Source organism: Trachurus trachurus (genome assembly GCF_905171665.1).
Source record: "Trachurus trachurus genome assembly, chromosome: 18".
NCBI classification, from domain to species: Eukaryota; Metazoa; Chordata; class Actinopteri; order Carangiformes; family Carangidae; genus Trachurus; species Trachurus trachurus.
The window spans coordinates 10,830,395-10,967,640 of NC_139909.1; the positions used below are offsets into that span (position 1 = coordinate 10,830,395).

Below are 137,246 nucleotides of genomic sequence, written 5' to 3' on the forward strand. Positions count from 1 at the left end.
AATCCAGGTGTGTCTGACCTCACAACAATGGTCAAGGACACCTGGATTAATTAGTTGATCCAATAATGTAAGACAGGAAATAAGCAGCTGGCTTATTTCAGGAAGTAGTGGAATGATGCATAAAGCCAATTCCCTCACATTACTTCCTGTTTGAAAACATAAATTTAAGATTTAAAGTGATCAAAGTAACTTTTCAGTCCTATGGCGTGTCCACTTGTTATGGTAAATCCATAGCATCTTGATGAACTTTTAACTTAATTTGTAAGATTGAAAACCTGTCAACAGCTCAATAGTTAAACAGAGATATCCTGAGTGAAGCTTGTAGTACAGGCCTTGATTTGTTGAAAGCAGATATGGATCACAAGACAAAATGAATTACTTTACAGGTAGCCCAGACTATAACCAATACTGTCATTTCCATTGATCTACAATCTCCACTTTCACAAGTTGTTTACTTCCAGACACTGTTTAGCCTTAAATGACAAGGTTTGCCCACCTTTTCTACTAAAGGACAGCTGGCATGCCAGCATGGATAAATTCAACGCCACTGATGTTGGACTTTAGAAGAGAAGTTTGATCACTGCTGGTCAGTTTTGTTAAAGTCATATCAAAATGCAAACTATCAGCTGGATCATCTGGGTTAAGGCCTTCAGCAAAAATGTAGGAAGTGACATTGCCAACATCATTGGACATTTAATACAGTGCCAAAAACTAAAGTAGACCTTGTATGAACAACAGGACAAAAGGTTAAAGATTAAAGATTAAAATGTTTATTCATGCTGAATTCAGACATCTCTTTACTAAGTTTATTAATACAGTATGTACAAGTTAGTTAAAAAGTACACTCATAGTTGAACCTGAGGAGGTCCAGAAATAGAGAGACTGTCTGATCCCGGAGTGAACAGTTCAAGGCCTGCTTGACCTGCTGACGGACGGTCAAACATGGTTAAAAAAAAAAATTCATACATATATCATTGGAGGGAGGGGTTTAAAAAAAAATATAGAAAGAAAAGTCTTTGAGCCCATTTTCAGTGCTGATGCTGGTTTCCGAGTAAGACGACGTCCACCTAGACCGCCCTGTTGTCCCAGATCTCCTGGGCCTTGTTGCTCTCCAGCTGCTGCAGGTGGAGCGCCAGCGGCAGCAGCAGGTCGCTCAGGTGCTGGCTGGAGAAGGTGAAGGCGTTGTGGGCCATGGCCTCGGCGGGCGGCGTGAGGAGCGGGGAAGACGACGGCGGGGAGGAGGCGGTCGAAGAGTCCGGCGAGGTCGAGGTGAAGGGCGAGGTCGGGGAAGGTAAACCCGAGCTGCCCATGGACGGCAGCAGGTGGAGGGATCCTCCTAGACCATGGTCGGGGGTTTTCATCTTGCTGGGGAGGCCGTGCTGAAAGCGACAGCGCGTGCCGTAGAGGCAGAACCCGAAGGAGCTGAAGGTGCGGCACAGAGCTCCTCGAGGCCGCCACTCCTTGGTCGTTTGCGGTTGGAGCGGGTTACCGAGAGGAGAAGATGGAGGCGGCTTCTCCTCGCCAACGTCCGGAGACCCGAGACCTTCGCCCGAGACATCGCCGCCCTCGACGTGCAGGAAGTTGCAGCGCGTGCCGAAGGGACAGACCCCGTACGAGCGGAAGGTGCGGCACGGGATGTTCCTGCGGCGGCGCTGGGCGGGGCGCTGCTCGGTGGGGCTGTGGACGAAGAGGCAGCGGCTGCCGTAGTAGCAGTAGCCGGTCGTGTGGTAACTGCGACACAGCTCGGTCTTGTACTTGGGGTGGCGGAAGGGCACGTGGAGCTCGGTGAGGCCGTGGGCGAACTGGCAGCGCTCGGCGTACTTGCAGAAGCCCGAGGCCGAGTAGCTGGTGCAGAGCTCCGTCTTGTAGCGGGTGGAGCAGACCCAGGGGATGAGCGGAGGGGAGGAGGACTCCACCAGGGGGAGGAGGGCCTTGGCCAGGGAGAGGCCTCCTCCATCTTCTCCATCGCCGTCGTCGCTGTCCAACCCTTCACTGGACAGCAGGTTGTCCACCAGCTCCTCGTCTTGGCAGGAAGGCAGGAACAGATCGTCACCACTGGTCTGAGGAACACAAAAGTTTGGAATTGTGTCATCAATATAAAACAAAAAAGTCATCAAGGCACTTTACAAAAACTTCTAACCCTTTTCTTCCCAATGGTCTTTACAGAGACCCCTTTTCTTCCCAAAGGTCTTTACAGAGACCCAACAGTTTGCACCGAAAGTATGAACACATGGCAACTGTGGTGAATTTCAATCAAGTTTGACATCTCAAATGGTCCATTGGTACGGCAAGGGTCAGGCCTGAGGGTTGTCATTTTACATCCTTAAACCTACAGATTTAATCACTGTGACCCTCAAATAGTAAGACACTGATGTAAAATGGATGTGCTTTATGCACAGCTCCACTACTTCCTGAATCTAAGCCATCTCACAACAACGGTCAGACACACCTGGATTCATCAGTTGGTCCAATAATGTAAGACAAGAAATAAAGGAGATGGCTTAGATTCAGGAAGTAGTGGAGCTGTGCATAAAGTCCAACAATCCCACAATGCAGCGCAGCACTTTCCTCAAACTTGAAGGAGTGCTGTTGGTTAGTTTATCCATTTCACCATTCATAACCTAGGTCCAATTTGTGTTAAAAAATATCAAAGATAAACATTCTTTAAAATAAAATGCATACATGTTTTCCAAATAATTACCAATAGCCTACCAACCCCCCGAAAAGAAAGTAGGCTATATTTTAAGTTATACTGAAGTTGCAATACTTTGTGTAAAAACAAGTGAGAGTGAACAGGAACAAGCTGCAGGACTAGAAGGGAAAACCAGTTGAACAGCACCGACATCTGAATGAATGAAGAAGATCCAGTCCACTCACTCACCTCAAACATGGCCGCCGGCAGGTGGTTGGTGATCAGCTGGTTGTCGTGACCTCGAGGGGGGAAACAGCTCTGGTGAGAAGAACCCGGAGGAGTCTGTGAGCTGCAGTGAATAAAAGAAAAGCGGCAGGGACCCAACAAACACTCCTGCTCTGTTGTGTGGAGTCACAAGCGACTCTCTGCTGCTCCGCCCCTGTCTTTTAAACCGAGCCGCGGCTCGCGCCTTCAGCATCAACGAGCTTCAGGTGCGTTCGAACTGACGTCAGACGGAGGGGCGTTCGAAGCGACCAATCAGATGGAGCGGCCAGCTGACGTCACCGCGCACCATGGTGCGTTAACTGGCACTCTGTTGAGTTTTCATCAAGTCGGGAAGAAGAAATAATTATCTTCTTTTAATTTTTTTTGTACAACTTGTTTTATTTTAAAGTAAATTTCATATCCACAAATGGACTGACAGCAAACCAAATTTTACACTTTTTTTTTGAAGGAACTTTATCAATACAGCACCAACATCAATGGACTAGAAATGCCAAAGGCTTTAAAAACAAACTTTATTTTACTTTATTATTATATTTAATTAATATGATTTTCTTTACATCGATGCATTTTTTTTATACATGATACTTCTATATTCTTTGTATATTTATACTTTTATATTGTTTCTTCCCCTGGCTCAACAGTATTGTAATGTATATAATTAATTAATTAATAAAGTTCAAAAGAAATTATCTTCTTCTGGGTTATTTAGACTTACCCATATGAAATGTGTATTGTTGTGTTTATGTAGTTTGATAGCCTACTTAAAATAGCAATAATGTATATTTTAATATATAGACCTATGTTATTAAACTATTCTTTATAAGCTTGTTTATATCTATTAAAACTATTTAAGTAGGCTACATCTTCACTCACACAGACACATCCACATATACTACAGTATATAATAATACAAAAATAACGGTAGATATGATCATTATTGGGTCCTGTCTTCACCCTTCAAAGTGCTTTAAAATGATGTTTGTACACTACTCACAAAAGGTTAGGGATGTTTGGCTTTTGGATTAAATTTCAGAATGCACCTAAAATGCACTATAACCTTTACAGGTGAACTTCATTTAACCTTCTCTAAACTTTTGAATGCCAAATGTCCAATTGTTCAATGTTTCCGTACTTATTGAATAACTTGCTGTTCCCTAACAAGGTGATTAACCACAAACATCACAAACACTGTCTGATTTAGTGGCTCAATTGTCATTGGACGACATGTTCTGGTTCATTTTTTCCCCAATTTGTATACAGTCCTCTTCATTAATGTTCAATCTTGACATCATGAGACCAAGACAACACTTTGATCAAATTAAGTTATTGAGATATTGAGATTTTTGTTGTGCTATAGCCACCACTGTTGTTAGCTTTGGTTTGTGATAAAGAAATTACCATTGCATCCTTCTACTTAAAAGGCTTTCATGATAGAATATCACTGTAGCATTAAAGCAGATATCAGTGGAATGTTTTTGTTAATATAAGTCCTAAATAGTCCTATTTTCCGTCAGCAATCACTTACATGAAGTATTTCAGCCTAAACACGAGTCTCTCCGTCACTCTGCTCTGCTGTAACCCGAGGAGAAAATTTTCCTTGTGGGATACAAGTGTTATCCAATGAGGAGAGAGAACGGCATGAAGGGCTGTGTGTGCAGCCAAGGGATGCGCGTGAATGTGGTGACGTAGCACGAGGACCAATTGATGCCTGACAAGGGCGGGGGCTGCTAACTCATGGTGCGTTCAAAGAAACTCGTACTTTGTGTTTTTCCTTCCTGTGAAGTCATACCAGTTCGATCTGGTACGAGTTCACGGGTCGGAAGTTACGAGTGGCCGTTATAGGGAACTTTCACAGACAACAGGATGGTAAAAACACGAGCTACGGGTTACCTGGAACGCTACCAAGTCGTAGTTGTGACTTGAAGCTGTAACTTACGGTTTCAAAAGCCTGCCTTGAACGCAGCATTAGCCGAAACGGCCGTGAAGCTGATATCTGCTTTAACTTTTATAGGGATATTCTTGTCAAATATCCCTAACTTTGTGAGTAGTGTAATGATGCTACACAAATACAACGGAATAGAACTGAATAAAAAGTAGTGCCATTTATTTTCTGATATGGCAACTTGAAAAATCTGATCGTTGAACATTGAAACTTATTGCTCTGGTGGAAATAAAATGTTGATACTTGGCACTGAGAACAAAATACAACATTTATTAAACTCTCAAACACTCTGGAGATTTTTTTTTCCATGTGAGGACTCTCAGTTTTTTGTAAAACACAGTCAATAAAAATCTCTCGTCTGACCACAAAGAAAAACAAATTCTTTATTTCTTTTCTTATCAAGATACATTAAAGGATACAGAGACATTGGAATAAAAAACACTTGAGAAAAACTTTCAATTTTTCAATTGTAGCATGTTTGTCTCTCCACCATACAAAAATCAGCACCCCCCTCCCCTTTCAATGTCGACCCCCTCCCCATTCCCCTTCCCCCTCCCCCTCCCCAATGAATGAGAGCAATGCTTCACATGTACAGTAGCCTGTTAGAGCCATCTCCACGGTCATGGAGCAGAATTACACATTTCTTTTTTTTTTTTTTAGATGTAAAAAAAGTTCCAATATGCCAGTTTCACTTTACACAGATCAGTTATTTGCTACAAATTCAAACACTTCAATTTCTTTTGTTTTGTTTTTTTTTCTTCTTTCTTTTTTGAGAAATATTACAAAGCCCACATTGGGACCAGACTTGCTTATAAACCCGGTGAAAACCTCTCCTCTCCTCTCCTCTCCTCGCCCGCCGAGGCAGAGAGAAAAACACAGGAATTATAATTATCCAATTAAGAACTTACTTTAATTACTTACCCTTTTCATAATGGTATAAACAAGGGGAGCTAAAACAAACCAAGCAAATGAAAGCACACGGCCGTCGTAGCGACAGTTTTAGATTTTCCTTTCACATCGTCCAACCCATCAAAAAAAAAAAAAAAAAAAAGTTGCTTCACCTCCGCTTTAATGTTTATGGAAGATGATAAGTGCCATGCGGATTTTAAAAAAGAAAAAAAGAAAAAAAAAATCTGAATTATCAACATTCGGAGAAAAACTTCAACCTCAGACTTTTTTTTTATTATTATTATTTCAGATTTTTTTTTTCCTTCTTCTTCTTATTTGTGGCCCTAATCGTCTTCCGTACATTTTTTTTTAACTTTACATATTGCTGCTTCATTAACAGACTTCCATCGACCTGCGTCCTCTTCATTCAAACCAAACGAACAAACACTACACTGTCAGAGATGCTGCTGGGATGTCCAACAGTCCAACAGCACTTTAATTTCTTTCTTTTATTATTGTTGTAGATGTAGTTGTAGTTGTAATCCACTTTGCACAGTTTTGGACTTTTCTTCGTCGTTGTCAATAACTCTACTACGGTGACCCACCACAGTCGTCATCGAAACGCGACACTTGTTGGACGTCGTACAGACTCGTCGGGGCTGAGGTGAAGGTGAGTGTGGCAGTCAAACAACAACAGGAGATGCATTTAAAGAAAAAAAAAAAGAAAGAAAAGAAAAGAAAAGAAAAAACAAAAAAAATATTCAGCTGTGATGGTGAAGAAGTTTAAACATGAAGGATTAACGTTAATAATCCGGACTTTTAAACATCCCGTAGACGTTAGTTAGGACCATGTGCATACAGCTTCTCCTGATTTACAAACTTGATCGGAACAACAGTGACTTATTATTATCATCATTTATCATCATCATTTATCATCATTTATCATCATTAATTTAAAAAAGGTGCCATATGCAAAATCTCTCAAGTGGTGGAATTGACAGGAGGTTGTTGTTTTTTGTTTTTTTTGTCGTTTTTTTGAAACTCGTTCAGTATTTTTCTGACACTGAGGGACTTCCGTACGATTTTGGTAACACACTCACAGGATGAACGACGGAGGGAGGAAGGAAGGAGGAGGAAGGAGGAGGTTACAGAGTAAAAATGGCAGCAGATGGATCAAACACCTGAACAGAGATCTTCTTCTTCCTCCTCCACCTCCTCCTCCTCTTCCTCCTTCCTCCCTCCCTCCTCCGTAAAAATGATGCATATATTTACACAAAGAAAGCGACGTGGAGGAACAGTGTGCTTTATCACCATTGTTTTTCAAGGATGAGAAATATCTTGATTTTTTTTTTTTTAAATTACACATTTAAAAACAGGCGGCTTTTTAATAAAACGGGAGAGAAAAATGATTCAGAGGGTCTGGAATAAAATACTACGACGAAGCCCAGAGTGTCAGTGTGTGTGTGTGTGTTCTCGTGTGTTTGTATATGATGGAAATATACAGTCATTGAAGTGAAAGTGTGTGTTTAAGAGAGTGAGTGTGTGTGTGAGTGTTGGACACGTTTTCAGCTTTTGGGAAGTAACAGAGGACTAAAGAAAAAAAATGACACTGAAAAGAGGGAAATAAAAAACTACTGGTATGGCGAACTGTGCTGCCTGTAACTGTCGGCCTGAGCACAGACTCCCCCCCTCCCCTCCCTCCCACTCCCACTCCCCCTCCCCCCTCCCGCCCCCAATGTCCTGATAAAACACCCCCTCCTCCTCCTCTTCTATCCGTTCATCCATGCTGCTCCATCCATCCATCCTCCTCCATCCATCCATCCGGCCTTCAGTCCTCCAGGACGATGGGTTCGCTGGTGCTGGATGGGAGCAGGGGCATGGCCAGGGGCCGGGGCGGCGGCGGCGGCAGCTTGATCCGGACCAGGAGGTGAGGTTTCCTCGCCGCCCGACGCATCTCCGACTGGGTCAGGTGTTTCCTCAGAGCCCTGAGAGAGGAGATCGGACAGAACTGGTTTAGATTTAGTTTAGTTTATTTATTTATTTCATTCATTTGTCAAACATAAAAACAAAAAATAAAATAAACAGTGAGAATACTGTAACTCTTGAATGAAAGGGGGTAGAAAGAAGCGAACTTATATTGTCTACCCCTTGTTACAAAGAATTAATTCACAAATTAGATAGTACCTACATCCAAGCTTAGATTCATTTTGTACAGTTAAAAATACACAAGTTAAAGGAACAATCTAATAATTTAAAGCTGGAAGAGGCGAAAGCTCAAAGAGCTTATTAGACGCCTCCACCTACGATGAAATATAATGTCGTACAAGAAGAAAGCAGAAGATACAAATGAATAATCAGAAATATATAAATGATAATAATAAAAGAAGAATTATCATATATAAAATTATACAAAGAGATAGACGATCAAATATATATAAATAACAATAACTGATCCAAGCACTGAACATATGTGGCATTTAAGAAATACATTTTCAACAGTTTGTTATCTATGCCAAACAGGCGAACTTGGCTGACAGAAGCTCTAACACTCAGTACGTTTACACGACAGTTGAAAGAACAAAATTATGGCGTTAATCCGACTATAACTGGACGACTAAAGTTCATGTAAACGAGTTAGTCCGACTCTTACCGGACTTCTCCAGATCCGACTTAAACACCCAGATAATGCAATTGGAAACCGATTTTCTTCCGCATGTATTCGCCTTAACTGGACTCAAACTGGACGATGTGTGTATGCACGCTTCACAGCAGTAGAGACGAAACAAAGTGAAACATAGAAGCCAGGCAAAAAAAGAAAAAGAAAAAAGAAGCGCCTGTTTTGATGCGTCAGCGCTAGGGCTGTCACTTTTTATTCGATATTCGAATATTCGTTCGAACGTGGGGTAAAAAGTTCATATTCGAGCGGTAATGACCTGCTCGAAATGTATTCGTGCATGAAATTTGAAATTATCCGAATGAATTACAGGTCAGTTTATATCGTCGTCTGAACCTAATTTGTCTAAAGAGTGACAGCCCTAGTCAGCGCAGATTTACTGCATTTCATACAAAATGATGGGTTTTATTTTTTTAAAAGCCTGACCCGAGTCATTTGTTTATATTTTTGGCCCGAACCGGCCTGGACCGGTGCGTCTGGTCGGGGACTGTAGTTGAAAACTATATATAAAGTTATTTATATCCAGTTATTTACTCGGTGACTGCTGAAACGACGCATATAGCCTCTGTTGACACCGCCAGTTACCGAATCAACTCGACTCAGCGCTTCATGTGAACGACTGAGTGAGTATTTGCGGGTCAGTTTCTATGAAGTTAATTAATTAATCAGACGAAGCGACGTTGTACCTGGTGTCCTTGGTAGCCACGAACACGACGGGGTTCGGAGCCTCGCCCTGGCTCACCTTCTGCCGCTTGATGACCGACTGAGAGGTCGTCCTGATTCCTGAGGTGTACGGCCTCCCATTGGCTGGGTAGGGCACCCCCGAAGCCTGCTGGCCAATCAGAGAGCAGAACAGTTCGTCAGTCAAAAAGCCACAGAGAGACAGAGAAACATCTGTGTGTGTGTCAGGGCTCCCACTCTTTTCTTGAAATCATTTTCCAGGACATTTTCAGCGGCTCCAGTCTGACAGAGATGTTATTATACATCCTCTGTCCCGTTCATGCTTTGGAGAAGTCTTCTTTTCGACAGCTGTACCTTATTTTGTACATTTTTGTTTCTATGTTTCTTCCTCTCGCAGCCCCAGAAGCCTGATTTAAAGATGTGCAGTCTATGGCAAAATGTTATGCAATAATCTCTTACAGTACATGCTTACTGTGCGTTCACACCAAAAGCTTCTAAAGCGTCAAAAACGCTCGAGGGTGGGCTTCAGACAAGACAGCTTCCAAAACGGCAAATATTTACAGCCGCTTTGTCCGCTCGTCACGTGACCGACGTCAAAGTTCGATCGCACTGGTCATTGGGGAGCCGAAGGACAACAAAAAGGGAAAAAAAGGCAGCTGACTGACATCTCTGTTCTGACAGGTTGCCGCTGAACCGTGTCATAGCTGATTACCCTAAAGTTAAAGCAGTACTAAAGAACTTTCAGTTTTGGTTGAGTTTGGCGGCGCCTGTGGACCAAAGCGGTAGTGTTTTGCCTGAAGGAAGACTCCATTTCCCATGAACACTAGCGTGAAACCCTGTAAATATCCTGCATTAAAATTAACAGAAGACATCAAAACTAAGTTTCTGTTTCCAGTGGATCATTTCAAAGTGAAAACAAAAACATAATCCATTGCTAAAGTGCTGTTTTGCCTGTTCCCTCCTTGTTGTGACTCGCAAAAGTGAAAGTAAAGTGAGAGCAGGGTTCCTACCATGCTCCTCAAAGCTGCTTAGTGCCAGAGAAAGAGATACAGACCCCCTCAGACCACGACAGAGGTGTCGTTCAACTTGTTGTAAGTCGATGTATCATCACAAAAGTTATGAAAATATTTTATGAAGGTTGAAAAGTTACTTAGTGTTGGTTTAAACCTGGCTCAACTTCTCGTTTGGTGACGCTTTGGACGCTTTGGACGCTCAGTGTCGCCGGGCTCTCATTGAAAATGAATTGACTTCCGGCGTTTTGATGCTTTAGAAGCTTTTGGTGTGAATGCACAGTAAGAAATTCCTATGAATTTATCACGACACAAACATGGGGTCCAACACTGGAAACACTCATCAACTCCAAGTCTCTAGTTTTCTCACTAGGCACTTTTTTTTTTTTTAGAAAATAAATCCTTAGTGAGGTCTGAAAACGACAAATAGAGCTCTGGTAGCTAATGTGGTAAATAATTTTCCAGGACAACTGAAACTTTTCCAGGACATTTGACTTTTTTTCTCATTTTCCATGGTTTTCCAAGTTTTCGAGGACAAGTGGGAACCCTGGTGTGTGTGTGTGTGTGTGTGTGTGTGTGTGTGTGTGTGTGTGTGTGTGTGTGTGTGTGTGTGTGGTACTGACGCTGTCGAAGCCTCTCTTCCCCAGCAGACTCTGGCCGACTCGCGGCTGACTGGCCTGGTTCCTGTTGATGGGGGTGGGGGGGCCGCGGGACGCCTTCAGCTTCAGAGGAGCAGTGATGGCTGCAGGGACACGGACAGAGAGGGTCAACAAAGAGACAACAAAGAAAGAGAAGATGATGAAGATAAAGACAAGGAAGAAGACGAAGAGGGAGGAGAAGAAGAAGACGAAGAAGAGAAAGAAGACAGGGAAAAAGAAGAGGAAGAAGAGGGAGGAGAAGAAGACGAAGACAAGGAAGAAGAGGAAGAAGACAAGGAGAAAGACGAAGGAGAAGAGGAGGAAGAAGAAGAAGAAGAAGAGGAAGAAGACAACAAAGAAAGAGAAGAGGGAGAAGAAGAGGATGATGAAGATAAAGACAAGGAAGAAGAAGAGGAAGAAGAAGACAAGGAGAAAGAAGAAGAAGACGAAGGAGAAGGAGAAGAGAAGGAAGAAGAAGAAGCAGCGGGTAGTTCATGGACAGTGGTGATGTGATGTCATCATGTGATGTGATGATGTGACTGGTTCTCACCTAAATCCTTCACTATAGTCGCCAACGACGGCCGCGGCACCACTTTGCTCTTCAGAGGAGTTTTCGTGGCTTTGGGCAGACGGATCATACCTGAGGACACACACACGGACACAGAGTCACATGTTTGATCTCTTTTTTCTTTTTTTAAATATATATATATATATATATATATATATATATATATATATATATATATATATATATATATATATATATATATATATATATATATATATATATATATATATGTTTTTATTTCCAATAAATTAACACAAAATATACAACAACAAAAATATCCATCCTGAAACAATATCGATGATGGGGTGACTCATACAGTTTCTTTCTTTCTTTCTTCTTTTTTTGTTTGATCTCTGATGCGTGTGTGTATCAGTGTTGTTTTCGTTAACGATGACGATGACGAAATATTTTCGTTGACGCCCCTTTTTTTCATGACGATAACGAGACGGTGACGAGACGAACATGGCTCTCTGATGACGAAAACATGACGAGACGTGTGTGAGTTTTCGTTGACGAGACGAGAACGGACGTAAATGTTAGTGGTCGGGCTGTGATCGCCTCTACATTCCATATTATGGATTGTCATTACTAGCTGCACATGATTTAGCAACGGCTCCGTCAACAACAGAACAACGCTGCTGAGACGAGCCGCGGTGCGCCGCCGCCCGGTGCTTGTGATTAGAGCGGCAGAGAGCAGCAGGCAGTGATCCGCTGCTCTGGTGACCTCGGTCAGTGCGGTGCAGCCGCTCCGCGGCGCTGACGGGTGGTCAGACGTTCAAATGCATGACATTTCTGCTTATTGTGCGTGTAATCTGTCCATTGAAATCAACAAGTGTCTGCAACACTGCTGCATCCTTGTGTGGTCACGTCCACCACCTGGCATGCAGCGCACATTCTGCTCAACACACCTGCCGTCACTCCATCAGAAAAAAAACTGAATGCACTACTGTTACCACTTTATCTGTGTGTAGGCTAATGCATAATCCTTAGACCATAAAGTATTTGGCATTGGGTGGAAACATTATGTGTTAAACCATTCCTTTATTGAATTACTTTGTTGAAAGACTTTTTTTTTTTTTTTTTACTGAAACTGACTAAAACTAGACGAAAACCTTGTTGAGTTTTCGTCGACTAAAACTAGACTAAAACTATCACATATAGGAATGACTAAAATTGACTAAAACTAATAAGTATTTTCATCAAAAAGACTAAGACTAAGACTAAATCTAAGATGCCTGCCAAAAACAGAGTGTGTGCGTACTTACACTCGGCCTTGACGGCGTTGGCGTTGATGGAGGCGTACGGCCGGCGTGCGGCGCGGCGCGGCTGCAGGATGTCCTCGCACACGCGGCGGGCGATGCGCGTCAGCTTGGTGGTCTGCAGGATGAAGGTCTGGCGGTTCTTGGCGAGCAGCTTGGCGCGGCCCTCGTTGCGGGTGAACGGCGACATGCCCTGCACCTCCTGGCGGGTCATGTGACCACGGGGGCCTGACTCCTGGTCGGAGGGGACAGAGGACACTGACGTGGACTGATACGAGACAGACGGGGGAGGGGGGCGGGGGGGAAAGGGGAGGGGCTTAGGACAGGACGCTTACCGAGCCTCCTCGGGCGGCGCCCTCCAGCTGCGTGGGCGTCTTCAGGCCGCCGTACTTCTTCCAGTAGATCCAGCAGGACGCGCAGAGCCGGCACTGCATGTTGGGAGGCCCCCAGGCGTACCACTGGGGAGACTGGGCCGCTGCAACACAACAACAACGACTTTATTAGTTATTACAAAACAAAACAACTTTATTAGTTAGTAAACTTTACTTTGTCTATTCATTTGTTTTATTTACTTCAGTATTATTTTGGTTTTATCAAGAAACAAAAATGTTTTATTACATCTATGTCACCGGACATGAACGATAACCGAGCAGTTTTATCTGCTCATAATACTCATAATATCTCACATTCTGCTTTCATTGCTTTTTATTTACTTTGTATTTTTGTATTTTAATTGTTGTTGTTTTTTTTTTGTTTGTTTGTTTTATTTACTTGAGAGCCTTGAAAAGAGCCTATAAATAAAATGTATTATTATTAATACAAAAAAAAACTACACTTGGAAGTTGTGTTGGTTCATAAAACCACAAATTTATCTTCTTATGGATCAACGCCTCAAATAAATCAGAGAAGAAGAGGAAAATATGAAGCTTTCATTGCATTTTATTTATTTGTATTTTAATTGTTTGTTTTATTTTATGTGTTAAGGCGAACTTGAAATAAATAAACACCCTTTCTCCCTGAAAGTAAATGCTGCAACTACAAATGTTTTGGTGTTCAGAAGTTTGCAAAGAAACACAAAAAATCTGAGTAAAGTAGTTAAGATCTGACAATTAAAAATGGACAGGAGAAAATGATTGCCAACTTTTCATAACTGAACAAAATCGTCGGATTTCAAGCATGTGATGTTCCTTTTTATTGAACTTAGTTGCAACAATTTGGGGAATTATCTGCCAATATAATGTGACCATGACGGTATATTGATATCTCAGTCTTATCAAGAAAAATACTTCATTACACCTTCATCACCCGACATGAACGACAGCGAAGCGGTTTAATGTTTCCTCCAACCTGACTACACACTCTGCTGTTAAAGGTTGGAAACACTCCAAACTACACTGAGACGTTTTTTTTTTAATTCATAAAACCACAGATTTATCTTCTTATGGATCAACGCCTCAAATAAATCAGAGAAGAGGAAAATATGAAGTTCTACTACGACAGTGACGATGATTTAATCTGATCTCCACTTGATCTACAAAACAACGAGCTCTTGTGAGGATAAAAATATCTTCTGTTCTCAACTGTTTTCTAATGAATTCATTAACTTATTATTGTTGTTGTTTTTATTAATTCACACATTGATCCGTGTCTCTGTGTCTCTGTGTCTCTGTGTGTTTACTCACTGTGGCAGCTCTCGCAGCTCAGTCCTTTCTGAAACCCGGCCGCCCCGTTCATCCCGGGCTTCGAGCCGGGAACCATGATCTGGTTGGGGTTGGGTTTGGTGCTGGGGGAGGAAGGAGAGGGGAGAGAGAGGGAAGGAGGGAAAGAGAGAGGGGGGGGGGGGGAGAGGGAAAGAGAGAGAGAGAGAGAAGGGGGGGGGATGGAGGGAGAAAGAGAGGAAGAGGAGGACAAAGTGGGAAGGAGAGAGAGAAAAAGAGAGGGGGAGGGAAGGAGAGAGAGAGATAGAGAGAAGAAAGGGGGAGAGGGTGGGAGGGGGAGGGGTTGGGGGGACAGAGAGAGGGGGGAGAGGGTGGGAGAAAGAGAGGGAGGGAGAGAAGAGAAAGGGGGAGAGGGAAGGAGGGAGAGAGAAAGAGAAAAAGAGAGGGAGGGAAAGAAGGTGGGGGAGAGAGAGAAGAAAGGGGGAGAGGGAAGGAGGGAGGGGGGAGAAAGAGAGAGAGAGAGAAGGGTGGGGGTGAGAAGGAGGGAGAGAAAGAAAGAGAGGGGGAGAGGGAAGGAGAGAGGAGAGAGAGAGAAGAAAAAAGGGGGCAAGGGAAGGAGAGGGAAGAAGGGAGGGAAGAGAGAGAGGGAGGGAAAGAGGAGGGGGAAGGAGGGAGAAAGGGAGTGAGAGAAGGAGGACAGAGCGGGAAGGAGAGAGAAAATGAGGGGGGGAGGGAAGGAGAGAGAGAGAACGAAAAAGGGAGGGAAAGAGAAAGAGAGAGAGGGAGAAGAAAGGGGGAGAGGGAAGGAGGGAGAAAAAGAAGACAGAGAGAGAGGAGAGAGAAAGAGAGTCAGTTACAGGTTGTTACCATGACATCATCATCTCCTCTACCTTCTGTTACGGAATGACTGAATTGTTTGTTGTTGCTCCAACTTTCAATAAAGTTTTGAAGAAAAAAGAAAAAAAAAGGTCTCTGCTGTTACTCACTATGTTGGGATGTAAACCTGCTTCAGTTTGCTGTCGGCCTCGGCTGCTTTTAGTCGTTTCTGACGGAGAGAAACAACGTTTAGGAACCTGACACACGAACAACAGAGTCACAGTGTTTTAAAGGGATAGTAGCAATTTTTTTTAAAGTGGGGTTGTATGATCTACAAATAGCCCCTAAGTACTTTAATTGCAGTAGAAGACTCTTTGCACTCCTCCCGTTAGCAACGCCAGCCCATAATAGCCCTGCCCAGAGATTTACAACATACAGTGTTGTGAACAGACCCAAAGAAACGGCCTGTTTTCACGGCCTAAAAGAGGTTTTACCTATATTATAGCGAACAATGGAACTGTGTATACGAAAATATAGGCCGTTTCTTTGGGTCTGTTCACAACACTGTATGTTGTAAATCTCTGGGCAGGGCTATTATGGGCTGGCGTTGCTAACGGGAGGAGTGCAGAGAGTCTTCTACTGCAATTAAAGTACTTAGGGGCTATTTGTAGATCATACAACCCCACTTTAAAAAAAATGCTACTATCCCTTTAAGGTTGTTGTGGCGCCGGCGGCATTGGAGGCGTTGTTGTTGTTACCTGTTGGATGTAGCGGTCGGTGGTTTTCCACATGTAGTAGAACTGGACCACGCTGGCGAGAGACTTCCACGGTAACTGGGATGGAGAGAACAGGACGTTTTGGTTACACATCGACAGTTTCAGCGGGAAAAAAGAAAATAAAAAGAGCGTTGTGACGTACGAAGTCCTGGCGGATGTCGTTGAAGTCTTTCCCGTATTTCTCCAGCGCCTCCTCGAACAGCATGGCCTCCGAGGCGCTCCACTCCTCCATCTCGTCGCGGCAGAGCACGGGGCCGCCCTGCGGGACCAGCGTGGACATGGCCTTCGCCAGGTCGTAGCTGTTCTTCTGCAGCGTGTCCATGGCGTGGAACTGACAGCACACAGAGAGAGAGAGACAGAGAGACGAGCGTTACATCATCGTGAAATGTCCCCGATCAATACAATCCAACTTTATTTATACAGCACATTTACAAAACATAAAAGTTTACCAAAGTGCTGCACCGTGATTCACATACAAGACAAAAATGTGATGAGAATTAAAAATAAAGATTTATTTAAAAAAAAAAAATTAATAAAAAGGATTAAATTAATAAAAAGAGAAGAAAAGAAAAGAAAGGACCATAAAAGAGAGTTAGAATTAAAAGCCAAAGAATAAAAGTAAGTTTTAAGATAATATCAGATAAAACTATTTTACTATAATACTATTTTTATCAGCTGATTTTCATTACATATTAATCAGATAAACTGATCGGTATGTGGGAATTAACACTTCTTGTGACCAGGCATGGACATTTCCAGTCTTTTTCTAACCGAGTAACCTAACCCGGTTGTACTTGAGTAACCGATTACTTTAATAAAAATAGAATGACTCAAAGAATTTTTTTTTTCTAGAATCTTTTAACTTTTATTTGAGAAATTATTATTATTTTTCTAGAAATTGTACCACTTTTTCAAGAATTTCTTTAAAACTTTTTTTTTTTTACCACTTTTTTTCTAGAAAATTTCTTAACTCTTTCTTTTTTTTATATAAATTTTACCACTTTTTTCTAGAATTGTTTTAACGTTTTTGGAGAAATTGTACCACCTTTTTTCCAGAAATTCCTCTACAATGTTTCCAAAACTTCACACCATTGGCCCTAATTTGAATGTACATTGTCTAAAAAAAGTAACGTTCTTCAGTCTCAGAACAAATATTTGTGTATTTCTGGTGTTTGCTTCAAAGTTTTGTCCGATGGGGGTCCGTGGTCAAGTTTGTTTCAATGTACGGGTCCTTGATGTAAAAAAGTTTGAGAACCACTGCTCTAACATGACATTTGTTTAATCTTAGGTTAACCGGGTAATAATTCATATCCGATTGGTTTGGTGTTTGGTGGCAAAAATAAATAAATAAACGATGATCAAAAATGTTTCTAATCTCACGGAGCAGAAATCATGTCAGAGGAAGGAGCTGACTTTGTTTTTCCTTTTTGTTCGGTCGGTTTGTTAAGAAGTTTCTTAAATTAACATTAATGAACATGTCAATCAGTGATCCAGTGGTGGATATATAATTGATCGATCAGTCCAGTCAGTGACAGATTATCAGATTATAGGACTGGATCTATAATCAACATGTGACTCTGCAGAGACTCGACCTGAAACAACTGAAGGGTTTTAGTTTCTGTTGTTTCTTCTGCTCAGATTCATTTATAATTCAACAACAACATGTGATATTATTAGTAATCTATAACCAATCAATACAACCCGTCAGTCTCACCAGTGTGATGTCTCTGGAGGCGGCGGCGGCGCTCATGTGCAGACTGGGCTGGCGGATGGAGCTGCTGCAGTCCAGCGCCCGGGCGAACGTCCCCACGGCTCTGAAACACACACACACACACACACACACACACACACACACACACACACACACACACACACACGCTGGTCACCACCACTGACCCGTCTGAACCACAGTAACATCAGGGAGGGAGCGAACATTAATATTACTACTGTTTCTATGGTGACGAGCAGCTCCAGTGTTGTTGAACGTTCCCCAGGCGACCACTAGGTGGCGCCTCGAGCTCACGGACGGTTCAGTTTGTTTCACATCAAACTTCTTCCACTCAAACCTGCTGCAACATTAAAAACACTAAAAACACTAAAAACACCACAATCAGCTCATATATGTGATGTTTCTTTGTCTGTTGTTGTTTTTCTGTTCGTTTGTTTGATGTTTCTTCTTTCTCTTTTGTTTATTTATTACCTTAAAGTATTTGATTATTCGAAATTTAAGATTTTGCTGATTTATTTTTACACATATAAACAAAGCTACGCTGACTGTAGTTCGTCTACTACTACCACTTGTAAAATGAATTGTCCTACTGGGTGTTGAAATACTGTTCATGTAAAAGTGGATGTGAGGAAACAAAATAAAAATACATCACACCACAAACTTAAAGGCCAGAGTTGGAGATCTTATTCATTCTGGAGATTTTTTTTTTTACTGAATTGCTTGAAATCCTCTTTGCACCCCGATTGCAACCAATTAATTAAATGCTCTTTCACAAAAATTAAAACAATCAGTCACCTGAAGAACCAACAATCCTGTAAAAACAACATCCAATCATCTTGAACTGTCGTTTCTGTCCCTCCCTCCCTGCACTAATCGCACTCCTGCTTCCTTCTTTAACGAGTTACGACCACGGAAAAGACGATGTAGCTCTGAGCTGGACGGTTTATTATGACATTAGGTGTTTTCTTACCCGTGAGAAACTGGTCGCGTCGCTCACATTGGGATTATAATTATTACATAATCGCCTTGAATCACAATCAATTGAGCCGACCGCAATTATCTAGCGTAATCGTTAACATCGTTTACATTCTGTACATCTGTATAAAAACAGCTGGATGAAGATGGACCTATATTTCCATCACTATTTTCGCAACATTTGGGGTTTGACTGGCGCTCTTTTCATGACGTCATCTCGTTACGGATCCACCACCTCACCCGATTCGCCCAAATTTGGTAAGACAGCCGAGTGTGAAATAATAATAAACGCTTAAAGAAATGCTGCGAAAGTTTGACGAGCAGAATAAGACAATTAACTTGTTAATCGCAATTATGTGAGTGGCAATTAATCGCCAAATTAAAAATTCATAATTGCGACAACTCTATTTTTGACTTTAACAACCAAAAACTTCTCAGTGTAGGTTTTAGGATTTGTAATAGATACGTGTAGCACGGCTTCACCTTGATGTGAACCCAACGCTAAACAATCGTTGCGTGTTCTGCATTTTGCCCCTAAAATCTGAGACGGTGCAAGTCAATTTTTCATCTTCATCTTCTTGTGCATGTGCAGCCAGTAAAATTTGCTGTTTGTGTCTTTTTAACATCAAAGAATCAGGACTCTGTCGTCACAGCTGTCAGGTCGAGGTTTCTGAGAATCATGAATGAAAAGGAAATGTGAAGATCTGCCTTGCAAATGTGATTTGTGCCCCTACATTTTTCTGTTTGTGCTCCTAAAAGTTTAACTTAGTGGTCCACTGTGCTCTCAGTAAAAAAAAAAAAGAAGTTAGTCTGGCGCCCTGCGTGTATTTTCATGGATCCGTTTATCCACGATCTCCGACCCGACGACCTTTAATGATCAGAAACCAAACACCCGTCGAGCTGCGAGCAACGACCACGTCTTTGAGACACAACGATCAAATCAAATGAAACTTGTCAACACACGAGTCTTCTCTTGTTGGAAGAAGCTGCTGCCCCTACTGCTGCTGATGATGGTGACGGTTGAGTCAGACGTTGCCGTGGCAACAGGCTATAGAGATGACGATGCAGCTGGGTGACAGATGGTAAAAGGGGGCGAGAGGGTAGATGGGGGGGGGGGGGGGGCGTTACCTTGCCACCACCAGGAACTGGTCGATCTGAGGGTCTTTGAGCTGGTTGTTTGGGTCCCAAACCTTCGTCTCCAGCTTCTCGTGGACCCGGTTGTCTGACTCACCTGAGACACGGAGAGATGAGAGAGACACAGAGATCACACTCTGGACTTTTATTTTGTTTTGTTTTTGTTTTTTTAAAGGGATAGTTCAACATTTTGGCAAATTGACCCATTGCCATAACCCCTATAGTCATAGCAGTAGGTTCGTTACCTTTAATTGTCGGTGCAAGCTATTTTTAGAACGGCGGAGCAGAGCCGCGAGCTGCTCAGAGCTACGCTACGGAGGCTAATGGGATTTCTTGGTTTCCCTCATCAAACTCATCAAATACACAATCCAATAGGGATGGGACTTTTTGTCGACAAATCGACAAAAAATCGACACATGCTCCCCTCGACAAAAAAAATTGAGTGTCGAAATGTCGAGGGGGCGGGGCTTGTGGGATTTCCATGTGTAAATTGCATTTTGTCTTTCAATATTTCCTATTCAAATTAACAGCAGAAAGTGCCACTTTTCCCCTAATGAAATAAAATATTTTAAATAAAACAAATCCACCTTTTCTAAATGGGATAGCTACTTGACCCTCATTCTGCTTCACATGTGACGGGAGCGTGCGCGCATGCTGACAGGCGACAGAGTCAAGAGATCAGCTGTCCGGGCTCCCTGCAGTCTAGGTGATGGTGCGCTGTTGATGACGAGTCCGGCTCCGCAAAAAGGGCAAAACCATCGGCAAAACAGGTGGATGCAATGGTTGCATTCTCCGTAGAGGACGCGGACATGCACGGAAGAAAAAAAAAGAAAAAGAAACCGAATGCGCGCTGCCTAGTCCGCTCGTGCCGACAGCGGCGTTAATAAACCACAACAAAAGCACGTGTACCCCCCCCCCCGCATATCTGCTGCTGCTGTTAAAAAAAAAAGGGCCGACAAATCGACAAAAAGTCGACACATGGGCCTCGACAATCGACAATCCAAATCCTGTGTCGTTCCCATCCCTACAATCCAACAACTCCAAAACGCTCTGGTGGAAACCAAGAAATCCCATGAGCCTCCGTAGCGTAGCTCTGAGCAGCTCGCGGCTCTGCTCCGCCGTTCTAAAAAATAGCTTGCACCGACAATTAAACTACTGCTAAACCTATAGGGATTATGGCAATGGGCCAATTTGCCGAAAAATGTTGAACTATTCCTTTAAACGTTAGGTCTGCTCACCCTCAGCCAACATGTCTGGGATCTCTGCCTGGTACTTGGACCCCACGCGGATCTCGCCCTGGTCGGCCAGCAGCGTCTTCTGGACCGGGTCGAACACCAGCGAGTAGAAGAAACAGTCCTGGACGAGAAGAAGAAGAAGGATCAGAGCTTCTGGTCGCCGCCGATGTCTCTACTTTTTTTTTTTTTTTTACATATTTGTCAAACTTAAATGTTTCAGATCATCAAACTAATTTCCATATTAGACAAAGAAAACCCAAGTAAAATGTAAAATGCAGTTTTTAAATGAACACATCAAGCTGCGATCTAAAGACACCAAGAAAAGATTCAAAAACATATAAACATACTGTATAATATATACTATATAAAAGTGAACTGTGATTAAATTGTTTGTCTCACCTCTTTCTCCAGGTAACCGGCCAGGACGTCTGTTTCATTGAGGAGCGTGACGTTACATTTCCCCCTGAGGACAGAGTCAGAGAGCAGGAGGTCGAGGTCATTCACAGGGATCTAACTTACTATGGTGACGGATTTATGGCACAGTGAGGGGGGAAAATATAAAGTTTAAAGCGAAAAGTGAGAATTTAACAAGAAAAAAGTCAAAATATAATGGAAAAAGTGGTAATTTTAGGTTCTCTGTTGTTTTAGAAGCTTCAAAATGAGGAAACATGAAACATTGAAGGCTCAGTTCAGACCTGGTGTTAAACATCCAGCTCTACGTTCAGGTTTAAACACAACCACGAAGCGCAGTGACGATGCACCGTCTGTCTGACTGGCTAAATAACAACAGAGCACAGAGCTGAAACACGACACGACAACTACAACAACTTTAAATTCTGCAATAAAAGCTTAGTATTCACTTCTAACTTTTATTATTTCAATAATAATAATATTTTTTTTATTAATTATTTTATTTTAGTTGTTTATTCATGTGTATCTATGCATATGCATAGGTATGTACGTGAATATCTTGTGATCTATTTTTGTAACATTGCATATGCCTATCTATACTTTTCTGTAAAATGAAATAAAGTTTTGATCACAAAATAAACAAACAAAAAAAAACTTTTAAATTATTTTATTATCTATATAACAGCGGTGTCAAGCGTGCGGTCTGCGGGATGAATTTTCCAATTATAAAAAGTACATAGAAGACAGAGGACACGTAATTGTTGAATTTCCACATAGTTTTCTCAAGAAATTTCAGTTTGTTCCTCACATTTTGTAAAAGAATAATTAATTAAATGTATATGCTGTCACCAGGAAGTAGAGGAGTCGACCTTACGTACCGTATGTGAGTAGCAGGAAGGGATTCGAACTGTCGGGACAGGAAGAGTTCTCTGTGTTTGAGCTGGTGTTTCTGTTGCTCGGCGAGGACCGGCTGCTTCGACTCCTCCTCGAACTCTCCTGCAGACACACAAACGCAGCAGTGCATCAGAAACACACACACACAGACACACAAACACACACGATCACGGTTTTAACAGTTGGAGATAAAAAAAACCCTGGTGGTGTTTAGAGGAACTGCAGGTTTTAATCGCTTCAGAAACAGACTAATTCCTGGTGACGTCCCGCTCTTTTGGGAAACACGTTGAATTATAAAACAATAAAACTTGATTTGACTTGATTGATATGATTTTTATATCGACTACTTTTAATGTTTTTTTAACAGCAGTGTAACAATAAACTGATCTACACTGATGCATCGATTCAATGACGAGATCCAAAATGAAAACATCAATACATATCATCACTTGGAAAAAAAAAAACACGCTCTTATTTTGAAATGAGATCTGTATCACTGCTGCAATTTTATATTTCATTTATAAAAGACGTCTTTGTAGCTGATTATTACAATCTAAAAATACTTCATATATATTATTTTATTATTATATATTATAATATTTTATCAGAGACTGAGTAGGGGAACATTTCACACTAAAATCCTGCTTTAATGTAAAGAAATAGGAACTTTAACATTGTTTCAGTTTTATTTTATTGGAGGGGGAAAGTTGAAAAACTTAATTAATCTGATTTTCTGTTAAAAAGTATGATCGTTTTTCATTTAAATATCTCGTTAAATAGTTAACGAGAAATAGTTAAAATGTCAAATGTTATTTTAGTCGTTTTTTGTGATTTGACATGAATGGAGGTTATATCGTCTCATATTGATCATTGATCCTTTAATTTAATTGAATAAAAAACATTTTGTGACGTCACCAAAGATCAAATCGTTGTCAATTGAACTGATATAATATTGCATCATGATGAAACTTTTGCAGTTTTTTAATTTTCCCTCTCATTCTCTTCTTCTTGCAGCAGTTTAATATTTTGGTAAATCCTCTGTGCAGAGAGTTCAAAGGTCATCATCAGTTTATGAGGTCAGACAGAGTGTGTGCGTCCCTGAAATTATGAATGTAGACGCCGTACGTGACCCACGACGTAAAAAACGAACGAATAAACGAACAACCACCGGTGGCGGACGGAGGTTTTTAATGCAACGACTCACATCAACATGTGACACCAGCAAAGACTTTGAAAAAAAAAAAAAAAAAAAATTAAGCCACAGGCAGCTATAACTCTGTGTGTGTGTTTGCATATGTGTGTGTTTGCATGTGTGTGTGTGTGTGTGGTCGGCCACTAGATTCCGCATTCCCAATTTCAGGCGGGTGAGTAATTTGTTGCGAGCCGGAGGGGGGGAGGGGCCACGCCGCTCCTCCGTCTCCGCGGACTCCGCCCCTGCACTCAGCCACAGGAAACCCTGTCAGTGAGGGCACGAGAGAGAGAGAGAGAGAGAGAGAGAGAGAGAGAGAGAGAGAGAGAGAGAGAGAGAGAGAGAGAGAGAGAGAGAGAGAGAGAGAGAGAGAGAGAGAGAGAGAGAGAGAGAGAGAGAGGGACGGTACCTTTGGCCACACCCCCTTTTCTGTTAACCTCTCACCCCCCCCCTCCCCCCTCCCCCCTCCTCCTCCTCCTGTCCAGCTGGTCCCTGCCAGACAAAGTAGGAAACCCTGTGTACCAAACCTGAGGCGCCCATCCCCCCCCTAACATGTATCCCCAACTCCCTCACACACACACAGAGTCACACACACACAGAGACACACACACACACACACACACACACACACACACACACAGAGACACACACACACACACACACACACACAGAGAAACGCGCGCAAATACGTACGCACACACACACACAAAAAAGAAGAAACCACACACACACACACAGAATCAAGAAGAAGCGACAGGCTCTCAAAGCGCGCGCAGCACAACATTAACACACACACAGTAACGCACACACACACACACTCACACTGTAACGCACACACACACACACATATGCGCGGACGTACACACTTTAGTCGCTCTGACAAAGACGCAAGGCGGCGAGTCAGATTTAACCCTCTGTGCGCCGTGGCCCTCGGGGACAGATCAAGGGCCTTTTGTTCTGCACAAAGAACTGATGTGAGTGTAGAGAAGGAGGAGGAGGAGGGGGGGGGGGGAGAGAGAGAGGGGGGGGAGAGAAGAGAGAGAGAGAGGAGAAAGAGAGGGGGGGAGTAAGAGAGAGAGGAAAGAGAAGAAAGTCAGAGGGGGAGAAAGAAGAGAGATGCTTGTTCTCTTCTTCCTCTTCATCTTCATCGTGTTCTCACTCTGCAGATTTACACGAAGCTCGACTAAACTTAAACCTAAAGACAGAAAGCCTGAATCAACAGAGCCCGACTTAAAGCAGAAGTAAGTGATATATTTGTGTTAATATAAGTCTTAAATAGTTATATCTTCCGACAGCAATCACTTACATAGTGTGTTTGGACTGAAACACGGGTCTGTCAGTCACTCTGCTCTGCTCTGAGCCGAGGAGAAAACATTTCTCGTATCCTACAGTTTTTATCCAATGAGGAGAGAGAACGGCATGCAGGGCTGTGTGTGCAGCCAAGGGACGCCGTGAATGTGGTGACGTAGGGACGAGGACTGTTATGGTGCGTTCAAGGCAGCCCGTAACTCGTGTTTTTCCGACCTGTGAAGTTGTACCAGTTCGATCTGGTACGAGTTCACGGGTCAGAAGTTACGAGTGGCCGATATAGTGACTTTCACAGGTAAAACAGGTCGGAAAAACACGAGTGGGTTGCCTGAAACGCTACAAAGTCGTTAGTTGTGACTTGAAGCTGTAATTTACGGTTTCAAAAGCCTGCCTGGAACGCAGCATTAGCCAAAACGACCGGATCGCTTACTTCTGCTTTAAGGCCACACTTTTAAAGGGACAACGAGGAGTTTTGGAAAGCGAAGTGTCTTCATACTACATTTCCCATGAGCCTCCACGCGCACGGTGAAATTCTTTGACCGGCGCAAGACAGACTCATGTTTTCATTCATCAAGAATTAAAGTCAGAGGTTCGAAAACGATCACATACCGTCGTAGTTCCGACCATAAACGGAGATTCGGCGGCGTTATTCTCATGCCTCGCCACAAAACCGAAAGTAAGGAAATGCTGGTCGGCTCGCCCAGCATTTCCACCATTAATTAAAATAACAAAATAAAAATAGAGACAAAACGATATATTTATCGAAAATGGAGCCATTAACAAGTGTGGGTAACGTAGATTCATCCACATTAACGTGATACTTTTTTATAACCAAATAGAAACTCCTCGTTGTCCCTTTAAGGTGGACTGTTTTCCTACACATGACTCACTGCATGGTCGACAGCTGGAAATGAGTCAATGCACCTTAAATGTGAATATGACCACAAACTTTGACCATTTAATTAGTTTCTTTGCTTTGTTTTGTTTTCGCTCTCGACACGACTTCTGCTTTAGTGATCGTCTGACATGTTTTTTTTTTTTGCTAACTCAGCTAGCGAGGCTAAGTGATGGAGAGTGGAGTAGGGACCGAGGAGAGTTTGTGTCGGTGGTGGTGGACGAGTCTCCTCGCTTTTCTCAGACGTTTGATTGACGGATGACGGATCCAATATCAGTGGCTGATGAATCGTGAGCAACGTGACGTATAATTCGTGTGCCTGCATAACCCAATGCGGGGGGAAAAAACCTACTTTTATCCCGGATTTACTCGAATTAACTCAATTTTGCACAAAGTTTGGGCTACATCATCTGATAGATGAGTTATTACACTAATGTTAAGACCCACAGTGGGCTCAAATTCAATTTTCTTTTCTGAACACCTTTAAAAGCCCCAGTATGTAACTTATTTGGCTTTTTATTAGCAAAAATCAAATATTGTTTTCATAAATACGTATTTCACTGAAGTCGAATCACACCCGCATACAAATGAAAGCTTTCTCGTACCTTAGAATGAGTTGTTACAAGTCGTTACAAATATACAAGGGGGCGACGCACCGAACCGAGGCGGCCATGTTGCATCCATGTTGTGAGGAAGGACGGAGGCACTGGTGTTGCATTCAGGTGCAGTCAGGCAGACGGCCGTCGGCAAACCAACCGGATGTCATTTTACTCCACGAGAGAAAGATGGTAAAACGTGAGTCAGGTAAACAATACTAGGGAGCTCCGGATTTTTTCTTTGTTTCTAGTATTCCCTCCTTTATCCAGCACCCATCCCAACTGGGGCTACCTGATGTGGATGTTTTTTTCACAATTTTTCGGGTAAACAATACAACATCACCATGACAACATATTGTCACGCCTGTATTGTTTTGCCTCGTGCTGGCGGACCACTTGTTTACATAGACGCTTGTTTATCCTGTTACATGCAGCGTCTGTTGGCTGTCTGACTTCTGCCCGATTTCACGTGAATGCAACATCAAGAATACGTTCAGATATGCAACCGCACCGCTAGATGGGGGGAATTCCTACGTACTATACCTTTAAAAGGTGTTGCAAATGTTACATAAGTTGAGTGTATATTGAATATTTAACATAAGAAGCATTAGAAATTTGATTCTGATTTGGGGGGAAGATCGACGGCCGTAGTTGTAAGGAAACGATTTTACAAAGGTACGTAGGCGGTCGTTCCCATGGATCAAGATGCAAACAACGACATTTATACTGTTCGTATCGAGATCTACAAAGTTTAGACTTTAAAGTTTAATATAGACACGATGATGCGTAGAAAAACTGTAATTTCAGATATTATAAATCAGATCCAAGGCGTTTTTTCAGCTGAAGAGGATGAGGAAGAGGAGGAAGAGGAGGAAGTGAAGGGAGTGCTGAGTTTTTCAGAATAAAAGCCTGTGAGAGGACACACACGTCAGAGCTGCTACGAGACACAATGAAAACACACAGTATTATGAAATCACCATCAGTGTGTTTGGTCGTGTGTAGACAAGTCTGAGAGCAGCACACACACAGATGCTCGGTGTGTGTGTGTGTGTGTGTGTGTATATATGTGTGTGTGTGTGTGTGTGTGTGTGTGTGTGTGTGTGTGTAGCTGGATACAGTGAGAAGAACGCAGCATCAAAGCAGTAAAAAGCATCCATTTTGAGGTGTGTGTGTGTGTATATGTGTGTGTGTGTATGTAGATGTCTTTGTCTGAAGCACTGCAGCCCAGGAGGGAGGGAGGGGTAACGAGGAGGAGAGGGGGGGGGGGGGGGGGGGGGGGCATGTGGGGGGGGGGTAATGATTAAATGTGATCAGGCTTCAGTAGTCTGCATGCCATTAGCACCACCCCACTACTTCACTACACCCTCCCACTTCCTTGGCTCTCCGATCACACACACACACACACACACACACACACACACACACACACACACACACACACACACACACACACACACACACACACACACACACACACACACACACACACACACACACACACACACATACATAAGACACACACACACACACACACACACACACACTGGGCTGAGGCGGATCGTGGCAGGGCGGGGCAGGAACCACACACTGAGTCCACATCACTGATGGAGAAAACTGGAAATAAGGAAATTCATTCATTCATTCATTCATATATTTATTTATAATCATCATCATAATTAAGGTTGTTATGATAATCATCGTTATTATGTTGTTCCAAAGTGGTGTGATGTTGATTATTATTATTATTATTATTTTTTTTTTATTATTTATTTTATTGTTTTCTTGAAGCTTCTCCGTCGTCGACAATAAAACCTGAGGCAGAAAAAAAAAAAAAAAAAAACCTCCTGCAGCTTCAAAATGAGCCGAAGCTCAATTAAATATTGATTAAACGTGTCGACACATCAGAAGGTTTCTGACTCTGCACCGAGGCTGCTGCTTCCTCCTCATCTTCATCCTCCTCTTCTTCCTCTCCTCCTCTTCCTCCTCCTCTTCCTCTCCTGCTCTTCTTCCTCTTCCTCTGCTTCTTCCTCATTTCCTCCATCTTCTTCTTCCTCCTCTTCCTCTCCTGCTCTTCCTCCTCCCCCTCCTACCTTTTTTCTTCTTCCCCCTCCTCTTCCTCCTCATCCTCCTCCTCTTCCTCTCTTCTTTCTTCTCTTTTTCTTCTTCCTTCTCTTATTCCTTTTCTTCTTCCCCCTCCTCTTCTACTTCTTCCTCCTCTTCTCTCTTCTCCTACCCCTCCTCCTCACCGTTTTTTCTTCTTCTTCTTCTTCTTCTTCCCCCTCCTCTTCTACTTCCTCATTTCATCCTTCCTTTCCCCTCCTCTTCCTCCTTTTTCTACCTTTTCTTCTTCTTCCCCCTCCTCTTCCACTTCCCCATTTCCTCCTTCTTCCTCCTCTCTCTTCCTCCTTCTTCCCCCCCCCCCCTCCTCTTCTACTTCTTCATTTCCTTCGCCTTCTTCTTCTTCCTCTCTTCCTCCTCCTCCTCTCCTTCCTCCTACTCCTCCTCTACTTCCTCATTTCGTCCTTCTTCTTCCTCCTCCTCCTCCTCTTATCCTTCCTCCTCTTCTTCTTCTTCCTCATCATCCTCATCATCATCATCATCATCATCATCCTGGAGGTTTGTGTCGGTTTCTGAGCTTTAGACACTTTACGATTATAATAATTAATGTTGAATTAGGATCCTGACGAGAAGACGACATCTGAGTGGAGCCTCTTTCCTCTCAGAGAAGATCTTTGGTCAAGTTCAGACACTCAAAGATTACCTGAATATCCCGAATTATATTATTGTACTTTTATAATATACTATTACAGTGATTCCCAAACTGTGGTGCGCAAGCTGCTAATAATACAAAGGCTAATAAATAAATAAATAAATATTACATTATTTCAAATGGGGTTTTTAAAGTGTACATAGTAAAATTCAAGAAAATCATTGGTAAAACTTGAATTAAAAGCGTTTCAATACAAAAAAAAGTACCTAAAATCCATCTGACAAATAGACTAGGCCTTTTTCTTTTTTTCATGTGTCGAGCGTTGGTGCCTCAGTTAGGTCAGAAAGTAAAGGGGATGCTGTCCTGTTATATTATTGTATTGTATATACGTTTGGTACATTGTGCAGTTAGCAAAGCCAACTAAAAAATAAAAGCTTTTTATCAAGAGTGCAGCTATTTTCAACATCATACTGACTTTGACACACATTAGGGGCCGTGTCCACCAGACGCGCTTTCAGCTCTGACAGCGCTCTCAGCGCTGCTTTCCCAGCGCTTAGCGCTCTCTCTCTCCCTCGTCAGAATGCCGCTGTTGCTAGGTTACAAAACGAGTCCTCTGACACTTCCGTGTTCCTGCCTTGTTTAATGTAAACACTACAACGAGTGTCAGAAATACACAATAGCATTAGCAGCAGCTTTTGACATGGACGCTGAGGTCGGCCTACCTTCAATACAAGTGTGGGTCATGATATAAACCGAGCCACGTCTCCGGTTGTGCTGCTGTCGGTAACGTATGTCCCGCCCCTTCTTGATTCTGATTGGTCAGTGCGGGGAAAAGTGACATTGACGAGCGCGGCGCTGTTCTAAAAGTTGAACAGATTTCAACTCGAAGCGCTCTGAGCGCCGCGACAAAAAGAAGCAAGCGCCCAGGGCGTTTTACCGCCGAGGGCGCTGAGAGCTGTGAGCGCCCAACTCAATAGGGTTTGAATGTAAAATAGACGCCCAGAGCGCTGGAAACGCGTCTGGTGGACACGGCCCCTTATTCTTTTGTTTTCATACATTATCTAAGTTGTAAAATGATTCCTTGGGATTAAAAAAGGGTTGGACTACATAAATTTGCTTCTTTCTGCCTCCTCTCATTCAGGCATTGTTTATTATTCAGTTTTTCCTTTTCTTTTTTCAATGAATGAAACAAATAAACTATTTCCCAATAGCTTCTTTATCCGTTATCAGAATTAGATTTTTTTACTGATATAAAAACTTCAAACCAGTAACTGAGAGTCTGACTGAACCAGAGTGAGGCCTCTTCTCCTTATCAACAATCTCTGAGAGTTGTTGCTGTTTACGGCCGTTACATCAGTTCGTCCGCTCGCTGTAAATCTCCCTGCAGAGACGAGGAGCCGAGCGCTGATGTTAATGATCTACGGTTGCGCCGCCATAATTAGCAGCGTACAGTAGTATAATTACTCAGAGGTCCCGCAGTAACAGACCGGCGGCGGCGGTGGTGGAAGAAGCTCGGCTGTGACCGGAGCAGATCTGAGTTCCTGTCGGACTCGACGTTGCAACAACAACAATAAGAAAAGAAAAAAAGAAAAAACCCGTTCATTTCCCCGGTGACGCATTTCCACACATTGTTTTTCCTTCATCGAGTCCCTGACGGACGTTTAAAGGTTTGAACGGCGAGGTCGTTGTTGTTGACCGACCCGTTTTCTTTCAGTGTTTCAAACAAATTATGGGATGTCAACAGGTTCTGCATTAGTTGTAGATGGACAGGTGATTGTTGCACCAACAAGACGACAATCCTTGGATGCACGGAGGTGTAGAGCTGTTACACTCATGGAAGTTTAGTTAAGTAGTTAGTTAAAGATTAATTACCACAAAAATCTAATTTAATTGTCTTTCTATGATGATTTTATGCCTCTATTATGGTCTAGTATAAGCCTGAACATAGTTTTTTCATACATCTTAAGAAGAAGAAGAAGAAGAAGAGTCATTTATTGGCATTAAACATTGGACGACTTCAAACCAGGTTTTGTTATTGTCTTATTGTATTGGTACTGTATTGATATTTTATTGTTTGTTTTTGTTGGTTGAACTGTTTGTTTTGTTCTAATTGTGCGTCTGTTGTATGTGAATTACAGCTGCAACAATAATCGATTGTTAAATTAATCGTCAACTATTTTGATAATCGTTTAATCGGATTGAGTAGTGTTTTTTTAAAAGAAAAAAAGTCAAAATTCTCTGATTTCAGCTTCTTAAACATGAATATTTCTGGTTTCTTTGTTGCTTTATGACAATAAACTGAGTTTCTCTTTGGTTTGTGGACAAAACAAGACAATTGAGGACGTCATCTGGTGGTTTGGGAAACACTGATTGACATTTTTCAACATTTTATTGACCAAACAACTAATCGATTTAAATAATCGACAGATTCATCGATAATGAAAATAATCGTTAGTTGCAGCCCTAATGTGAATATGTTATTCTGGACTGGTTTGAAATAAATTATGGAAAAAACAACTACAAAAAAAATTTAAAATAAATCTATTAACTTTTAAATCCACAATGCTGACGTCAATTAATTGAAATGTGGTCGTCGAGTTTTAGAAATGAAGCTCCTCATGATAAACAGTCGTGTCATTAAACCACAACAGTGAAATATTTCTGTTAGTTTCTTCGAGCTGTTTTTATACAGATGAATGGAAACGACTTCAACCATTATGTAAAATAATTGCAATCAGGTGATTATGTAATAATTGCGACAGGCCTGTGGAGTTTCTTTGTGTTGTAAAAAAAAAAATCAAATAAATGAAGAAAATGAAGAAAAGCCTTGAATATTTATTGTCTATTATTCAAGTTAAAGCAGAAGCGACAAACTCAGGATGTTAACACCTGTGAGAAAAGTTGGAATAATAGTTACAATCATTTTAAATTGGCCTTTAATCAACGCTTATTGATTGTTATATAAAACATTAGGAAACTCTGAGGCCGTTCGCTTCCCACCGAGCGTCTTTTAGCATCGAGCCTTAAACAAAAGTGATGGTTTTACATTAACCCCGGTGGCGGCGCCTCGCTGCAATTTACAACATAAAAAGCTGAAGAGGTGCTCCGAGGCTTTTTATGTGCAACACAATGAGGAACAGGTTCATTAAAGGCAGCGAGCCGTGGCGTATACCTGCTCCGCCACCGCCGCCGCCGCAGCCAGAAACAAGAGCAGCTGCTGAAAAGGAGCCGTGAAATCTGTGAAATCTGTTGAGTCTGAGCTCGGTAACTCACTCGCGTTGCTGTCGGCCAGAGTGTTGAGGTTCCCCGAGATGTCTCGCCTCCTGAACAGACACACGACCTTCGCCTCCACGTTGCCATTGGCCGTCTGTGGAGAGGAGAGGAGAGAAGAGGAGAGGAGAGGAGAGGAGAGGAGAGGAGAGGAGGAGAGAGTCAGTGGTGGGAATCACAAGAGGAAACTTGTGTCTCGATACGACGATGTTATTACTGATACTCAAAATATTGCTATATGGGTGAGTCACAGGTAAAAAAAAAAAAATAAGATGAGAAATTCAGAAATATCTTTAAAAAATGGTTGTAAAATCATCAGATTTGTATAAACAACAAATGTAGATTTTATATTCATGTGGGTTTTAAAATGACATTTGAGCCGTTTTTATGTATTTTATGGTGTTTTAATAACGGTATGTGTTATTGATCTTTGCAGCACTGCTTTATAGATAAAGTTTGAGTTGAATTTAGTTTTTTTTAACAAAAGCGAGACTGAATGAATTGTAAAAAAGAATGATAGATATTGAATATTTGATCCGCCTGCAGCTGATTTAAATGAACTCATAAAAAAGTATACTTTCTTCTGAAAACATTAAACTGAAATAGATTTTGTTGCTGTGTTTCTACATTAAAGTTTTAATGCATGTTTGCAACACTGAGCAGCAGGAGTTAGGCTGAAAACAAAAAGCTTTTCTTCAAAATAATGTGACAAATTATGTATAATTTGTCAAGAAACATAGCGTTGCATTGCAAAAGTGAATAAACATTTATTTCACACTTGAGTCCATTATGAAAAAATACCGGTTACAGCATTTGCATCACGTCATTGAACTGTATTCTGCGATAGTTTATGATTTAGTAGCTTTTTTCAACTGCAAATGATGAAAAATTTAATTAATTAATTCAATGAAAACTCACAAAACATCTGTTTCTTTTCTTAATAAGAGAAACTTCTTTTCTCTTCAGATCGATACTTGGCGTCCCTCGTTAAGAGTCTGGTCTTGACAAAGCTCTGGTTTAACAAACCTGACAAACCTGCAGCTATTGTTCATTTATGAGTTCAATTACATTTCCTTGAACCTCCAGAGGTTTTGGAAAGTTACAGAGAATCTGGGAATTTCAACTTCCAGATTCACAGAAGTGTTCATGTCAACAAACTGGTGTAAGTGAAATGAGCTCAGTGACCAAAGAACCTGCAGCTACAGTGAGGATTTAACAGTGTGTGATTTACAGAGTAACTTGGATTTAAGTATTTAAAGGCAAAGACTCTGGTTGTTTCAACAGAATGTAAATATGTCGACACTTGTATTCTCACACTGTTGAGTTTCTTGAGTTGTTACAGACTCAAATATTCACAACTGACTGTGAAAGTAAAACCATCTGACATTTACGAAGACAAGACAAGATCTAAACTATCAAATTGACTTGATTTTAACTTTCCCTGAGGTCGACCTGACTGGACACAACTTTTTTTTTTAAATCAACGTCATAGTCTCATGAATTATTTGATTTATTTATTTATTTATTTCCACCCAAATTTAATAAATTACTTGAATATTTGAAAATCGTGACTCATCATCCCGAGTTAAAATAAATTTGTGTGACCTGATCCAGCAAAATGAGTCACAGTGACCCGAGTCTCTTCCAAATTGAGATTTTGGTATCAATGGAAAGAGGAGAAAATGAGCTTTAAAATGACATTCTAGTCGAAGTCATACATTGGATGGTTTTCAAGATATGGCCATTTGAATTATGGTCTTCCACTCTCTTTTTCTGATTGAAAACCTGAGAAAATTGCGTTTAAACAATACAGAACGTCTCTGGTTGTCATCCTCGAAATCGAAAATCCCACGATTCAGATGCAGTTTACAGCTCGTCTCTATCATGAACAGTTCAGGCGTGTTTTCATGTTTTGTAAAACTTGTGCATCAACGCTGCTCTCAGTTTAGCATCGATGTTACAGTCAGCTTAGCATCTCTTCCCGTACTACGTGATTACACGGACCCTGTCACGCACCATTCAAGGACCCTCGGAAAGCGGAGAATCCAACGATTCAGATGCAGCTTACAGCTCGTCTCCATCATAAATGGTTCATACTGTAAGTTATTTAATGTTGTGCTCGTCTTTAGAAAGTTAAAAGTTGCTTAAAAGTCAACTTTAATCGTCATTTACTGTACGTGCCTTTTCTCAATTATCTGGACTATGAAACTTTGGGAGATTGTTTTTGAAAGTCATTTCTTTGAAATTAGCTAAAAAACAAAACTTTTTTTGATTTTTTTGTATTGGTTTTCCACATTATCAGCTGATTATCTAAAAATAGAACGTCACCTCTGGACCTACGTACGCTACGGCCGACCACAGCGATAGTACGACGACGTAGAGTGTGTCACTCTCACTCCGTCTTACTATCTATTCATTGAGCTCAGCAGCACATTAACACACTCACTCACACACACTCCAGTCTTCCTGGGTGCCGGGCACAGGCCCTTCAAAGTAAGAGTATTACATAAATGAGCTTAATCCTTTGACTGGGAAGCGAGCCGGTGTCGTATGCGGCTGCTGCTGTTATATAACCAGCTGCTGAACCGGAGCCTGTCGCTACTGTACACGCTGGTTTTACAGTCAAGAGACACACACACACACAGGGAGCATACAGATGTTGCTTTGGACACATGTGGAGGTCTAGTGATGTACATTCATTCAGAAAGTTCAGACCCGTTCACACTGAACCTTCTGATGACTTCATTCAGTTTCTTTTTCCCATCAAATCTTTTTCATTCGTTTGCATTTGAAACTGAAACATCCCACCGACTTACTTGTGTTGTGTCGGCTCCGAGCTGAGGGTCATTATCCCCGTTCCTTTAAGAGATCCTTAACACCGGACTGAGGGTTTCATTCAGGATTTCTCTGTACTTGCGCTCACCAACCTGCCCTGAAAACAGCCTTTCCTTCAGAGCCCTTTCGTTGCTTCTTTGCAAAGTCTGACTGTGTGTTCACACCGAAGTTTTCGCGTGATGAGATTACATACAAAGTCCATGTAAAGACGCAAATTTTATGCCGGTGACGCGAATGGAGCAACCATGCGAAATTCGCCTGCTTGCGCACGTTCAAAATATTGAACTCGAGCAAAATATTCACGCGAATGTCGCAAGTAAAAACAAATATTCCAGCGGGCAAACTCGCGCGAGTAGAGGGAGGCGAATATTTTAATCGCGCCCCATGTGAACACACTGTAACTGAGGAGAACTTTCATCTTGGACGCTAAACCCCAAACCTTTTTTCTGGAGCTTTGAGGTACCGTACGTCTCAGTTACACCTGGTCTCTTTCTCCTCCCTCTAACTACCCTAGATTTGTGAAACGCTCTTTGACCACGAGCCGATCTGACCGGCATTTCTTATGTTTCTTATGCATTTCTCTACTTTTTTCCCGCCCAATTTCTATTGAACATTGTTCATCTGTACAAACTCTGCTTTTTTTTCCCTGACCTACAACCAATCACGACTGCCGTGGCTTTAATGATCTTTCTTCATTTGATGAACCATTGTATATTTGATGAGTTTGATGAGGGAAACCAAGAAATCCCATGAGCCTCCGTAGCGTAGCTCTGAGCAGCTCACGGCTCTGCTCCGCCGTTCTAAAAATAGCTTGCACCAACAATTAAAGGTAACGAACCTACTGCTATGACTATAGGGATTATGGCAATGGGCCAATTTGTCAAAATGTTGAACTATCCCTTTAATGATCTTTCTTCATTTGATGAATGAACAAAGAAGAAATGCAGAAAAAAAAAGCGCTTCTCATCTTGCATTACATTCAAAACTCTGCACCCGGCCTCCCTCCGATGGGGTGGTTTTAAGGGTTGTAAAGCACTTCCGATTGTTTTTAAAAAGAATTGGGACACCCTAACCCTTATACGAGAACGCGCAAAACCGAGTGGAAGTGGTTAAAACGGGGCAGGGGCCTCGGTCTGGGTCCGGCTCTAGTAGCGTCTCTTCTTCTTCATCATCGTCACAGTGATGGAAACCGCTCTGCAGCAGCTCCTTCTTCTTCCTCCTCGTGGTTACCGCTCTGATCTGCAGCGTCAGCGTTCAGAGATCTGATACAGTGTGTGTGTCAGCTGATCACTAACTCACTCAACCAAACCTCGGTCATGAGTCATAGTAAAGGGGTGAATAAATATTCATGGCAGTGTGATGTTTCAGTTCTTCAACACAACATGTGAAGTGAGACAAAGAAACTAAAGGGTCTGAAGACTTTCTGAACGACCTGTGTGTGTGTTTTTTACCAGCTAATCAATATATTATGTGATTGTGGGATGAGCAGATAATGTATTTCTCATTCTTTATAAAGAAACTTTGAAGTCCACCCACCTTGTTGAGCTCTTCTATTCTGCGGATCAGGTAAGGATTGCTGGAGGAGTTCTCAAAATACACATAATCTGGAAGAAACGACAGAAAATACAAGATTTAACACAAGGGAAATACACAATGCACAACCACCAGACCTCATAAAAAGAAATACTGATTACAATAAAGACTCTGCTAATAAATAAAACTTTCAGCAGGTCTGATAGTTCATGTTCCCTGCGGACAGACATTTCCATATTTCTGTTATTTTCCGTGGGCGTAGCGTAGCGGCAGAGCTGAAAAGATTTTTTTTTTTTTTTTTTTTTTGCCTAACGTGATGATGGACAGGGATCGGTTTGAGTGGGAGCTCGTCCATACGACACCGAGGAGGAGCTGTGAGGAGAACCAGACGCTGCCAACTGAGAACATGGGAGTTGGTGTAACGTGAGCTGCAGGAAGGTTTCGTCGTCGGTGAATCAACGTGATATCACCAGCCGATGTTGATGTGTAGTACCGTGCAGATACAGCTGGTTACTGCAGGAATCGACTGGTGCCAGTACTCCACCCAGATCTCCCAGTTAATTTCTTACTTTTTTCATTTTCAAATTTCATCCACTAAATATTTTATTTCAAATATATCCTCTCGAATTCAAGGTTTAAATATTCACATGAAATAAAATAAAAAGCTCCCTGTCACTTGTACATTATGTAATCTCATCTTTAACGTCTATAAAAGGTAGATGTTTGTGTTAAAGCTCCATAGAGTATAAAGGTAGATGTTTGTGTTAAAGCTCCATACAGTATAAAGGTAGATGTTTGTATTAAAGCTCCATACGGTATAAAGGTAGATGTTTGTGTTAAAGCTCCTTCAAAATAAAGGTAGATGTTTGTGTTAAAGCTCCATACAGTATAAAGGTAGATGTTTGTGTTAAAGCTCCTTCAAAATAAAGGTAGATGTTTGTGTTAAAGCTCCATACAGTATAAAGGTAGATGTTTGTATTAAAGCTCCATACAGTATAAAGGTAGATGTTTGTGTTAAAGCTCCTTCAAAATAAAGGTAGATGTTTGTATAAAAGCTCCTTCAAAATAAAGGTAGATGTTTGTGTTAAAGCTCCTTCAAAATAACGGTAGATGTTTGTGTTAAAGCTCCATACAGTATAAAGGTAGATGTTTGTATTAAAACTCCTTCAAAATAAAGGTAGATGTTTGTATTAAAGCTCCTTCAAAATAAAGATAGATGTTTGTATTAAAACTCCTTCAAAATAAAGGTAGATGTTTGTATTAAAGCTCCTTCAAAATAAAGGTAGATGTTTGTATTAAAGCTCCATACAGTATAAAGGTAGATGTTTGTATTAAAGCTCCTTCAAAATAAAGGTAGATGTTTGTATTAAAGCTCCATACAGTATAAAAGGTAGATGTTTGTATTAAAACTCCTTCAAAATAAAGGTAGATGTTTGTATTAAAACTCCTTCAAAATAAAGGTAGATGTTTGTGTTAAAGCTCCATACAGTATAAAGGTAGATGTTTGTATTAAAGCTCCATACAGTATAAAGGTAGATGTTTGTATTAAAGCTCCATACAGTATAAAAGTAGATGTTTGTGTTAAAGCTCCATACAGTATAAAGGTAGATGTCCATGTGTAGTGTGATTATAAAGCAGCTCTAGGTTCTATATTAATACTGTGAAAGTATCAAACCCTCAGTCCAACAGAGAAATGCACACAGCCTGTATTCAGAAACTGAGCCTTAAAAAACCAGCCGTCAGGACTTCCTGTCACTTTGTGATGTCACAACAACAGCAGAGACCCTAAACCACGCCCCCCATCTTGACCCACAATCCAACACTTTGCAGGATTTTGGTTTCGCTGAGTGTTTTATTCTTAAATCTGTTCAATTTTTTCTCAGAAAAAGGCACTATAGAGTTTTTCCAAACAGTGTCCCTTGGCGATGTACAGTGTGCAAAACCTGTCCAAAATTGTCCAATTTGGCTAAAATGCACACTGCAATATTTTAGTGAGATTTTTTTTTTCCAACAGATAACCTATTGGGGCCAATCACACACTTGATTTGACTTGGTTTTAGGAACACCAGTTACATAAGTAAAATGCCATTTGAAAATTTAATTTATGGGGATGAATATTTAGTGTCCAAAACCCATCCAAACATGAATTTACCTATTTTCGCCTGTATTATATTGTTATTTTCCTTTAAAACTCCAGAAGTAAACATCCCACAACCATCAGTGATGGCTTAAATTAACAAGGACATTTGAAATAGTTCATTTGTCTTTTATTATTATTTTAATTAAACTTGGGGCAGTAAAAACACACTTTTTGTGGAGACTTGTATTGCTTACTTGTTGACACTAGGGGGAGAGGGAACCACAGGAACCAGCTGGGTGCAGGCTTAAGCTTTGCCCAATCAGGGATCATTATATATCAGGTCACACCTTAGAGTCTCTGCTATTGGACCAAAAAGTTTTCACCCCCGTGACTTTGATTGACAGGCGACGAGAGATGCGCAAAGCGGGTGCGCAGTCTGACGGAGAACGCGAGTAGTAATAGAACTGCGGAGTTACGTAACACGCCGCAGAATATCTGGTCACGATGGATAAAATCAACCAATGGATTATTTTCGAGCACATGTTCAGCTTTTAAAAAAGGGTAAGCTTGTAATTTTATTCAGTGTTTTAGTGAGTCTATTATTGATTATTGTCCGTATTTTTCGGCACTCGAAAATGACTTCCGGGTTTGTTTGTGTGGAGTGAGCAGGCTGGTTTAAACCTTTAATGGGGTAAAAACTGCATTTTTGTGCTTTGCTTTTGTTTATATGACAGTTTATGATTTTTTGGTGGTGAAAGAAGAGGTGTACAGATGGTACATATATGTTTTAATCACCTTCGTTGTTGACGTGACGTCGCTTGTGGGCTGCCGTAGTCTGATATTGTTTGAGACATTTTCAGTGACTGTAAAAAAAACCGTAGCACCTAGAAACTTCATTTTTTTTTCTACATGTTGCTGAAAGTGTCCTTAAAAGGTCTGTGGTGGAGTTTTCATTACAGCATGCCTACTTTTCGTTATATTAAGGACGCCGTTCATGTGTTATTGATTTGGGACGCCGGCGTCCCAACCACTAGGGGGCCTGCGTGAACAGGTTAAAAAAGTAGTTTCCAATACAGTTATGAGTCCTAAAGTCCAGATACCTGTCGGATAACCTGAAAAACTTACATGTAAGAAGACAACAAGAAGTGAGACTGCATCGCCACAGTCACTTTGGATACAAGGACAGATAGACAGAGTTATCTTTGTGTCACTTTGCATCGCATCTACAACAAGTGGCAGCTGGCTGAGTGACTGCTTTGTGTATCTGAACAGGACATTACATCACACACGCACACACTAACAAAAAAAAAGGACGGATAATCTCACACCAGCCCTGCTCAAATAAATACAACCTGGGTTGAGTTTGATTGTGTAGCCTGTGTGAAATTAACATAACAGGTACATATCTGGATTTGAATCTGAAGGGTAAGCTCTAGTATCGATCATTTCAAGTGTACAAAACTCAACCTGTTCCACACTTATAGTAAATATCCTCCTTCTATCTTAAAACACTGACCTCAGTTCAGTCAAAGAAAACAGGCAAGTTAGTAAAACCTCCTCTGTGAAACTCAACGAACACTGTTATTAAACGCTGAATGAAGCCGGTTGCAGCTGAACAGCATCCTCTCCCGCTGTAGCCGTCTGAATGAGTGTGCTATTATTGGAACATGGCTCCCATCTGTTGCACCAACACACTGTGGTGCTCCCCGGCGGTGATGGGAACAGAGCGGCCATTTCTACCGACTTGTCAGCGATGTGGACAGGAGGTGGTGCCGCGATGGCTGATAGATAGAAGTCCACAACGTAATCAACCAGATCTGGTCTAACACAAAAAAATAAGGGGAGGCCAATGGTTCTGGTGGTGGCGCCATTACCAGGTGGAAAATTTCAAACTCACCCAACTACGGATAAAAACATACAAATTCCAACCAACAGCGAACCTCCAACCTTACCATCAGCTCCAAAACTACATGTACAGGTACAAAGCAGAAGGGTTTAAAAAATGTAAACATCCCACATTTATGACTATTACTTGGATAGAAGGACGCTCAAAAGGCCAAGAGCAACACTCACCAAAGAGGCGAGGTAGTCCGCCAATGTTGTCGTCGTGCTTGGTGGTAAGTAAAGTCAAGATGTACCAACGACCCGTATCGAATCTATGCGAAACTATGCCATCAATTAAAGGCAAAACCCCCCAAAAAATATACTCCAAAAAAAAGAAAAAATGTACCAACGTATGTACAAGGTAAGAACTAGGGATGCATCGATTGTGAAATTCAGGACCGATACCAATAGAGAGCCTAAGCGGAAGCAGGAAGTAACGGCGCCATGGGACCTCAACTCTGAAAAACTCGCCATTCAAATGAATGAGACTGAAAATTTTATTTCGTGATCCGATTGAATTGCGCCATGAGAAAAAAATATGTCCTCTACCTGTTTAAAACATCACGTTTCATGCCGAGAAATCAGCCGTTTATCATAAAACGGCAACAGAAGAATGTATTTTGTGTAAAGACCGCTCCACGGACTACAGATCTGTGTCCCACAGAAAATACGTCACCAACTGACACGGGAAAGGGCGGCATTTGGTGTGTGACGTCACCTACGCGACTTGTAGTCTTTCTGCTTACAGATTCTTCTGAATTTTATTCTACAATAGCTTTACAACAAACGGCTGATTTCTCGGCATGAAACGTGATGTTTTAAACAGGTAGAGGACATATTTTTTTCTCATGGCACAATTCAAACGGATCACGAAATAAAAATTTCAGTCTCATTCATTTGAATGGCGAGTTTTTCAGAGTTGAGGTCCCATGGCGACCGTTACTTCCTGCTTCCGCTTAGGCTCTCTATACCGATAGCCGATACCAGTACCAATGTTTTTCATCTGTAATTTACTCCTCTATTGTGGAAAGGAAACTAAGAAATCTTTATTACTCCGATAACAACTTTTCTGGGCAAATTGAATCATAGGCAATTGGACTTGTATTTGTGGGAAGACGTTTCGCCTCTTATCCAAGGGGCTTCATCAGTTCGTACGCAACAAGTCTCACTAGTCCGCACTAGCTCAATTGACTTAAAAAAATTGAACGGGCATGCGTCCTCTTGCACCTCGGCAAAGTCACATCCCCCCAAAAACAACCCCCCCCCCAAAAAAAAAACAGGCTTCTCTTCCGAGTCAGCACAACACGCCACTTTTTTCAGATGACAGATTTCAGTCAACGAGGCGAATATCGGCCGATACCGATGTTCAGCCAATGCATTGGTGCATCCCTAGTAAGAACCATCACCAAAACAGAACTAGGAGTTAAGTTGGCCAATGCCACATCACTCCATCTAAAAAAAAAAAACTCACACTTGACCATGTGCACTAAGCTTTGTTGCAAACCAAAGCAGACAGGAAGTAGATGGGATTGTCTACTCTGCAGTTGATTAGCTGTGCAAACCAGTCGAGAAACAGCAAAGACAGCTGCACGGTGTTAAAAAACAAAATTCAACTGCACAACAGCTGCTGGCAAAGACAACAAAGTCGGCAACGCTTGGTTTTGATTATCCATGTTGTATTTACTATTGATAGTCTGGGCTGTGGAGATCTTCCAAAAGGTCTGTGTTTACTATTGTACAAAACACAAAACCCTGGCGTTTCCTGAACTCCATAGTGAAAACACCTGGAGTAAATGTAGCAATTTCAACATGGCCTTGAATATGTATTCATTTCACATGATTTTTGTGTTTTAAAATGTTTGATTATTTCCTAATTCACATGAAAATATCAGATTTTGGTCGTAGTCTCAGACATTTAGACCTCAATCCTAGTGACTACTATATATAACATATGTTTGTTTGTTTCCTATTGGGGTTGTGCTGTTGAATAACAACAAACAACGATATAAATGGCTGACGATCATCAGAACAATCACCACTTGACTCGCTCTACGATGACTGTAGTCGTTTATTATTTGCAGTATTAAGTTCATATTGAATTGAATCTGCCTGACACAGTGTTGTGTACACAGCTGAATATAACCAGAGTCTGGTCTAATGGAGCATTGCTTGCAGTGTGTAGGTGCTGCACTGTGATTCAACAGTCAAACATGTCATTTAGTTCAGCTTCTTACTGTAAATATATATCTTTTGACGAGTCAATGCATTAACTGTGGTGACTTTTTAATTGTAACAGAGCCATAAAATGTATTCGTCACCCTACTGTCAACGCTTGTAATTGTCAATCTCGTTTAGTGCATATAACTCAAGCGTTGAGAGCAGAGCTGCTGCCTGCTGGTTCTTCGTATTGAATATGGACTGAACATCATCGGGGGCTGAACCGGGAGCCATCGGTTTTGTCAACTCGATTTCGATCAAACCTCCCCGACACGAATCATTCATCACCCCCCGACCGCCTCCTCGTAGCCTCCGACGCGGCTCTTCAAGTGAAGTGTGGCTTCACATTAAAGCTCCATCTGGTCGTCTCATGGAGCGAGGGGACACGGTCGGAGCCTCGGGAGGATATCGGGGAAGGTTTTTTTTTCTTTTTCTTCTCTCTTCTTCTGATGCATCACCACCAAGAGCCAGAGAGACAGAGGAGGAAGGAAGGAATCAGACAGGGAGGGGATTTCTTGCTCTACTTAACACACTGATGGGGAGTCCGTCCGAGCAGAGAGGCGCTGCGTCCTCGTTCACGGCGAAGGAACACAAGCTCACCACGTTACATAACGCTGCTGGCTGGAGCACCAAGAGTGGATGTGCACTCTCATGTGCTCGACATGACTGGGTCCATCAATAAAGACGTAGCGATGGATGGATGGAGGGAGGGAGGGAGGGAGGGATGGAGGAATGGAGGGAGGGGGAGGCCGTCCATCTCTTTTTTTGGCCTAGTGGGACAGATTTAAGATTGATCCTGCTGCACCTGCACAAATCAGTCAGATCAGTCGGACCGACAGATCAATGAACACGCCAAACCACCGCACTGTGGGAATCTCACATCACAGCCACAGATTTGACTGAATTTTCATCTCAGATTTGCTTCATATTTGATAGAAATGACATCAACACACCCAACAACCACTGTGCAATGCCTCTGGTTTTCCTTTTATGTGTATTTGTACACTGAAAGAACTCAAAATATTGAATATATGAGGGGAAAATCTAGGGAAACTTTAAAGGGATAGTTCAACATTTTGGCAAAGTGGCCCATTGCCATAATCCCTATAGTCATAGCAGTAGGTTCGTTACCTTTAATTGTCGGTGCAAGCTTATTTTTTAGAACGGAGGAGCAGAGCCGCGAGCTGCTCAGAGCTACGCTACGGAGGCTAATGGGATTTCTTGGTTTCCCTCATCAAACTCATCAAATACACAATCCAACAACTCCAAAACGCTCTGGTGGACAAGTTGTGACCTGCACATTCACCACGCTATGAGATAATAACAGAACGTTACCAGACAGAGTTGTTTTAGAGGTAAATTCATGCAAAACTGCTGATGTGCGTTCCCATCGAGGGCAGTTTTTCATCAAGCAGTCTCTCTGTCTGGTAACGTTCTGTTATTATCTCATAGCGTGGTGAATGTGCAGGTCATGACTTGTCCACCAGAGCGTTTTGGAGTTGTTGGATTGTGTATTTGATGAGTTTGATGAGGGAAACCAAGAAATCCCATCCCAAATCCCAATCCCTCCGTAGCGTAGCTCTGAGCAGCTCGCAGCTCTGCTCTGCCTTTCTAAAAATAGCTTGTACCGACAATTAAAGGTAACGAACCTACTGCTACGACTATAGGGATTATGGCAATGGGCCAATTTGCCAAAATGTTGAACTATTCCTTTAACACCAGAACATAACCCATGAATGAAAACATGAATTAAGCACCGTTCTGAACCAAATGATATTAAGACATCATGTAAACCTCACATGTGCCGTTTTATCCAAGCTGCCAAAAAGCCACTGTGCTTAAGTTTGTTGGGGTACGACAATGACATTATAAACAACAACAAAAAAAAAAAAAAAAAAAAATATATATATATATATATATACATGAAACAAATCCAAGATGGTCGATCAGAGACTTTACACCGTCTACTCTCCAGAAAAAAGAAAAAAAACAGAGACATCAGACCTAACTCCTCACACGTCCTCTTTGCATAATCACATCACCTGTGAAAAGGGATGAGCTGGTTTTATGTTAATGTTCGTTGAGTATCAGCGGGTGGAGATGGAGAAGGAGAATGGGAGGAAAGGGAGGAAAGGGGAGAAAGAAAAAAACAGATGTGAAAAAGAGAGAGTGTGTCTGGTGAGGAGAGTGTTTGTTGTGGACGTATGCGGCTGGAGTGGCGCAGTGTGCTGGGTGCTAGAGGGTGAATGAAGAGGAGGAAGCCCTTTGACTAATCTCTGGGGAAGATAATGATCTTACATGCAGGCTGAACACTGTGTGCTTCTGGAGGACTGGTGGTAATATGGGCGCTCGCACACACACACACACACACACACACACACAGAGACGCCTGCACCATCCAGCTGCAACAAAGGAAACCTTATTGAACGCAAAAAATAAATAAATAATTAAATCCAAATAAATATGAACCCATCAAGACAGATTAATGCTGGACATTACCGGTCCGCTCTGTTTTACAGTTTGTCTCTGTGTAACACAAACAAAAACATCATAACCTTGTTACTGGGTGGGCTACTTCAAAAAAAAAAAAAGTCAATTACATAATCATACGCTTGTTGCTAGCTGCACTATTACATGGGTTAGAATCAGCATTACACGGCAACCTTTTTTTTTAATTTATCACACGTGATCCAGATCAAAACAAAACAAAAAAATGCTACTTTGCCTGAGGGGGCCGAGCAGCTGTAAACACCACGACCCCCCCACCCCCTCCGTACAGGCCTGAAGCAGGATGGATGTAACGTAATGTTCCCAGGAGAGGCCCAACACAAGTCAGTTACAGTACAGAGGTCCTACCGCCATGTCTCCATCGCAGCAAGCAAAACTAATCAAAAAGGAACTTAGATTTTATTTGAAACTGCAAAAAGATAATCCTTGTAAACTGTGCGTTCACACCAAAAGCGTTCAAAGCTTCAAAACCGCCGGAAGTCATTCATTTTCAATGAGAGCCCGGCGACCTGAGCAACCGGCCAACGCGTCACCAGATGAGAAGTTGAGTCTCGGTTAACTTTATGGTAATTAGCTGTGATGTGGTTCGGCAGCAACCAATCAGAATAGAGACGTCCTTCGGCTCCTTTAAATGACCAGCGCGATCGAACTTTGACGTCAGTCACGTGAAAAGAGCGACCAAATCAGCTTAAAGTACTTTGCTTCTTTGGAAGCTTTTGGTGTGAACGTGCAGTATGGGAGTTGTCTGTTATGTGGATGTGTAAACTGTGTAGACTAAACTCTGACTATTATAATAATAATTCATTTAATTTATATAGCGCTTTTCAATAACCCAAAGACGCTTACAAGGACACAAAAGAAACAGGGTAGAGACATACAGGGGGAGACGAGGGAGAGACAGTACACAGTGACACATTAATGAGCGAGGTGATGGAGAGACCGGCTATGGGTAGGGGAGGTCGTAGGCTTGGGTATTATGGTTTCATTTTATAACCAATGCTATTTTTTATGTAATGTAATGTTGTTAAGTACGGCTGCACAATTAATCGTATTTTCATCGTCAACGTGCACGATCACACATCAGAAAAGATGCCTGAAATGTGATGAGTACGTTTTATTTACAGGCGCACCTCATACCTGTAACCTGAGCTACACCGCTAGACGTATTGTTGGACTTCCGCCAAACACCGCGCCTGAAATACGTCCATGCGACATCGATTGGTATCGACTGGCACAACTTCTCGTGTTTAAATCTTCAGAGTTTGTTTACAGCGCTTTGCACTCTTCTTTTTCTGTTTTTGGTCTCTATTTATGTGGCAGTGTTTGGTGTATGTACTACAGCATATTTAGTGTTTTCAGAAAGACAGTTAATATGCACACCTGAATATTTGCTTATTTATCACAAGTCATATCGCCAATCCACATTGGACATTTTGCTGATATTGTGCAGGCGACTGTTATCAGCAGAGGTCCATCTCTACAGATCTTTGTCCGTTGGCTTTGCTCCTGTTTGCGTGGCTTGCAACCAGCAGCAGCAGTCTGCTCATGTTGCAGGTTCACCACCACGTCACATCTGGACTGACTGTGGTTGTATGGCGAATTTACTCCCGACACAGCTGCTACACACGACACAAGTTCATTTTCTAGATCAAAATCCTGCCGCTCTGTGTTGGTTTTTACAGATTCACTCACGTCTGTCCCACTTTGCAACTCTCTGGTTTACAGCTCGAGGAGGGGGAGGAGGAGGAAGAGGAGGGGGGCAGTTGAATGTTAATGAAATATTTAAACTAACTTTAATCCATGATTATATCTTGTGCCGACTAGTGAGTGCAGCGATGTTTAATCATTTAGTCGACTAATGGCACAGATCTCATTCTCTACCTACTGTAACATGTGCATTGAACAGTATAACACGCAAAAATATAAATGAAACTAAGAAAGAAACCAAACAATGAATGGTGAAAATTTTAAAAAGACGGAAAACGAAGGTCACACAGCCGCTTAATCATAACACCTGCTCTGAACCAGAAAACACAAAATAAACAAATATCAAGTCCACCAAACATTCATTACCAACTTTTTGTACCCGCCAAAATTCACCTTGGTCAGATTTAACCTTAAAAACACACAAACAGAAGAAGAGATAAAAACACATTTGGCGGGCGCAGTTTCATTAGTCTGAGGGAACCATGCACTTTGGCACTTGTTACAGATACAGCTGGGCCTTGAAACGACTTCAACGTTTAAAATGAAACTTAACGTGGGTCATAACGATACTGAACCGCCAACACTTCCCTGAGCTGGCGTTGTTCTGAGTAATGTGACAGTCAGACACAAGTTAAATATCAACAGGGCAGCGCGTCATGATACGAGAGAGGAGATCGCTCCTCCGTCATCTGGAAACACTGCAGTTTTTTAAGCATCCGATCCCACTCACAACACTGTCGTAAAGTTTTCTTCAAGTCTGTTGCAACTAAAAGCAGCAGCAAGCTCTTATTTTATTCCAGCTTCTCAAACAGAGGCAGCAGCTGAACTGGAGAAGTCGAGTCACATCTCAAAAAACTAGGGGTGCACCGAATGGCATTTTTTTGGCCGAAGCCGAATACCGAATAAAATCAAAACGCTTGGCCGAATAACCGAATACTACCGAATACTGAAAGTGGTTATAAAGTTTTTAAATAAAATATATTTTTTAACTTCATTTTCAAAGAAAGTAAATGTTTATTGACATTCTGACAGTTTTTGAATATTCCAGTTGCCGTTGCTCATCAAAAAAACCCAAGTGTCTTTTAAAACAGTGGTTTCTAACCTTTCTTGGTCAGATTTTTTTTATTCATCAATTAGGCTGCTAGACATTTCAGACGACCTCATTTGAATTTCAGGCGACCCCACGTGGGGTCCCCAAGGTTGGGAAACTCTGTTTTAAAAGACGTCGGCCACGGACGGAGTGGGCGACATGCTGCTGGGACGAGGAACTTTGGTTTTAACTGCTGCAGTCGTCTCTCCCTTTCGTAGCCTACTCAGCATGTTGTTGTTTGGTTTTTAAATGATTCATTAAAAGGTGCGTTCCTACAGGAACGGTCCCCTCACTCAGTCCTCTCAGTGACGTGTCTCCGCTGCAGACAGGACGCACCGGCACCGGGCTCTTGGAGCGACGTGCACGCGGTCGCTGTGCAGCTTTCCCCCCCCCTGCTCTTGTTGCTGTTGTTTTTCCAGCAGTAGGAGTCACCTACTAATAAAGCTCCATGAGGTTTAAGCTGCCGTTTCCATCGTCGCGCGATCGCGTATTTATCAGACTTTTTTTTTTTTTTTTTTAATATTCGGCCTTGCTTTGCGCTCATTCCACCGAAGGCCGAATGTTGCTTTTTTTGCAATATTCGGCCGAATATATTCGGTTACCGAATAATCGGTGCACCCCTACAAAAAACACCTGCTGAAAAGTAGGTAACATCAACAGAACTACATTAAGTGACCACAGTCGCATGAACGTAATAAAGCTGAATAAGTGCTTCTTTAATGACCAATATTGTGATTATTTTCTAAATCAATGGTTTGATTTATGAAATAAACAAAAAAAAACACAAACATTATGGTTTCCCAGACCCAAAAATGATGCAACCAATGTCCTGTTACGTTCAATTCATAAAGATATTTATTCTGATGTTTCCGCAATGGGTTCTTTAAGTATTGCTGAATTTTGTTTCCTACAGGTGCGCAAGTGAAAACGCTCCAAGGTTGCATTAGTCTGCATTTATAGCAATTATTTGAAAGAAAATTACACATTATCCGCCCTTGACGCCTCTATTTTCTGCACCCAGACAGAAAGCACTCTGCATTTTTCACACAAGATGTTGGATCTGCACAGAAATAACAGCCAAGAAGCCAGACCGAAGAGGGACCGCTGACTGAGCCAGACATCCAACACTGCAGGACACCTACCTGCTGTGACAGCAGCACATGCAAAACTGCCTCATTTAAGGGACGAGCCAATAAGCCAGTGCACATGTGCTGCTGATGATGGGACGTGGAGTCACTTTAAAGCAAAATCAACCACAACACCGGAGGGAAAACGAACTAACTACAGATCATGAGCAGGGAGGAACAGGAGAGGAAAAAACAGCCACTCGCTGTCTGAATAATCAATATTTGACATCCGATAAAACCCCAGTATCACACCAATCTGCCACTAATACCAACAATATGCACCCCCTTTTTTTTATAAGCAGTGCAATGTAAACATCTGTCTGCTGTAGATATGAGAGTGGCCACAGATAACAGGAGCATAGTGCATAGTAGTAACACAAGTGCTCAAACTAAAAAATAAAAAAAAGCACACACAAAATACAACCTGCACGAAATTGCACAAACCAGCAGAGAATAATAACGCAGCAGCATACTGAGCAGCAGAGTAGTGTTTAATCAGGATGACCTAAATAGCCTACAGACTCCTATGTGACCTTACACAGCGATAAGCCTGTCACACAGTCTCACCGTCAATTTCAGCCAACAAACCGGGACTCACACAAGGTACACAAAGTCCTAACGCGGTTATTAACGCCTATAGACCCCTCAAGCACCGAAAAGAGAGGGTTAGATGGAGAGAAGTGCATTTGTATCCGTATCATAGCAGTCGATACGGCTGCAAAATATAATGGTGGAGGCGCTCTGGTAGTCTCGCTACCGGCGTTTCGTCTCTATCTCCACACCACCACCACCACCACCACAACGATGGTGACATTTAGACACCCGTTGATAGCAGCTGGATAGAGCTCATTTTAATAGCATTATGCATTAGCTTTGATGTAAAACAAACAAACAAAAAAATACAATGTAGGCTATGCATTTTATTTTATTTTTTGCAGAGATGCAACAGTTTCTAACCAACTGCACGTTAAAAATTGCAAAGTCTCACTGATCTTGCAATTGCTATATAGTTAGCAAGTTAGTGTTAGCAAACTGGCTAAGTTAGTTCACCTTTTTATTAATTTTTTTTACACAGGAATCGAGTCTGAGTTAAGTGTTTAACTCTATAACTGGCGCTTATACTCAGTATTAAACTAAACGCTTAGCTGTTTCAATGCACCGGCTGCTAACACACATGTATGTAAGTGCATGTAGCTAGTGGTGGTGGTGGCGCAAGGCTAGGCTAACGAAACTTAGCAATCAAAGTTAGCAACCGGCTAGCACGGCTGGGCTAACGCTACACACTATCAGCTGCATATGAAGCGATATGGCGGAGGCGATAATGAAATTAACCCACCCCACTGCCACTGGCGAAGCTGGCCGACCAGCCCTGCCTTGCATTAGCTAGCTACCGCAGGCGTCGCTGCAATTAGTTGGATGCTGACCTCCCAATGGGCTACTAGCAGCGGCAGTAGCAGCGGTAGCAGCAGCGGCAACAGCAGCGGTGGTAGCGGCAGCGGCTAACGGCTAAGTCGCATTGTGTTCACTTCCAGGACGTTGCCATATGTGCAGACGTCCGAGTCCCAAGAAAATGTGACAATTTACGGCTGCTTTGCTCACTCGCTTCGTGCAACTACCAACAAATACTTAGTCTGCAAACTCTGCTTTCCATCCACCGGGGTGGGGGTTATTATTGTTTTGGTTTTATTTTAATTTGCACGGCTACAACTTTCGGGGGGACAGGTTCAACGCTGCACGGCACGCTCCACAGTTCAGGACTCCCTCTTCTTTTTTAAGGATATTTTATTGGAGGAAACTAGTCTGGATTTCACCTCCTAGTTTATATTCTCTATTTAAAAAATAAATAAATAAAAAAGCACAACTTAGTGTGTTATATCCACGGTGGATAACAAGAAGAGGGGTGCTGTTTCAGTAAGAAACTAAAGTAGTAATATCGGAGTTTATTTGAATCTGCCTGTTGTGTGTTAAAGTCGCCTCACGTCACATTGTTGAACGTTCTAATAGAATTTTAAACCGTTGCTCCTCCACGCAAGTCGCATCACGTCACATCGCCGAACGTTCTCATTTCGAATTTTTAACCGTTGGCTCCCGTGCGAGGAAGAAGGAGAAGCAGCAGCAGAGTGGGCGCACGTTCGCTCGCTCGCTCACTCGCACGGACGTTCGGTAAGAGAGTTAGCATTTAGTTATTAGCATTAGCGGCTAACGAAACAGACGGGCAAGCTAGCGGCTAGCCCGCGTAGCTAGCCCACCTTGTGTCGAAACGAACAATCACGTTGAGGGGGGGGTGTCTTAAAAATGTAAAAACATTCCTTACCTCCCACTCGGTACATGTTAGCCGCCATTCTCTCGTAACCTTTATCAAAAAGCAGTCCCAGGGTATCCCCCCGCTCGGGTAAGTAAAGGTCGATAGTGATCTATTTTATTCCTTCATTTATCGCAGACACCCCCGCCGTGAAACAAAGCCGGCTCCGGGCACAAACAGCCGAGATGTGGCGGGTAAAAAAAAAAAAAAAAAGTTGAAAGTTTCCGTTCGTAATTTTTCCGGAGGTTCTCCCCCCCAAAAAATCGAAGTCTTTGTTTTTCGGTCCCTCAGACGACCTTCCTCTCCTCTTCCTCACTCACTCACTCACACATTCACACACACACAGCTAGCCTGTCTCTTACTCCACCACTCTTCCTCCCATCCTCCGCTCCCAGCTTCATCCTCCTCTTCTTCACCTCCGCTCAGTTCAACACATACACACACACACAGAAACACACACACACACACACACACACACACACACACACTGGCTGGCCCCCTTCGTTCGTGTGCAAATCGTCATCTTCGGATATGGTCGACAATCTCCGGCATCTTACAATTAACTTCTTTTTTTTTTTAAACTGGTCTCGGTTTTTAATGTACAACCTGTGATGTGAAGTCAGACACATATACATGCATGCACGCGCGCGCGCACGCATGCACGAGACGAAGTGAAGTGGGCATAACTTTATAGTGTATGAAATAAAGTGTAAGCTATATACAAATACTCAAGTACTAGACACACGTACTGAAAAGTGAAGTTTGTGCCACGCAAAAAAGAGGAAAGTGGGAATGCACGCGCACACGCACACCTTCAAAATGAAACCCTGGTGGAAATTGTGTTGTATCACAAGAAGAGTTGTGTAATGTCATATCACCTTTTTCATAGGAACCAAACTGCAACTGTTGCTTCACATGGTCAGTTATCAAGAGTCTACATAACTTGGCTTGTTATTCTTTTATTTTTTAGCTTCTGACCCCTTAAAACCACTGACCACTTGGCATAAATTTATTTATTTATTTGTTTAAGTTACAATTGTCAACTACTGAGTCAAATGTATTTACAGTATGATTTTAACTTGTGGGCTTTCCTCTCAAGAGTCATAATTACTGCCTTTTGAAATGATTTTTTCCCCTTCCAATGACTTATCAATAACTAAAGATATCTTGATTTCTGACACTGTAGTTACGTTACATTACATAATGTTATTTTGTGTCATGTCAGGTGAGGTCATGTTGTTATGTCATGTAATGTAATATTATGTCATGTCATTTTTTATGTCACATGCTTGTTTTTGCCTTCCCCCGTTAAAAGAAAGGTAAAAGGGGGGAAAAGACCATACAGAAACTGATTATTATTAATAACTATAATAAAAATAGATGAAATGTTGGAAATTACAAATACGTTGAGTTAAACCATATGAAGTAAATACAATATCAAATCAGTTATAGCTTTTCAAATCAACATGATCAGATATTAGGAAAAATTATATACAACGGTAAATATAGGTTTGTCTTGCAATCATGATTTTACCAAGAACTTTGTTATTGCCCTGTTTTGATTTATTTTGAGGACAATATTATAACATAGTATTTCACAATATTTAAGGAAATATATTCAAAAATACTCAAATCAGCAAATGGGGGGGAAAAGAGTATGATGAAACTGGCATATCTTTATGAACTGAAGTAAGGGGGTCTCATCCTGCTGTACTGATGGGGTCTAAAAGTGTTTCTGGTCTCGGTTTCGGTGAATCCTCCTCACTCAGAGCAGGTCTCAGAACCTGGAGCAGCGCTGCCCACTAGTGACACATCCAACACATTACACCGTGGAAGAACCAGACGATTTCAGTTTTTCTCTTTCAGCAGCCTTCAAATGAGAAATAATGGAAATAATGCATAAAAAAAAATCTCGGAACATTTAATTTATAGTTTTACAACAGACCAGAATTTCTCATTTGGTTAAACTGACATAAATGTTTTGGTGTATGTTCGCAAATGAATAAAGCACAATACTATGTTAATCTGTACTGAAATCACTTGTATATCTAATTGATCAAAACTGATCAGTTGATTCTCAGTGAAATTGTCAAACTCTTCTCAGCCTATAAACAGACTTTCACTTTTTCAGCATCACATGTAAAACGATTCATTCAATGATTAAAATCTTGTCTTGCATACATAGGCCTGTTCGTTATAAATGTATGACAGAGAATTTATGTCTGTGAGGAGGAACAAAGGTTTTTGTTTTCTTTATTTGTTTATTTTTCCACTAAATTGCCACAGGTACTTCCATCATTATGGGATGTGGTTTTTGTTTGTTTGTTTGTTTTGTTCCTTTGTAATTTTGCTTTTCCACAAGGATGTCATTTTGTGACCATCATGGTGATAAAGTTTCTTCTCTTTTTGACAAGTTTGGCTCAAACGATAACAAAACAACTTTTCATTTCAGTGAATCCAGCCCTTTAGACTGACGCAAAAACTAGGTTTGGAAACGTAAATGAAATGTTTTCAGTGACTTATGATCGTCTGTTGTGACATTATACTGTAGTACTCACAAATTTGAGGTTAAGAAGACCGTCTCTAGAAATGAGCCAAAACAATTGAGACCAACTGTAAATGGTTGGTTTGTTCCTGCATCCTGTTCTGAAAGGTCAAAAGTTTGTACTGTTGGTTTGTGGCGTTCAAGGACATGTTTAACTACTTACAGTAGCTATTGGTTGTAAACTACTGTATCTTGTCATTCACATGTCCAGTTACTACTCTCTCATACTTTACAAAGTATACTTTCCATCTTTGTCCTCTTATTGATCAATAATATTCTTTATCAGTCTTCATTTGGTCAGTGTTTTGTGTTATTTGTGTTTGTGTCCAGTTTGTTTCCACAGAATATTCACCACAACAACACTTTCCAGTCTTTGGTAATTTATTGGGAGCTTGACAGATACATCATCACAGTATCCCCAACTGTTGTCTTAAATATATATAAAACTGTACTAAAGTAATTACGTTCAAGTGTGCTTACAACTGTTAGAGAAACGAATCATCCAGAGAACATGAGAGTTGATTTCATTGTAACAGGTTTGTCACAGTCTGTCTAACGCAAGCATAGTAATAAAAAAAAAAAGACAGTTTCAATATTAGCTGAGATGTTAAACAAACACTGATTAAAATGCTAAAAACAATATGCGATCGTCTTTTAAAAAGGCACAGTGGTGGGCGGTAAGGCACAGCGACGCAGCACGCTGGTTACATTTGATATGAAAGATGAAAACACAGGAATGTTCACTTTAAAAAACCAACGTCACCCACATAAGCCAGGTCACATTTTTGTGCCAGCAAACAAACACACTCGACTCTCCTAACAGAGCTATGACGAACGACTAAACCTGTGCTGCACTGTCCAGTTTCACAAGGATTTACAGGATTAAGTGTAAAATGAATATGGATCTTCACTTCCTTTGAAGACGACAACGACGACTCTAACATGTTCTGGATTAAAAACCGACACAGCGGCAGCACCAGAGAGGCCAAACTGAGCCGACAGACAGACTCGTCAACACGCCTCCGTCTCTGTTATGTAAGTAAACTGACTGAAGCCCGAGGCGGGGGTTGGAGGGGAAGGCCTTCCTCTAGCCCGTGGCCGGTTCTGGAGAGCTGGTGGAGGCGGACGAGCTGGATGCCAGTCTCTCCCTGCCGTCGGCCGCCCCCCCTCCCACCACCTTCCACTGAAGGATGCAAGTGTCCTTCCCGCCCATGGAGAGCAGGTGGGAGTCGCTGTTGGTGAAGCAGACGTTGGTGACGTGGCTGCCGTGGCCGTCGTACTTGTGGCTCGGCGCCTGAGGAGAGACGAGAAAGACAGGGAAAAGATCACGACTTTGGAAAACCCCATCATCTGCTCCTCCTTCTCTTTTTCTGCTCAGCTACCAGAAACGTTTGAAGGCTTCATCACTTCATCCACACACACCTGCTGTGGACACATGGTGGTGTAGAAGAAATCTAAAAATATCCTGACAAATCCACAATGGAGCTGCAGGGTCATTGTTCAGGTCAGGGTTGCTTGAGTCAGCTGTTAGCGCCACTGGGAGTGGTGGGAAATCATCTCAACAATGGAAAACACAAGTTAAACTTTGACCTTTTTCTATGATCTTCCTTTTGAAAAGCTGGAGGTAGCACAGGGTGGAGCTCCAGACCTTAAGACTCTTCAACCTTTACTTACTCTAAAGGGTCTGAGACTCTTTAAGTGGTCATATTAGTGGTTATTTATTCACATATCGTATCAAACGTTTCTCAAAAAACAAATTCTAAGGAACAAGATCTTTTACAAGTCGTCAAATATCAACATCCAAAACATTTTAAACTGACATCAGACCAAAATCTGAGTCCTGATCCAATCAGACCTGCAGATAAACATCCATAAATCTGATCAGAAACAGAACAGATCAATGATTGTTGTCGCTACATCAGTGATTCATTCAGTTTACGACAAGATAAATAAGTTCAAGTTGAGGAAAAATTGGTTAGTTGGTTGGTTGGTTGATTGTTTGGGTGGTTGGTCGGTTGGTTGGTTCGTTGGTTGGTTGGTCGGTTGGTTTTGTTGGTTGGTTGGTTGGTTGGGCGACTGATTGGTTGATTTATTAGGCCTAGGTAAACCTGACACCTCAACCTGACTTATCCCTTAAAGGACTTATTGTTGTAGGTTCCTCATACCTGGTTTCTAGTGGCAGCCAGGTTAAGAGCTATTGACAAACTGAAAGTGAAAATACTAAACATCATTCCAGAGGACTCACTTAATCTTTCCACTGTCAAAATATCATTAAAGGTTATACAAACACAAGAACCTCTGTTCCTTCTGTAACCAACAGTTAATGCCACAGACGGAGCTAGCTTGTTAGCATGCTAACTTTGGAAAGAGAAAAAAATTAATGAAGGAAATAGAAGCAAAACAAATGGGTTTGTTTCTACCTCTGCAGACAGATATTGATGAGTAAAAGAAAGAAAGAAAGTTTGATGTTACGTAAACATCTGCTAATGCTAGCTCTGTAAAAACAGCAAAGCTTACGAATGGCTCATTCAAAGCAGCAACTGCACCTGTGAACGGCTACTGAGGACAGACAGGTATGTCAACATCTCTCCGTTTTTTTTAATCCAGCTTTGTTTCCACATGTCAGTCAGGAACAGGTTTTTCCTCTTTATGTCAGCGTAGGAACAATATTTGCTGAGCGTGCAATGACAGGTTCATATAAAAAGAAGATGATCGAGCTTTACCTTGAGTTTAGGACAGGGGTACTGGAAGAGGTGGACCTTACAGAAGTCGTCGGCCACGGCCACCATCCTCTCGCTGTGGGACCGACACAGGGCGTTGATGTCTGTGCCGTCCGAGCCCTCTAACCACACACCTGGAACAACACGCCAACACAACCGTCATCGTGGTGTAAAGATAACATAGCATACGCAACACAGAAAAAAAGCTGAACTCCGTGTGTTCCTCATACATACCCATGACGTGGAAGCCGAGCACACAGGTGTAGGAGGCCCACTCCCTGTCTTTGCTCTCGTAGCGGTTCCTCAGCAGCTTACAGCCTGATGCGATGTCCCCTGAGGAAACACACACAGTGACGGTCAGAAGCAGAAAGATCAACACAACTATGATTGAGGAGGAGTTAACTTCAATGGCTTCATGTCCACTCACAGTAAAGGATCTCATAGTCTCCAGAATTAGACATGATGTACTTCCCGTCTTTGGACCAATCCAAGTGCGTTATGAAGCTGGAGTGACCCTGATTGGACAGATAAACAGAAGCGTGGTGAGTGTGTTGGTCCGGTCTCTACTCTGGTTCATCACCAGATGTATCCTGGTTGATAAAGGGCCTCATGTGCCACTTACAAACACTTTTGTCAAGTGGTGTAACCAGTACTTTCTCATAAAAATCTGACAATATACAGGAAAATAAATCTGGACTCAAATGTGGAATACGTGTAATTCACTTTTGCAATGCAACACTATGTTTCCTAACAAATTTTTACATCATTTATCATATTATTTAGAAAAAAAAGTGGTGTTTTGAGGCTATGTCCTGCTCAGTATTGCCAAATTAATTCAAATTTGAATATAGAAATACAGCAAAAAAATATATTTTAATTTAATGTTTTCAGAAGAAAGTATAGCTATACCTTTTAACAAGTACACTTAAATACACCGTAGGTGGATAAAATATTTATATCATTCTTTTGTGGTTACACCATTTGACATTTTCAGGGCTTTCAGTCTGACTTTTGTTAAAAATGGTTCAAATTTCATTTCAAATGATATAAAACCAACATGAATACAAAATTTACATTTTAACACATCTGATGCATGTTTTTTAGACAATTTTTAAAGATATTTCTAAATTGTGCATGTTGCCAACCCTTATTTGTCACTGACCCAAAGATCTCTGCAGTTAGCTAGAGCAAAAACCAGACCGACTCACGTTGCACTTCCCGAAGCGGGTGTAGCGCCGGCCGCTTTCCGTCACATTGTAGATGTAGATGAAGTTGTCATGTGATCCAACAGCCAAGAAGCTGCCATCTGAAATCACAAGAGCCCCATTCATACAATCAGAAGGGGGATTCCCACTTCCTCTCAGGGTACATGGTTTTAATCATTTAAATCGAAGTTCTGGCTTCTGTCAAGCTGGAGAGCTCCCCCTTTCCTCATTCCTTATCAAAAGGTCAATGTTGCGATATACCGACCTGGTGAGTATCTCATGACAGACAGCTGCTCGTTCCCGTCAATGGACTCGGAGACCACCTCCCTGGTCAGCAGGTCCAGGACCATCCACCTGAGGAGGTTCGACACAGTGCTCAGTATTTTATATCATATGAACAATGCAGCATGGGCAGTGGGCTTGTTGGCCGCTGTTGTTGTGACATCACAAAGTCACAGGAAGTCCTGACGGCTCGTTTTAAGGCTCAGTTTCTGAATACAGGCTGTGTGCATTTCTCTGTGGACTGAAGCTTCGATTCTTTCACAGTATTAATATAGAACCTAGAGCTGCTTTATAATCACACTACACGTGGACATCTACCTTTATACTGTATGGAGCTTTAATACAAACATCTACCTTTATACCGTATGGAGCTTTAACACAAACATCTACCTTTATACTGTATGGAGCTTTAACACAAACATCTACCTTTATACTGTATGGAGCTTTAACACAAACATCTTTATAATGTATGGAGCTTTAACACAAACATCTACCTTTATACCGTATGGAGCTTTAACACAAACATCTACCTTTATACTGTATGGAGCTTTAATACAAACATCTACCTTTATACTGTATGGAGCTTTAACACAAACATCTACCTTTATACCGTATGGAGCTTTAATAGAAACATTTAAGTTGTGTTTTGCATCACCTTCCTGTGTTGAGTCCGACCGACACCACTGATCCATTGGGGCAGAAATCAGCACACAGTCCGTACTCCTGTCAGAGACAAACAAGGTGTGTGAGGTACAGTACAAAGTGTTGCCGCCCGTCACTGTCAATAAAGCGAATGTGTAAAGTGAAAACAACGAGCGCGTCGTCACCTCCAGGTTGATGTTCCAGTCCACCGTGTGCTCCTCCGCGTTCCACAAACACACCTGTCGGTCGTGGCCACAGGTGAGGAAGATGTTCTGAGATGGGTGTGTGGCCAGCCCCCACATCTCGTCAACGTGACCCTGAAACACACACAGTCAAATAATATGATTGTTTTCCAAAGTAGCAGAGTCACATCTCTCCAGTCTGTTGGGTTGTTGTCCATTTTATCAGTTTTTACAATTTTTTTTTAACTGGATCACAACAGGTGGGTCCTAGGCAGCCCTGACTGAGTGATCATAGTTCCTCCACTGGTCGAGATACAGTTTCTGCTGTAAACTGGTTCTTTTAAAGGGTGTTTACAGCTTTGTGTCTAGATTTAAAAACATTTTATTCTTTAAAGGGACTATGAGGAGTTTTGGAAAGCGACGTGTTTTCACACTACATTTCCCATCATGAGCCTCCGCGCGCACTGTGAAATTCTTGGGCCAGCTCAAGACGGACGAAAGCGAAAGCATTTGCCAGGAATGTTTTCATTAATCAAGAATGAAAGTCCGAGGTTCGAAGACGATCAGATACCGTCGTAGTTCCGATCATAAGCAATGCCAACTAGCGATCCGGTGGCGTTATTCCCATGAGCGTCCGGGAAATCGAAACTAGGAAATGCTGGGCGAGTCAACCACTAAATAATATCAAAATAACTATAAAGACAAAACGATATATTTATCGAAAATGGACCCATTAACATGTGTGGGTAACGTAGATTCATCCACATTAATATGAGACTCTTTTATAACCAAAAGCCAACTTCTCTTTAATGGACTGTGTATAAACCTTATAGATGACTGGTCTTTCAGGGGCGACACCTACTGTACTACCAAGCAGCTCTGCTTTAAAATACACAAATGGTCAGATGTAAGTGTCTGTTCACACCTGCTTTAAAATAGATAGGATGAAAATAATATTCTGCTGAATCATGATCACGTCTCCGGCTCTGGTTTGGATTCTTTACACCCTGCAGTTAATTTAAACCCAGACTCAATATAGTCTACCTTCCTTCATTTAGCCTCTCATCCTGACCTGAACCATAATAACCTTTAAAATGACTTTAGCTCTGTATGAAAACTGTAGCCTGAACATCTGCCTGTTTATTTCTGCTTTAAACATTTTAATATTTTGTCTCACACTGCAGCCAATTCAAACTGGACCAAAAAAAAACTAATAACCAGATTTTTTAAAATTAAATTAGCTTTGGATGTTCATTCAGTCCTTGAGGATGAATCCATAATGAATCTGCTCAGCCCCCATGAGCTCTGAACTCTCCTTCACCTCCAGGATGAACAAATCTGGAAACAACCGCCCTGAGGCTAAAATATCAATATTGCACCAGGGATATGTAACAATCTAGACTGTCCTCATGGACTTTACTGTGGATTGAATCTGTTGTATCTTCTACTTTATGAACTTATGATTGTTCCTCCTGCACCACCATCACCACTACCACAGCTGGTGAGACCACAGTGGCCTCTATAGTCCACTAGCGGGGCTGTAGGTCTCTGTTGTTGTGGTCGTCGTCTGTTTCAGTTTCCCACAGATCAAAATAAGATCTGAGCAGGAGAAGGCCGGATTCTGGTGGTCGGCCGAGACATTACTGGGATTCAGATGCCAGCTGTTGACCACAGTCTGCTGGAGCTACTGGGACCCAACGAATCTGGATTCAGGAGGATATACTGTAACGAGGGGCCAGATGAACTTGTAGGGGAGGTGGTAATCATCACTCAATGAAGCAGTTTTTGATTGTTTGTGTTGGTGAGGCTTAAATTCCTGCACAGATTCAAGTCTGCTTCACATGCACAAGCAATTATCAGGAAACGTTCATGAATTTAATTCATTGTTGTTGTTTGTAATTTGATCCTATTGGCACCGGCCTTGCTGTGCAGCTGTGTCACAGCTGGAGTGAGTTACTGTTCAAGTTTTCAACATTTCCTCCTTCACGTTAAAAGCATTGACAGGAATTTCACCAGCCAGACACTGGATGGCATTTATTGTGAAGGAGTCATGGGATGGGATGTATTTATATGTATTTATTATTGTTCTTTTAGCCCTGACTGCACTTTATATTTTATATTTTTCTATTCTTATATCTATCTGTGCCTTTTTAATGTATGATCGGTGCTGTGCTGCTTGCTGGAACCTCAATTTCCCAGAGGGTAACCTCCCAAGGGATTAATAAAGTACTATCTATCTATCTATCTATCTATCTATCTATCTATCTATCTATCTATCTATCAGTTTAAAATACGAAGGGATGAACTGGTGAACCGTAAAGCTACGTTATTAGCATACCTGCACTATGGCAACAAATCCGTCCGAGAAGGTTCCTCTGAGAATCGCGTTTCGGGTTGTACCAACCAGCAGCTCCTCCCCGTCCACATCAGCGATGGTACGGACCGCCCCGAACTTTTCTGGGATCTGGAGAAACGTAAATCGGATTTATTGATAAGACTTTTTTTTTTTTAAATCAACAAGACTTTCCACACTGACAGCATCATCACAAACAGCTGTGGTTCACCTCACACTCTCTCTCAGGTGCCAGGTCGGCGCTCCAGCGGATGATCTTGCGGTCTTTGCCTCCGCCGCTGAGCAGAGCGCCGCCCTGCAGGTTGCACAGGGTGAACACGCTGCCTTCATGCGCTCTGGTCTGACGCATTATCTGGAAGGTCTCTGTCGGGGGAACAAGCAGGTTCTATGAAAATAGGTATCTATCAAAGGTGTTCTTCAACTTTCAGGTTCAGACGTGGCCCTTTTCCTCTGGTGTTGTTATCATATTATTGCAGCACTGACCTTTGGCCCCTTTTCCCAACGTTTTGATGTCAGCAGCCGATTTCCCCCACGTCAGGATGTTTCCCTCCGAGTCTCCAGTCAGAACATCTCCGGTCAGACTGAACACAAAGCACTGGATGAACTTGGGCTTCTTGTATTTCTGAAACCGAGATAGGAGACTGTTTTTATAACAAATATCATCATTAACCTTTATTTGTTCTCTCAGTGATAGATTGACGGGGGGTGACTGCCTTTTTCAACGGTGCTAACTCAGCAAAGATAAAACAAACTGCAGCAACAAGTATCGAGGAAGGTAACTGAAATACAGTAAATTAAGTGAGACAGTGAGATAGACCAGAGCTGCTTTTTTATGCAAATGAGAATGACTGGTGCATCCTGGGTAATTTAGGGGCAGCACCCAGCATTTTTACATTGCACTCTTGGCTTTTTGTGTTTCGATGGAGCGTAGACTAACTAACAATCAATTTGAATGTTTTATTTTTTGTTTTTTTTGTAGCACTATGTCTCATAATTATTTTGACACCCTCTTTGAAACCCACCGTTCACGCTATCTTGAAAAATTACAATTAATTAATCTACAGGTATGCTCATTTAGCCTCCCACAGTGATCAATGACCCCACAAAGTGGCCAGAAATGTCTGACCCAGACATCTACACGTATTTGGTCGAATCACCGGGGAGGTTTTGGCTAAGTGTTGTCTGTAAATAGCCTGTTAATAGCCAACTTTTTGTTAGTTAGTTTGTCAAGCCAGTTAGGCTGAACTTTTCAATGGAGGGATGCCGGGCGCTGCCCCTAAATTACGCAGGATGCATCAGTCATTCTCATTTGCATAAAAAAGCCGCTCTGGTCTATGCGTTTTATGACTGCAAAGGAAGTTTCATCCACAACTTTTATATTTACCAGATTGTTACCAATGTGAACTAAAAAAGTAATATGTCATGAAAATATTAAAATTTGAAAAGAAAATCTAGAGATTGTCAATGGCCAATTGAATCTATACCTAAAAGGTAGGGGTGTAACGGTACACAAAAGTCACGGTTCGGTACGTACCTCGGTTCAGGGGTCACGGTTCGGTACGGTTTCGGTACAACAGACACTAATTGAATGTAAAACTAAAATCTGTCTTGTGTTATAAAAGTTAAAAGAAAAAAGAAGGGTTAGGAAAAAAAGCGTGCACTTGACAACTGGCAACTATTATTCGAATTATTAAATTATTATTATTAAAAAAAATACTATTAAAAAAACAAAACAATAAACTGACATCAATGTTGGTTTACACAGTTAAATTAGACTAGCAGTTACTTTGGTGATGTTTCTGGTCCTGCCTGTGTTCATAAAACATATTAGGCAGCTACACGCACATCCCCAAAAAAACTGAAGACTAGGTGCTGGACCACCAAGAAAGACACTAAGGAAAAAAGGAGACCGCACACTAGTTAAAAGCTCCCGTGACAGTTTAATGTCACTCACACGTTTCGGGCGTCAGCCCTTCATCAGACAAAATGTGTCTGATTATATATAGTGTGCGGTCTCCTTTTCTCCTCACCTGTCTGTGTTCATGTCAAGAGGCTTAAAAGCTGCGGGATAAGTTGTTGCACACAACTTGTCTTTTTACTTGCACCAGTGATTGACATATCGGGTTGAACATGCGCTACGTGTTTGATGCGTTTCTAGCGACGCACCGCGCATCCGTGAAACATCGCCGACGGACTTTGTCCGGTGGACCAGTCGCGAGCATGGATGTATTATGGTCGCGAGCCGCCGCCGCCGCCGCCGCCGTTTGTTTCATTGAGAAGCCACAGTGACATGAATGAAGCAGCAGCTCTCCTCCTCTAACTCACTTCACTCTCATCACTTCTCTTCTTCGTCTGCTATGACGGCTGCAGGCAGCTTCGAGGCTTATTACCGCCACCTGGATTCGAGTGAGGACTCAACTTTTTTTTTTTTTTTTTTTTTTTTTTAATATTCATTCAGACGTATTCGTCGTGTGACTGTGTGCACCGAACCGTGACCCCCGTACCGTGACGGCACGGGACGAATACATATACCGTTACACCCCTACTAAAAGGTATAAAAATGTATCATCTGCATAGAAATAAACATTATAGTTTATTCAAAAACCAGGCGCTTTAAAATTGTGGTGGTTCTAAAATTGAACCCTGAGGGACGCCATCGTTGCACAGTCAAAAATCTGGCTGAATATGAATGTGAAAATGATAAGATTATTTTTATCCTGATTGATTGCTGTAGTTATTTCCGCATTTTAACATCTCAGATCTCACTTACGTCTCATTTCGACTGTGCATAAACATATGATATTAGTCGTCTACGGGCTCCAGATGGCTAACCTCAGTTTTCAGTTCTCTTTCTTCACTCTTCTTACTTCCCTTTCTGACCTCAAACTGAGGACTGAAAACTTCCTTTTATAGTACACACAGTCAGTCTGAGAGTTGTAGTGACGTTAAAGACACGAAACACTGGAGGACAACATCATAAGACTCTATAAGTAAGTTAAGTCTTACTCCAAAGATGCCTTGTTTCTTGGTGAACTGTCCCGCGATCAGTGTCCAGAAGTAGACGTGGGATTTTCCGCATGTGATGATGTTGGTGCTGTCGCTTGGGTTAAACTCCACCGCAAACACGGCCTCGTTGGTGCTCTGAAGACACAACACAAACACAGAAAAACTATTACAACAAAGTCAGAACCACAAGAGATCTGAGAAGTACTCTACACATATTTTCACAGATGTACAATTAACAATGCATCAAATCAACGTGTCCATTATATTTTTTAAGCATGTTTTGTTTCCTATAGGATAAGATGGACACTGTTGTAGAGCATCAGGTGAACATGGGTCATTATAGCAGCTACAGATGAGGTGGTGGAGACCAAACACAGAGTTAAAAGAAAGGAAACCAAGGAAGGAGATGCATCAAATGGATACGGACATGGCTGCAAATGCATAATGTTTCTCTTCGTCAGCTAGATATCTAGATACATCAGTCTGCAGCACCTGGTAATAGGTCAAATATCCTATCTTTGTCTTCAGTTTGTCCATTTTTGGCACAAACATTCACTGGGACTCGAGCAAGAACTAATTCGATTTTGTTGAAAAGGTGAAAGTGACCTCATAACACATGTTTTTGGCTGTAACTCCTGAATCCATGTGCTACTTATGACACCATTTAACTCAAATAAAAGCAGGTGAAAGGTCAACTTCAATGTGACATCATAATGTTCCACCCGAGAGGCGAGATCTTGAGTGACCACATTTCCTGAAGCTTGAGGCAGAAATTATAGTTTAAGTTTGTAATTTTAGTCCCAGTGACTGCAGCTTTAAGTTTAAGTTCAGGTTGAGTTTTTTTTTTTTTTTTTTCCTTCTTTAACATAAATCTGAAGAGAAGTCTGTTTCCTCCCCCCCAACAGGAGATCATTTACAGTATGTACAGAAAGTACAGCAGCATCACGTCCACACAAAAAGCTCCATTCATGGCCGAGCTGTAAAGTGGCATATGGACGACGCTGCTGCACTGGAGAGGAGGAGGGTGGGAGGTGAGGGGGTGGGGGGGTATAATTATCTTGTTCCTGTTGGATGAACTCGTATGTTTGTTCAGCGTGGGTCAGAGTTGGCCCGTCCACTCCCCCCGAAATCCCCAAAAACCCAAACTGAAACCTGCATGCAGTGGATGATCCGTTCAGCTGAGCATAAGTTTCTTGAACGAGCTCATTAATTCTTGACCTGAGATGATAAACAAGTTCAAACAGACACCTATGCATTCCTACAGCTGCACACACACACTTTCTCTCTCACACACACACACGCACAGAGCAAGATTAATTCACTGTATAAAATATTTACTCTGTTTCCATGACAGCCGTGTTTAAATTGCTCTCAGGGAAGTTGTGGCGTTCTGGGATAAAAGCCCATAAAAGCACAGCAGAGACCCCCTCTCCTCCTCCTCCTCCTCCTCCTCCTCCTCCTCCTCCTCCTCCTCCTCCTCCTCCTCCTCCTCCTTCTCCTTAATCTGTCCAAACAGACCTCCTTTGAAAAAAAAAGAAAAAAAGAAATCTGGCTGCAGGACGGGCGACCTGTCATCCTGCTCACGTTTTAGCCTCAGGAAACTACGGTGACGTCAAAAACCTGCTGCTCACAATCTAAACACTCTGCAGAGCTGCAGGTGAATCAGATCAGACTTTACCAACGTCTCAGACCAGTTCATTCATCCAAGCTGCAACTGCACTTTTAACACGTTAAAGGGATAGTTTACCCAAAATTCAAATTGCACTCATTATCTACTCACCTACATGTGGACTAAGGGGCTGGGAGAAGTTTCAGAGTCCTCCGTGGCTTCTCTGAGTTACAGGGGGTCTCGGCGTAGCACTGCATGTCTATATAACGGTTGTAAATGGATACCAACTGTCTTCGTAACAAAAAGACAGACCAAAAAACATCCAAATACCTCCATGCTGCTCGTATGTAATGTCCGTCTTGTATTGCAGCCCCGAAATGCGAAATTGTTCCGAAAAAAATTAAATAAGGGTGCACTCACACTAGGCAATCGTACCGTGCCCAAGCACGTTTGCCCCCTAAAGTCCGGATTCTATTGCTGGTGTGAGTGCAAGTGTTCCGTGCCTGAGCACGGTACACTTCCCTGGCCCGGCACGGTTGGGAGAGGTGTGCTTGGGCACGGTACGCTTGGCCAGGAATGCGCACACGTAATACGCTGCGGGCTCGTTCTCCACCACGTGTCTGCAACCGCATGTAAACAACAGTCACTTAACGATTACGTCGCGCCGTAAACATCGCTAGTTAACGCCGCTTTGATTAAACTTCAAGATAACCATGACAACCGTCAAAGCGCCGTTCTTTCTGCAGTCAGAGCGCATCCGCCGTGTTGTTATATCAACGTGATGACGTTTGTGTCGGAGGCAACCGTGCTTGAGCACGCTTGGGTTCGAGGCAGTGTGAGTGCAGGCCAGCGGGGGACAGGGGAGGGGGGGCATTCGGGCTTCAGCACGGCACGGATCAACTGGCCCTAGTGTGAGTGCGCCCTAAGTCTATATTTCAAGCTTGTTTGTAGCGGAAGCTCCTCTTTTTTTCGGAACAATTTCGCATTTCGGGGCTTCAATACAAGACGGACATTACATACGAGCAGCATGGAGGTATTTGGATGTTTTTTGGTCTGTCTTTTTGTTACGAAGACAGTTGGTATCCATTTGCAACCGTTATATGGACATGCACTGCTACGCCGAGACACCCTGTAACTCAGAGAAGAAACGGAGGACTCTGAAACTTCTCCCAGCCCTTAGAAATTTGAATTTTGGGTGAACTATCCCTTTAACACACCGACGTCAACACCTGTGGCCTTGCTACAAGAAGCTAGCTCACTGTTTTCAGTGTGTTGGTCATGGCAGAGGATGAGGAAGAAGAAGAAGAAGAAGAAGAAGTGACCAAAGATGACGTTGACAGAGGAGAAGAAGAAGAAGAAGAAGAAGAAGAAGAAGAAGAAGAAGAAGAAGAAGAAGAAGAAGAAGAAGAAGAAGAAGAAGAAGAGGAAGAAGAAGTGACCAAACATGACGTTGACAGAGGAGAAGATGGAGAAGAAGAAGATTTTTTTTTACAACCACACTTTATTCACAAATTTCAGGACAGTATCAGCTGTTCATTTTATCCAACCACAGACTTATCTATTTATAAAGCCACACCATAAACACACATTCATACATACATATACACAGGGCCGTTGCTAGGAATTCTGGGGCCCCTGAAAGAATACTAAAGTGGGCCCCTGACTTTTCCACTTTTTTTCTTAGATTATGTATGTATTATCATTTTTTATTTAGCCTACTTTGTTTTGACGCTAATGCAGCATTACTATGAGTATTAGTCAGGGTCTTATGCAGAATAATTCAGTCACACAAACATTAGACTACTGGGGTTTCTTGTGGGCCCTACTCGGCGCTGGGCCCCTAGAATTATTATCACCTTTCTCCCCTATACAACGGCCCTGTACATACACACAAACAACCCCAAATCAATCAATCAGTCAATAAATAGATAAATAGATACTCTGTCAGTTGTTCAGCACACCGGTAAAAGAAAGTTCATTGTTTAAAACAGCACACAGGACGTTGTTGTGGCACCAAACTCCAGTCTGATCCTACAGCGGACGTTGCAGCGCCACACTGCGGACGCCGTCGCCTCTACACCTGCCTGGCCTTCCATTTTATTTCTCCTAGAGATGTAGATCGCCATCTTTGCTTCCCCCAACAATAAAATTCAGTAGTTGCCACATGGCCTTGTTCTCTTTTCTGTATCCCGCCCCATAAATAAACACTGTGGTTGTAAAAGTTTGATTAAAAAGACTAAAAACACGTGTCAATAGAGTAAAAAACGCAGAGAGCCTCCCACACTCGCTAAAATGTGGAAGGTCGTCTCCTTCGTCCCACAAAAAGGGCACTGGTTGGACACAGCAGTATTAATAATAATGGACGTAAAAGAATTGGACGCAATGGCACCATGGAGAAGCCTCCATTGCCCTCCAAGAAGAAGAAGGTGTCTATAAAAGGGAAGTGCACCTCCGACCTGTAGGTGGAGCCAGAGAGCAAACACTCCCCACTCTCTTATAAAACATCTGTAATAATAAAACACTGATGAGCTTCTCCTCTGTACCTTGACCTCTGCGTACTTGGTGGCCTTGTTGCAGTCCCACACCGACAGCATGTGTTCGTTGGAGTCGTCGATCACACACAGGAACGTCCCGGCGTCCTGGAAACAACATCCAACAACAACAACAGCAAACAGTTTAGACGGTGAACGCAGCACTGTTTTTAATTCATTCATTAATGTGACACACCTCCAAAAAAAAACATCATTACACTGCAAAAACTCAAAATCTTACCAAGAATATTTGTCTTATTTTTAGTGAAAATGTCATTTCTAGTCAAAACAAATCTCATTATACTCAAAATAAGACTCATCACATAAAAAGTAGCTTGTTTTTAGACACTTTTTACTTCTTTCAAGCATATTTTCACTTGAAATAAGTAGAAAAATCTGATAGTGGAGCAAGTTTTTCTTTCTTATTACAAGCACAAAGAAACTTGCTTTTACTGGCAGATTTTTCTACTTATCTCAAGTGAAATCTTGTTTGAAACAAGTGAAATGATCTAAAAACAAGTTCATTTTTAGGGGATGAGTCTGATTTTAAGTGGAAGGAGATTAGTTTTGACTAGAAATTAGACATTTTGACAAGAAATATGACAAATATTCTTGGAAAGATTTTGAGTTTTTGCAGTGTAGTAGTGGAAACATAAACCTGACCTGTTACCAGGGAAACAGGGTACCACCACCACCGCGTTCACTTAATCCAGATTATTAAAACAATTATCCTGGATCTATTAAATTTGTTTTATTATCATCATCATGGACTCACAGAAACAGAAAAGGCCACGGAGCCCACTCCTCTCTGGAAGGTGCCGAGGCCGATCTGCTGCAGTGTGACCAGGGAGGTGGAGTCCCAGATGTGAACACACGGCTGCAGGGGCTAATACACACATAAACACACACAAATTAATTGAATCAAATCAAACTCGATACAATTCGACAAAAAAAATTGATAACTTTATAAAAAACTTGTTTGTCCCCATTTTAAAGCTTAGCAACTTCTTTAAATTTGGTAAAAACGACGACCACATGGATTCGAGGATGAGTTGATTCACACTTCACACACTTGGTTCTATCTGTGCTGTTCTGTATCTATCTGTTGTTTGTTTTATGTTATGTTAAACTGTGTTTTACTTAACTTATGTTTCTTTTATGCACACTTTTTGCTTTTTGCAGGGGACAATAAAGGTTTTATGATTCTGATTTTGATTCATATCGTATATGACTGGATTGTTTTATTTACTTTTATCTACTTTTTCAATTCATTGTTTTATAATGAATTGACCAGATAATATATATATATATACAGTATATATATTTTTTTTTAACTTTGTTTTTTCACAATGGTAACATGACAAATCCATTTCCCTTCATATACATTTTTCCCCTTTTTACAGCTGCACATCATCTTAACACTTATAATCAAGAGTTGTGTAATGAAGCTGTACGATAAAATAATAATAATAGATTTTGATAGATTTGATAGATTTTGATAGATAGAAATAGAACATAGGATCAATTATACGATAATATTTGTTTTAAAGCAGATATAAACGACATATAAAAAGTGGTTTCACCTTCCCGTCTTTGTCCACACCCGCTGTCTGACCAGACGCCACTCGCACTTTGTCCGGATGGAGGGTGAGACTGCAGGAGAGAGATGGAAAATGAGGCGTTCAGGGACACAGAGATAAACTGTAAAAGTATCTCAGGTACAGTTATGGGACAAAATAAAACTGACACTGACCAGCGGACGCAGTCTGTGTGTTTGCGGTAGTGACGTTGTGTTCGGTTGTTGATGTGGTAGAGCACGATGACACAGGCGATGAAGTACACCGCCTCGCCCGTCGGCAGGAAGTACAGGTTGGCCCGGCAGTCGCGCCCCCGGTAACCGTAGCTGACGTCACAGAGTCAAGGTGTCAAGGTCAGAAAGAAACGTGAACAAATACAGACGTTTGAATTGGACTTAATGAATTAAAAAAAAAAGAGGAAAAGTACGAACCATAAATATCTCACAACTAAACACAAACATGTTTTTATCCCACATGACCAACTGAATTCAAATAATTTCAACAAGAAATCTCAACAAAGCTTCAGTGCTACTAAATTGAAACCATTTCTATTTAATTGTTTAAATATTTATCTACTTGTTGTCTCTTTTTATTTGAACATCTGTCTATTTTTAGTTAATTCGTATGTGACTTCTTGTCTGTTTGTTGGCGGCCTGACATTTTTTTTGTGTCTTTCCGCTTATTTTCTTGTGGATTTAAAAAATAATAATAACTTTAATTCATACCGAAACTGATCTGAAGTCAGGCGTCCACAGAAGCCTGGATTTTCTGATTTATTTTACGTTCAAGCCAAAATAATTTGACACTTTACCTCTGGGCTAATCAACAGGAAACATTGTGTGAACAAAATCAGATCTTTCTTGTACTTTTTTCTTTCTCTCTTTGTGTAAAACGTCTTTATAAAACACTAAATATTTCCTTCCGAGGTAAAAGGAGCTGAGCCATTGGCTGCCGTTTCTTTTCTTTCTTTTTTTTAAATGTATTTTTAAAAAGAAGTCCTAATATAATTCACTGAGCAACAGATGTCTAACTCACAGGTTGAGGACTCTACGGAGTTAAAGAAAAAAAAAGAAAAAGAAAAGGATCACTTTACATGTGTTTGTGGTGAGATTTACATGTGTAAAACTTTGTTTGTGGAAAGTAAGACACTTGTGGTTCATGGCTCACATTGGAGGTTTTTTTTCCTGTGGGTTACAGACAATAAAGTCCAATAAAAACGTCCATAAATAAATCACAGATGTTATTTCAGACCTGGAAGTCCACGGATGACTCACACACACTCACACACACACACAGAAACACACACACTCTCTCTGGAGCAGCACAGTGATATCGATCGGGGAACACATTTATTGCGAGTCGGTAGCGTGAGGAAGGATACACCCAGTCCAGCTCCAGGCGCTCTGAGGGCGGCTCCATCTTCAGGTCGTCGTAGTTGTGGATGTTGGAGGGGATGTACATGGTGATGGGCCGGCCGCGGATGAACATCTTGATCGACTGTCCTGGGAGGAGCAAAAACATAATAATAAAATCTTTATTTCTCATCCACGTATTATTTGACATTTCCCTCCATTTTCCTGCAGAAAGAAACATCTCGTATCTGAAGATCCTCGATCGTGTCTCTGGTATTCATAAAATATCAATATTTAACGACTGGATCTTACAGAGTCTCATCGCTCGCTCACTGTTTTCATTGATCTCTAATTATTTCCAGTTGTTTCCTCTCTTTTCTATTTTCACGACTTCCTGCAAAGATGTTTCAAATTAACAGACTTATTTCCAGCAGCTCAAGAGACACAAAACCTGCCTGATTCTAGTGGGATTTAAATTTTTTAGAGAAAAGTAATTAATAGTCCATAAAGACTGTGTTTTAATGGAACAGGTGAAGTGGAAACTGAATTTATTATTATGTGTTTTAATCGTGTCACAACCACACAACCTGTTAATCCTGTTTCACTGATAGAGACATGATTACTGTACTGTGATGATTACGTAAGTGCCAATAAAACATTTTTAGTGGGAAAAAAAGGGAAGCCAATAAAATATCCGGCATTTAAGATTAATTTGGACTAAATATCAATTATGATATTATCACCATTCTGCCATTAAATGCCAAAAAGTTTGATTTGTCACATGCAAAAAGTAAAATTTACAGTGAGATCAGGGTAAAAACTACAAATTTAAAAAAATATATGTCAATTTGATGAAAAATATTGTATATGAGGGTAAATATTGCAATATTTGATCATAGGACTTCATTGCATTCTACTGCAATGGAAAAATAAAGTGATTTTGACATTGACTTTGAGAAAAAAATCGACTTTGGCACATATTGTGATATATATTTTCAGTAATGTTCATATTATACCACCCAAATTTCATAATATCCACCTGTAAAAACACAGTAATGAGCTTGTTTTCAGTCTATTTCTGCCTGAAGCTGCTGCTGCTGGCGTCTCTATAGCGGAGAATCAGAGTTAAGCTTCATCCTCTGCTTTTACAGCTTTTAACAAACTATATTTTTATTAGATGGAGACAGCAGCTGTCATCAGAGCAACATTAAACTGTATTTAATGTTGCACACACATCGATGACCTTTTCCACTTTAAGAAAAAAAAAAAAAAAAAGGGGATCATAACTTATAAACTATTTCTTCAGAGGGAGCGATCACAGTATCGACCCCTCACAGTGTCGGTGTGTGTGTGTGTTAACGCCGGGCAGCCGCCCAGACACAACAACACACAGGGAACAGTACAGCGGGGTAAAGACTACAGAAGGACGTTAGGGGGGTGGGATGGGGTATCTACCTTGGCTGTAGGTTCCTCTCCTGGACCCTGGAGACCCTGCAGAGAGAAGAAGAAGAGCCAACGTCAGTCAGACAAATAAACAGCAGTTGAACCTCTCGGCTCTAAATCACAGCCGGTTCCCACTGAGTTAAGAGCTTTGGATTTCAGGTTGGATTGTGTTTTCCTTTTTCCCCTTTTCCATCTCTTCTTTGAATTTCCTGAGTCTGTTACCCCGGCAACTTGTTATATGAGACTGGGCATTGGAGGCCGAGCAAATTGCAAGAGAGCGAAATGTGCTTTTAAAGCTTTAAAAAAGTCACAATATCACATTGACTGTGACTCTGCTGCTAGCTGTCCCCGTCCGGTCTCAGAGGGACGAGGACTCTACGAGGACCGAGTCGGGTCCAACATGTGGATCCCGTCACGGTTTCCAACTGTCCCATGATTCATTGCAGTAGCAGTAATGAAAACAATATGCGAACAAGCCGAGAGAGAGCCGGAGGATTACGCTGTTAAATCTGGGTATTGTGTTTCAGCATTAGTTCAACCGTAACGGTAACAGCTGTTGAAATCTTAAAATAAAATAAGATATTAGATGCAAAAAGGGAAAAAAAACCAAGAAAAACTTTGGACGCGACACAGTCGAGCAACAACACAGGTCATGTGACGGTAAGGAAACAGGAAGTAAAATTCACTTCCACTTTCTTTCTTTCTGCCTTTACCTGGTCAATAACAATAATAATGGATCATCATTGGGTTTTTAGATGTTAAACTCGTTTTTGAAAGTGAAGTTTGCAGAAACAGCCGCCATTTTGTTTCCCATTGGGACCATTAGCCTAGCGCGCTAATGTTAGCACTGATTCTGACATTAGCTCAATCAAAGATTCAACATGAGAGGACGCCCCCCTTTTTGACAAAATGAAAACAGCTTGGAAGCAAAGATTAAAAACGTTGTTTGTTACAGTTTGGGCCAAACTTTCGCATATTTTATCCAGATTGCAACAAATTATTAACATGAGGGCTCGATCTTCCTCGTCTTCTTCCTACTCCCTCAGTTTGGATTTAAAACCCTCTGGTTGCCATTTTTTGCCCCGTTGGAGACAATAACGCAGCCTGACTCCAAACAGATGCCACACATTGTCCTTTTCTCTGTCTTTTGGACAGATGTGCCGTGTGTTAAATAAGATGGAGATGGAGGCTCTGGCCCGCCCACCCAGGATCAGAGGCTCGGGGACACGATGTTCTGTCTAAGCCTTGAAAAGATCCACGACTCTGTTGTAACTCAAACAAAAAGTTCCAGAAATTCTTGGAATAGTTTCAGTTTCACTTGAATTATTGTTGCTAGTTATTCATTTCCACTCTGTTACTTTTCTCTCTGTGATTCTCCAAGGGCGAAGAGGCTTTTTGCTAAAGGAACTCCTGGTTTAAACAGAGGTGGAAGAAAGTATTGAAACACTAAAATATTGCTATGTTTCTATATCAATTCAAGCGCTGTATCAATAGTATCAATAGGACAGGATGACAGAGGTTTTCTACTGAATTTGAACCTCCATGTTACAGGAACTGTGTAGCTAATACAAATACAATAGGTGCAACTATTCTGTGTATGAACGCATGAAAATAAACTGCATGTTTTTCCTCTATATAGCATTTTGTGCTCTTTATGCTAGGAGTTTCTTTTCTTTCTTTTTTTCCAAAAATAGACTTTTGGAGAAAGAAAAGCGCAACATATTGTTGCATGTTGTGTTGATCTAAAATATGGAAGCAGTCTGTCATTTTATAATATCAATATGTCAACAAAATTAGTCAGTATTCTGGTTTTTCAGTATGTGCAAAGTTTCCGTATGTGCACTGTGTTCATTTCCATATCAAAAGCTCTTTGAGGAAAAAAGAAAGAAAAGAAGGGACTATAAAAGTTAACCTTTAAATCATTAACACAATAAATGAGTTTTTTCTCAGCTCATAAAAACAGATCTTGATACTTTATTCTAATCAAAACGCTTTAAAACCGTCCGCCCATTCGTCCTGTTCCTGCCCTGTTATTGACTTGTCAGGAATCTAACACGGCCGATGCCAGGCGCAATTATCACAAGAGTTATGAAGTGGAATGAGAGGCAGGAAAAACCTCCTCCTCCTCCTCCTCCTCCTCCTCCTCCTCCTGCTCGGCCATCCATCATCCCGTCGGCCGAGCTGGAGTGGAGCGGCGGCTCGGCCCGACCACAGAGGAGGGGTTTCCAGGCAGCACAGGCCCGGCAGTGTTTGGCTTCACGAGGTGTTTAAAAAAGAAAAAAGAAAAAAGCAGAAAAAGTGACAGCCAGTTTGAAGCAGGAGGGAAAATGTCCCACTGAGTGATGTTTGTGGCGTTCAAAGACAACGTTCGGCCGTGAAAAAACTGGACACTCGGCGGGGCCCCGAGCTCCCGCACCTTCCTGTCAACACCCATTAGCTCCCACTGAGATTCATGTTATCACCGTGTCCGAGCTCCGTTCACACGTCCGACAGCACAGCGGAGATACTCAGGTTCTCATTCTCATTTAGAATAAAATTAAAACCGTCTGCAGTGAAGGGACTAAAATAAAACGACTCGTGATGTGAACCGACACATAGTTCAGAAAAACACACCCTGAAACGTTTTCCACAGCTGATCGTATCAGATGGGATGTGATGTGAGGTTCAACTGGCGGTGGCGGAGCTGCTCTAACTCTCACTCTCTCGCTCTTCTGGGCCTAAAAACAGACCGAGGCCTGCTACAGTATAACGCTCATAAAAAAAGCTACGCTATAACCACAAATGTGGTTTGTTGGGAAATGCAACTCATTTCTGCACAAATGAGTCCATGTGTGAAAAGCACTGAGGAGCTGCCCGGGCACCGGTACAGACGGACGCTGCGGCTCTCGGGGGCCTCGCTGCCAGCGCTGCAAGGCAAGGAAATGTGGGAAAAGTCCCTGATTCAAACCAGGAGACGTACGATTATGATCCGTGATAACTTTTCACAAGAAAAAAAACCCCCAGAAGCCACTTTGACTCAGAGCAAGTCTCCATTTGTTCTGCTCTGTTGGGCTGTTTCTATACCACACGCACCAGAGAGACAGAAACAGACACCTGCACTGCAAAAACGCAAAACCTTTCCAAGAATATTTGTCTTATTTCTTGTCAAAATGTCTCATTTCTAGTCAAAACAAATCTCTTTCCACTTAAAATAAGACTCATCGCCTAAAATTATTTGTTTTTAGATAATTTTCACTTGTTTCAAACAAATTTTCACTTGAAATAAGTAGAAAAATCTGCCAGTGAAAGCAACTTTTTCTTGTGTTTGTAATAAGAAAGAAAAACTTGCTCCACTATCAGATTTTTCTACTTATTTCCAATGAAAATATGCTTGAATGAAGTAAAAAGTGTCTAAGAAAACAAGCTACTTATTGTAAGTATAATGAGATTTGTTTTGACTAGAAATAAGACAAATATTCTTGGTAAGATTTTGAGTTTTTGCAGTGTGTCCTGTCCTGTCCTGCTGAAGACAAAAAAGCGCTGCCAACAAACTCCTCTACATCAGTGTGATTTTAAAACATCTCCGGTGCCAACGCAAGAGGATCATTACACCCTGTGATCCTGCTCTGGATCCAGCTGTGTTTCAAGAACAAGTACAAAGACGCTGCATCTGCAACTGGCCTTAAAGGAGGATGGTGTTTCATTGGTTTATATCCTCTTACTTTACAGCTGCAGTTAACACAACTGTGCCTTGTATATTCAAGAACAAAGTGTACTGGAGAATGTGGGCATCGATCCCACACTACCTCTCTCTCACATGCTAAGCGAGAGGTAGAGCGCTCTACCATTTGAGCTAATTCCCCTGGCGGCGTCGCAGTTTGAAGCAATGAGAACGAAGCAGAGAGAAGAAATGGTCCTTAGAGACAGGAAGTGATCGTAACGTTTGAATTTGTTGGCTCAATGTGCAAGAAATGAACCTTGTTGTATGATGAACATCTCTGTATTTTCCTTGTATACTGTTCCCTGTATACTATTTGTATCTACGTATGTCAACTCCTAACTCCATAAAGCTGTTGAGAAAAAAAAATGTGCAAGAAATGAAAAAACTTTCAGAGTTGCACGATACTGAAAACTGATAATCTCGTTAGCAGACTAAAGTAAATTTGATACCGACGAGGATGGGATTCGAACCCACGCGTGCAGAGCACAATGGATTAGCAGTCCATCGCCTTAACCACTCGGCCACCTCGTCTGATAACAGCTGTGCTTTAAAGGGCAATGCTGCTGTAAATTTCCAGGACATCACCTTGGGTTTTTACAGTGTACAGGAACATGAAGTGGATTATAAATAAATGGGAAGTGAATTTAGGAGGAACTTCACCATTACAGCAATTAAATGTCAATCTACATTTGTTTTTTTGCGTTATTGTACCTTGCCTTGTCCTTTTTTGTTTGTTGTCCAACTGAAAAGTCATTGTGGTCTTTGTCTACTTTGTCAATTTCAGATCCTGAACGTGGTTTATCAGGACAGAGACCGATCTGTTTACCAGGTAAAGGTCAAAGTGTTCAACAAGAGGCTTTTTGTCCACACTGATACGTTTTTTTTATAATTAATAATAACCAATTTATAATACAGTAATAGGTTGTATTTGAGACTGTTTTCAAAGGTCAAAGTTACTGTCTATCCTGACTACTGAAAGTACTTTGTATGTATTGTTTTGTGTATTACAGTGGCTCAGAGCCCAAAACAAATTTCCCTTTGGTACAATAAAGTACAATCCAATTCAGTTTTTCTAACCTTAACCCTAAAACAGGTCCAACTGAGTCTGAAGGTCTCTTTTTAGGGGCTTGAAACTCAAACCAGAGGCTCAAACAGGAGGTAATGTGGACGTGGACGTGGCCTTAGATATATGTATGTATGTGGTAAATACCAGAGGTGGACACTAATTTTCATCCCCAGCTCTCATGGGGAAGTGCTAAAAAGTGGATTGCAGAAGAAAAGAGAACAGAGCACCGTGCAGTTCCTCATGGAGATGGTAAACAATAGTCGTAACGATTGTGTATTTGATTGTGGTTGTGTGTAAAGTTGCAACACATTGCTCACACTGTGTGTTTGACTAATCCTTCTGACAGATAAACAGATACAAAGGGGGAAACAGAGAGTAATAATAAGACGTAGCAGTAGGCGGCTGTAGTCACTGATCTGGGCTCAGATTAATGAGGTGTCAACCGTTTCTAAACTTTCCACGACCTCTTGACTTGAACTGGTTTTAAAAGTGGAAACTGGAAAAGATGATCGAACGTTTATAACTCGGCTCGTGTGTCCGAAGAGTCTAGAGTTTAATGAGATGAGATGAGATGAGATGCGACGTCAGAGTGTGAAGTGTTTCGTACCTGCGGTGGCGACCAGCTCCTTGGCTCGGCTGCAAAGACAGAGAAGAACAACAACATGTGAGACGGAGACGACAAAACCACTTCACACACGATCGAACGTCCAAAATTAGACGGAGAGAGAGGATCTGTCAGCTTTTTCATGGGAAAGGAATTTTATTATTATCCATCGGGGGCCGTCGGCCGTTCCAGCCGGCGTTCCTCGATGAGATACGTGAGGCCGTGGCGGCGGTGGTGGTGGTGGTGGTGGTGGTGGTGGCCGTAGGAAAAAGTGAGTGCAGTGTGAGTGTTGTGTTGTGTTGTGTTGTGGTGACAGCTGTGAGTGATGCTCACTTCTCCAGGCTCGGGGAGCGCGTGAGGAGGTTGGCCGAGGACGCCGCCTTCTTATCCAAACGCTTCCTCTGCCGATCCGGGTTCCCCAACTTCTCGCTGTTCCTGCGGACCCTGCGGACGCCACGGGAGGAGAGAGTCGAGCTTCAGTAAACTAAACACACAGTATCACACACACACATGGAGGCAATCATCCCAACAGTTTATTGATGAGAACATGTGTAAACATGTGTAAACCAGCAGCCAGACACATGCAGGAACATGCGGGTTTGGACTTCCAAGGGAAAAAGGAGGTTTATTACGGATATAGCTCAGCTTTAATAAGACTGACTCCTGATCACATTAGAGTGGACTGATAGAGCTTAAAGGACACCACAAGTCTAGGGTTAGTAAACAAGAAAAGAAACTGAACGAGCCATTTCCTGATGCCGATTGTCACATTTCAAAACAAAAGCTTTGTAAAGGCTCATCCAAGTCGTAGTTGTTGGAGAAAGTTGAATCTAGGCCAACCGTCTGGTCTTGATCAGGACTAAACGTTGCTGTTTTCCTTCTCCTAAAGGACAAGGGAAACTTTTTAATCTGCAACTTCTGGGAAGGGAAGACAGGAGGTCAGAGAATCAATCCGTCAACGGAGGAAGAGGCCGAAGACACGCCTTATCCTACCGCTGCATTGTTGTCCTTTCAACCCTTATTACCAAACGACTAAACAATCATCCACAACTGACCTCAGGTGACCTTAACGACTCTGACGACCGTCGTCACACCAACCAGGAGCTCTGACCACCCAACTGGTACCAATGGTCTTGTTGGCGACCCTACCAAAGCTGAAGGGACTGGGTTTCCCTACAAGTCGGTCAGAACTGAAGAAGCCTCTTGGATGAAGGTCAAATGTCTCCAACGACCTACAACCGGGTCCAATTGACCTAGATTCAACTTTCAGCAACAAACATTCAGTACGTTTACATGCACAGCTTAATCCAGCTATGCTCAAAATTCGAATTCGAATTCGTCTAATCGGACTTCTGTCATTGTCCCAGTTTACATGCAACTGAGAAAATCGAATAACTGACGGGAACGTGTCTTCCTCCTCAACACCAGGTGGCGGTAATGCGTCGTTTCAGCGGGTTAATACGGCCCATTTTCCGGTTGAGCTATTAGCCAGACAGCAGAGCGGCGTTTTCGAACAGGGTGTGGAGTACGCGCATATGCGTTGTGCAGTTAAACTTCAATTGAGGCGTCCACTGCAAAAACTGTAAATCTTTCAGAGAATATTTCTCTTCTTTCTTGTCAAAATGTCTAATTTCTAGTCAAAACTAATCTCTTTCCACTTAAAATAAGACTCATCAAAAAAGAAAATTGACTTGTTTTTAGATAATTTTCACTTGTTTCAAACAAATTTTTACTTGAAATAAGTAGAAAAATCTGCCAGTGAAAGCAAGTTTTTTGTGCTTGTAATAAGGAAGAAAAACTTGCTCCACTATCAGATTTTTCTACTTATTTCAAGTGAAAATCTGCTTGAAAGAAGTAAAAAGTGTCTAAAAAACAAGCTACTTTTTTTGTGATGAGTCTTATTTTAAGTATAATGAGATTTGTTTTGACTAGAAATTACATTTTGACTAGAAATAAGACAAATATTCTTTGAGTTTTTGCAGTTTATACATGCCAGAGATAGTCGAATTCCAATCGCATTATCTGGGCGTCTTAATCGGAGTTGGAGAACTCCGATATTAGTCGACTAACATATTTACATGCACTCAGTTGTCCAGTTATAGTCGGATAATTTGGTTTCCTCAAGTGTCATGTAAATGTACTGATTGGCTGGTTCAATCAGCGGTTGAGTGAGTGCCTTTGTGTTGGTCTTGCTACAACCTGCATCTTCATGTTTTGGCGTATCGGTCTCCATGTTCCCAGATCTCAGCCAGAAACAGAAACAGATACAATGAACTGGAATTACCCTTCAGCTACCGTCGGCTTATGATTAATTCTTGTTTCAATACTGCTTCTTCATCTTGATCCCGAAATAGCAACCTGTAGCGGAGAGGTTTGGCAGAAAATAACCTCACTTCCTGTGTTGACGCCGAAGTCGGGACATAATTAACCTGTCGCTGTCTCTTAAAGGTGTTCTGCTTCATGTTTCCTGTGATGAGCCACTGAACCAGAAGCAATCACAGGAAACATGGCAGGACTTTTAAAAAAACAAAACAAAACCAGTTATGACGTCTACCTTTTCGTCTCAGGGACCTTGGATCCAGGAAGTGAAACTAATCTTTAAAAAATACAGAGTTGGATGCAGCAGCAGCATGAAACATGGAGGAACTTCATCTCCCAGTGCGTCGTTGGGTTAAACCAGACAGAGCCACAGCACATGTTATTCATCATCAGCGAAACCCCGGCTACAAACCACAACGAGGAAGTGAGAACACCTGCATGCACAAGCCAATACAAGTGTGCGCATGCCGATCGCTGTGGAGAGAGGAAATGACTTGTTTACAGCGGAGAGTAAATCACTGGATGCAAGAGATCCTTGATTGATTGATTGATTGATTGATGATTGATGATTGATGAAGGTCTGATTAAAGGGATACAGTAGTTCACTCAAAATCGAAATTTCACTCATTATCTACTCACCCTCATGTCGACTTAAGGACTGGGAGAAGTTTCAGAGTCCTCCGTGCCTTCTCTGAGTTACAGGGGGTCTCGGTGCAGCACTGCATGTCCATATGACGGTAGCGAATGGGCCTCACTTTTCTTCGTCCAAAAAGACACACCAAAAAACATCCAAATACCTCCATAGTGCTCGTCTGTAATGTCCCTCTTGTATTGAAGCCCTGACATGAGAAATTGTTCCAAAAAAATTAAATAAGTCTATGTTTAAGCTTGTTTGTAGCGGAAGCTCACAGTGTCTCAGTTCACTGCTCTTCCTGTGTCAATGCAAATCTTGCGCGATTTGCATTGACACCCGCTACAAACAAGCTTAAAACATAGACTTATTACATTTTTTCCGGAACAATTTCTCATGTTGGGGCTTCAATACAAGAGGGACATTACAGACGAGCAGCATGGAGGTATTTGGATGTTTTTTTGGTGTGTCTTTTTGGACGAAGAAAAGTGAGCTCCGTTCGCAACCGTCATATGGACATGCAGTGCTGCACCGAGCCCCGCTGTCTCTCAGAGAAGGCACGGAGGACTCTGAAACTTCTCCCAGCCCTTAAGTCGACATGAGGGTGAGTAGATAATGAGTGAGAAATTTCAATTTTGAGTGAACTATCCCTTTAAAGAGGTTGGAACAACTGGATTTAGTCAGTTTCATGTGCGCAAAAACCCAGTCGAGCAGCAGAACCAGCGACCTCAGGCACTTTCTGCTGACATCACACGGACCTTTGTTGTTTCTCCTGTGTTTACACTGTAACTCCAACCTCCTCCCCCTCCTCTTGTTTTACATTAAACTGTATTCAACATCACTTTTTCCACTGAGCGCTCATCTGTTTGCCATGAAGCTAATCCTGGACCTCGTCACTCAAGTGTAGAACGAGCGCTGCTGCCATTATGTTTCCCCACTCACGTTGACAAGAGAGCACAAGGAGGTTAAAGCCGACATGATGACAGATCATTCACCCCCACGCTACCACACCGCTTCAGGTTTCCCCTCCCTAACAACACGCCCTGCTGCTGACCTGAGGCTGTTTCTGCAGAACAACTGGGTTTTGCCGTCACACAAGAGAAGAGATCAGAGTGAGTTTGATTTGTCAGAGAGAAGCCACGAAACCCAATCAGGAGACAGAGGAGCACCGCAAAAATCTCAAAGTCTTACCAAGAATATTTGTCTTATTTCTAGTCAAAATGTCATTTCTAGTAAAGACAAATCTCATTCTACTTAAAATAAGACTCATCACATCAAAAGTAGCTTGTTTTTAGACACTTTTTTTTACTTCTTTCAAGCACATTTTCACTTAAAATAATCTGATAGTGGAGCAAGTTTTTCTTTCTTATTACAAGCACAAAAGACTAGCTTTCGGCGTGGTGGCCAAGTGGTAAGGCGTTGGTCTCGTAAACCAAAGATCATGGGTTCGATCCCCATCCATGCCTCTACCTGGTGTCCTCAATGCTCCTCAAAAAACGTGCTTTCACTGGCAGATTTTTTTGCTTATTTCAAGTGAAAATTTGTTTGAAATGAGTGAAAATTATCTAAAAACAAGTTTTGACATCATTTTTAAAGTTTGGCAATTAGGTCTGCTATGACAGTTTAAATTGTCTTTATGTCAAGTTGTCAGAACAAAAACATCTCAAATAATGTCAACTTTGCATTAAAAGTGACATAACTTACCGAATGACACTTAACGACAGCTGTCATAAGTATTCACTGATGTTTATGACAGCTGTTATGTCAATCTTATGAATACCTATTCAAGTAAAGTGTTACTGAAAAATCTGATAGTGGAGCAAGTTTTTCTTTCTTATTACAAACACCAAAAATGTGCTTTCGGCGTGGTGGCCAAGTGGTAAGGCGTTGGTCTCGTAAACCAAAGATCATGGGTTCGATCCCCATCCATGCCTCTACCTTGTGTCCTCAATGCTCCTCAAAAACCGAGCTTTCACTGGCAGATTTTTCTACTTATTTCAAGTGTAAGAAGAAAAAAGCAGTCGCTCAACTCATAGCCTCGATGTAGAAAAATATAATTTATTAAAAAAGGACCGACGTTTCGACCTCACACAGGTCTTCCTCAGGGTGTCAAACCCTGAGTCACACCCCGAGGAAGACCTGTGTGAGGTCGAAACATCGGTCCTTTCTTTTTTAATAAATTATATTTTTCTACATCGAGGCTATGAGTTGAGCGACTGCTTTTTTTCTTCTTTCACTGTTTTTGTTCCGGCTGTCAGCTCCTCTTCAATTCTGGTGTGCGCCGCTAGCCTCCTACCACGTTTTTTTCAAAATTTATTTCAAGTGTTTCAAAGGAGGTTAAATCGAAAGCAACTGGACTTAGTTATTTTGCTTTCGATCTAAGTCCAGTTGCTTTCGATTTAACCTCCTTTGAAATACTATGACCTGGACAAATGAGAATATGCACCGGCTTATTTCAAGTGATAATTTGTTTGAAACAAGTGAAAATTATCTAAAAACAAGTTAATTTTTAGGTGATGAGTCTTATTTTAAGTGGAAAGAGATGAGTTTTGACTAGAAATTACACATTTTGACAAGAAATAAGACAAATATTCTTGGAAAAGTTTAGAGTTTTTGCAGTGAGGGTCATGCAGACAGCGACGACGGCGACGAGGCGAGGCGAGGGCGAGTTGAGGTCACGCACAGGGCCGTCTTTTCTACTTCCTGGATGGGCGCCAGCGGCCCCGAGCGGTCCGGGGTTTTGACCGACGAGGGCGAGGCCGAGCCCGGGTCCTCGGGGGAGCAGCTTCGGTCGTGGAAGTCGTCCCGCTGCAGCTCTCGGATGGTGGTCGGCCGGATCGGCTCCTCCACCGACGACGTCCAGCTCAGCTCCTTCTCCCCCGGCTCTTCGTCTTCGTCCTGCGACCCGTCGTCCTCCTCCTCCATGCCCGGGACGCGGTGCAGCTTGGCCCGGTTCCCTTCGACCGGAGGGAGGGCGTCCTCCAGCTGCAGGCTCTGGGCCCGTTGGGGCGGCGGAGGGTTAACCCTTTCCTGCCCAGGGAGGAGGAGGGGAGTGGGATCTGTCTGGGTGGACCTGTCCAGTGTCTCGGGTCTCGGTCTGGACTCTGTGGACTCTGAGTTTCCTACGTGGCCGTTGGCTTTGGTCACAATGTCTGACAGTTGGCTAGAGGTGGTTTAAAGGTTGAGATCAACACACACACACACACACAACAGATTAAACATTCACATGTTCAACATTTTGGCAAATTGGACCATTGCCATAATCCCTATAGTCATAGCAGTAGGTTCGTTAACTTTAATTGTCGGTGCAAGAGCTACGCTACGAAGGCTCATGGGATTTCTTGGTTTCCCTCATCAAATACACAATCCAACAACTCCAAAACGCTCTGGTGGACAAGTTGTGACCTGCACATTCACCACGCTATGAGATAATAACAGAACGTTACCAGACAGAGTTGTTTTAGAGGTAAATTCATGCAAAACAGCTGATGCACGTTCCCGTCGGGGGGGCAGTTTTTCATCAAGCAGTCTCTGAATTTCCCTCTAAAACAACTCTGTCTCGTGACGTTGTGTTATTATCTCATAGTGTGGTGAATGTGCAGGTCACAACTTGTCCACCAGAGCGTTTTGGAGTTGTTGGATTGTGTATTTGATGAGTTTGATGAGGGAAACCAAGAAATCCCATGAGCCTCCGTAGCGTAGCTCTGAGCAGCTCACGGCTCTGCTCCGCCGTTCTAAAAACAGCTTGCACCAACAATTAAAGGTAACAACGAACCTACTGCTATCCCTTTAACAGACATCACACAAACAACACAACAGGTTTCTAAAAACGGACCAGTGACGCTTTAATCCAACAATCACCATGACGACAACAACCGCTCCTCAGTGTGCGGGTCCAGTACCTGGAGGGAGTTTGACGGACGCCGTCCACGGCCGAGCTGGACGACAGCTTCCTGCCGCCGCCGCTGCTGCTGCAAACATCTGAGCAGCAGACCTGGTTCAGGACCCTGGCTGCTGCTGGGTTCACTGTGAGGAACCACAGGTGATTATCGGTTATTGATCACGCTGGATATTAAAGGGATAGTTCACCCAAAATTCAAATTTCACTCATTATCTACTCACCCTCATGTCGACTAAGGGCTGGGAGAAGTTTCAGAGTCCTCCGTGCCTTCTCTGAGTTACGGGGGGGTCGGCGCAGCAGTATTTGTCCATATGATGGTTGTGAATGGTGCTCACTTTTCTTCGTCCAAAAAGACACACCAAAAAACATCCAAATACCTCCATAGTGCTCGTCTGTAATGTCCCTCTTGTATTGAAGCCCCGACATGAGAAATTGTTCCGCCGGGATTTGCACTGACACAGGAAGAGCAGTGAACCGAGACACTGGGAGCTTCCGCTACAAACAAGCTTAAAATATAGACTTATTTAATTTTTTTCAGAACAATTTCTCATGTCGGGGCTTCAATACAAGACGGACATTACAGACGAGCAGTATGGAGGTATTTGGATTTGAATGTTCCATTGACAACCATTATATGGACAAATACTGTTGCACGGACCCCCCCGTAACTCAGAGAAGGCACAGAGGACTCTGGAACTTCTCACAGCTCTTAGTCGACATGAGGGTGAGTAGATAATGAGTGAAATTTGAATTTTGGGTGAACTATCCCTTTAATTCTGATCAAGGTGTAAAAAACAAGCCACCGTCATCATTACCAACCTGCGATGAGCTGCTGTTTCAGTAACGGCAGGAGCTGGTCGTGGAGGCGGAGCTTGCGCAGGGCGTCGGCCAACGAGGATTTCAGCAGCGTGATCTCGTCCTCCTGAGCCTGCAGACGCACCTCCATCATGGACGTCCTGTCCGGGAACTCGGCGCTGCTGTCCGCCGACACATCGTCTGCACAGGGGACGGAAAACAACAAGGCTCAGAGTCACAAACACTGTGACAGGAACTAGTCACTCAAACCACAATAAAGAAACAAAAGAATAATACGTGACCATAAAAATCCAAGGACTTTTATTTTGAAGGACAGATTTAAAGCAGAAGTAAGCGATCCGGTCGTTTTGGCTAACTTCCTGTCAGCCGATGGAGTTAGCAGTCCCCGCCCTCGTCCCTACGTCACCACATTCACGCGCATCCCTTGGCTGCACACACAGAGAGGACCGCCCCTTTATGCCGTTCTCTCTCCTCATTGGATAAAGGTTGTAGGATACAAGGAAAGTTTTCTCCTCGGCTTACAGCAGAGCAGAGTGACTGACAGACCCGTGTTTCAGACCAAACACTCTATGTAGGGCTGCCCCCAAATAGTCGACCAAGCACTGGTCGACCAAAAAATCATTAGCCGACCAAAATTTCATTGGTCGATTGGTCGCAGGAAAAAAAAAAAAACATTTAGAGCCGTGTCTTGTCAAAATTAAGCCAACATCAATGACTGAACTGTATAGGAAAGGTTATGGGGCTTTTATTTTGAAGGGCCAGATACAGGAAGTGATGTGACACTTTTTTTTTTTTTACAAGGCACGGCAGTCTCTCTCGTATCACCGCTGTCACCATTAGCGGTGCTGTCTGAGCCCCGGTCCCGTCCCACAGCGCTCACCGGCGGTCAGTCTCAGTGTCACGGAGCGGATCCATGATGGTCCCCGCTGCAGTCAGAGACCCGCACCCATAGACATGTCTATGCCCGCACCGCTCCACGCCGCGGACCCCCACCCCCGCACCCCCGTCACACAGCCTGAGCTCAGTAACTTTTTACCCTCCTCATCTACTGTGTTTATTGGTGATAAACGGGCATTCTGCCGGTAATAACGGTGAAACCCGACCGGCTTGTTGTTGAATCTCGGACCCAGCACGGCCGAAGTCACGAGCATTAATTAATTAATTCTCAACCTGACCGCGGGCAAATTTTTTTTTTTTTTTTCCCTCAAGGTGGGGGGTCGATTAGTCGACTAATCGCCATAAGTGACAACTACTGGTCGACCAACAAAATCTTTGGTCGGGGGCAGCCCTAACTCTATGTAAGTGATTGCTGTCGGAAGATATAACTATTTAAGACTTATATATTAACACAAACATTCTGCTTACTTCTGCTTTAAACTCAGGAACGGACTCATCCCGATGGTGGGAGTTGTCTTTTTTCTTCCCCCACATTATTGCACGCACGGCCCTGCTGGTTTGGATTCCTCCAGTGTCAGCGAGTTCAGGAAATCAAATATAAAGCCAGTGTGCAGAGGACGTGGAGCTGAGATCGTTTCTTCTAAACTTTCTTTGTTTAGATTGTAGAAGCAGACGTTCAGCAGGTTTTTAGCAGCAGCTAAATTATCCACAGGGGTGTCCTCCTCTTTATAACAAACTGGCCAAAACCGGTAGTTTCACTTTAAACATCAGTGATTCACCAAAGTTTCTGTGATAACTTTAGATCCAACAACTAAAATCTACGGAGCTGAAAACCACCAAGAGTGCACGTGTCTTAAAACTGCATAATAACTAAAAAAGACATAGATCTAGTGAGTGAGTGGGTGAGTTCAGGTGGAGGAGCTGGGGAATGCATTATGTCAAAGAACTGTCCTCACAAGTATAGAGTATCTAAAATCCTTCAGACTGGCCTGAGTCCAGTCTGAAGGATTTTTAGAAACCGAGTCCAGAGCCTCTCAAAGACTCTGTTGTGTGGAGGAGATGTGTGTGTGTGTGTGAGTGCAATGCAGAACATGGCTGGTCCTGGTCCAACAAGTGTGTGTGTGCATGTGTGTGTGTATGTGTGTGTTCACGTGGACTCTCAGGGCTTCAGCTCCAGCTCCTCTCAGCTGTGTTGGTCTTCCTAACTCTCACTCAGCCGTCTCTCAAGTGTTATTTCTGCTCCGCCGTCCAACACGACGTTGCGTTTACTGACCTAGAAGCGCGTAGGAAATCGTTCTGCTCGTTCACTAATAAGTAGGTAAGAGGTCCTCAGACTCCTCTCTCTGCACAAATCCCCTTAAAGCCTCGTGGTAACGCTCCAGATCCACAACCTGGAATTACACTGGGCCGGAAGGTGTGGTCTAAAGACTGGGAACATCACACATTCACACACACGCATTTAGAGCTCTCTGCATCAGACTGAGGATGTTAAACCTATTAGATCTGATTTCATTTGATTGTATCTGTGGTCTGTGTCAGTCTGCCCTCTTTTCTTTTCTTTTCTTTTCTTTTCTTTTCTTTTCTTTTCCTTTCCTTTCATGTGATGGTTGGTTGATCGTGGTTCTTTTGTTCGATTTGTAATGGAAAAAAATCTCGGAAAAAGCAAAGTGGACAAAGACATTTGGACTTTCTGCATCCACCCTTCCAAATTTCCACAAGGAAGGGCAGATAACTTCCTGTGGACTACATAGAAAGTCTGAAGTGTTGTAATTAATACATGATGGAACGGAAATTAAATATTTTGCTTTTTTTCCATTAAAAAAAAAAAAAAAAGGAGAAGATCAATTTTGAAGTTTGGTTCTTGGTTTTAAACAAGCTGTAGGAGATATTTAAATGTTGTTATTAAGGTATTAAGTTGCTGTTTTGCCTTTAGGTGATACTGATTATTCTATATTATTAGATTTTGCTTATATTTTGTTTCATTTAGTTGTTTTCTGTGTTTAGTATTTTAATTTCACCTGGGTTTGCATATCTTTTGTTTTGTTTTTTGACCAGAAAGGGAGAGACACATAGGAATTCCTTTGTTCTTCTGTTTGCTTGCCCGCTTTTGGTTAAATAAACCCTATTTTGGAAAGTTTTGAAAGAACAATGAGCTTGTTTTGGCTGCGTACAATACACGCCCATGGTGCAACAGTGGTCTTTTTGATTTTGACAAACAGCCACTACACAAGCGACCGCCTCGTTGCACCGTTCCCTCTGTTTTAGCTCTGTGTTTGGTCTCCACCAGCAAAACCAACAACTGTGTGAAGTAGGGCTGAAACGATTCCTCGAGTAATTCGAGTACCTCGATTACAAAAAATGGTCCGAGGATTTTTTTCTGCCTCGAGGAATCGTTAATTTAATTGTAGTTCAAGCGGCCGCACGGACTACTTTCAATGTGGCACAACGTGCGCCGTAACGTAACCTATGAACGTAACCGTGCGGGGCCCCCCCGCGGCCGTCCGCCGCGGATGACGGCGGAGATGGGGGGGGCGGCGGCGGCGAGGCGATGGCCGCGATGACGGGGTGGGGGGGGTGACGGTGGCGACAACACAGCAGAACAATCCTGCCTAGGAGCTATCCATGGTTACTTAACCAAAGTCTCTTGAAATATCAAACAAAGAAAAGGACTATGGACTGTGGAAGTTTGAATGGCCAAAATACAGAAGTTATCATGACGTGAACCATATGTTGCGGTGTAAAAAAAAAAAAAAAAAAGACCGTTGATTCGGTAGAGACGGCTTAACGGGCGGGGGCGGGGCCCCCACGGCATGCGGGGGCTGCGGGGGGGAGACATGGAAGACAGCACGTCTTCCATGTTGCAGCATCTCCGCAGAAAACATTTTTGATATCTTGAAAGTAATTTAATTTTATTTATTTTTGATATCTTGAAAGTAATTTAATTTTATTTATTTTTGATATCTTGAAAGTAATTTAATTTTATTTGTGTTTTATTTATTCTTATGTATGTTAGCAGTCGCCTCTTTGGTAATGTTTCAAGACCAGAAAATACTTGCTTGTGAATTTAAGAAATAAAAGCAGTTGATTCTAAAAAAGGAAACCAATTGGTCATTCATTATTAAGTGAAATATGTTATTTTCTCTTGTGTATTCATAATTGCTCTTTAACCAAGCAAAAATACGTTTTATCCGATTACTCGATTAATCGATGTAATTTTCAGTAGAGTACTCGATTACTAAAATATTCGATAGCTGCAGCCCTAGTGTGAAGCTGTGGTCAACGAGATCAAAGACACTAAAATAAAGACTCACAGAGCCGATAGGAGGCGACGTAGAGTAAGTCTGGATTGTAAATAATGTCAAGAGCAGCTTCAAGATTCCCTGCTGCTGCATGGCATTGTGGGTAGATTTCTCTACAGTAGTTTCCAGTCAGTGCACAGAGCCGGTGATGAAACCCAAGACTCTTTCTGATTCCTGTAAACATGACCTAGTCCCGATCCAGATGTCAACACCTGCCAAGAGTCGGCCTGCAGCTGAGAGCTGGTGATCGTCAACACCGCGAGACGTCAGCGCGTCTTCGCCAAATCAGCAACATAAGAAGAAGAAGGAGAAGAAGCCGTAGAGAGAAGTTCTGTCAGGACGATGATTCACCGGCCGATGAAACGGCTTCTCTGGAAGAAGAGACGTTTCATCATCACTGTGGCTGTTGCAACACGCCTGGAGCCCGTCCAAGCTCAGTGGCGCCATAGTAACGCTGCAGCAACACGCGGCTTGTATTAAAAGAAAATCCTGCTGCACTGAGTGATTGATTCGACCCCGACCCCGACCTCCCATCATGCAACACGGCTTCACAAGACAATGATGGTGCATGGTGATAAGTGTCACAAACTCCTGCGACTTCAGATGAACTGGTCTGAAGTTTCCACAGTGTGTGTTACTTTAAGTTTTCCACAGTGACCCACACCTGCATGGACACACGAGGCTTTTTCCTCCTGCTGCAGCGTCTGGCCGCTGTCCAGCACAGAGAAGAAAAAAGGGGAAGTGTCTGATGATGAAGTGACATACATTGGGAGTTTCCAGTGCGACCACACACGCACACATACACACACACACACACTTACACAAAAGAAGCAGCTGGTTTTGTGTGTACTCACTAGGGCTGTCCCCAAATAGTCGACCAAGCACTGGCCAATCTCATTGGTCGATTGGTCGTAGGAAAAAAAAAAAAAACATTTGGAGCCGTGTCTTGTCAAAATTAAAGGTATAGTATGTAGGAATTCCCCCCATCTAGCGGTGCGGTTGCATATCTGAACGTATTCTTGATGTTGCATTCACGTGAAATCGGGCAGACGTCAGACAGACAACAGACGCTGCATGTAACAGGATAAACAAGCCTCTATGTAAACAAGCCTCCGTTCGGTGCGTCACCCACTTATGTATTTGTAACGACTTGTAACAACTCATTCTAAGATACGAGAAAGCTTTCATTTGTATGCGGATGTGATTCGACTTCAGTGAAATACGTATTTATGAAAGCAATATTTGATTTTTGCTAATAAAAAGCCAAATAAGTTACATACTGGGGCTTTAAGTCAAAATCAATATGACTGAACTGTATATGAAAGGCTATAGGGCTTTTAATTTGAAGGGCCAGATACAGGAAGTCGTGACACTCACTCGCTGTCAGTTTTTTTGTTATTGCTGTGCAGGTCTCTCTCTTTTTTTTTTCAAAAGCGCCTTTTTCCGATGTTGTTACAGACGTGTAGGGTCGATTAGTCGACTAATCGCCATAAATGACGACTACTGGTTGACCAAGAAAATCTTTGGTCGGGGGCAGCCCTAGTATTCACTCACTAACACTCACGGTTTAATGCAGCGGTACATACGACTCAAAGTCTGACTCTCTGACGAACGATACTGAAAAGCATTCCTGTGCTGTTACACTCTAAAAACAACATTTACTATAAAATTCAAATCTAAAAACACTTTAAATCACGTTTGATGAGGCCATAACGTACTCTCATCAGACCTATAAACACTGGACCACAGTTTATACCATGGACATTATTCAAGGTAAATCAAGGGGAAACATATATGTACATGTGTGTGTGTGTGTGTGTGTGTGTGTGTGTGTGTGGCTGCAGTTTCATTGGCCACCCTGAACCCTCCTCAGTAAACACAACCATAATAAACAATTAAAAACACCACAGTCATCTTTCCGTGAGGCCGTTGCTGCCGAGAAAAGGAGAAACACATGGCGAGGGCTCGTCCTACATCAGTCACGGACCAAACTTCATTAACAAATCAAGAGGTTTTACCCAGAAAGCCACATTAAACCCAACGATCTGACGCTGATGGACGATCTGCTGACAGCGAAGCTTCAACAGTCACATGTCTGTCCCTCAGGAGCCGTGTGCAGCTGAAGGAAATGAGGATTTGAAATACTTCTGGGTTTTTTTTGTTTTAATAGTTGTTTTGATTTGACATTTCAGAGTAGAAAGAAACTGTGGCGATGGTGGTGGCGTTTAATCTGGAGTCAAATCTGGCAATCCGTGTCCTGGCATTCAGCGGCCATCTTGAAGATGTTTGGCCTTTCTTCACTCTGACACGATACTGGAAGAACATTTAAAAGGTCCCATAATTTACGTTTTGAAAAGATATCATTGAAAGTTTCATATTTTTCCATTTGAAGTATGAATCTTCTTCTGGTTGTTTGGCACCACTAGTGATCCGCCAATGGAGCAGCAGTATCAAGGTCCCACCCATACATTGGTCCAACCCAATCATAAGTCAATCAAAGCAGCCAATCATGGCATCACAGTCCCTTTTTGTAGCAATAGAACTAATTAAAACCAAAATCAATCAGGAAAAAAACATTTATATCAAAGGGGGAGGAGTTACCTATGCTGCATCCAGCCACCAGGGGGCTATCCAGATGTTTTGGTTTCACTTTTGGAGACCATCATGTCTGCTATCAACATCTTTACATACAATCAGCTTGATCACAGCAGCCACAACATCTTTCAACATGTTGAAACATCTATCTTCAACCTCTGCTTTCGTTTTGATCTCACCGACACACCTGTAAAGGTTAAGGTTCGAGTCTTGAATCGGATGTGTCAATATTAAATACCTGTGATGTCATTTCCTTGTTAAAATGTTTGCTACCATGAGGCTCAGTAGAAATATCAAAGAGTGACATCACACTGTCTACATCTGGTCAACGCTCCACAGGAAGGTAGTTCAGAAACAGGAAGTTGGAGTTTTCCTCTTGTTTATTACTGAATTTGCCCTCTGGGAAAAAGCCCATTAACCGTCCCCATGCAGCTCCCGCTCTCACATATATAAATTCCTCACCGACAATAAAAAAAAAAACGGACCTTTAAGTAAACTAGTGAGGTTCAAAGCCCTGTGTGACATTTTAGCCAACACGCTGCACATCCAGCGACTTCCGCCTCTGATCTATCTTGGGAAAAAAGAGTCCATGTTGTATTTATGGTGAGGCCGAGCAGCAGTTTGGTGGCACCACACCCACAGCCGCTGTAAAACAGCTTCTTCACGAGATCCATTTTTGGCAGCAGGACCCTGTAGTTGGCCCTGAGCTTGGTTTTTGTACATGCACTGGATGAATGCAGGGTTTTATTGTGTGGTTTTTACTGGTGGTGGAGGTGGTAATGTGAAGGGCCAACACTCCAGTGTCCAAATTAAAATGGTTGTGTAAGTGTTACCATCCAATCTCAGCTCTCCACGGTCTGTGCTGCTTCTGTTAAGGAGCATGTGAGGACAGATCATGTATTATAAGTAAGGGATAATGTATAGTTCGGAGGTTGTTATGGAGAAATAAACCCCGACAGGTTGTATGGAACCCCGACGCGAAGCGGAGGGGTTTCATTCAACATGAAGGGGTTTATTTCTCCATAACAACCGACCAACTGTACATTATCCCGCTTATTACACGGTTTACGAGTGAAATAATTAATTTGAAACATAATGTTGATCAAAATACGACTTTCATCGATTTAAAATTGCATTTAGCGAATCTGCAAGACCGGTCACTTCCGCCGTTTTGCCGAGCCTCCTCCCGTTCGTGCATTTGAAGCCTTTGATAATCAATCAGTGGATCGATAGATTACCATACACGTGTTAAGATGTGTGTATTGTGTGTAGTCGTATCTGTCATAAACAAGCGATTAACTTTACTGTTTACGGGGTGTGTTTGTGTCGCGGAGCCGCGGTGCCACCGAGACGAGAGGAGAGGAGAGCTGACACCGGGTCAGAGGCTCTGATCAGCAGGTTTGGTTTCCAGCAGCGATGTGGAAGGAGCCTCCACTCTCCTTGTAACAGGTTACAAGTCATTTATCTCTAACATCACTATTAGTCCAAAGCTGTTTAATGACGGTAAAAATGAAACACAAGGTAAATATCCTGCATAGTTTCTCTTATCTCTGCTGCGCTGATCAGAGCGGCGTCCCTAGCAACGGTCTGTTATACATGACGACGGTCCGTTATACAGAAATAACAGACCGCAGAACGCAGCGCTGGACCAATCAGAGAGCAGGATTCAATAGAGCCGTGTAATAACTGCTTTTAAATCCAACTCAGGCTGAATACTGTTCTTCTGTTGGACTGAAACCATCTCAAAGGGCTATTGACCTGTCACACCCACCAACTCAATGTCACTTTGGAGATTTCTCCACAGTCAGACTGGACATAAGGACGATCAAGATGTATCTCAGTGGACTTCGGCGCTGTTTAAAGGGGATAGTTCAACATTTTGGAAAATTGGCCCATTGCCATAATCCCTATAGTCTAGGTTTGTTACCTTTAATTGTCGGTGCAAGCTATTTTTAGAACGGCGGAGCAGAGCCGCGAGCTGCTCAGAGCTACGCTACGGAGGCTAATGGCGTAGCGTAGCGTAGCTCTGAGCAGCTCACGGCTCTGGTCCGCCGTTCTAAAAATAGCTTGCACCGACAATTAAAGCAGAAGTAAGCGATCCGGTCATTTTGGCTAATGCTGCGTTCCAGGTAGGCTTTTGAAACCGTAAATTACAGCTTCAAGTCACAACTTACGATTTTGTAGCGTTCCAGGCAACCCACTCGTGTTTTTCCGACCTGTTTTACCTGTGAAAGTCACTATAACGGCCACTCGTAACTTCCGACCCGTGAACTCGTACCAGATCGAACTGGTATGACTTCATAGGTCGGAAAAACACGAGTTACGAGTTGCCTTGAATGCACCATAACAGTCCTCGTCCCTACGTCACCACATTCACGGCGTCCCTTGGCTGCACACACAGCCCTTCATGCCGTTCTCTCTCCTCATTGGATAAAAACTGATAAATGTTTTCTCCTCGGCGCAGAGCAGAGTGACTGACAGACCCGTGTTTCGGTCCAAACACTCTATGTAAGTGATTGCTGTCGGAAGATATAACTATTTAAGACTTATATTAACACAAATATATCACTTACTTCTGCTTTAAAGGTAACAAACCTACTGCTATGATTATAGGGGTTATGGCAATGGGCCAATTTGCCAAAAATGTTGAACTATCCCTTTAAAAACTAGGACTGTCTATTGGCAAGAGTCTGGTGATACGATACATATCCCTAAGGGAATGACGATGTGCTCTATTGCGATTGGTGGTATACCGTGATTTCCTTTTTCCAAAATTCAGTTTATTCTTATGCATTCAGACTTTTTATTCCACAGTTCCTACATCATAGTACTCCTTTTTGTGTAGTGACCATTGGTTGGAGCCTCAAATACAGCACAAAAGCACTGTCACCATTTAACAGTTCGTCCTCAAATGCATCAATATATGGTGAGTAATCTGGATAAGGTAATAAGAAAAAAGTGCTAAAAAGATGTGAGTATTGGCTTTAAAAAGCTCCTGCCAAGAACCTTCATGCTGTGAAGTGACAGTACGAACCACTCTACCACCGTGCTACACGTCGTCAGGGTTACTTTTGATATTCAAATCCCATCCTCAGGATTTCCATAACTTTGTTTGAAACGATCCGAAGTTCAAAATAAATCCACAGGTTCATGAAGTTCAGTGCAACGACGACGAGCTCCGACTTCAAGCTCAGAGAGTGTTTATGTTACTTATAACTATAAATCAGAGTTGAAGTTAACATAACTCTGTCAAACCAAAGGAAACAGCTGGACTCCGCAGACGACAGCCCTGGATCACAGTCACTGGAGTATTTATGGCTGATCAAGGGTCAGTTTTCCGTAGTAATCACTATCATAAAAACGTCCTACTGATAATCAAACGAGCTCAGAATCAGCTCGGCAAGATTGGAGAAAAAAAGAATAAAATGCATGTACAAAGGGATCAATTATTATACAATTATGATACGTTGAGTTAGAAAATTCACCATCCTTAGGGCATCAATCAATCAACCGATCAATCACTATGTCAGAGGTTGAATCAATAGACAACAGGCTGACATTAGAGGATAATAATAATACACCTTATAACCTGTCTAACAACAACAACACAAATGCCACGCTGTTCCAAAGAAAGTGGTGTATATCTCAACGCACAAAAAAGCTGCACACATGACCGCCTTTCCCGCTCCAGCATCTGGTTTTCTTGTTTTAATTTTTTGTCAGTTACAAGCCAGCGCCGCGGTGACTCATCGCTGTTTGGCAGCGGCTCAGGGAAAAGCAGGAATTCTTAAATCCACCATGCATTTCGCAGGAACTGCAACAACGAGCGTGTGCGGGAATTTAAAAAAAGGTTAATATTCAGGGTTCGTCATCGGGGCCGCGGAGCTACTGTGTTTCACATGGCATTTCATAATTACTACACACAACAGTGCACATTATGTCAGAGCTTTGGCCTGTGTGCAAGTTTCCACTGAAGGCGTGCAGCATCTGACATTCCTGCCCCAAAAAGTGCCAGCATGCAGAAGAGCTGACAGGAAATGAAGCATGCATCTCAAAACAAAAGCAGACAAAAAAGCTCTTTTATTTCTTGCTTATTTCTTTTTTCTTCTTTGTACTACACTTAATGTTATAAATACTGGAAAAATCTAGATCCCTGTAGAGACTCAACTACCAAACAAGAGTCCAGGACCCTCAGGGGAAGCGATTCACCGAGCATTCAGTTTTGCCAATTAGTTTGTGGTTACAGCCACAAACTAACACCCACATTTTTCAGCCTGTTTAATAGCGTGTTTGTTAACACTGTCTGCACCGAAAACCGAAGCAATGCCTGCATAAGTAACTCTCTTTTAGAAAATCTTAAACCCGTTTGCACTGTGAACTGACATGAAGTTTCTTGATAGCACCATGATAAGAGTTGCTTCAGTTCTGTAAAGATAAGGACAGGAACTTCAGTGCTTCCTATCTCATCTCATGTTCATTCCTTTTACTAAATGAAAAGCAGAAAACGCCATCGAGCAGCTGTTTTATGTTTGTGACACGATCCAGAACTTATAGACATCCTTGAATGATCAACTGGCGCCACACCACTGCCTTTTCCTGCATCCTTATGTTTTCAATCGAGGTTAAAGGGACAATGTGTAACTTCTCCTGTTATCTATTCACAAAAATCGATTATTTGGTTCAAAAGTCAGTTTTTCATTAATCAGTAATCACCCCCATCCACAAACTGAAGTTTTCCGGTAAGCTCTGAATTTGCCGTTCATATCATTCATATATACATGGAGCGGGTAAGTGTAGCCGATGTCATATCTGGCCCTCTGCGTTGTGTTTCTCACGGCCTGCCCTAGGTGGGGTTCGATCCCACGACCTCCCGCACCGGAGGCGACGATGCTAACCTCTTCGCCAAGAGGTTGACAACCGCTTGGCAGGTTGGTTAGCACGTGTTTTATGGGTGGAGTGAGTGCACATCCATTACATAAGCTCGGTAAGAAGTCCAGAGAAAGACGGTAAAACGTGGGTCAGGTAAACAATATGACATCGCCATGACAACATATTGTCACGTGTATTGTTTTGCCTCGTGGTGACAGACCACTTGTTTACATAGAGGCTTGTTTATGCCGTTACCTGCAGCGGCTGTCGTCCGTCTGCCGTCTGCCCAATTTCACGTGAATGCAGCATGAAAAATACGACTGAGTCGCTTGCGATATAAAACCGCAAATCTAGATGGGAGTAATTCCTACACAATATACCTTTAAGGAGATTATGAGGAGAAAAAATTTTTTTTTGACTGAATGCAAGCTCAACTAATGTTGTGAGTTAGCCAAACGACAACATTAAACTGTTGGCTCTAGTTCTGGTTCTGCATTGCGTGTCATTGTCTGTTGGCTCAACCAACACAATCCTGATGTTGTCAATCGTTAAAAACAACAGAAGGTGATAAACTTTCCAACCCTGTGTACCTGCTAGCTGCTAGCTAAGTGCTGAATGACAGCTAACGCTACGACTAATGCTATTAGCTGTGTCCAATTTCAACTCAACATGGACCTCTTCAAAGGTGTGACCCTTCGCATCTGTCGAGGACCACAAAGGATTCTGGTCTATGGAGGATTTTGGCTTTATATTACCAGCTGTTCCCGTCCTTACTGTTGTGTTTTATTGAGGTTTGAACATTTGTACCATTTCAATGTGTCGTCCTATAGGACTCTCAGTTGCTGCTATTGGTTTTGTTACCCGATGCACAATGAATCTTGGGATCTGCCCCTTTGATCCTTTGTTAGGACGCGTATGAACGAGCCTTTGAAACGAGACATTCTGAAGCTGATGTGGCGCAATCGGTCAAATGAGGCCTCTAAAGGATGTGGTCTCTGAATTGTGGCACAGCTAAAAAAGAAGTCTTCAGTTATGTAATCGCGTCACATGACACAGAAAGCTCAAGAGATTTTAACAAAGACCTTTGGTTAAAATCAGAAATGCCTCTGAACTGGAGACTGCAGGGCGGTCGACTGGGGATTCAAGACCCAAATCCGGTCGAGAGTCGGTTCCACATTGAACCATCAGAATGGTTGCCCAAGCTCCAATTCCTCTCAATTCCTTTTGTTGATGCATGAAAGTTTCTCAACTGATTGAGAACTGTTCCCCCCATTGAGCAGAATCAGTAACGGCACTGGTATCAACAAAATCTTATTGATTTCCATCCCTATAGTCAACAGTTCAGTCAATATTTGACACCGTTAGCATAGTGGAAGAAAATAATACGTCTTAATTTCTGAAAATGATTGTGTAATTTAAAAGTCATCTTATCTTCTTACAGTGAGTTCGACAGCTTTGGTAATTTAATACCAGAGCTTTCTGCACTTGTATTTTTCCCTCTTCCTGTCACTGATTGGCTTCGGTCCAGGTGAAGAAAGCGAACATCAGGCACCTTTGTTTTTGGCAACACTTAAATGAACTGTGATGACAGCTGAGGTTTGTTAATGTTGTTGCAAGTGCTGTCGATCAACAGTTACCAGCCCACACTCACATTCTTAAAACGGTGCTTATGTGCTGATTTTTTTTGTTATCACTACATTAGCATCGGCAGCTATTACCTTAATAGCGTTGAAATGTTCAAGTTAGACTTTGTTCACTTTTTTGTCTCCCTTCTATTTCTACCTCTGCCTTGTTTTTCTAATATTGACATTAGCATGCAATGCTAACCAGCTAGCTTTAGCCTATCCCTTGGCTTTGACACTGATTCTTAAAAGGTCTTTTTCTAATGCCATTTTTAACCAATTACATTTTTACAAAAGAAAATTGCAACATACATTACAGTACAGTTTTCTTTTATCTTTCTTTAATGTGTTTGCATGAATAAACAGCCAATCACCACCATCATTGGATGTTTGTCCAAACACTTTGCATGCTGATTGGCTCACCGATGCTGATGATATTCATTAATTTACTAAAAACTATGAGCATCAAATTACAAGGCATAAATCCTTTCTATCATTAAACAAATTGAATTGATCAGTAAAAGTCAAGTTCAAAACCCAACTGCCACAATGCAAGCGACCAACACAGCCAACCAAAAAAGTTGAATGAAGCAGTTTAAATTTAAGGTCCTTTCTACTCCATGAGTTCATCCAGCTCTGCAGAAAGCAGTCAACTAAGCCGGTTGAGTTTTATTGGGGGGGTGCCATCAACTGCCAATAGTTCTGTCATAAATTATTGATTTATGGTTTTGGTTATTAGGGAGAATGAACCATATCAATTCACCAAGAAAATACATATTCAGCTGGTGAATCATGGACGAGTGTGGGGCCTCTGAGAGTTTGACAGTACATTCAGATCCAAACCACAAGTATCCAATGATCTGAAAGAATTTGGTGGGATACAAATCCTCTATTTGACTTTCAGGTTTGTGTGAAAGGCTTGGGGTCATTCCAGGTCTTGTGGGAGGTTGGTTGGCTGGCTCACCGCTGCACAGTCACACTCTCTATTGTTGAGTCTCAGAGTCAAATCTACTCTAACAGTCATTCTTGTCAAACTGGTTGATGTACGAGTTCACAAAAAAAAACAAAAAAAACTTCCCTTTTAATCCGGCTTGAATGCAGCCAGGAGCAGAAGCCGCACATATAATTAGCCTAGCGCAATATCCCATTTCACTTTTTATTTAAAGTTGGTAATCTGGGCCACTGCCTCCACTGCATCTGTTCCAAAAGTATTAAAAGACCCAGAAATGACAGATCATTTCTATATTTATTTGCAATGTGTGTATCTGAGTGTCAGTATCAGCCTCCAGACAGAAAAACGTATCTGACAATTACACGCTGCATATTTTATGTCCACCCACTCGTATTTCTCTGGAGCTACAACCCAAGGGCGCTGCATAATGACCTCAACCACCCACAGATGCCGTTTCTCCCAGAGCACACCGGCTCATCGCTTTAAGCTCTCTCCTCTTTGATTTAGATGCCTCGCCACCGCTCAACATCCTGTACGCCCCTGCACCAGAGTCTGAGGTCCCATGTGAGAAATGACGCGACAAGAGAGCAGCAGCAGCAGCATCTTTGAGAAACACTTTCTCTTTCCCCCCCTTTAGCTGCACAACGGCGACTGCGATCTGTGTGGTTGTTTCGCAGCGAGAAGCAGCAGCTGAGGCTTGATGTGAAATGAGGACGTTGGATCATTTGAGTCCTGTGTGTGTACAGTTGAAGGTTTAGGAACTGGTTCCAGCTGCAGCGGCCAGCTGTTGCAGGAAAAAAAAAAAAAAAAAAGCTCTGCTAAACCCATTGTACATGGCATCAAACAGCAGTTTGACACATGCAGCACACAACTGGAGATTGTGTGAGATGCATTCTCACCCACTGGAAATACTAAATTAGTTTATAGGGCGAAGGATGACGCCAGAAACATCATCATCACACCCACCGACCGACTCCCCGTGAGCTCTTCAGACAATGAAGCTTTTTACACATGGACTCAATGGGACATTAAACAGACTTCACAGCAGAGAGACGCCTGGGTGAAGTCTGTTTAATGTCCAGTCGAACTCATTCAGACAGTTGTGTCGTTGTAAAGTTTAGAAAAGTTCAGGGTGGCAGTGCGTCTGTCAAAGAACCACAATGGCAGTTGTGGAAATGACTGATCATTTAACCACAAATACTGACAATAAAGAATACACAGTGGGGCTGTTCATTAAAGGGACAACGAGGAGTTTCTATTTGGTTATAAAAAAGTCTCACGTTAATGTGGATGAATCTACGCTACCCACATTTGTTAATGGGCCCATTTTCGATAAATATATCGTTCTGTCTCTATCGTTATTTTGTTATTTTAATTAATGGTGGAAGTGCTGGTCGAGCCGACCAGCGTTTCCTTACTTTCGGTTTCGTGGCGAGTCATGAGAATAATGCCGCCGAATCGCCGTTTATGGTCGGAACTACGGTGGTATGTGAACCTCTTTGAACCTCTGACTTTAATTCTTGATGAATGAAAACATGAGTCTGTCTTGCGCCGGTCAAAGAAATGTACGGTGCGCGCGGAGGCTCATAAATGTAGTGTGAAAACGCTTCGCTTTTCCAAAACTCCTCGTTGTCCCTTTAAATAAAGAAGCCTTTTTATACTATTGATCAAACTTTATCAAAGAACCTTGACAGATATGGCATCAGAGGGGTTGCAAAGTCATGGATCAAAAACTATCTGGAGGATAGATGCCAATATGTCCAAACAAATAATGAACGGTCTGAATTAAGGGGGTTCACATGTGAGGTTCCGCAAGGCTCAGTTCTGGGCCCGGAGCTTTTTATACTGCACATAAATGATATTTGCAATGTTAAGTATTTGCAGACGATATGAACATATTCTGCACTGGCAAAGATCCCGAGCAACATCTGTATACAGTGGTAACGGAACTCAAAAAAATAAAATGATAGTTTGATGTGAATAAGTTATCTTTAAATGTACAAAATGTATTATTTTTGGAAATCGTATCTATTTATGAAGTGCCACCACATTTCAGCACATCAGCTTGGTGCCAAAGACTAGTACCACTTCTTATACTGTCCCTTGCAGTGTTTCTCCTCTACATTGCAATATTTATTTCTGTCTTTCAGAGAAGTGGCAGAAGCTGACTAAGTGACTTCCCATCAAAAGCTAAATTTAAAGGTTTCTTTCGTGTAAAATAAATGATGCAAAGTTTCATCCTGGTTCTGTCTCTAAAGATCTTGATCCGGCCCTGCTCAGCGGGGATGTTATTTTAAGTCAGAGACTTTGATTTCTGTGGTATGTAAACCCTGAAGAGTCCAGTCTCATTTCTGGCCAAAAGCATTTCTTATTTTTTTTCTTTGGCTGCAGTAAACAGGTTTGTAACCAACAGCAGCCGAAACGTCTCAATTTAGATTCTTCAGCAGACGGAGATTTAAAATCAGCGCCTGTTAAATGCACAACTGCCTCCGAGGATAAAAGCGTCTAAAAATAACTGTCAGAAAGCCAGAGGAGATGCGGACGGTCGTATCAGGCTGGAGCACAGACGTAAACATTACGCAAGACCCTACTTGTTTTGTATACAGATAACAACACGGGGGCGCGCGTCCCGCCTGCAGATGGAACATACAGTAAATCTCTGCAGCAGCAGCAGCACCACGAGGTTTACAGTTACTGATTTAATATCCAGAGCTCGCTTGTCTTCAGGGGCCGAGCTGCTGCACAAATGAGTTGTTTTGTTCGCACTGATTTACGTCCGGTGGCAGCGGAGAGTGAAAGATAACTCCAATTCTGACAGTTTTACTCCGAATTCTCCAATATGAAATATAAAACCTGCACAAGAAGATGACAAAGTGAAACTTCCCAACTCCGAATGAGTCAAAAACGCTCTTAAACTGAAAGGTTTTTGATTTCTTTCCATCTGGACTGCAACAGACAGCAGCTGTCAAAAGTGGCAAACCACCTGACCACAGGTCTGAGTCTGCATGCTTTTATTGCCTTACAGTTTGATAGTGAATAATAATAATAACAGAATATCTGAGAAAGAGACAGAAAGTATAAGAGCAGAAAAACAGCAGCATCTCATCTCGTGCTCCTCAGAAAAGAAGCAGTGTTACAACATTCTGGGAAAAACACTGAAATAGCTGCCATCTGCTGATGCAACTTCCTGCTGATCTCTGCACAAGCTGCACTGTGTCCCAAATCCACATCTGATCTACACAGCAACCGGAAAAAAACCTTAAACGACGCTTCTAGTTGATTGTTTTTGTTGTAGCTTTCATCAGCCATCACAGACACAGACATAATATAGATATCACACAGGCACCAGAGCTTTAACAACGAGCTAATGTGCAGGCGGTGCAAAGAACACTGGGATAAATAATGAACTAATAATAAGTTATTTATACTGTACATGATGTATAAGAGTAGGAGTAGATGTTGCAGTGTTATTTTTCAGTCTTATTTTGTAAAGAACTGTCAGAAATATCAACAGCTGGTGGATTCATGTGTTGTTTTTTACATTCAGGCTACAAAAGCTCTTATAAAATATATAAGACAAATGATATTTACTCATGCAATAGACCTCATAATGCTCCATCTAATCTACTAAGGTGCAGTGACAGTGCTGATGCAATATTGATTAGATGTGTTCGGGTGTTACAGGGGAAACAGGAAGAATCAGTGCTGTACATGTGTGAATATTAATATGAAGCGGCCGGGGTCACGCAACCTGAGCGTTTGCGGTTCACAGGAAGTGACGCTTTGTTATTTCCTGTTTGTTTGCAACAATAACATCTGCAACAAAGACACACACACACACACACACACACACAGGTATTTTACATGCTGTCATGCTCTGATCTTTCCTCCCTTACTCTGCCAACAGCAATCTTTATGAAAATATGAATTGTCTCCACACATGTACCACATTGTGACTCTGTATCTGTTCTGGTCATAACTTACAGTCACTGCGCCCTTTATTTTCTACACAGTTACACACATCGCACATTTTTTTTTACTTTGCACTAAAGTCAACACTGCCAATTCTGTTGTATATACTTTTGTACATTACATTCTATTTTATTTGCTATTGCTATTTTATTATGTATAGTTTGTTTTGTATAATCTTCTTCTTTATATTCTTATACTACAATATATATTGTTATCGTCACTGTGTGCCTGTGTAATGCTGCTGCAGCACTGTAATTTCCCAGCTTGGGATCAATAAAGTCTATCTATCTATCTATCTATCTATCTATCTATCTATCTATCTATCTATCTATCTATCTATCTATCTATCTATCTATCTATCTATCTATCTATCTATCTCTTGAAACATTATTATTCTTCTTCAGCCACCACCCCGCTGCTTTAGCAATAACCTCCTCGTCATCGACTCGAGATCACTTGACCTGCATTTGCGCAAAAAGGCTCAAAACTAAGTAGTGGATCTGGATCATATCTTGGGTGGAGACGAAGTGTCGGACACTGGTGGTTTCTGTGTGTCACGACGACGACGACAAACCCTCATGATGAGACTGAAATGGTGCAACTAGAGTCATCTGACAGTGAGACACAGATGTGCACAGATGGCTGCAGGAGAGAAAGTCCAGACCAAAACATACACACACACACATACACACTTTCTTTTGATTTTATGATGATTATGAAGCATTAGGAGAGGAGGATGATGGCTGCTAAACACTGAGCCTCAGCAGCTTCTGCCCACAGACTAGTGCCAAGTTAAGTGTCCCCCACGTGATATTTACTGTTCCCCAGTGCCTCGCCGCCCCACCGTTTTACAAGACAAGTAAACACAACATCAGCACATAAGGCGGGACAGCGGGGCCTACAGATGTGCAACAAAAGCAGCATTGTGCAACGGTGTAATAACTGCTGTGAGACACCCAGCACGGTGGAGGCAGAGCAGGTGGAGCTCCGCAGAAAAAGTTTTCACTTATATATAAGATCCACAACCGCCTGTGCGCATTTAGTCCCACAAGGAGTTTTGTATTTCCTATGTTTTGCCGACATTGAACACAACACGACTGCACCAGGGAACTCTTGTCTTGTTATTATTTAATAAGATTTGCTCTCTGGTATTTATTCAGCCTACTTTTTTTTAGGTTAAGATTAAATTAGAGTAAGATTAGATTTAGTTTAGATTAGATTAGTTATCAAAGCTGTAGCCATTTCTAGGCAATCGTATCTATTGTCGATTGTATTTGTGAGCTTTTTTGTGATATTATTGTATCTTTTCAGACTGTACATGTGTATTTGTGAGCTTTTCGTGATATTATTGTATCTTTTCAGACTGTGTATTTTCAGCTAATTTAAGGATATCATCAATTGTCGGTTGCAGTATACATGCACAGGAGTGGTGAGCTGGCAGTGGCTCTAAACACATTATGCAAGGCTTTAGTTAAACACTGTTTTTAAATTGCATAAACTGAGGTGGATCATATAGTATATGTCAATCGATGACAATATTGCTCCATGTTGTGTTTGTGAGCTAAAGACAGACAGATAGATAGATAGATAGATAGATAGATAGATAGATAGATAGATAGATAGATAGATAGATAGACTTTATAAATTACAGTACAAAGCTTATCTTTATGTAAAAGAAGGAACCTCCAACATCTTAATGCCATTCAAAACATGTTCATGTTGCCAAAAAACCATGACATAGTTATTTTCCCACCATGTCAGGCTAAAAGATAAAGAGACAGCTGCTTGAACACAAAGCATGCATGACAAACCATCACATGCTTGCGGTAACCAGTCTATAGCAGCTGTTTACCAACACTTGAGGATATGCGACAGGTTCCACATCTACACACCTCATCCTCAGAGCCCTGACAGTTTTACAACGAGCCCTAGCTGCAACACTTTGGTTTTGTTTCGTTTTTGTTTGTCTTTTTTAAAAGGGAAAATACAACTTTTTACAGGGCGTTGCCTTATAATGTGTCCATGTGAATCAGCCGTGACACTAACTGAGCCGTAGCCATTATTATTTTAATTCAGTTGTAGGATATAATACACCACCATGGTTATAGAAGTGTCATCCCGCCCGACAGTATAGACCTCCTCCAAGCCCGGAATGCGGCAGCAAACACACCGCGGAACTAACTGGAACAACTTTTATTTATTATATTGAATTAAAAAAAAAAAAAAAAAAAAAAAAAAGTGTCTTTATGACTTAATGACAACTAGCAGGAGCTTTTACACATTGTTGCAAAATGTTGTGTCACGTTGCTCTCGCGCTGGCACGTTTTCCCCCGAGCAGCACGAGAACAATTAGTGACAATTCCTCTAACATAGTTTAACAAATAATAATAATAATATATATATATATATATAAAAGTTTTCCCTGCACATTCGAGCAATCAAGTTTCCATCACGCTTTGGAAGAAAGAAATAAAGAAAGAAAGAGATAGAGAGAGAAAGAAAGAAAGAAAGAAAAAAACAACCAATACGTAAACATAGGTCGTTTTCCCGTGTCTTTACTCACCCAGGCTGTTTGTAGATGAATTCATATTCCACAGTTTGTAAGTTGTGTGCAGTTTGTCTAAATGTAAACTCTGAGTTGAGGTGTGTTTTCCATGCTGAGAGGAGTGTCACAAGTCTCTCTCACACACACACACTGAGAAGAACTCACCCTAAACCCCACAACTGTCAAACTGACAGTTTTAACGACACCAAAGACCGGAAACGTGGACAGATTTCCTGTAAATAAAAAACACAACATAACACAAAACATTAAAAACACCTCCCTGGATCGCGTGCAAACGACAAAAGAACAATGAATTATCACAACTACGCGGATTAAATATAAAAATACGACAAAATATTAAAAAACCAACCAACCTTTTTGAGCGTCCACCGGAAGTCCGATACCTCATTGTGCGCAGCTTGATTCTGATCGCGGGAAATCACCACGCAGCCAGGGATTCATTACACAAACCTTCGAGTTGTCTTTAACAGTAACATTGTGTCCTCTCACTACAATGACTCGGCATCTATAAGAAATGAACCCCGAGAAAGTTTTCCAGAAACTCTGTCAGACTGTGACTCCATCACAGCGCCAGTCGCAGTAAAAACCAGCGGAGTCTCTGAAGGTGTTTGTCGCCATCATGCGGCAGCAGCGAGTACTGCAGGCGCTCAATGTACACACTACTAGGCTGCTACTACTACTACTACTGCTACTACTACTACTACTAATAATAATAATAATAATAATAATAATAATAATAATAATAATAATCTCTACAAAATTGTGAACCTCTCTTTGTATTGGATGTCATATTATGCTTGATGATAACAAAGAAATCCGAGTAACATTTCTTTTATTTAACCAAATAAAAGAAACCATTGAGTGATCTGGCCAACAGGGCAGCATTCAACACAATCAATAAATGCAAGTGTCACACACAGCAGTGTATCCAAACGATATGAAATACAAAGACAAAAACAGTTACGATAGAGATAACACCACTAAAATAGCATTGGTTACAAACTTAAAAACAAGTCACACTGACAAAGGGATGTTTAAAATCAGGACAAATACCATTACAAAATTTAGGACTGAAAACATTTAGTGTTCTCAAAAGAGAATCAGGATTAGAAAAGTTTTTTATTGCCAAGAGCAGTAAAGGTCATTTTACAGCACAAGGAACTTGATGTGGTGTCAGGTGCAAACACAAGGTACAAAAATAGTGTATATACTATATACAATTAAGGATTTAAACACAATAGAATAAAATAGAATATAATAAAGATAGATATACAGAATATATAAATAGAAGAAAGAAAGAGGTTCATCAAAGGTATAAAATATATATATTAAAACGTATCAGTAGTAGTTGACTTACTGAATAATATTGGCACCCAACACAATTTATTTATTCATTTTTAAAATCAATTTTACATGAAACAAACTCAGCTAAAAGTACAGACCATTGGAACAGGGGGAACGTTTGTGTGTTTCTTTTTGTTTCTGTTTTCCGGGGGAAGTGAATGTGTGCAGGACCCGGATGTTGGACTCTTGTCGGCTTTGCAAACATGGCGGCGTCCACAGACAGTAATCTGTGAAGGAGAATTTACCTGAATCTGTGTTTTTAAATGGTGAGTACTCTTTAAAAGATTATATAGACATATGTGAGTTATTGTATAACATAATGTACATAAGCCATGAGTCACATAAGATTAATTTTTGATAATTTATCTGACACTACGTACTTATATACAGATCATCTTTGAAGTGACATGTGCGAAACTTAATAGAAATGTTTAATATTTCCTTATTTTATGGTAAATATGTCTGACTGAAGGAGGTTTATGGACAAACCAGAGCACAAGACACAAAGTTTAACACCATTTATCCTCAGTAATCATCATGTGTCGCAGTTTTCACAATAAACTTTATAAAACCGTGAGTTTAAATGATGTAATTAATTTATTTATTATCATTGTTATCTCAGTGTGTGTTTCCGTGGAGCTGGGTGTGATGGTGCCACCACCATGAAGTGTTCCCGCTGTCTGCTCCGGCTGCTGGGCCGGTCGGTCCGGTTCGAGTCCCGGTGTGACGTCATGACCCGCGCGGCCTCCTGCAGCCAGCCCGGCGTGTTGCGTCACAGCCAGCAGCAGGTAACCGTAGCAACCGCAGTCCTCCCTCCCTCTCTGTCTCTCTAAATATTGGTTATTTAGTGTAAGGTAAACACACACACATAGCAAGGAGACATTTCAAAACAACTAACTGGTTTAGTGAAGGAGAGTTTTATTTGAAACAGTTTGTCTCAAAGGTGTTTACACAGCGTCATGACAACAACATCCGCTGACCTCTGACCCCTCACACCGACTGAGGAAAAACTCCCCCAAGAAAACCTGTTAACAGGGTTGGAGAAACCTCAGGTGGAAGGAGAGGAAAGAGGATGGGGAAAGGAGGAGAGGAGAAGGGGAGGAAATAGGAGAGGAGAGGAAAGAGGAGGATGAGAGAAGGAGAGGAGATGAGATAGGAGGAGGAGGAGAGGAAAGAGGATGAGGAGGAGAGGAGAGAGGAGGAGGGAGGTGGGGAGGAAAGAGGAGAGAAGGAGAGGAAAGAGGAGGAGTGGAAGAGGGGGAGGGGAAGGAAGGAGAGGAAAGAGGATGGGGAGAGGAAAGAGGAGAGAAGGAGAGGAGAGAGGAGGGGAAGGAGAAGAGGAAAGAGGAGAGGAAAGAGAAGGAGAGGAAATAGGAGAAGGAGAGGAGTGGAAAGAGGAGGAGAGGAAAGAGGAGGAGGAGAAGGGGATGAGAGGAGAGAAGGAGAGGAAAGAGGAGAACGAGAGGAGGAGGAGGAGAGGAAAGAGGAGGAGGAGAAGAGAAGAAGGACAGGAGAGGAGGAGGAGAGGAAAGGAAAGAGGAGGAGAAGAGAAGTAGAGGAAAGAGGAGGGGAGAGGAGAGGAGAAGGAGAGGAAAGAGGAGGAGGGGAGGAGATGAAAGAGGAGAAAGAGAGTAGAGCAGAGCAGAGGAGGAGGAGAGAAGGAGAGGAAAGAGGAGAGGGGAGAGGAGGAAGGAGGTGAGGAAAGGAGGGAGGAGAGGAGAAGAGAGGAGAAGAGGTGCTGTCCATTTAGTGAAGCTAGCTCTATCAGTATCAGGTAACCATAGAAACCAGACTGCTCATAACAGTAACCATAACATTACACATCTCTGTTCACACACCAACCCCTCCCCCTCCTCCTCCTCCTCTCCTCCTCCCCTCCTCCTCCTCCTCTCCCTCCTCCTCCTCTCCTCCTCCTCCTCTCCTCTTCCAGCTGCTGCGGCGTCTCCACACCAGCCCGCCGATCGCCGGGCCGATTCCCGCGGAGTTCGACCCGGAGCTGGACAGGAAGCGGGACCGGTCTCTGGTCGCCCACGACGACCTGTTTGAGCAGGTTGCCCGCGACGCCGCCAGGACCAAGGCCACGTTCAGCCAGGTGGTGGAGGTCTTCACCCGGGCCGACGTGCGGCGGCGCGGCCACGTGGAGTTCATCTACGCGGCGCTGAGGAAGATGGAGGAGTTCGGCGTGGAGCGAGACCTGGCCGTGTACAACCAGCTGCTGGACGTCTTCCCCAAGGAGGTGTTTGTTCCCCGTAACTTCATCCAGCGCATGTTCAACCACTACCCGCGGCAGCAGGAGTGCGGCGTGCAGCTGCTGGAGCAGATGGAGAACTACGGTGGGTCAACATCTGGATCGACCCGGATCTAGATCGATTGATTGATTAATCTTTATTACAGGGTTCTTACGGATCCTTAAGAAGTCTTAAAAGGCATTGAATTCATTAATCTAAAAACAAGGCCTTAAAGGCCCCATGCTGTGCACTTTTCTCTGGGTTTATTTACCTGCTGATATCCCTAACAAGATGTATCATTGGTTTTGAGTACCTGTGATCTGCTTAATATCGTTTCTACTGCCCCTTTATGTTGCCTCTCCTCTGATTGGCTCACTGTTTTTGAGTGGCATGTGGTCGGGCCAATCACAGGCAAGTAACTGAAACCTAAGCTGCATTCATAAAAATTGAAAGAAAACAACTGGTCATGGTGGGCGGAGTTACCTTGTGTGTGACATCACAGAAAGGAGGAAGTGCTATCTGCTCGTCTTAAAGAGAATGTTCCTACAAATGGGCGGTGTGTGTCTCTCCGTTTATGACCAGTTTGATGCATGGGGCAGTATATACGTGGCCCAAGCACGGAAAAATAACAAAAATCACATTTTTCATGCCATGGGGCCTTTAATTGGCATTAAAATGTCTTAAATCAATTTTTCAAACGTCTTAAAAATGTTAACACTTGGTAAGTGGGATTTTATGGTTGTAATTAGTCTCAAATCTCAAAATAGTTGTTAACATTCCGATATAGAGAAGTTAGTGGTGGCCGTCACCAGCTCCCGGGTCAGTGTTTGTTTGTTTTTTCGGACTTTTTATGCATTTATTTTTGCATTTTGAAAGGACAGCTGGAAAGAGACACAATCCAATGTTCATGTAGCAGTCACTTTACCTTGGATCACATAGGAAAGTGGGTAAAATTGTCCCTAACCCTATGTAATTGATATGGTGTTTTTTTTTCTTTTTTCTGCATTTGTGTTTATTATGAAGTCGGTCTTAAATTTCATTTCAAGTGGCTTTAAAAAAGTCTTAAAAAGTCTTAAATTTAACTTGGCTTAAGCTGTAGGAACCCTGTATTAGCCAAAACACAAACGACAGGCTAGTCTTCCTGGGGTCCTTGTAGCAACACATTAGGGCTGGGACGATATGCTTTTCTCCCGATTCGATTCTTCTACGATTTTTTGGATGCCATTTCGATTTAAATTGCGATTCTACGATATTGCCGATTTTCTCGATTTTTAGTCTGACACCAGTGAAACAGTTGAATGATTATGATTGTCTAGGCAAGGCATCTTTATTTATATAGCGCATTTCATGCCAAGGCAAGTCAATGTGCTTTACATAAAGACAAAACATTTAAAAAAAGACTACAGACTATTCCAGGAACCATATTTCCCCCAAAAATACACATCACATGTAAGTCAGTTTTTAAGATTTATTCAGCAGCAATATATATGTTTACTCTCTTTTCAAAAGCCTGGACTGCATAAAAGAGGCAAAAATAAAAGAGTATAGAAAAAACAGGCTTCTGAAACCTTTCTGACAAAATGAGATAGACTGAGGTAAACTGCTATATTTTAACATTTATCTGCACACAAATACTGTAGGAGCATATAAATTAACATACTCCGTTATAAAGTGAACTTAAACCCTTTTCAAAACTCACCCTACATGTGCATTTCACCCCTACAACACATGATGTAATAACGTAATAAATTTGCACCTCATGATGTAATAAAGCCGCATTTTGTTTTAAGTTGTTACTTATTGCATCAGATATAACAAAATGTGGGTTTTGCACTTTTTTTTCTGAAGAAAAGATAATAATTTGGTGCCTTGTGTAACAACTTATGACAAAATGTGGGAAAGTTTATTATTACATTATTGCGTTCAAGAATTTAATTACAAAATGTGGCAGATTATTACAGAATGCGGCGCTACAGTCCTCTTAAAAAAGTTCAAGTTATGAATTATAATAATTATAATATATAATTATTACAAGACCTAAAATTAAGTAAATTTAAATATATATATTAAAAGTAAATTAAATAAAAAATTGAATATTACAGAAGACCAATGGGCTCTATGCACAGCTCCACTACTTCCTGAATTTAAGGCAGCTCCTTTATTTCCTGTCCAGGTGTGTCTGACCATTCATTCAGTTTGTCCAGTAATATAAGGCAGGAAATAAAAGAGCAGCAATGTTTTAATGTGAGATATATGATATTTTCTGTCTTAATGTCCAGGCTTTATCAATGAATCTAGCCAGGACTTAGATCTCCTCCTTAAACAAAACAACACATCATGCTCCAACATCCAAATTAAATCTGGATTCTTCCTCTCTAACAAAGTCTGTCTCAGTTCATCACACCAAGGGAAACAGAAATACACTGAAACAGAAAATGTGATTCATCTTCAACAGTATTAAAAACACATAAACGCTGTAGAAACACCCGTCTGAACTGTATTTAAACGGTCGTTGTGCTTCAGGTATCATGCCCAACGTGACGACCAAGGTCCTGCTGCACCAGATCTTCGGGGAGAAGGGCCACCCCATGAGGAAGTACCAGCGCATCATGTACTGGTTCCCCAAGTTCAAGAACGTGAACCCGTTCCCGGTGCCACACCAGCTGCCCGAGGACCCGGTGGACCTGGCTCGCTTCAGCCTGAGCCGCATGGCCAGCGACCGGGACGCCAAGGTCACCGTCTACCAGGTACGAAGTGGAGGGGTCGGAGGATCTGTGTGTGAAATAAAGAGTTCAAAATCGTTTAAAAGTTCACGTGAGGCAAGAAAAAGTTTGTCAAACCTGATCTACATGGGTTTATTCTCTGGTTCCTTTTAGTTTTGTTGGTAACCCTTTAATCTACAGGCTGCTAATTACACGATAATGTCAAGAAATAACAAGTAATTGCGTCATAATGTCTAGAAATAACGGTCAATTTCATAGTAATGTCGGGAAATATAGCCAAGAAATAACGATTGATTACGTAGAAATAGCCCAGAAATAATTGATTGTAATTGACAATTGCAAGGAATTCAAAAGAAATTCAAAGCATGAAAAGCATGTGTAACCTTTTGCCTTTCATAGTCATAGTCTCCTTTTTGTCTTTTTGTGTTGTCTACATTATTATGTGTACTGTTATTGAACTGTTTTTATGTTTATGGGACTGGAAATTAGCACCTTGCTACAATCCAGCACATTTACATGTTTTTTTTTGTCCATTAATGTGCACTGTTCCATTCAAATAAACAAATAAATTATGGAAAACATGACATTTCTATGAAATTGACTGATATTTCTAGGCTATTTCTTGACATTACTACGCAGATAATTGTTATTTCTTGGATATTTCTTGACATTATCACATGATTAGCGGCCTGTCAAATCTCAAATTACTTTTTAGCCTCAACATTTTTACAACAAAATACACCAAATTGAAATATTTTGACTAAAGTTGGACCAGAATCAATCAACAACACTACTTCATACCCAAATATATTTGTTTTCAGCAGAAAAATGTGGTTTAGGGGTTTAGTTACTCTTTAAAATGCATAGCGCCAAAGTGACCGTGCTTATTATGGTTTCAATAATTGGCTGGATGAAACTGCGAGATGGTTTTTTCTACTTCAACACAACTTAGACGGTTCTGGTTTCAGCCCAGTTCTCCACAGGTTGAAAACTCTTATGTCTGCTTTTATGAATCAGTCTGATCGTCTTCTCTTCCCACCAGCTGCCGTGTACAGACATCACAGAGAGCGGAGAGGAGATAGAACTACCACATATCGTAGGTACGGAAACAACAGTAACTACAGTGGATGATTTTACAACAAGCATCAAACCAGGAATCTGCATCTTTCCTCCTCCTCCGTACCAGTCTTCCATGTGTTGACACCACTTCCCTCTCCGTCCTGCAGGCATCCAGAGCCCCGACCAGATGGAGCTGCTCTCCAAACACAACGTCAGCCGGCCGGTGTTCGTGGAGGGGCCGTTCCCTCTGTGGCTGAGGAAGACGTGTGTGTACTACTACATCCTCAGAGCCGACCCCACGCCGCCCGAGGAGAAGGTGAAGGGTTAAAACTAATATTATTATTATTATTACACTAACTTACAGACAGGTGCATCTCAATCAATTAGAATATCATGGAAAAGTTTATTTATGTCAATAATTCAATTAAAAAAGGGAAACTAACACATTATATAGATCCATTACACACAGAATGAAACTGAGCTCCAGTGTGTAATAATTGTCAAGGTTTATTGGCAAAATCTGAATATACTGCCCATGAATATATTTGTATAAGTGTATAATCGCTATAAAATAAAATTTGGTTGGTTTTCGTATCCTTATAATTATTCTTTTATATCTACATACAGTATAGCAAGAGTCTTGCTTTAGAGAGAGTCGCCATCTTGTGCCGCCATGTTTGTACGGCAGCCCGAACGGAAAATCCAGCCAGTCAGAGAGCCCGTTTCAAGAGTTTCGCGTTCTTAAATAAAGGAGAAGGAGGAGGAAACAGCGGAGAGAGTGAGTTAGTAGTTAGTCGGTAGAGAATAGTGAGAAGAATAGTGGAAGACGCCATTTCCACACAAGTTTTTTTGTCCTCGGAGGCCACCGTCACTTTGCCGATGGGAGGGGACCTTTAATTTTCTTGTAGTTGTAATGATTATGGCTTCACATTTAATAAAGACCTAAAATTAAGTATCTTAAAAAAAATTGAATATTACAAAGGACCAATTTAAAAAAGCATTTCAAATATGAAATGTCGTCCTTCTGAAAAGTTTGTCCATCTATATGCACTCGATACTTGGTTTGGGCTTTACCATGATATTCTAGTTTATTGAGATGCACCTGTAGATTAATACTTACATCAATCAGTCTGTGTAACGTGTTTCTGTGTGTGTGTGTGTGTGTGTGTGTGCAGGTTGAGGAGCCGTACGACCCCGAGCGGTGTCTGGACTACCCTCTGCAGCTGGACCTGGATCTGGACCGAGACCTGGGAGACGACGAGAGCTTTGATGTAGAAGACGGTAAGAAGTTTATATTACAACTGTCTTTCTTAAAGAGGAACTATGCTACACATTTTACCTGAAAGGAATAGTTAACCAAAAAATGAAATTCAGTCATTATTGACTCACCCTCATGCTGATGAATACTCTGGAGTAGTTTTTTATTCCTCAAAGTGCATCTGGAGACCCGGGAGGCCGGTTCATAGTCCGAACAAAAACTTTATATGAGAGTCAATAGCACCCAACACAAAAACGTCCATTAAACTACACAAAAACCATTTGATATTCCTCTGCTCTGACGTTCACGTGCATGAATGCGCCCCAGGCAAATTCAATACAGGACTGTTTAGGCTGTAAAAATGTCCTAAATGACGTTGTTTCCAGTAAACTCTGGACTATATCCCTTCAGGACACTTGGATTGCAGTGGACGAGCAGTATGGAGGAAGATTAAATGGTTTTTGTGTAGTTTTATGGACTTTTTGTGTCAGGTGCTATTGACTAATATAAGGATTTGTTGGACTACGAACCGGCCTCCCGAGTCTCCAGATGCACTTGTATATACTAATAACTAATGACTGAATTTCATTTTTTGGTGAACTATTCTTAACTATGCTACATTTTTACCATAAAGAAACAGCTTCAGAGTCCTAGTTCTGGTTAAATCAATGACTTGTAACTTGTTCCAGGGAGAATGGAGGCTCTCTGCCTTCCATCTGTAAGATCAGAGCCTCCGACCCGGTGTCCCAGCTCTCGTCTCTGCGGCACCGCGACACAAACGTAACGCGCCCCGTAATCTCTTGTTTATGACGGATAAGACTACACAAATACACACATTGTTACATCGTATATGATAAATGACGTTATGTACCGCTTTAGTGATTGATTTCTCGCCGGTTTCGTTGAAAACAAACGCACATGGAGGAGAGGAGGGTTAGCAACACAGAGGAGAGAGCAGACAGTTCCCCTTTAAATCATGAGCAACAGAAACCACCATGTTCTTGCTGTCCGTCATGTGATGCAGCTGCTCTGTGTCTCCTCTGTCTCCAGTGGACGAGGGTCCCGTCTTCGGCATGTGTATGACCGGCCGGGGCGACCAGGCCACGCTGAACCAGTGGATCTCCGGCCTGCAGCAGAGCAACCCCGTCCTGGGCCGAGTCCCCACGCTGTTCCGCCTGGACTCGGGGCCGTGGGAGCTGCAGGGGCCGGCGGCGGCGGCCGACAGCGGCGGCACAGAGTCGGAGTCGGGCCGCAGCCACAGACCGGATGATGCCGACCGGGAGACACGGGAGTGGCAGGAGGAGGAGGAGGAGGAGACGAGGAGGAGCCAGAGGATGAAGTAGCAGGACAAGACCAAGACAAGACTGTGTGGACAAAGACTGACAAAGAAATCATGACATACTGTCTCCGAGCTACCGGTTCGTTAGGACAACTAGACAAGTAAATTAAATTATAATCGTAAAACTAAACTGTGATTCCTCATTTTACTGCGTCAGCGGTTCAACTTCACATCCACAGTGACGTGACCTAAGGTAGAGGTCCTTCAGGGGAGTCTTAGGGGCTCTTGAGGAAGTTTAATTGAGGGTTTTATATGAGGTTTATTTCAATATAACTCCATCCATCTATAACTCAATGACAGAAAGTATGATTGTGTTTGTCCTGGTGACATCAAATGCCTTTGATCTGCCAAAATAGTAATGTTTGTTTTGTTTTTTGTTTTTTTCCACTGTCCTTAACTTTTTTTAAAAAGAAACATAAACATTTCCTCTACACCCAACACAGTATCAAAAAAAGAGAAGAAAAGGAAAAAAAAAAAAAAAATTAAAAAGTGGGGGTAATAATATTACTAACTTACTAAGACAAATATATAAGGTGAATATGCAAACATAACACACAGAAGGCAAAAAAAAGGCATTGTTGCACCTCAAAGGGTGATCATAGACATTATAAAAAAATTTAAAAGTAGATAAAAAATGACTAATACAACAATAGTGTTTAATAAAGTTTTTTGTTTGCCTATTTTTGGCTTTGATACGTATGTGAAAGACTTCAACCAGGTGTCTCCATAGAGCCGATACCAGTGCAGGAAGTTACACATCCTCGGCCTTTATTGGCTTTTTTGATTCATTGGCATCATAAATCTACATCTATTTATTTACAAAGTCAGACTATATCAATGTCATTATTGCACAAATAGGGAAGAAGGTGTCTCTGATGTGTTTCTGATTTCATATCAAACATATGAGAGGAAGTTTTGTGCCGGACTACAAAAAAACAGAAAACACTGTTCCTCCGAAGGTATAAATAAATATAAAAACAAATGTGTTTTACATGAAACAAAGTAAAAGAAAGTCGACATTATGAAAGAAGAGACCCAAAGGTAGAAAAGGTTTATTACGTAAAAGGCATTTGAACATTCCCTTTGAACTGGTAAACAAGTCGGAGTTACATTCTCAGAAGGTAAATTAGCTTGGTCACTTCCAGCTATTTACAGTGTCGTGGCTGCGCAGGTCGTTCCACCTCCGCAGCTTTGTGCTCAAACAGAAAATAGCTTCTTTTTTTTACTCTTAATAACAAAAAAACAAAACATGGGAATTCACCCAGAGTTCATCTGTGATATACAACAAACAGTTCATCCTTTTTTTTTTACTACTCATGCAGGAAAAAACCTCTGGATCCTTGAAAAACTGACCAATGAGACACTTTTCTCTAACATCACACTACCTATGGATATGAACGATGCATGAGCAATAATAATAATAATAATAATCAGTTACATAACAGGAGGTTCAATAATAAATAATAAATAAAAGTCGATCGAAAACAGTCAAAAAAAATTTGGCATGTCATAATAACTACATTAGCAATTTTTGTGTATTTACAGTGCAGGAGATTTACAGGCTGATATCATATGAACTGCAGGAGGATTTTTTTGTTTTCATTTGAAATTTTTTACACAGGTGAGAAAGTTTCTGTAAAAAAGTTCTCGATACAAAAAAAAAAAAAAAGTCGTCCAAAAGGATTATTTCTGTAAAGTCTGAGTGTTTGAACAGAACGGTGCAGGATCACATAGAAAAAACCACGTGGACGTCCGACGTGTCTGTGTCTCCAGGCTCTCGGAGAGAAAAAACTTTGTACAAAAACTGACAGCAGCAGCTCTTATAGAAACAAATAGACCTCGGTATAAAAGTGTTTGATTCTTGTGCTGCTGTTGATCTCACAGCCGATGAAGATGATGACGATGACGATGACGATGATACTGGGGGTTAAAAATCTGCAACTCACTGTTAAAAATGGCTCCGATATGATTCTGCCACATATTTTACATTTATGTTGTTTTTTTTATCCGTAGTAGTAGTAATAGTGTTTAATCTGAACAGGTGAAAGTAGTCGGGGTCTTTCTAGCAAAACCTGAAATGACATCTTCCTCGTGCAAAATAAAAAGATGACATTTTTAAAAGGGATAGTTCAGCATTTTGGGCAAATTGGCCCTTGCCATAATCCCTATAGTCGTAGCAGTAGGTTTGTTACCTTTAATTGTCGGTGCAAGCTATTTTTTAGAACGGCAGAGCAGCTACGGAGGCTGATGGGATTTCTTGGTTTCCCTCATCAAACTCATCAAATACACAATCCAACAACTCCAAAATGCTCTGGTGGACAAGTTGTGACCTGCACATTCACCACGCTATGAGATAATAACAGAACGTTACCAGACAGAGTTGTTTTGGAGGTAAATTCATGCAAAACCGCTGATGCGCGTCGCCTTCAGGGGCAGTTTTTCAGCAAGCAGTCTTTGTATTTACCTCTAAAACAACTCTGTCTGGTAACGTTCTGTTATAATCTCATAGCGTGGTGAATGTGCAGGTCACAACTTGTCCACCAGAGCGTTTTGGAGTTGTTGGATTGTGTATTTGATGAGTTTGATGAGGGAAACCAAGAAATCCCATGAGCCTCCGTAGCGTAGCTCTGAGCAGCTCACGGCTCTGCTCCGCCGTTCTAAAAACAGCTTGCACCAACAATTAAAGGTAACGAACCTACTGCTATGACTATAGGGATTATGGCAATGGGCCAATTTGCTAAAATGTTGAACTATCCCTTTAAGCAATAGGTCAAACCTGCTTGTGGACCCCAGTCAATTCACTCTGTCAGGAAATATAAAGCAACAGGCAAACAAGTCCTGAAAATTGTATAGATCAGATTAGGTTTAAAAATCAAAAGGAATAACTGAATACTTCAGATATCTGTGTTTCCCAATACGTCAAAAATATTTTAGATATTGTCGCATAATCTTAGTTGTTTTAAAAAAAAAAAAAAAAAGAAGAAGAAGAAGAAGTCCAGACTAACTTTCAGTAACCCACATTGCAGTCGTGCTAGGAAATGAGGTAAAGCTGCTTTCTGGGCTGAGTGCAGCGCTCTCCGACAAGGTGACTCTCCACAACGGTAAAAAAACAAAAAACAAAAAAAACATAAAACAAAACACTGATTCAACAAATAAATAGAAAGTGTTGGTTTTCTCTCCTGATCCGTGGTCTTCAGTTGACTCCTGCAGTCGTGTTCTCTGCTGATCAGTCCCTGTGTGCTTCTGCAAAACAAAAATCAATCAATCAAACATTGCAAAGATGCTCGTATAGATATATTTGTGGTTTTATGAACTAAAAACCATCTCAGCGTAGTTGTACAGTACATCTCCTCTCTTAGCTTCTCTCTGGAGCTCTAGTAACAACAGATCAGTCAAACAATCCATTTCTCACGATCCAATGAGAAAATAGAGCAGATTTAAGAATAAAACACTCAGAGAAACCAAATCCTGCAAAGTGTTGGATGGTGGGTCCAGATGGTGGGGGGGCGGAGCTTGTTGACTGCTGCTGTTGTGACATCACAAAGTGACAGGAAGTCCTGACCTCTGGTTTTAAGGCTCAGTTTCTGAATACAGGCTGTGTGCATTTCTCTGTGGACTGAGGCTTTGATACTTTCACAGTATTAATATAGAACCTAGAGCTGCTTTATAATCACACTACACATGGACATCTACCTTTATACTGTATGGAGCTTTAACACAAACATCTACCTTTATACTGTATGGAGCTTTAACACAAACATCTACCTTTATACTGTATGGAGCTTTAACACAAACATCTACCTTTATTTTGAAGGAGCTTTAACACAAACATCTACCTTTATTTTGAAGGAGCTTTAATACAAACATCTACCTTTATTTTGAAGGAGCTTTAATACAAACATCTACCTTTATTTTGAAGGAGCTTTAATACAAACATCTACCTTTATTTTGAAGGAGCTTTAATACAAACATCTACCTTTATTTTGAAGGAGCTTTAATACAAACATCTACCTTTATTTTGAAGGAGCTTTAACACAAACATCTACCTTTATTTTGAAGGAGCTTTAACACAAACATCTACCTTTATTTTGAAGGAGCTTTAACTCAAACATCTACCTTTATTTTGAAGGAGCTTTAATACAAACATCTACCTTTATACTGTATGGAGCTTAAATATAAACTAAATACTTATGATCCGTGCTACCTGAGCAGCTCTCTCGGCCCCGGCTGTTCTGCTGCAGCTGGCTGGTGAAGAAGCGCTCCCTCTGCGACACCTGCTCGTCCCAGGCCTCCAGGATGCGCTGCCGCTCTCCGAGCTCGAGGCTCAGCGTGTCGGGGTGAGCCTCGTCGATGTGCGCCCTCACCCCCTCCAGGCTGTGGGAGTACTGCAGCTCGCCGCACACGATGCACACCAGCAGCTGGTTGAGCGGGTCGTAGTCCATGAGGTAGCGGTTCCTCCACACGGCGTCCGAGACCGAACCGTCGTCGCCGCCGTTGTTCTCGCAGTCGGAGAAAAGCAGCTCTTGGTGGTCATCTGTGAATAGGGTAAAAAAATTAAATAACAGATATCACCATGAAACTTCCCAAGTTTATCACTGACATTAAGACTAATATTTTTTGTATTACAAGTTTTGTTAAATTTTATGTTTAAATATGTAAATGAGGCCATATCTTGTGAAATATGCGCTAATTTGCATACATTTCCAGAACCGAAATCTGAAAAATGGATAAAGCCCCTTTCAAAATTCTTGTTTTATTTTGTTGACATATTAGAGTCAGAAGTTTTTACAGAGGGGATTTTGGATATCTCTTTTTATCACTTTGTAAATGAGAAAATACTGTCACCAGCCCTAAAAAAAAATCAAATTTCGCCATGTTTTTAGGGATAAAATGTTGTATAAATCAGGCTTTGAATGATATATCAACAGTCCCCTCTGTAAAAACCTTCAGAATATAGACAGGAATAAAACTGGAAGGTTTGGTGTCTGTAAGTGCTGCTGAAGTGGAGATTTCGGGTTCAGAGTCTGCGGAAAAACTAATTTTGAGAAAACAGACTTGTACTGTAAAATTCCATAGATTGTTCATGTAAATCGTACTTTTACGATTGGTTCTGGATACGGAGGAGATGACAATTTTTGGAGCCTACATCATTGTTCAGGAGAGAGAGAGCTTTACAATGATACCTGACATGACATGGGTCAGACAACAGACACAGTATGTCACCGTAGCACGTTAACTTTTGGAGAATTTAGGAGAAATCTACCAACGAAAGAGACAAAATGAAGTAAAATAACCACCTTAATGTGGATTTTCTACCATTTCTCTTGACTTTTCTGAAAGAATACATGTTAAAGCAGATATCAGCTTCACGGCCGTTTCGGCTAATGCTGCGTTCAAGGCAGGCTTTTGAAACCGTAAGTTACAGCTTCAAGTCACAACTACGACTTGGTAGCGTTCCAGGTAACCCGTAGCTCGTGTTTTTACCATCCTGTTGTCTGTGAAAGTTCCCTATAACGGCCACTCGTAACTTCCGACCCGTGAACTCGTACCAGATCGAACTGGTATGACTTCACAGGAAGGAAAAACACAAAGTACGAGTTTCTTTGAACGCACCATGAGTTAGCAGCCCCCGCCCTTGTCAGGCATCAATTGGTCCTCGTGCTACGTCACCACATTCACGCGCATCCCTTGGCTGCACACACAGCCCTTCATGCCGTTCTCTCTCCTCATTGGATAACACTTGTATCCCACAAGGAAAATTTTCTCCTCGGGTTACAGCAGAGCAGAGTGACGGAGAGACTCGTGTTTAGGCTGAAATACTTCATGTAAGTGATTGCTGACGGAAAATAGGACTATTTAAGACTTATATTAACAAAAACATTCCACTGATATCTGCTTTAAGGAAGAAAAATAGCCCAAAATCTCAAAATTGATCAGTGCATGAAAAAACAGTGTTTTTGCCTGTAGCGTCTCGCCTTATTAAAGGACAATTCCGGGCAAATTCAGCTCGGGGGTGTATTTTCCTAACATTTTAGGTCTAAAAGAAGGAATCTGAAGATTTTCAGTTAAATCGCTGCTGTTTTGTGGTAGTTGTGTCTGTCCCCACATCGCCACGGCAAGGATGAATGGGAGCGGATGGAAGTTTCAAGTGTCATAAACACAGGAATATCAACTCTTGACTTGCTTCAAGTAAAAAAAAAAACTTCTCGCCTTATGTTTGAGTAGCCATCTGACACTATCTGTGGAAAAAATTGCGGCTTTGAGGGATGTAGACCTAAAATGTTAGGAAAATACACCCCCGAGTTGAATTTGCCCGGAATTGTCCTTTAAGTTTCCTGCTAAAATCGACTGTATATATTCTTTTCAATACAAAGCGACAGAGTTGATACTGCACCTTCTAGTGGCACGACGTAGCTCGAGTACGGGAACGATGCCTGGTGGTCGGCGTCCACTGAGGCGCTGTGAGAGGAAGAGGAAGAGGAGGAGAGGAGAAGATTTACAGTCATGATCCTGCACAGAGCCCGAAGCAGCGATGCCAGACGTCAACAAAAACTCATCTCCCACCTCATTAGATGCTCTGACTCATCAGACGAGCTCACCCACTGACCCGAGTCCTGCAGGGAAGAGACGGGGGAAAAATTCAAGAAATGCACTCGTACTCAACTCAAGTGAATGATTCCCACTTCTTTTTTACTATAATATATTGAATGTAACTCACTTTGTTTACAACATATAAAATAAACCAGAATTAGGTTACAAGGAGGTCACTGTGACTTTTAAAGGGATAGTTCAACATTTTGGCAAATTGGCCCATTGCCATAATCCCTTTAGTTTTAGCAGTAGGTTTGTTACCTTTGTTGGTGCAAGCTATTTTTAGAACGGCGGAGCAGAGCCGTGAGCTGCTCAGAGCTACGCTACAGAGGCGAATGGGATTTCTTGGTTTCCTTCATCAAAACTCATCAAATACACAATCCAACAACTCCAAAACGCTCTGGTGCACAAGTTGTGACCTGCACATTCACCACGCTATGAGATAATAACAGAACGTTACCAGACAGAGTTGTTTTAGAGGGAAATTCATGCAAAACCACTGATGCACGTTCCCATCGGAGGCAGTTTTTCATCAAGCAGTCTCTGAATTTCCCTCTAAAACAACTCTGTCTGGTAACGTTCTGTTATTATCTCATAGCGTGGTGAATGTGCAGGTCACAACTTGTCCACCAGAGCGTTTTGGAGTTGTTGGATTGTGTATTTGATGAGTTTGATGAGGGAAACCAAGAAATCCCATTAGCCTCCGTAGTGTAGCTCTGAGCAGCTCGCGGCTCTGCTCCGCCGTTCTAAAAACAGCTTGCACCGACAATTAAAGGTAACGAACCTACTGCTATGACTATAGGGATTATGGCAATGGGCCAATTTGCCAAAACGTTGAACTATCCCTTTAACCTTTCATCCTCCCACATCTTGCAAATTATAATCTGTTTTTCAGTTTGGTCTTTTCCATCTGTCCAGCCTGTAACCGTTTCCCATCATTTCCCGTTAACTCCTCCGGTCGATCGGCCAAATGAAGTGATATATATATAAAGTGATCGGTGGAATCTGCAGAGCCCAATAACTGTGTAAGTTTCCAGACTTACTCCCAAAATATCTAGACTTTTGAACAGGCCTCAAAAAAACCTCACAGTCAGCCCCTCCAAAACATGTGGCGGCGGTCGCCTCCTCCGCTGGAGTTACTAATACTTGACATGTTTTCAGCTTAGGAGCGACTGGGATATGAAAACCTACAGGCAACCGTCCAACAAAATTCAATCCAATAAGCAGAGTCATGCAGTTCATTTTCCCACCTCTCGTTAATTTTTTTTATATTAGTTTGACTGCCAACTGCAAGAAACGCTTTCCAAGTTAAGTTTTGTTATTTACTTAAATGATTTATCTGATTTATCGAACGACGGACACAAGATCAGTGATCACTTGTTGTTAAACCTGAGCCTTCAGAGTTAAAGCTAAAAACAGCCTGTTTGAATAAAGACAGTGCACAGTGAAGCTTTGCATCTCATTGTGGTCGTTCTGTAGCCTGACAAGCTAGTCTATATCATTAAAATGTCTAGTCTGGCAACGACCGGTAGACCTCGGCTCAATCCAGGGGGCGGGATGAAGGCTGTCTTTCAAACTGCCTCTGCACGCAATAGGGTAGCGCTACGACTAATCAGAGCAAAGAGCAGGATGACGTCGGTAGATTTAACTTTTTCCCATATCCCGTCGGCAAAACACCAAATACATCCTTCTTCGAAATGAACGACTTCGGTGCAGTTTCTTGCTCAACTTTTAAAGAAAATGACAAGTTTAATTCTTTCAAAGTTGATGCCAACGCCGATTCAAACGATTCCTTTGCCAAAGCCATCTTGTCATGTTTTTCACCGTCGCAAGTACAGTATGTCGTCATCGCGTTAAGTCCGCCCAACGACTCTCTAAACAGATAGAGCGCTGTGATTGGTGAACACAAACGGTGTTCGAGAATCAAAAAGTTCCTATGGCTCGTTTCTAGACCCAGCTACGGAGCAAATACTGTATATTTGCTGCCGCTAGGGTGCGTCTAGATTTCTAGGCTAGTCGTTCTGTTGACCATCCAAGTTATCTGATTGGGGAGTATAGACACTGGCTATTGTACAAAACCTCACAGTGCAAACAAGAGTATGATCTTATGTCTACCAACCTATTCATTTTACTTTTTTTTGTTTCTCTGCTCTTATATTCTGTCTATAGTAGATACTCATTTTATGACCATGAAACATCGTTGTAATGCTTGATGTGCTGTGTTCTTTCCTTTTTTCTTCTCTTCTCTTTTTCCTCTACTTATTTTCTCAATCAATAAACATATTTCTAAAAAAAAAAAAAACTACAGGGTGAAGCTAAGGTTTAGAGTGAGGATAATTATCCAAACAGAGCCTGTGAGACACAAAATGTGTTTTTGTCTTTTACCTGTGTGGCTTGAACCTGTGTTGCCAGGTCACGTGTCGGCAGGTCGTGGATTGCCAGGTCGTGCGCCGGTAGGATGGGCCTCCAGTTGTTGTTGGTAATGGTCGGTCTCCTCGGGGTGATCCCCCTCTCCCGAATGGCCTTCCTCGCCCTCTGCTCCTTCTTCTTGACCCTCCAGTACTCGCGCTTCCTCTTCAGGAACTCCTCCTCCGACTCCCCGGCGACGGGCTTCGGCGGCACCAAGGTGCTCACCGGACTCAGCTTCGTCGGAGATTGTGTATGCATGTTGTACGAAATAATAGGACTGGGGATTTTCAGCGGACTGAGCGCGGTGGAGTTCAGAGGTTCGATGGGCTGCAGGTTGATGCTGGACAGCGGGTTGTCCGGGGGCTTCAGAGTCGGGAGGCAGGCGGATGAATCTACGTCCGTGCTGCTGGACATCCACTCCGACGTGGCTTGATTATGACTCTCAGGAGCTCCGAGACCAACGTTCGCGTCGTTCTGCTCACTTCCAGGTGAACAGGAAACGCTGCTGGTGACGGGCAGGTTGACCTGGAGTGTGTCCGGCGGTGGCAGCGGCGACTGTTGTTCGGCGTTTCGTTTTGCAGGGCTGACGACCAGGACGGTGGGGATACCGCTGTCCGCAGCCAGAGGAGCAACGGATGGCTTGGGTTGTTGGAGAGCTGGTTTTGTTAGAGGCTTGACATCTTTAACGCTGTTGATGATAATGAGACCTGGAGCCTGGAAGACAAAACAACACAACATGGACAAAGAAATGAATATATCCTCTCAGTCAGACTCAAAGACAGGCCGACCCCACTCAGTTTGATGCCAAACAGTTTAGTACTTTACGATGCTCAAAGTCTCAGCCAACGACCCATTGTTAAAGCCTCTTGTAAAGAAACTGTCAATAGCAGAGATTAGTCTGAAGTGTTCATAGAGTGTTTTAAAAGGCTGGCTGAGAACACTGTTAAAGGGATAGTTCAACATTTTGGCAAATTGGCCCATTGCCATAATCCCTATAGTCATAGCAGTAGGTTCGTTACCTTTAATTGTCGGTGCAAGCTATTTTTAGAACGGCGGAGCAGAGCCGTGAGCTGCTCAGAGCTACGCTACGGAGGCTCATGGGATTTATTGGTTTCCCTCATCAAACTCATCAAATACACAATCCTACAACTCCAAAACGCTCTGGTGGACAAGTTGTGAGAGGAAAATAGAGAGACTGCTTGCTGAAAAAACTGCCCCTGATGGAAACGCGCATCAGAGGTTTTGCATGAATTTTCCTCTAGCAATTAAAGGTAACGAACCTACTGCTATGACTATAGGGATTATGGCAATGGGCCAATTTGTGAAAATGTTAAACTATCCCTTTAAATGACTCAATGGGTGTGTTTTTATTCACTTTTTTTACTCACACTATGAATATGAAAAAGTTCACCAACACAATTCACGATCAACAAAATAAACATTACTCCCTGATGTCACCTTACCTGGATGTTTGTTGGGGACAGGTGGCTGCTGCTGCACTCCCCGTGCCGCTCCCTCTGCCTGGCCTTTAACCTGGCCCTCTGCTGCCTCTTCATCAACTTCCAGTACTCCCTCTTCCTCTGCAGGCTGGTCCAGCCGCTCTGCTCGGCCACCGCGTTGAAACAGCTTTCTGCCGATGGCAAGTCCCTGTTTTGGGATTCACCTCGTGCCTGTTGTTCGACATGTTGTTGCTGCTGCCGCTGCTGTTGCTTCTGCAGGAGCTGCGGTTGGTCCACGGGCAGATGATGTAGCTTCGGCGGCTCTGGGGAGCAGCAGTTTTGATGGCCCACTCTTTTGTTGCGAGGCCTCTGGGGTCTGCGTGGCGAGGTCGGACCGTCAGAGGCCTCCATGGAGGGGCTGAATATGATGTTGGAGAGGGTTTGTGAAGATTGCTCACAGGTGGGATGCTGGACTTCCTCATTGGAGGTGGAAAGAGAAGGAGATGTCTCATTATTTAGCGATGAGTCTTTGAGATCGGGGCTCGGAGAACCTTCGTTTACCAAGTCATCAGTATCCGGATCTGGCTTCCAGCTTTTTATCTGCAGCGTCAGGTCGGCTGCGATAGGGGACACCACCCCCGCCGCCGCCGCCGTATCCTTTTCAAAGAAAAGCTGAGGCACAATCGGCTTCATCTCCTGCTCCGAAAGCTCCTCCTCGGCTGTCTCCGTTTTAACGTCCACCGGCTGCTCGTCGTTACACTCCCTCACGGTGCTGAGCGACTCCTCCAGGAGCTTCTTCATGGAGGCCACGGCCAGCAGCGTGGTGGCTTGGCTGTCTGCGCTCAGAGCTGGGTCAGACTCCGGCTGGGGCAATGGAGGTGGAGGTTGTAGAGGTGGAAGTGGTGGGGAGGAGGTTGGGGGTTTGATATCTGGACAGATGGCTTGTTCCGGTTCAGAATTTAGGTCAGCTGCTGCCATAGATTGACTCTCTTGTTTGATCTCATTTGCATTCGGTGTAACGGGAACACTGTCGCTGGGGAGAGGCGGCGGCGGACTCCCACTCCCAGTGTGGTTGGTAAGAAGAAGAATCCGTCTCGGAGTTACTTGCCCCTGGGCCCTCCTCCTCCTCTGCAAGGCCGCGTTGGCTCTCGCGTGTAAAAGACCCTGCTTGAGTCGCGCCGCTCGAGCTGCTCGCTGCTCTCGTTTCTTCGTCCTCCAGTACTCCCTCTTCTTCGCCATCCTCTCCTCCTCCGTCAGCTCTGGATCCAGAGACAACGGCGACGCACAACTGCTTGAAACGGCCATTTTCATGACACACCCGCCACCGAGGTTCGACCCCGCTGCTGCCGCTGCTGCTGCCGATCCCTCAGAAAGGGCATTCGGAGAGGTTTGAGGATGAGTGAGTGTGAGTTGACCTACATTTCGCAACGGTGACGAGTGTGAGTTGGGAGCGGTTGTGCTTTCAAGTTGAGTCCGTGGCCTGATTGACAGCACCGTTGCAGACTTGTTGCCCGACTGTCCTGAAAGGGGGATAAAGACTTTCACCTGAGCTGAGTGGAGTAAAGTGGAAGGCTGGTTTATCTTCACAGGACTGCGTTTTGTACTGGGCTGATGTTGAGGTTGTATGATCAAGGTCTTATTGGCGCCCACATGGAGTTCATTGTCACTTGCCGACGTGTTGGGCCCCGTCGGACCCTGGGGAATGCTGACGGTCACCGTGCCGTCCTCTTTGATGAACCCCCCGATGGTCTCGGAGGCGTGGGTGAGGGCGCTGCCGGCTCCCGCTGCCTGCGCCATCAGTCTGGCCCTCCTCATCTCCTCCAGGATCCTCTGGTAACGTTTCATTCTCCGCATCAGAGAGTCCTTCTCCTTCAGCCGAGCCTTCACCTCCATCGACAGCTTCGCTCGCTGTTCGCGCTTTTTGATCCGCCAGTACTCCCGCCGCTTGGCTATTATCTGCTCCGGTGTGTCGTTGGGGTCGATTCTGGGGATATTTCTCGTACCAAACATCGACACGAAAAGCGGAGATTTACATCTAATGTGTCTTTGACTCATTAGCAAATTCTTCCGGGCTTCTATAAACCTCTGTTGAGGCGTCTTACATCGTGCAATCCCTCTGCTAACATTAGAAATATAACTTGGAAGCTTTCTCTGTGATTCCCCTGTTTTTTTCACAACACTAGATGCTGTCATTGTCTGTGTCTTCCTGTTCTCGTGAGGATTTTGTACTTTCATCTGATTCACTTGCAGGTTAACAGCAGCTGTCCCAATTTGCAGCTTATTATTTTCCTTTTTGGCAGATGTAAATGAAGTTTTGCCCCAAGCAGGGAACTGCCTCTGCCCTGCTCCTTTCACAAACGACTGAGATGGAAGATGTTGAAGGACCGTACCGCCCAAGAGTCCCGGTTTTTGTGCCGATTCCCTCTGGATCATCATCATCTGCACGGCCTGCGTCCTCTCTCTGGCCTTGGCTACCCGAGCCGCCAGCTTTGCTCTCTGCTCTCGCTTTTTGATCCTCCAATGCTCCCTGCGCTTGGCCGCTCTCTCCTCCTCGGACTTTACGGCCGGTTGTTGGGAGTCGCCAATAACAACACCTTTAGCCCTCTGAGCGGTGGTGACCAAGGCACTCTTTGTTCCACTTTGAGGTGTTGTGTTCACCACCGCGTTGCCCTCCAACGTCTCCGTTTTGACAGCGACGGGGCTACGCGGAGAGGGCGCAGGAATCCCTCCTGCGGTCACATTGGTGGGTAAGAGTTTGGGCTGAACGTGTGATACAACTTGTGCCTTTTGTTGCATCGTGGGGACCGACGTGTCCTGCATAGACACGCATGGCTGAGGTGCTGTTTTGGCGGAGCTGCCGTTGGTAACTCTGGTCACGCGGAACGGAGGCACTGAGGAACTGGTGGTGTTCAGCTTGGTTCCACTGGACGTGGGTGAGGTAACGGCTCTGTTCACGGCGGCGCCCCCCGCTGCTGTCCGGCATTTCACCACGACCGCGTTGCCCTCGGCGGCTTTGGCCGAGATGGAGCGCAGCGCTGGGAAATTTGGAGAAGGGATCTTGAGGACCTTCGTCGTCCTGATCCACTTCTCCTTTTGGTTCTCCATTGGGCCATTGAGTGAACTGTCCCCCAATGCATTTCCGCTCTGCGATGCAAGAGAAACGTCGGCTGCTTTGTACGTCTCATGCATAGGATAAGAGTGGGTACCAAAGGAATTCACCTCCGAGGGTCCGTTATCCTTTATCGGCGTCGGCTTCCCCCTCCGCTCCGTCAGCCGGGCCCTCTGCTCTCGCTTCTTGGTTCTCCAGTATTCCCTCTTTTGGGCGAGTGTGGTATCGTCGTACTCCGAGGCAGGCCGGTAGCGGTGGGAGTGGGACGCCGCCGCTGACCCGCCTTTATCTTTTGCAGTTGGCATGCTATTTCCAGCTTGCTCATTGGTTCTCATCCAACAGTACTACTGGTTGGCTCGGCCTCTGCAGTCCTGACTCCTCGCTGCCCCCCCCACCCCTTTAACCTACATGGCGTCCTCCTATGTGACGCCACAGTAGGTGCCTTGGCTCCAATGAGCAGCGGTCAAATCTCTCAGACATCACATTGGCCTGAAGGTATCCTAAAAACAAAAAAAAACAAAAAAAAAAAAGTATTAGCTGCATTTTACTTAAAGCAATAAAAGAGAATATTATATTTGCATATCAAACACTCAGTTAAGGTTAAATCTAATACAGTCCAATAAAGCTAAGATATTCAACCTTCTGTTGACACTGTCAGGGAGGAGTTTGTGTAACTTTATGTTCACCCTTGGGTCTTTAAGTGCTGAAGCGAAACGACTGGACTTCTTTTTGGTTTCTTTAAGACGTTTAACCTCTCATCCGAAAGGCTTCTTCAGTTCTAGAAATATGGTTGCGGAGTCCCAAGTATGTAACCTTAGTGGAGTGAACACTTTGGACATCGTCTCAAGGTCTTCACCCCCCTACCCTAAGGTTACATATTTGGGACTCCCAAACTAGTTTTTTAAAAACTGAAGAAGCCTTTTGGTCGAGAGGTGAAACATCCTCAAGATCCAAAAATAAATCCAGCTGTCTTTCAGTTCAACATTTAAAGACTACGACGAGTGAAAACCTCCACAGATGTAGGCTATATTCACATTCATTGTTGGGGTTGTAGTTTTACAGTTATCACTCTCCTAGATCCGATCCATCATTAACCTGCTGATGTGATTACCGCAGATGTGAAATATGATTTTACATTACATGCATGTGCAGATTAGATTTTTGCTCTTCTAAAGACTTTTCCCTGCTCATCAAATTTCCTAAACACTACAACTACCTATACAGACTGCCCTGGAGCCTCTCTAAATTGGATTAAATGCAGATCAGGACAATGCACAGGGACTGAAACGCCCACTGCTCCACCACCACCACAACACTCAGTGCAGTGCGAGTCGGGTCTTGAGGCTATAAACTCCACCTTATAGTTGTTGGTTTTATGCAAATATGTGGAGTAAATTCAACAATAAACACTGAATATTTAGGTTGTGCAGTGTGCAAGGTAGGCTACTAGTATCCTACTAGTGTGGTGGTGTTGCAGGACACACGTCGCGTTTGGGAATTGTAGAGGCTCTATCTACCCTACTACAGGAAGCAGGAAGGACACTGTCCCTTTAAACCTGTCCCTTTCTATCACAAATTATATCTGTCGAGAGAGCCATTTTTTATTCTTTATTCTTCATGACTCCGTTTGATCGGGAAAACGACGGCGATAAAGAAAAAACGACTCGGCCCAACCGGCAGCGTAACAACAACAACGTGAAAAAAGAAACTCTACTGTGACCATAAAAAAAAAAAAACACACACACACACACATTTACCACAATAAAGAGCCTTAAAGCGGCCGTGTCTCTGCAGCTCTGTCAGCAGCAGCAGCACGGCGGCACAATGGACACAGCGAGGCTCTCTTTCTCTCTTTCTCTCTGTCTCTTCCGGCTGTTGTTGTCCTGTCCACACACGGCGCCGGTCTGAGCTGAGTCTGCTGGCCGAGAAACGAGCACCGAACCCCGGGCTTCAGTGCGTCGGCGGCGCGGTGCAGCGGCGAGAAGAAGCGGGTGGAAGAAAAACATGCATTTCCGTTACCTGCCGGGCGGTCACACCTAACTTTCCCGGGACAGTTTATTGTTGGACTGGGTTTTTTTTTTTCTTTTCTTTTCTTTTTTTTTCTCAATGCCAGGACACTGACTATCTATAGCTGCTGCAGCGACTTTCCGCCAGCCTTGCCGTGCTGTGCCGTGCCGTGCCGTGCTGATCGAGGCTGCCTTGACAACGCGGAAAGTACCAGGATGTGAGACCTGGATGCTCTCTGTCTCTCTCCCTCTCCCCCCTCCTCTTCCTCTCCCCCCCTCTCCCTCTCTCTCTCTCTCTCTCATACATTACAACCCCCTCCCTCCTCCCCCCTTCTTCCCCTCTCTCAGACCCCACCACCACCACCCATTTAAAATGACTTGACAATGAATGAGCTGAAGTGTCCATGTGATGATGTGACTGACAGCTGCCAATTAAACAATTAAATTTTTTCATAAATTGAATATAATAATCGATTAAAAACAGTCTATGTCAGTGGTTCTCAAACTTTTTCACATTAAGGACCCCTAAATTGACAAAAATTAGACCACGGACCCCCATAGGACGAAATTTTGAAGCAAACACCATTTGTTCCGAGTTTTCTACATTCAAATTAGGGCCAATGGTGTGGATTTTTGGAAATATTATGGAGAAATTTCTGGAAAAAAGTGGTACAATTTCTCCAAAAACCTTCAAACATTTTCTAGGAAGAAGTGGTAAAGTTCTCAAAAAAAAAAGTAAAAAAAAAAAAAATCTAGAAAAAGTGGTAAAATTCTCTAAAAAACAAGTTTTAAAAAATCGAATATTCTCAAAGAAAAAAAGGTTTAACAATTCTAGAAAAATTGGTGAAATTTCAAGAAAAAGTTGGAGACCCTCTTCAACCCTCTCAAGGACCCCTGGGGGTCCCCGGACCCCACGTTGAGAACCACTGGTCTATGTGATACTCAGGTAGTATACCCACTACAAATTTGGTCTATCAGCAGAACTGAAATCAGACCCAACTTTTTAAATCCAGATTAAAAACCTTTGCTTCCATGTGAGCTCTTTTAAATAACTTTAAATCCTTATCTAAGATTCGCACTGTAAGTCCTCTTAATTGTTATAATAATCAATATTTCATGCTGCAAACTCATATTTTATGCTCTATTTTAATGTCGTTTTTATGTGTGTGTGTTTTGTTTTTATGGAAAGCACATTGAGTTGCCCTTTGGTATACAATGCGTATAAATAGAGCTTTAGTCTATGTGATGCAGGTATGAACAGTGTACCCACCTAAACAGCAATATACCCACTGCAACAAATTAGACTACACCAAAGATACTCTATTTACTATTTATAAACTGTCTTTGACTACACCACTGCCCACCACCCATTAAAATGACTTGACAATGAATGAGCTGAAGTGTCCATGTGATGATGTGACCGGCAGCTGCCAATTAAACCTGGATTTTTTTTCATAAATTGAATTTAATAATCGAATAAAAACAGTGGTGTAGTCTATGTGATACTTACACCCAGTATACCCACTGGAAACGCATTAATATTTCAGTGTACACTACCCACCACAAATTTGGTCTATTAGCAGAACTGAAATCAGACCCAACTATTAAAGCAGAAGTAAGCGATCCGGTCGTTTTGGCTAACTTCCTGTCAGCAGTTGGAGTTAGCAGTCCCCGCCCTCGTCCCTACATCACCACATTCACGTGCATCCCTTGGCTGCACACACAGAGAGGACCGCCCCTTTATGCCATTCTCTCTCCTCATTGGATAAAGGTTGTAGGATACAAGGAAAGTTTTCTCCTCGGCTTACAGCAGAGCAGAGTGACTGACAGACCCGTGTTTCAGACCAAACACTCTTTAAAAGTTATTGCTGTCGGAAGATATAACTATTTAAGACTTACAGTATATTAACACAAATATTCCGCTTACTTCTGCTTTAATAATCGATTAAAAACATGATACCAGGGCCGTTGCTAGGAATTCTGGGCCCATATCCCCTAACTTTTCCCTTTTTTTTTTTTTCTTAGACTACGTATGTATTATCATTTTTTATTTAGCCTACTTTATTTTGATGCTAATGCAGCATTTCTATGAGTATTAGTCAGGGTCTTATGCAGAATGATTCAGTCATACAAAGATTAGACTACTGGGGATTTTTGTGGGCCCCACTGGGCGCTGGGCCCCTAGAATTATCATCACCTTTCTCCCCTATACAACGGCCCTGTGTGATACTCAGGTACCCACTGAAAATGCATTAATATTTCAGTATACCCACTACAACTTTGGTCTATCAGCAGAACTGAAATCAGACCCAACTCTAAGCATTTTTAAATCCAGGTTAAAAACATTCATGTTTTCATGTGAGAACTTTAAATCCTTATCTTGGATTTACACCGTAAGTCCTCTTAATTGTTATAGCTGCAAACTCATATTTTATGCTCTATTTTAATGTCGTTTTTATTGTATATGTGTGTGTGTGTTTTGTTTTTATGGAAAGCACATTGAGTTGCCCCTTGGTATACAATGCGTATAAATAAAGCTGGCTTGCCTTGTCTTGCTCTGCCGACAACAAAACTATCTAACTATAGTCTATATGTGATGCACGTATGAACAGTGTACCCACCTAAACAGCAGTAACGTTATAACCACTGCAACAATTAGACTACACCACTGCCCACCACCCATTAAAATGACTTGACAATGAATGAGCTGAAGTGTCCATGTGATGATGTGACTGACAGCTGCCAATTAAACCTAAAAAAAATTTTATAAACTTGAATTTAATAATCATAATAAACTTTTATTTATAACGTGCTTAAAGACGCTTACCGAACACAATAAAATATAGAACAATGTGGAGTAACACACAATTAAGATACACAAATATTGTGGAAGGTTAAAAAAAAAAAAGACATAAAATGAAAAGAGGGTAAAAGAACAGTTTATAGATTAAAAGCCAGTTTAAAAAGGTGTGTTTTTAGGAGTTATTTGAAGGTCTGGGGGTCTGTACAGTCTCTGATGGGTTGGGGGAGTGAATTACAGAGGGTGGGGGAGAAGGCTCTACCCCCCCAGTCCCCCATAATCGATAAAAAAAATAAAACAAACACACAAAAACAAAAATGCAGTGACACGTACATGGATGTGGCTACAGTCCTCTCTCCAGCTTGGAGCAGCTGGACAAAGGTTCATTGATTTATTGGCTTTTTTTTTCTACACATGACCTCAATTGATGTTGGGGTTTTGTGCAGAAGCTGCAGTGGCACAAATACAAACCCAAAAACCCAATACACGTTTTGTTTTTGTTATTGTTATTCTAACAATTTCTTCTCTAAACTTTCGAAAAATACAATGAAAACACTTTTTAAAAAAATAAAATGAATATACAGAAGCCTAATCGATGGAAAAATCAATGAGTTAAGGCCACACTGTCACCCCATAGTGTAATATATTACATACAGTATATGGCCCCATATTTAATTCATATATGCAAATGTATCAGCATTATATTAATCATACATCTGATCATATGTGGTTGTTGTTTTTTGCAATTTACATATATTTACATACGATATTAACATGTGTCAATGTACTTTGGTATGCAAGAATAATTGTGTATCATGTATGTGTACAAAATAAGCATTTACCATGTATTTATGTACAAACAACATAAAGAAGAGATGAATACTGGATAAATCAATGTCATATATAAGGTGTTCCAATTTCTAATAGGTTTTATTATTAGCCTACATAAATTACACATACTATGTAGGCCTATATTTACTTAATACATATATGAAATTGTATGTATGTACATTACATTTGCATATGGGACACAAACCCACGACCAGGACACAACAGGAGCCATTTCAAAAGTATAGAAAAATATTTAGACAGGTTTTTTTTACCCTTCATAGCTAAACTTATGACTCACCTTATGTAAGCATTGTCATGATATACTGTATGGTGTACACCGACATGAATATATATACAGTAGCTATATATATCAAATGCTTCTATCAAGAAGTAGAGGTTAACCTTTGACCTCGTCTAAGGGCCTCACATGATTGGGAGAAGGATACTTGTGACTAGAGCATTCATAAACAGGGGGCCCCTGCAACTGAAGAGGGACCTTGGAAATTAGAAAAACAGACCAGTGTGCTTTCACAATTGGCGCCCGAGGTAAATCATGTCGTCCCTCCTTACGTGCAGTGGACCAATAAGAGTTTCACACATCCTCCAAACATAGATAACATCTGATACAACGAGAAAGTTTTACCATGTGTCTGGGAAAAAACACACTTACAGTACACCAGACTGTCAGAACTGAGATAACGTACAGTACGTAGTAGATATGAATTAGTGATTCCTCTGTTAACCTTCAACTCTCACATCTTTGTCTCCCACAGGCTACAGACTGAGGAAGGCAAAACATTTTTCTGTTATGCTATACTGGGTTTGATGAAATCCAAAGAACTGTCAAATTTTTGAGTGGAAGAAGTCTATTAATAAAACTTTTATCTTAATCTATTTACTTTTAAAAATCCAAAACCTCCCCAACAGTTTTAACCGATATAAACAACATGTAAGTCGCTATAACTGAGTCAGATGAACAAATAGTAAGAGGAAGGTGATCACAGTATAATCAACTTACTCAATGGTATACTGTCTGAACCAAAACATACACATTTATGAAATCTAACTTTCTCAAAAGGAAGCCAATATAAAGATTAATATTACAAAATAAAATGAATTCATTGTATAATGAAATAACAACACATAGGACTGATTGATACTTTACGGATGAATAACAACAACAAATTTATTCACCAATTAATGCACGTCTGCTGACTCATACGTTCATAGGCCATATGCTAATATATCTGCCCACAAAACCTGTCCATATCTATCTATCTATCTATCTATCTATCTATCTATCTATCTATCTATCTATCTATCTATCTATCTATCTATCTATCTATCTATCTATCTAGGCTACATAAAAATATACATGAGATCAATATGTAGTCTCTC

At 42.2% G+C, this 137,246-nt stretch overlaps 4 protein-coding genes across 7 annotated transcripts; 1 reads left to right on the forward strand and 3 right to left on the reverse strand.

The window, feature by feature from the left end:
• Nucleotides 1–1,067: 1,067 nt before the first annotated feature.
• cth1 (cysteine three histidine 1) lies at nt 1,068–5,789 on the reverse strand (the record flags this gene model as incomplete). The annotated part of the gene is made up of 3 exons (XM_083993051.1): nt 1,068–2,060; nt 2,882–2,950; nt 5,781–5,789. 3 exons carry the CDS (start codon nt 5,787–5,789, stop codon nt 1,068–1,070), a joined length of 1,071 nt encoding a protein of 356 aa, XP_083849177.1.
• Nucleotides 5,790–7,485: 1,696 nt separating this feature from the next.
• mta2 (metastasis associated 1 family, member 2) lies at nt 7,486–51,885 on the reverse strand. 3 transcript variants are annotated; one of them, XM_083992955.1, is made up of 18 exons: nt 51,469–51,885; nt 36,545–36,612; nt 32,177–32,270; nt 22,190–22,307; nt 21,300–21,363; nt 20,904–21,021; nt 19,660–19,762; nt 17,542–17,641; nt 15,970–16,158; nt 15,810–15,884; nt 15,222–15,280; nt 14,260–14,360; nt 12,913–13,052; nt 12,584–12,809; nt 11,301–11,390; nt 10,736–10,854; nt 9,108–9,253; nt 7,486–7,732 (listed from the first exon to the last, which is right to left on the reverse strand). In XM_083992955.1, exons 1-18 carry the CDS (start codon nt 51,494–51,496, stop codon nt 7,576–7,578), a joined length of 1,995 nt encoding a protein of 664 aa, XP_083849081.1. In that variant the 5' UTR covers nt 51,497–51,885; the 3' UTR covers nt 7,486–7,575. The 3 variants fall into 3 exon arrangements, with proteins under 3 accessions (XP_083849081.1, XP_083849080.1, XP_083849079.1); XM_083992954.1 differs by having other exon boundaries at nt 9,108–9,250; nt 12,584–12,812; XM_083992953.1 differs by having other exon boundaries at nt 12,584–12,812.
• A 2,493-nt stretch (nt 51,886–54,378) lies between these two features.
• Nucleotides 54,379–106,836, reverse strand: eml3 (EMAP like 3). 2 transcript variants are annotated; one of them, XM_083992949.1, is made up of 24 exons: nt 106,710–106,836; nt 85,944–86,120; nt 85,126–85,249; nt 83,907–84,386; nt 78,607–78,717; nt 78,277–78,305; nt 72,916–72,951; nt 71,490–71,610; nt 70,285–70,434; nt 70,115–70,184; nt 69,307–69,417; nt 68,544–68,639; nt 64,392–64,526; nt 61,869–62,007; nt 61,597–61,748; nt 61,371–61,496; nt 59,036–59,167; nt 58,864–58,931; nt 58,192–58,280; nt 57,930–58,027; nt 57,149–57,236; nt 56,956–57,054; nt 56,725–56,855; nt 54,379–55,295 (listed from the first exon to the last, which is right to left on the reverse strand). In XM_083992949.1, exons 1-24 carry the CDS (start codon nt 106,732–106,734, stop codon nt 55,089–55,091), a joined length of 2,994 nt encoding a protein of 997 aa, XP_083849075.1. In that variant the 5' UTR covers nt 106,735–106,836; the 3' UTR covers nt 54,379–55,088. The 2 variants fall into 2 exon arrangements, with proteins under 2 accessions (XP_083849075.1, XP_083849076.1); XM_083992950.1 differs by lacking the exon at nt 83,907–84,386.
• A 1,374-nt stretch (nt 106,837–108,210) lies between these two features.
• Nucleotides 108,211–116,825, forward strand: ecsit (ECSIT signaling integrator). The gene is made up of 8 exons (XM_083992346.1): nt 108,211–108,322; nt 108,679–108,844; nt 109,987–110,389; nt 112,808–113,031; nt 114,050–114,107; nt 114,234–114,382; nt 115,242–115,347; nt 116,375–116,825. The coding sequence occupies exons 2-8, from the start codon at nt 108,719–108,721 to the stop codon at nt 116,665–116,667; spliced, it is 1,359 nt and encodes a 452-aa protein (XP_083848472.1). The 5' UTR covers nt 108,211–108,322; nt 108,679–108,718; the 3' UTR covers nt 116,668–116,825.
• Nucleotides 116,826–137,246: the final 20,421 nt, after the last annotated feature.

What these genes read in the sequence shown, in the direction of transcription:
- mta2 (XM_083992953.1), bottom strand. Translation starts at nt 51,496, where the DNA reads ATGGCGGCTAACATGTACCGAGTGGGAG. An exon ending in CCCAGACATGTTGGCTGAGG is followed by an intron (nt 19,763 to 20,903) that starts GTGAGCAGACCT and finishes TCCGTGTCTCAG; the next exon opens with GTGAGTCAGACAACCGGGTC. An exon ending in CAGGTTTACATCCCAACATA is followed by an intron (nt 14,361 to 15,221) that starts GTGAGTAACAGC and finishes TTCCTCCCCCAG; the next exon opens with CACCAAACCCAACCCCAACC.
- eml3 (XM_083992949.1), bottom strand. Translation starts at nt 106,734, where the DNA reads ATGAATTCATCTACAAACAGCCTGG. An exon ending in GAAGTAGAAAAGACGGCCCT is followed by an intron (nt 78,718 to 83,906) that starts GTGCGTGACCTC and finishes TGGCGTCCGCAG; the next exon opens with GGTCCGCAGGAACAGCGAGA. An exon ending in CCAAGTACGCAGAGGTCAAG is followed by an intron (nt 64,527 to 68,543) that starts GTACAGAGGAGA and finishes TTGTGTCTTCAG; the next exon opens with AGCACCAACGAGGCCGTGTT.
- ecsit (XM_083992346.1), top strand. Translation starts at nt 108,719, where the DNA reads ATGAAGTGTTCCCGCTGTCTGCTCCGGCTGCTGGGCCGGTCGGTCCGG. An exon ending in AGAACTACCACATATCGTAG is followed by an intron (nt 114,108 to 114,233) that starts GTACGGAAACAA and finishes TCCGTCCTGCAG; the next exon opens with GCATCCAGAGCCCCGACCAG. An exon ending in GAGCTTTGATGTAGAAGACG is followed by an intron (nt 115,348 to 116,374) that starts GTAAGAAGTTTA and finishes CTCTGTCTCCAG; the next exon opens with TGGACGAGGGTCCCGTCTTC.